General features: G+C 36.0%; 4 protein-coding genes across 4 annotated transcripts in view; 2 read left to right on the top strand and 2 right to left on the bottom strand.

Moving 5' to 3' along the window:
* Positions 1 to 9,315, top strand: part of LOC128221565 (A disintegrin and metalloproteinase with thrombospondin motifs adt-1-like) — a 25,068-nt gene extending 15,753 nt beyond the window's left edge. The window contains exons 10-21 of the mRNA XM_052930170.1: positions 31 to 201; positions 1,379 to 1,549; positions 2,083 to 2,247; positions 3,417 to 3,581; positions 5,036 to 5,200; positions 5,435 to 5,599; positions 5,838 to 6,008; positions 6,991 to 7,161; positions 7,522 to 7,692; positions 8,240 to 8,389; positions 8,617 to 8,787; positions 9,095 to 9,315. Of these exons, the coding sequence (XP_052786130.1) occupies positions 31 to 201; positions 1,379 to 1,549; positions 2,083 to 2,247; positions 3,417 to 3,581; positions 5,036 to 5,200; positions 5,435 to 5,599; positions 5,838 to 6,008; positions 6,991 to 7,161; positions 7,522 to 7,692; positions 8,240 to 8,389; positions 8,617 to 8,787; positions 9,095 to 9,246 (1,988 nt within the window). The 3' untranslated portion in view covers positions 9,247 to 9,315. The remainder of the gene's footprint in view (positions 1 to 30; positions 202 to 1,378; positions 1,550 to 2,082; positions 2,248 to 3,416; positions 3,582 to 5,035; positions 5,201 to 5,434; positions 5,600 to 5,837; positions 6,009 to 6,990; positions 7,162 to 7,521; positions 7,693 to 8,239; positions 8,390 to 8,616; positions 8,788 to 9,094) is intronic.
* Positions 9,316 to 14,082: 4,767 nt separating this feature from the next.
* LOC128222033 (uncharacterized) lies at positions 14,083 to 39,291 on the bottom strand. Its single transcript, XM_052930779.1, has 3 exons — positions 39,140 to 39,291; positions 31,118 to 31,703; positions 14,083 to 21,194 (listed from the first exon to the last, which is right to left on the bottom strand). The coding sequence occupies exons 2-3, from the start codon at positions 31,223 to 31,225 to the stop codon at positions 17,913 to 17,915; spliced, it is 3,390 nt and encodes a 1,129-aa protein (XP_052786739.1). The 5' UTR covers positions 31,226 to 31,703; positions 39,140 to 39,291; the 3' UTR covers positions 14,083 to 17,912.
* Positions 39,292 to 41,981: 2,690 nt separating this feature from the next.
* Positions 41,982 to 54,146, top strand: LOC128222032 (ornithine decarboxylase antizyme 1-like). Its single transcript, XM_052930778.1, is given in 7 exon segments — positions 41,982 to 42,152; positions 43,709 to 43,763; positions 43,765 to 43,801; positions 49,265 to 49,359; positions 50,057 to 50,187; positions 51,497 to 51,582; positions 51,890 to 54,146. Coding segments are annotated over 7 exon segments (633 nt in total). The 5' UTR covers positions 41,982 to 42,054; the 3' UTR covers positions 52,021 to 54,146.
* Positions 54,147 to 56,359: 2,213 nt separating this feature from the next.
* On the bottom strand, positions 56,360 to 118,413 carry LOC128221566 (serine-rich adhesin for platelets-like). Its single transcript, XM_052930171.1, has 20 exons — positions 118,160 to 118,413; positions 112,457 to 116,066; positions 90,653 to 90,731; positions 87,789 to 87,905; positions 84,907 to 85,014; positions 84,624 to 84,743; positions 83,224 to 83,343; positions 82,924 to 83,040; positions 81,069 to 81,182; positions 79,875 to 79,991; positions 73,258 to 73,371; positions 70,692 to 70,805; positions 67,862 to 68,050; positions 64,146 to 64,225; positions 62,488 to 62,559; positions 61,945 to 62,146; positions 61,335 to 61,441; positions 60,255 to 60,329; positions 59,325 to 59,394; positions 56,360 to 56,570 (listed from the first exon to the last, which is right to left on the bottom strand). The coding sequence occupies exons 1-20, from the start codon at positions 118,279 to 118,281 to the stop codon at positions 56,509 to 56,511; spliced, it is 5,709 nt and encodes a 1,902-aa protein (XP_052786131.1). The 5' UTR covers positions 118,282 to 118,413; the 3' UTR covers positions 56,360 to 56,508.
* Positions 118,414 to 144,179: the final 25,766 nt, after the last annotated feature.

Consider the following 144,179-nt stretch of genomic DNA (forward strand, 5'->3'; position numbering starts at 1 on the left):
TTTAACAAGAAGTACTTTACAAACTGCCAGTAAATGGTCAATGGGGTACTTGGTCGGCTTACGGTGCATGCTCAGTGACCTGCGGTGCTGGAAACAAAGGAAGGCATCGGTCATGTGACAGTCCCGCGCCAGCGCATGGAGGTCATTCTTGTTCCGGACCTTCGACGTCCGATGCCACGTGTTCGTTGGGAGATTGCCCGGGTAAGACAGGTTTTTCATGTTGATTTTTTCAAGAAGATCTACAATTTGAAAAAAAGAAGATTTGCAATAACAACTGAAAGACTTAGGTGTAAGCTTAATATTTGAGTTTTCTTTTAATTAAAAAAGTCTCTACAAACATGTCTATATAAGAAATGAAGGTTGTTTTTTGTTTATGAGTAAACAATTTTAAGATGTGTGACGAAACTAAAGTGACCATAAAAAACTAATGCAACTGCGTTAATAGTTATATACATTACAAAAATGCGTTGGCATCATTGCCACCCTGACCTTATTTCAGCATAAAGAAACTGGCATTTCAAATAGCTGTCTTATCTATATTTGGCAGTATCAGTCATAAATGGTGGAACATATTGCCCTCGCCTGTTTGAAAGCTATCTTCGTAGGTTATACAGTTTCCCTATTTAAATAGCTGCCTTATCTATATGTGGCAGTATATGTAATAGATGGTGCAACATATGACCCTGTTCTGTTAATCGTCATAGGTTATACACTACTTATTAGTTTCCTTATACATTTCAATGTAAATAGTCAACATTTCAGGTAAGGAAAGAACGCAATTTCTGGCGTTTCACGTATATGACCACTATACATTTCCTTTAGATTCAGTATAAAGTCGATTAATTTGAACAATAAAAAGGTTATAGCGCGTTTTTATTTCTGGAGTAAAATAACTCATTTTGAAATTAGGCACGTCTAATTGTTCATGTTGCCTCATGCCGGAAGTAAGCAAAGTTCTGGTCCAGCAGAAAGTATTTAATCTCAAAGATTTTCATCCAATATTTCTTCCTGACCGAATTCAAAGTATAACAATTATTGATTACTGATTATGAGCACTTTTCAGACTTAAACAAAATATCAATCTAAAGTATCAATCACGATATTCAGAGTGCTTCCTGTCCCAAATCCGGCCACTTAGTATTAACGAACGTCATATGTTTAAATCAGATATCCCGGTTGTTTTATTCATCTTGACTTTATTATTAAAATCAATACTTAATCAAGGCAGCATGTTTTGACAATGCTTAATTTTATATTTTGTAAATATTTTCCGAAAATGTCAAAATTGCTACCCGATTTTACTCAAAATATGAATCTGAACGCTAAATTTAGTGTCATGAATAAAGGGAACACTTATTATTCTTTTACAAACTGTCAGTAAATGGTCAATGGGGCACTTGGTCAGCTTACGGCGCATGCTCAGTGACTTGTGGTGCTGGGAACAAAGTCAAGCACCGGTCATGTGACAGTCCCGCGCCTGCGCATGGCGGCCATACTTGTTCCGGTTCTTCGACGTCTCAATCAACGTGTTCGTTGGGAGATTGCCCGGGTACGATTGTTCGAACATGTACATTGTTATTAACGTTGATTTAATTAAATCATTTTATGCGATTTTTAAAGCATTTATTGATTTTTGACTAGGCATTTTAAATAAGTTAATTAATGAAAATTATAGATAAATACATTCTCATTTATTGTTAAGCAGCATCTACTAATTGCTATTCCGAAGATGTTTTGAATGCATACATTTCCTATTTTTTTATAACACTTTAAGTTTTGTGTTTTTAAAAAACCTGTTTGTTAGAAAGAGAGAATACTTGGTATCGGTGTCCGACCTTTACCCAAGAGGTTGTCGGTTCGATCCCCACCAGAGCCCTTTCAAACTGGACACCAGTACTGGTTTCTTCCCAGATAAAGGCATCGAACGTGATTCTTTAAGCCCTTAGCTATAGTCAAAACCGAGCTAAAATAAATAAGTACGTATTAGAAAGAGAGAATAAAACAAACAAGTTTCAAAACTTCAGAACAATTCCTATTAACCCGAATAAATTAAAATCACATGTATTTTTTGTTCATCAAAAGTTGATGGTCAGTGGGCCACTTGGGCTACCTGGGGCGCGTGCAGTGTCACGTGCGGTTCTGGAACGAGCACGAGAACACGTGGCTGTCACGCGCCACAATATGGCGGCAAACCGTGCAACGGCCACTCAACTGACCAGAAAACTTGCACTATGGTCAATTGTCCAGGTAAGATATAAATAATGCATTTCTTTTGATCGGTTACCTGGCTTGTGTTTTTCTTCTAACCAGCGCTGTTAGCGATCGGTAGCTCATTATAGTAATGATAACTGTACCCATAACCCAGGTTATAGAAATTATACAATATATAAGATACTATTATTTTCATTTCAATCACGAGGATAGTGGGTGACGTAACTATTTTGTACCATGTTGTCAAGCCAAACATTCAATAACTAACGCCAGCTCTAAGTGAACAGCGTTGTAATTTGTACGTAAGTTAGTTATTGAACAGTTAAGCTCCGCCTACTTGTAACATTTTCGATGAAGTGAGTTAATTAATGTTTAGACGGAAACAAAGAAACACTCCCAAACCTGGTACAATACTGCTTTGTGCAATAATCGGAATGGTAGGATCGCTTTATTACAAGGTACACACGCTATTATAAGTCAAGGGGTTAGAAGCTCGAACCCGATTATGGTTTCCTGTGCCGGGTATATCCAATATCGGGTTACTAACTTAACCCCGTAACGTATATATCACGTCGACAAACTGTCGAAATATTTCAATTATTCATCGGAATCAGTAAAATAGACGCCTTTTTTACTATTTATTTACTGGCCCAATATTGATGGCGTTGCGTCATTTACGTTGGAGACGTAATTATATGGTTATTACACCAATGGAAACTACAGTGACACGCCCCATAGCCCGAAATGTATCATGATCATATTTTAATATACAAGGACCATGGCCAACCAAAAACGAGATACATAAAACTCCACATGACAACAAACATTACAATAATATCAACATATCGCCATTGGTTGAAAACATAACATTAAATATTAAACCACCCCTGTACGAATATTAGGTGGATATTTAGTATGCAACGTAAAGTTACAAAAAAAGTTCTCTACATGAAACAAAACGACGCATCTCGCCATTGAAATTACAAAAATATGCTGAAACTTCGTGTCCAAGGGGTTTAAATTAAAATTTGACATAAATACTAGAACCATCCTGTCATAACAATGACTGTACGATTATCAGAAATTTGGCTTGGTGTCAAGTCGTAAATAAGATGATCGATCACTACAATATCAATACACATCATTTTCTCATACATGAAAACGTCTCGGTTCATAAAACACATTTTATTTAATCCTTACCTAAGTGGATGGACATTGGAACTCGTGGTCGGAATATGGAACGTGTGACGTCACTTGTGGCACGGGGTCACAATCAAGGTCACGCACGTGTCACGAGCCCATACATGGCGGAAAACCGTGCAGTGGAGACGCTACCGGCACAAGATCGTGCGAAATGACGTCGTGCCCAGGTAATACATGATGCTTCAAAAACAGTTCGCGATTGTTTTGTTCTTTGTTTGAATGCGTTTGTATAAAACAGTTTTTGAAAGAATCGCTGTTAGATTAAACGAACGTCAAACTTATTGGAGTTTAAAGCTGCACCCTTAGAGATCTACCGTTTTTACAACCTTTTTTGTCTTGGAATAAGCATTTTTTTGCGTTAACACATGCAAACTAGTTATAAGGGACTGCTGACAAAAGGTCAGTTTGCAGATGTTCATATTTCCATTCCTAAATTAATGTTTTATAGCTAAAACCGTTACTATCGGTTTAAGAAAAATGCATAAAACATCAATTTTTGAACTTGAATATAAAAATCTGCTATGTTATGTTTTGACAACAGTCTTATAGACTGGTTTAGATGCATTTTCACATAATATGGCTCGTCCCAAGACAAAAAATAAAAAAAGTTTTCAAAACATTCAATCTGTGAGAGTGCAGCTTTAAGTGATGTGAATTCTTTTTATCGATTCGACTTAGTGGCCATGCGTTTTTGATCGAATCAAGAAACCTATTTATTGATTCAACATGACCCCCAGAATCGAATTTGACCAAGTTGTGTTGACTTTGGACCAAGGGTGGCATAAAGAGCGCTGAATAACACATTTCGAAGTACGGACGAAGGACACACAGCGGTACTTTCTACGGAATGCCGTTAGGGCCATCGCCTATGAATGTGTTGATCTGACACGCGATACTCGATAATACGATGGCGAAAACGCGACAGTACGATGATGGAAAAACGCGATAGTACGATGATGAAAACGCTATAGTACGATGATGAAAACGCGATAGTACGATGATGAAAACGCGATAGTACGATGATGAAAACGCTATAGTACGATGATGAAAACGCTATAGTACGATGATAAAAACGCGATAGTACAATGTTGAAAACGTGACAGTACGATGATGAAAACGCGATAGTACGATGATGAAAACGCAATAGTACGATGATGAAAACGCGTCAGTACGATAGTACGATGATGAAAACGCAAAATCACAATATTACGCTGGTGAAAACGCGAAAGTACGATGGTGAAAACACGATAGTTTATCGCATTGTCATCATCGTACAGTCGTATTTTCGCGTTTTCGTTATCGTACTGCCTTGTTTTCTTCATCGTACTGTCGCGTTTTCACCATCGTAGTTTCGTGATTTCGCGTTTTCACCAACGTAATATCGAGTATCGTGTTTCAGATCAACACATTCATAGACGATGGCCCTAACGCCATTCCGTACCTTTCCACTCGTGTTCAGGTAAGTTATGCATACATTTAGCGCAATTTATGTTTGTGGCTCAGCTCACTGTTTCAATGCATGTTACAGGATGAAAAAACATCTTGGCTTTACTATGTCGTTAAATTAAAGAAGTGGTTTCGTATGTCATTATTCAGTTAGCAACATGAATGTTTGGTTTAGTTGATGGACGCTGGAACACGTGGTCAGAATGGGGAACGTGTGGCGTCACTTGTGGCACGGGGTCACAATCAAGGTCACGCACGTGTCACGAGCCCAGATATGGCGGAAACCCGTGCACCGGTCATTCCAGCGACACAAAGACGTGCACCATGATTAACTGTCCGGGTATGCTTTACAATTATCTTGCAGACTAATAAGGGCCTAAAGTCCCCCTTTTATACATGTACACAATGTTTGTTACCCGCCTATAATAGATCAAGCTAGCAAAAGGTCCAATTCTTATCTATCTTTTTTGATAGTTATAATCAGATACAAACTGAAGTCGCAGATTTTGTATACTATCAAACTTATCATTCATATCGTTCAGCTTAAAAAAAAACCCTCTAAATTTGTCACAAGTCGATGGAAGCTGGAACACGTGGTCAGATTGGGGAAAGTGTGACGTCACATGTGGGTCCGGATCGCAAACTAGGTCACGCACATGTCATGAGCCCACATATGGCGGGAAACCGTGTTTGGGTTCACGTACTGGCACCAAAGCCTGCACGATGGTAGCCTGTCCAGGTAAATATCAACTATTGGACAAATCTTTAAATATGTTAGTATAAAGTAACCCGGTCAAGACATTTTTAATTAGGCGATCGCTAGATCGGGATTTAATCCAAGCGAGTTAACTTACTAGGCCAACGTTTTCGAAATGGACACAGCCTAATATCTTACATACAGCTAATATCTTAATTTATGTAAACCAGTTCCAAATAAGACGATTGTTATCATTTTAATGTATTTTCTCCAAAACAAGTCGATGGACACTGGAGCACGTGGTCTGACTGGGCAACGTGTGACGTCACGTGTGGAACGAGCACCCACCTTCGGTCACGTGGCTGCACTAACCCCGCCCCTAAAAATGGCGGACGACAGTGTGTGGGGAGTTCTACTGATACAGAGGAATGTGAAATGGTTGAATGCCCAGGTACCGGTATTTATAATGTTGTTAGAGACTTGTTTTATATTATGAATCAATTTCCAATATGGCGGAGAGCAGTGTGTGGAGAACTACCTTAGTATGGTACCAATAACAGCGTAAACAATGGACCTGTCGCCAAAGCAAGTATATAGACATATCGAGATCATTTGGTAGAGGTTTACTAGTTAGTCCATTGGAAAATGCAACCATGTGCTAATACTGTGCATGTTCAAAAATATAACCATCTTATTGGTGAACTAATTGTTTTTTTTATCGGAAACTGGTTGTTTAATTTTTCGAGTGGTATAGTCTTGTGATCGATATTTTTAACATCAAAGCTATAAGGTTAAATGTCATGGAACATTGTTTTGTAGATTAGGTAAACTGAGTTCTTGTTACCATGGTAATTGTTGAGTAAATTGACAAAGGGACAAATCTATAAAATGAGGAGTAACCAACATCATTTCAATTGTTTCCAATTTTAAACAATGCCCGGAACAAAACTTTCATTTTAAATAGCTCATGTTCACAAGTTGTATTGTGTGCGATCATACAAAATTTATGTCAAGGAGCTCTCTTTTTATTTACAATAATGTATACCAAAAAGAAATTATTCAAAACCAAATGATTCAAGGAGCTATGATTAATTTTAGGCTAAAGTCATCGGTTAAATGCATTTTCTTGCGGAATTCCGAAAATGCACCTTTATTACCTCAAATCTGCAGGTATCTAGTTCCAGATTTTGAGTGAAATTGCTAAACAATATGGCTTTATATATCAAGAAAAAGAAGGAAAAATAAAATAGATAAAATATAAAAAAGACATTAAAAAACAGGGAAAAGACCAAAATTCCCATACTTGAATTAACTGACTATTAAGGTATAAATTACTTCAATAATAACAGGACTTAGTAAGTCAAGTCACTTTGATAAAGATTCAAATAAAACAACAACATTTCAACTAATCGGATACCTTCGGTTACTTTCAGTGGACGGTGGATGGGGTCATTGGACCGCTTATAACAAATGCTCACAGACGTGTGGCGGGGGTCAACAGGCAAGGTCAAGGTCATGCGACAATCCAACGCCAAAATATGGCGGGAAGCAATGTTTGGGTCAATCACAACATACACAGCAATGTGGAACAGCTCCATGCGTTGGTAGGGCTCTTTGAATTGGTCAATTCAGTGATATATTATATTGGCTGATATTTTAAACCATTTAAGCATATATTTGCGGATAATGTACATGAAATGCTGAATACTTCGTCGAACAACAATACTTATTGGCGTGTGCATCAATTCATCTAAGTAAATTGTAGAATGATTGAATTGAAATTTGATTTACTCAGAAGATTATGAGCCAGAAATATACACTTTACTATAACTGCTTATATATTGATTAAAATTCTAGGTCAGATTCAAAGATTCAATTATGTATAAAACATGTCCATACGTTTACATTCATATTAAGCCCTTTTGTTTAGTTTAAATTCGTGCACACCATGTCTTTTTTCAAAGTTGACGGCGTTTGGTCTACGTGGCAAGCTTGGAGTGGGTGTTCTGTCACATGTGCAGGCGGAAATAGGACGAGAACGAGGCTATGTGATAATCCCGCACCGAAAAATGGCGGAGCGGATTGTAAGGGAGATAACTCGGGAACCGAACATTGTAACACTGATGCATGTCCAAGTAAGTTTCCCGATGACATTAATAAAAAACAGAGACTTGTCAGCCAAATATTCGCCTCAAACGGATATCAATTCTATGTAAAGATAACTGATGCCATTGTGTGTTTACCTCTGGCTAGTTGCAGCCACTGCAAAAAATGGCACTGCTTAACCCGGTTGTGACTGTGCATTGCATTTTAATAATGAAGAAAATAATACAAAGCTGTTCATTGGCTCCTTATTCAGTGAAGTGCGGCTGCAGGGCCCGCACGCGATTGTGTCACTGTATTACCGGTAGTGACTACAACTGTGGCAGTTTGAAAATGAAGCGTTTTAGATATGTATGTATGGGGCAGTGGCAATGTTCATATATTAGCAGTGAACATTGGATCATTAAGATTTGTTTAAGATGACGAGAACTTCTTTGTTTTCAGCATGACCAAGATGGTTTCTTGATGAGGTGTTGAGTTACAATTGCTGCTGCTGTGCCACTGAAGTACTATCGGGATTGGTAGTTCGCACAGAAAATGGCTTGATTAATTATAGAAAATCTGTATTTCCGTCTTCAGCATGGTCTGGCTGGTTCGCAGCCCCTTGTTCAGTCACGTGTGGCAGCGGAACACGCATGCGCCTGCGCCACTGTAGTTCCGGTACCGACTCCGATTGTGGTAGTGGCAATGCGTTTGAAAATTTGGCGTGCATGGACCAACACTGTCCAGGTGGAGTAAAAACAACGCTGCTTGTACATGTTTTGGTGTTTGATAAGGCGATGCTTATTATAACAATCGTATATAGCTATTGGGATGTTATAAGCTGGAACACTTTTAATGAAAACTTGCCGTTTACCATTTGTGAACTATACTCATGCGCTCGTTGTGTTATTTCGGTTGCCAGTTTTGCACACAAAAAACGATTATTTAAATGCATGTAATCTTTGTCTGAGCAGTCGACGGTAAGTGGGGCGAGTGGAAGGAGTGGACCACGTGCTCGGCATCTTGTGATCAGGGCACACGCTCCCGGTCACGTGATTGTGATGACCCGGCTCCCAAATATGGCGGGAAACAGTGTGTTGGCAGTGGCTCTGACGAAGGAATGTGTCAAATAAAGGAATGCCCGCGTACGTTTGCCATTACGACGTGTTGTTCTTCATATTCGTCACATCTTGAGCCATTTTTTAGTCACTTACATAGTTCAAGATTATTCTTTATTTAACGTTAATCTTTTTGTATACCTGTTAAGTCCTATTATAAATTACTGTAGTATTAAAGAACACTGTTGTTTCTTTAACGTTCATATGCCTTTGGGTTTTAAAACATATTTGCGACAGTTGCAATGATTGAATGTTTCAATTATTTTAATTGTTTCTGGCTGGCTATAATTTACTGTGCCATTTATAATATTTTGAATTTTGTTACTAAATATAGACTGGTCGTCATGGCAAAATGTGGGCAAATGCAGTGTGACGTGTGGGCAGGGTTTCTTAGTGCTCAAGCGCATGTGCAGTACCGGAAACGATGTAGATTGCACGGGAAGTTCCGCGGATGAGCGACCATGTATTCCCACAGAATGTGTTTGAAAAATACATCACCGTTCGTGTCGCTTGTTATGTTGTTATTTAGATTAAAAGTCGATTGGATAATCTGAATTCCCTTATCAATTGTTATGCATGTAACTTTTTATCAGGAATGAATTTATGTTTTTCCTTTGATATTTTTTGTTGATAACATGTCATTAAACATATTAATCAAGTATTTAGGGCATGAAAAATGAAACAAGGGGAATCATTGCTCTCTTGACGTATGAGCATTTTATATATATATATATAAGAAATATTACACACCACCGAGGGTCATATGACATTATAAGACCGGCCAGTCAGCCCACGAAGGTGTATATGGACCGAGGCGTTAGCCGAGGTCCATTCAACTTCGGGGGCTGACTGGCCGGTCCTTATAATGCCATATGGACCGAAGTGGTGTGTAAATATTTTTTATATTAGGCCACTACTTTTATATAAATTGGTTTACAAAACCGGCGGGTCTAATTTTCCGAAAAGTACAAAAAAAAAAAAAAAATGATTTTCACTTTTTTTTTCAAAATTACTTTCCCGACCGTATTGATTTTGGTGCGAAACGAAAGAAAAACGAACAGATAAGAGTACGAATGCAGTAGATCTCGACTAGTTTGTTGTTTCTTAGGCGTATTCGCCAATTTATAGTGATAGCATGTGTGCCAGTCAACTGTTATGGCAGCGCTGTTGGCAATGGTAGAATTGACGATAGCAGTCATTCTTTGTATGAAATAATTAATTTAAATATGCAGGAGTTGTTAAAATAACAATAGCAATAAACACTAGCAAATTTAACAGCCGACACGAACAATAACTGTCACGTGATTGTTGTTTTTCCCCGCCAATTTAGGTCATGAAAATATTGTTGTTTATAGATAAAAAATAAAAGTGTCAGCGGCTGCCATCGAATTAGTAGACACAAATATCTGAAAATAATGTGTGAGAAAAACATTTTATAACATGTTATGGTTAAATATCAAATAACAGTGCACTAAGTGTGAGTGGTGAAATCGAAAGTAAAATTTCTAAGTTGACACCGGTGACCTAGTTTCACAAGTTCGGTCGGTGGTGTTTATGGATTTTAAATCACAGAATTGTTTGGAAATACTTGTCATTGAGTCAATGTAAAGCTTGTGTTTATTCTAGATTACATGTTTATTCATGTTTGGGATTGAAGAGTAAAAACAATGACAGAGTTAAACACATGTGTCAATGACATTTACTAATGCCTGCGAGTTGTGTGCAGAACATTTAGATAAAACAACACGGAAAACTATTTTGAATAAGTCCATTTCAATTTGTAATGAGCTTGATAGTTCACTGTTAATGAAATTTGTTGTTGTAACCAAGGAATACTCTTTAAAATGAAAAATAAACAAGCATGAAGTATAGATGCCCTGTGAATGCATGTATACACAAAATGGCGTTGGAAGAAGATGAAAATATCTGATACATAATTATGGATTTCTCTGTCAGTTTACTATCATTGGTACATAATGTTAAGTCACATACAAGATTTATTATTTTGCTATGTGATTTTTATGTACTGATGTGGTAATTTGCTGCAAGATTTGAATTTGAAATGGATTTGGTGAACATCCCATGGTAATTATCCCTTTCTGAAAATATCCGGACTTTGCATGGATCAGGTAACATGCAACTAGTACCAAGCATGGTAAGGGTTATTAAAACTCAAATCTAGGTCTAGTTTTGTTTTTAGTTTTTCAGGAATTGTTTTCATAATATTAAAACTCAAATGTCTTCATAAACTGTTATTTCCTTATTTTCAAAATTGGTAATTATTTCACTTTATTGACATTTTCCAATATTGAAAAAACTGAAACAACATTTAGAAAATGTAATGAATTGTTTTAATACAGTGCAATTTTTGTATATTTTAATGCGTAAAATTCGCTTTTTCTTCTTTTTTAATTTTTTTATATTGGTCAGTTTTTAAGTGTTCTGCATTCACTTTTGCTTTAGCATACCGTTAAAGCTAAACAAATGTCTTGCTGAGTGATATTCAATGTATCTTTGATAGTTTATACGTGTAAACATGTTAAAATGTCAAGCAAATGATATAAATTTTCAATGTTTTTATGTTGTTCTCTGATTTTCACCCTTTAAGAGTATGTTTTGTGACTTTTTTTCCTTTTTTTTTTTTTTTTTTTTCGACCACCCGGTGGACATTTTTACCAAAAATTCTTGTAAACCAAAAAATAAAAAAGGAGTGGCCTTATACCGAACATTTTATATTACCATTCAATAATTTTAAAGAACTTCAGATGTGTTTTATTGAACATGGCTTATAATGATTACTTGCGACAATTGTTGCCGTTGTGAAAAAAACAAGTCACACTTACCAGTTGTATGACGTCAGCGGTCCATATTACATTTTGGCGAGGTCCGGACCGGCCAAAGATATATGGACCGCTGGATTTTTATCAAAATACCGTGATATACGGACCGATCGACATTAATTATATACAAAGAAGGGACACATTTATGTAAGGTATAATATATATATTTTTAGGCTAATGTTTATAACAGGCTCATTATATTACAATGTTACATAATATGGGTAAACGATAGTAAATATTTCATGCGGTATTACATTCTGCAATTTTCACCGCCAATGTTTCACTAGAAAGAGTCTTTGTTATTAACCTAGACTTGTGGACGTTCGTATGCCCTACTCACACTGTGTGTATGGCATATATACGTAATATCTGACTGTATTTGATAACTATTCAAACGCATCTAAACTTTAAACGACTCTAAAATATAGATATTAAGAAGGGCCATAACTCTGCAGTTCGTGTGAATTGCCGGTCTGTGGTCCAGTATGTATCATGTAAAGAATACTGCATATATGGCATGTGTCTGCTGTTGTTTCATTGTATGTATTTGCGTTTAATTCTTAAACTATCGAGAGAGAAAAAAACAAGACGCGAGGCGCATGAGTGTGTAAATTGGATGTAGAGATTTGACCTTTAAAATGCGACTTTTTCCTAGAAGTTAGATAAGTTACCTTACTTATTTGCCTAAATGTTAATAAAGGGAAGGTAAATAATCAATTGAAAGCAGTGTCGGACCCATTGTCAGCAATACGTTGCAGAATCAGTCAAAGTTGGTATATACCCGTTTTAAATGACCACGTGTATTATTCGACCACTCCAAATTCTTCCCGGTCGTTTTTAATATATCAAGCAATGTGTTGATATCACTATATCCTCATACTAATAAGTGTTTACCATATCTTCTATGCTGCTAACCGCACAATTGAGACATGTTTGAGTAGCGAACAATGATCGTAATAATTTCAGAATAGTTGCTATATCTTTCAACTCCTGGCTACTCTTGACATGAATGACAACTCGCTTATTTAGTAAATATTTATTGTGTAATTCATAATTATAACCTCGGTAAAACTTATTGAAAAAATATATCAACTTATGAAAACGGCCATGGGTCATAAAAAACAAACAGCAATCATGTTGAGAATGCGAAAACAAAAGCCTTAAATACGTTAATTTGTTTCAGAAGTATAACAGCATAAATATTTGATAAACAAATGTTGAAGAATGAGAGCGATCGAGTAAATTGGGTCAGAAACAATAACAAATGAGAGCGATCGAGTAAATTGGGTCAAAGGCAATAACGAATTAGAGCGATCTAGTTAATTGGGTCATAGGCAATAACAAATGAGAGCGATTGAGTAAATTGGGTCAAAGGCAATAACAAATGAGAGCGATCGAGTAAATTGGGTCAAAGGCAATAACGAATGAGAGCGATCGAGTAAATTGGGTCAAAGGCAATAACAAATGAGAGCGATCGAGTAAATTGGGTCAAAAGCAATAACTTATGATAGCGATCGAGTTAATTGGGTCAAAGGCAATAACAAATGAGAGCGATCGAGTAAATTGGGTCAAAGGCAATAACAAATGAGAGCGATCGAGTTAATTGGGTCAACGTCAACAACAAATGAGAGCGATTGAGTAAATTGGGTCAAAAGCATTACCGAATGAGATAGATCGAGTAAATTGGGTCAAAGGCAAAAACGAATGAGAGCGATCGAGTAAATTGGGTCAAAGGCAATAACAAATGAGAGCGATCGAGTCAATTGGGTCAAATGCAATAACGAAGGCCTGGCAAAAGAGACCAGGCAGGAAATAGAGAATAATTATGTCTGTAATTAAGGTGTACACACGTGTTGTAAACACTGGATAAGCACTAGTCAAGTAAGGAAGCATGAGGTCAATCTTTGACAAATAAAGGGCCATAACTCCTGAGTTGCAAAGTCAATATGGTTATCAGAACAGTCAGATATATTTTGGCCATAAACAATAAAACAGATAAAAATTGGAAGAGTAATAGTCACGTTAACAAAAAGGCACATTGAAATTTGGCAAATATAGGGCTAAAAATTCCTAAATTACAAAAAAATGCTTATGCTGGTTATTCAAATTAGGACAAAGCAATTGCGAATTTCTAGACATGACAACTTTGGTTGACGTCTATCGCATTTTTATGCCATTATACGCCCTGTTTTTAAAAAAGGCGTATATTAAGTGTATTAAATGCAAAGTATTGAGGTAATTATATACGTAAGGGATAAACAAGGACTGAAACCTAAAGCTCATAACTCCCGCTGAACAAATGGAAGAGTTAAAAACATACCATTCGTTTAGTGGGAGTTTTGAAACAGATACCATAACTCAAGACCTTTCACAGCATGGCATTCGTCTCGGAGGTAAGTGGTTGGAACGCGCAACGTGCTGAAACGCACAACCAGCAGAATTTTTTACCCTCCTTTAGGAACATATAATGATGAAAATTGAGCAATGTATATATATATATTTGTTTTAAAAATGCATGTTTATATTTAAGTTGCTCACCCAATATGAATATAAAACTATAATAAAACTATACAATCAACTAGAATCCTGCCGAAGGAAAATGTCGCCTGCTTTGAGCTATTACACAGTTATTGAAACGAATTGAAACGAAAGTATGAACATAACGTTTTTCTCTTTATAATCACTTGATGAAGTTGGGGAAGGGGCATATTTATATTTTAACAAATAATAAATAATTCACAGTCCAACTATGTTTGTATTGTATACCCATATGCATTGTTTTAAAGTTGCAATGAGCTAGTCAGTTAAAAATACGATTGTGTTGTGGTAACTGAAAATCTATTGTTGGTTGACTTTGTTTTTTTTTACATTGGTCAGACAATTTATCCATAAACAATGGTCCAATATTTGGTTATGATAAGAAAGGAGGCGCCCAAGTAAGAAAGAAGTAAAAAGACTGACATTTTTAACGAAAATGCTGAAAGGTTGTAGGCACAACAAGCCTGAAGTTACTTCTTTTAAAGTTCTGTTCACAGGCAATAACAATCGAACCCTTAATATAGTTCGAGTGGCCCCAACTGTAACCGATAAGTGACTGTCATTTCATAAGAGTAGGTTATGTATTTTTTTACTCAATCAGCTAGATTCATAAGAGCAGAGTTGTATACCCTCCTTCAGGACTATAATGATGAAAATTGCGCAATATATGTATTTGTTTTGAGATGTTTATATATTACTTTCATAACAGTTACTGATAAACCTAAATGAACTAGGATATATGGATAATGCTTTCATATCGCAATTTTCTTGCTAGTGCAAGGTTAATTAAATGAAACCCGACGTCTGGATATACGTATTGATAAAGTAAGGCAACACATTTCTTTTTTCTGCGTACTTATCTATTATAACCTAAGTAATGATCTATAATTACCTTATCCCTCGGTTCCTCACAAAGATTTATTACAGATTCTTCGGCTTGCTTTCAAATTCACATTGACGTTACCATCTTATGAACGTATTAAAAGTATTAATTCGCACTAGTTTGAACCACATAACAACATACGTCCCATTTTATAAGCCCTTCGCATTGAGTCTTTCAACTGCCATGCCAATAGTACATCTGACTGATACCTGATTTCGATAACCGGTTCTAAAGTCTGTTAGCCTGTGACCTATAACTGAAAGCGAATTACTTGATCTGACTGTTATCGAACTTGTTCGTGACATAAACATCGTCATCAAGTTAAGTTCAGGTTCAAATTAAAATAGTGAATGAAGTTAATTTGGTTAAATTATAACAATTCAAAGGCTATAACCTCCGAGTGAAATGTGCAATCTACTTCTTAAAGATTGAGATATTATGCTTTGTCACAAAGTTTGATAATCATTGGATATGATAGGCTGGAGGTAGTGAGTGGACAAATGTTTTCAAAATCTAATAATTCAACTTCGGAATGAAACTGCGATAACTCAATTATCCAAGTTTGGTTAATATTAAATGTGAAATGCGGCGACAAAAGTGCAACGCAGCTGACGATGACGCCAAACAACAAGATCCCTATACATGTAGGTCATGCAATGAAGGCGACGTCAAATCACGTCATACAAAACCCGTAACATATTTGTGAAACAGTTAATATTATGCAACGCTATACAAGATAACAGCCATAAAACAAACAACCATAATCAAATAATGTCAAAGCCATATATATATATCAAAACACCACAGTGAGGCTTTTCACATATTTAAATAGGTATGAGTATATACATGTTATGAACATTCCGCACTTTGTGCCATATTTTCTAAATGACCTACTAAATAAACGGAAATACAAAAATTATGCTCCGATAATTAAACATCTAACAACAAACATATCTTTTTCAAATCAAGATAAATTCACACTTTTATAATCAGAAAAAATACATCCAATGAACACTTGAGGGGCCCAAATCGCTCAATTATGTTCCACACGTATGCAGATCCAAACACGTTTGTTAACAAACCAACGGAACATGCCTGTACAACTATACAGACATTTCGAAAAAAATCAAGGAGATTCAACTAGTCCGTTTGTTTTTTATAAATCCTGTTCCCGCAATTGTTGAAGGCATTAACGTTGTGAAATAATCTTAAAATCGTCTTTTCGTATCACACTGGTTTAAAGATTTTGAACATAACAGTAATATATAGGGAAACCGATCCCGCTTTTTGATGCCCATATACATGTTGAATTGCAACCGCTTTAATCTTAATTCAGCGTCATTTAAGGAATTGCGGGTTCTATTTTAAATCAATTTTTGAAAAACTATTCTATTATTCATCAACCCCATCACATGATATTCAACTTTTAAAGGCGCAAAACACAGGTTGATGCAAAAAACAAACATTTTGATGCTTTTATGATTGACTCATTTGGTTTTTAGGATAAAAACAACATTAACAAAAACTCCCCATATGATTTGTGTTCATATAAACCAATATTAGCCTTTATATGTTTTTTCATAATTAATAGCTGCATGGCTACATAATCCACAGTTATAAAAGCACCAATATATTGCTAAATTTGTCATCATATGTTTTTTTTATTTATACTATTAAATGAGTTAAACATAATAATCAACCATGCATAAAAATGGGCAAAGGCCTAATATTGAAACCCAGCAGATTGATTACAAATAGTAACGGACAAGTCCGGAGAAATTATTTCAAAATCAGGCCATCAAATTAAAATAATAAATTTTAAAGCATTTCTTCCCGTTGTCATCGCAGTTCAATCTACAATAGAATACAATTCATTCAACATCTTTGATAGTGGGCCACCAAATGAGCATTGTTAAAGATTGTGTCAAGCAACGAAGAGCAGTTGGTGACAACAGAGAAAGAAGACGATCAACGGGAGGTCACTCTATTTGCGCAATTGAGCACTTTGCCTAAGCTCAAACAAGATAAACTCTGAACAAGTTACATATATCAATAACGAATACAAATAATGAAAACAATACACATATAACAAAACATTTCAAAACGTATTAACCATTAACAAAACAATGAAGCAAACACCGATATATGAAATGTAAACATATCAAAAAAATAGGCAGCTCTAAAATCTCAACAACAATATCAGGGCCTATAAACACATACACATCGAGTCCAGAAGTCAAACTAAGCATTGAATTTATGAAGGTAACAAAACATCATTTATGTAACCTGGTTTCAAAAAAAACGACTAGATAATAATAGAACATGCTACACGTATTTTAGCAATTTTCATTGTTCTTGTTGTAATTTGATTAAACAGAAATATAATTCAGATCTGAAGTCGGACGGTTAGACTCAACACGTTTGCAAAAATGGGACTAGGATATTAAAATAATCGCACTTCACAAAGTTATATTCAATGTCATATATACAAGTAATTAGTTACCACTCTGCCCGAACATCTCAAACACGGACACATTACCGTTTCCGAGATCAGGTAGGTTCAACTCGAGCTGCCACACAAGTGACGAATACCCCCAAATGCCGGCTGGTTCAGTAACTATGAAAACCTTCTAGACCTGACCTAAACTTAACTATACATTAGATTCACAGTTTAATGATTTTAAACATTTTGTAATAATATACTGATAAAACTACTTTCGTTACGTTATGCTCCGGACAAGAAAAAATGCAAAAGACTGAACACCGACCGACTGACCATAAGGTGACTCCAAAATACCCCCTCAAACTTTGTTTGTCGGGGATATAAAAACCCCAATTTCCATTAGATCAAGTTATGGCACTAAGTCCTGTCAACGCAGACCATTTAAAGTTCAAGTCCTTATGTGCTGTAGGTTTACAACGTTTGCACGTGGCTTGTCGTTCTTCAATGCACCACTTTTTCCGTTGGATTCAACAGCTATGTCTCGATTTGTATACCGAACAGTATTTGAATCAGCAAATAAATGCGCGTTCGCCGTATCATATTTTACAGATCTTTCTTCATCCAAGTCACTGATTCCCAGTTCTTTCGTTTTAATGGCAGTGTATGTGTTATCACCAGAATGACGAAATGTTAAGGAATGTTGTCGATTTAACAACTGCGGCTGCTGTTCGGATGAAGATGCATACGAGTTCTGTCTCTTTACAAGATGGGAGTCGGCATGGAATGATGACGGTAATTTAGAGCCTTGTACTTGTGTTTGAAACTGAGTTTGATTGGATAGTTCTGTTGTATGGGCGGGTGTTTCATGCGTGGTGTTATTTCCGGTTGAACTGTACAACACACTTGCCTGTGTCCTTGGCGATCTGCTACCTAAATCACAACACGGTTTGTGTACTGACGGTTTCTCTGGATAAATATCTGAGCATTGATTTTGAGATTTAAGTGAAAAATCTTGAACTGAGGTTGAGAGAACAAATGGGTTGTTCAACATAGACGCATCACCCGGTGTAAAGCTAAACTTTGTGTGACAATCATGCCTGTTAAACATTGCCGTCCTACAAGTCGATCCAGTATAAGACACATGTGGTCTTATTTGATTTGCCGAGACTGCATTAGAGTAAACGTGTGGGCTAGTTTGTGTTGCCGACACTTCGTTAGACATAACGTGTGGCCTAGTTTGAGTAGCTCGCATTTCCTTCGCTTGAGTGTGTGTTTGACTTGTATCTATCAGGTGTCCACTTTCTTGTGGATTGGTAGACTCGTGGGTTTTACTATAATCATATGGTTGAAGCGATGTGGTATGATTTAGACTTGATTGCGTTTTATCCCACGAGAAATCACGTTGAAACAAGTGCTTGTGTCTATTTGAGGAGTCACGTTCGTGCTGTACATTATCATCTACCATTTGATTAATTTCCTCGGTAGGATAAAACACCTCTGCTGTTGATCTATTTCGACAGACATCTTCATCGTTACCTCGTTTTACACTATCCACGTTCTTAGAGCTCAAATCACACGAATGCAGTGCTTCGTCAGTGGAACCTTTTCTTTCAGCATGTTGGTTTTCATGTTTACGTTTATTGTCTGTTGTCATAGACGTCTTTTTCATTCCCAGCCACATGAATGGAATATTTTGCTTGGCAGATAAATCATACAGATCATCATCAGCACCAGCAGAGATTTTATGTCTCTCAACTAACTTCTTAAACCCATTTATATCTGCTGGGGCACTGTACAATGGATTTCGAAATATTGCTTTGTCAAAATTGTCTTCATTTTGCAACGACAACATGTGTTTCACCAAAGAAAATTTTCCAAGACCACGCTCTTCTGATTTTAACATTCCGGTATTGGTCATTTTCTTACCATTTGGTTTATTTGCTGTGCTTTGATTGTTAGCCTCTACAGCGCTGGTTGTCCGTCCGGAAATGATTGCCTGAGAGGTGGGACTCATAACCTTGACCTGGAATTTCTTAGCTAACAATTGCTCCTGTCTTATTCTCTCTGAGATTTCTGGTGAAACCAATGCAGTCTTTGTATTTGAATAAGTAAAATCGTTGCTATCCTCGTCAGAATAAAGTTTCGGCTTTGACATTATTTTGTTAATAAACGCAGGTTTGAAATACCATGGAGGAGCATCCTTGTCCATCTCTGCTGGAACGCTAGTGAGGTGTTTAGACATTGACTGTCTATGGGATTCTTCCGAGTAAGCATCATCACCATCAGAATCATCATCAATTTCAATGCAGTCATTACTGTTGCTATGTTTGATAACTTTATCCTGACCAATATTCAGCGAATGAACATGTGTTTTTTGTTTACTATCAAAGTTATCCAGTTCATCTTGTTTGCTGGTGTAGTTTGAAACTATACTGGCAAACTCATAAACTTTTGAGAATTTTCCAGGTTCGAGGTGTAAAGCTTGTTCACTACTTTTTCGTTTTCTTCTTAGATTTGTTGTATCAATATTTAAGCTTGATGTATCTTGATTTGTTTCCTTTAAAATAGTTTCTTCATTAGTATCTTCTTCACACGCTATAGCATCATTAACAATAATGTAATTATAAGAATCATTAATTTCGTCAGAGCATATCTGTTTGCTTTTCGTAACGTCTGAAGGAACAGGGCTTGAATTAAACTCTACAGGTTCATTCACATTTCTTGAATGTTTATTGAGTTCTAAGTCAATGCCTCCGTTTTTTATCGCACCACTTACACTCAAAATTTCAGGCAAGTCAAAACTATCACTTTGAGCATCATCATCATCATCATCATCATCATCATCATCATCATCGTCATTATTATCGTCATCTTCATCATCATCATGAATTAAAACATGTATCTCTGATTTATCATTTACAAAGCCTTCCTCTGGCTTCACCAAATCATCATGTTTTTGGCATAAATTTATACCCATATTGTCAACCTTTCCTACCATTTTAGCTCCATTTTGATGCAAAAGCATATGTTTTTGAAGCGCCTGCTTCCATCTAAACTCTCTCCCACAAAATGTGCACAAGAACTCTTTTTCTGCTGTATGCACAGCCATATGCTTTTTAAGGTTGACTGGCTGGCTAAATATCCTATGGCAAATATCGCATTCATATCCTTTATCTTTGTGAACAAATTTAATATGGCGGCATAATCCTTCCTTTATCTTAAACTTCTGATCACATAGGGAACATTGATATGGATAATCATGCTGATGAAATATGCTGAAATGCCTTGCCAGACTGTCTTTTGAGCTAAGTGTCTGCCCACACTGCAAGCAAACTTGTCTCTTAGTCTCATTATGCACTATTTTATAGTGAGTTTTAAGACTATCGACATCTAAGAACCCTGCAGGACAGATCTTACACACACACTTCACTAACTTTTGATCTGGTACACATGACTCAGTCGATTTAGCATCTTTTAGAACCTCTTCAACAATAGTTTCAGATCCTGTAGCTTCATCGTTTAGAGCTTCAATCTTCACATCACTACCACCGGGGTCTTCGTTGTTGGCTTTGGACAGGCAGCCCAATATTTCCAAATGTTTGTGAAGAATTTCATGGGACTTAAAGTGTTTGTGGCAAACGGTACAAGCAATATTAAACTTGCTGTCCCGTCTAAGACGCCGGTAGTGCTTCCCTCTGTCATCCGAGTTCTTGAACCGTTGGAGACAGACCTGAAATATAACATTATTCAATTAGTATTTTCAAGTTCTTGAAATTAAAATAATTATCATCACAAGAGTCCACTAAATCCAGAGGATGTGACAAATGTTCTATATTTTCGACTGTTCTCAAGTCATTCCGACGGTGCTACTTACTTTTGTTACATATTATTAGCAGTCTGTACTACATGTATATATAAAAAGCATTCCTCTGCCTTACAAAGCCTTTCCATTAGATACCAATTATTCATGTAATCATTTATATTACTTAAAGACCCCACTGGGGTATAAAAGGGAGGTAATGGCAGGTGGGTGTTTTCCCCTGCTTTTTTGAAAGCATTTCAAATCAGGGAAGCATTTTTCAAAATTTAAACCTTAAATCAAATTATTATATCCCATAAAAATTTAGGCAGGTAGTTTGAAATTGTGTCCATTCATATGTATACATAAATCATAGCGTTATGTTAAAAATGGTCTTGATAATAAGAAATGCATATCTTCAATTTCAAAATTTGAATATTGTAGGAGGAGCTAACAAACTGGCTAACTCATGGGTTCTTAGGTTTGTAAACATGAGCACATGTTAGACAGGTCTATCTAGAATCAGAATTTCAATAATGTGAATGGCATATAAACTTATTGAGTTCGGCTGCATATTTTTCTCTTAAACAGTGAAACGGGGACAATAAAGTTCCAGTGAATATAACACAGTGTTATCATTATGGTAATGCCAGCTGTATTTGGGTATTTTGATCAGGCCAATTCAAGTACACATATCATTATTTCTCTTTAAATTCTGAATACTGTCACATCAACATTGTCCCTTTGCATTAGTCTAGCTTTCTGTTTTAAATACTTTTGATTATTTTCTGTGATCTAACATTGACCAGAACTTTTTATATCTCACTCTGCAAGATGTTCTGTTTTGTTCATGTCTTGCCTCTACACCAAGCCATGCCTGTTCATGTGTTATCACACATATTGACAAAGTGTTAACAACTTTGTCCTAGAAATGTTCCGAAATGTGGAGTCTTTAGCCCTGACCAACTGACCCATGCCAATAAGAACAGTTCATATATTGAATGTGTGGAATTTCATTTTAATATTAAGTCTTTAAGTCGTGAAGTTAGAAAATTAGAAGAGTGTCAAACCTTATCCCCTTGAGTGCCATATTGTCAGAAATAAAACAGGCTTCACTAAAGCATAGTTTTTTCTCATAAAAGCTAAGCTTTTTTTCTAAAAAAAATCGCTAAAGCTATGGATTTTTTTTCTAAAAAGCTGCTTGTTTGTTCATGAAGGTGCGTTTTTATGAAAGCTGCACTTTTTTGTTATGAAAAGATACTTCGTCTTTTTCATCAAATGAAATTTAAGTAGGCTTACAAGTATCTATCATGTGTTTCCGGTACAGATGGAAAAATCCGACCCGAGGACACGCACGTTAGCCGGTAACGAGGCTTGCCGAGTTACCGGCCACACAGCGTGCCCGAGTGTCGGATTTTTCCATCCGTACCGGAAAAACATGATTGATATATTTTCTTGCATATCTAAAATTATCAGTTTGTGGAAAAAATGACGTAGAAATCAAACTTTTGTACATTTCACCAAAAAGCGCTAAGACGTTGTCTACTGACGTCATAAAGCGTAGTAATTATAAATAACTAAAAATCGTGTATTTTACAATTATTTATTTTCAATTTTAATTTAAACTCTTGCATACATATATATTTGATTGCGTTTTATTGAAATGGCATAATATTATTTTCATAAACCATGCAATAAAGGAAATAAGAAGTCGCGCGTTGTTGCGCGTGACTCATCTTACATGGGGGGGGGGGGTGTAAGATGGGGTTTTCCAGCACTGGTCACATGACCAGAAACACACGTCCGGTATGCCAGAAAGTATTTATTTAATAGACGAAGCTTATAAATATTCATCTTTTTGAGAAAAGACGAAGGTAGATTTTGTGAAAAGAGATCACTATTCCAGCTTTTAACTATTAATTACCTGCTCAGTGCAATTGAAAACAAGAGGGCCATTGTAATAAAAGAAATATGTTATTTCTTTTCAAAGCTGCATATATGGTTCAAATTTCAAAACTGTAGCATCAAAAATAAGAAAGTAGGTCAAACGGTCACCTGACAATGTCAATATTGATATTCAAAACTGTGTACATGCTCGAAATTTCATTAACAGAGACTTCAAAAAAAGAAAGTAGGTCAATTCAGGTCATCCAAGCACAGCATTGATATTTGTTTTCAAACCCGTACACTTGGTCAAAATGTCATATAAGTCAAAAGGTCACAGTCAAGGTCATCCGAGGATAACATTGGTATTTGTTTTCAAAACTCGACTAATGACCAAACTTTCATCGCTGTAGCTTCAAAAATAAGAAAGTATGTCAAAAGTTCTCATTCAATGTCATCCATGCACAACATTGATATTTGTTTTCAAAATTGTAAACATGGTCCAAATTCCTTTGCTGTAGCTTCAAAAAAAAGTATGTCAAAAGGTCACAGTCAAGGTCAATTAAGGATCACATTGATATAGTTTTGAAAACTGTACACATGGTCCAAAATTCATTGCAGCAGCTTAAAGAATAACAAAGTAGGTCAAAAGGTCACAGCCAAGGTCATCCAAGGACAACATCATCGAAATAGAAATAGACATAGAAATCATCGAAACAACCTTTCCGACAAATTTCCAGGATATTTGGGCTAAAAATATTACCTCTAACGTGTTAACAAGGTTTTACCATATTTGGGCTCTGTGACCTAGTTTTTGACCCCAGATGACCCATATTCAAACTTGAGCTAAAAATCAAATTTCCAGGATATTTGGGCTAAAAATGTTACCTCTAGAGTGTTAACAAGGTTTTTCCGTATTTGGGCTCTGTGACCTAGTTTTTGACCCCAGATAACCCATATTCAAACTTGAGCTAAAAATCAAATTTCAAGGATATTTGGGCTAAAAATGTTACCTCTAGAGTGTTAACAAGGTTTTTCCGTATTTGGGCTCTGTGATCTAGTTTTTAAGCCCAGATGACCCATATACGAACTTGAGCTAGAAATCATCAAAACAACCGGTCTGACAAACATCCAGGATATTTTGGCTGAAAATGTTACCTCTAGAGTGTTAACAACGTTTTTCTATATTTGGGTTCCTGGACATAGTTTTTGACCCCAGATGACCCTTATTTGAACTTGAGCTAGAAATCATCAAACTTTCTGAAAAATTTCCAGGATATTTGGACTGAAAATGTAGCCTCTAGAGTGTTAACAAGATTTTTTGGTCATGTGACCTAGTTTTTCATCCCAGATGACCAATATTCGAACTCGTCCAAGTAATTACTTGGACAAACATCCTGACCAAGTTTCGGGAAAACTGAGCTAAAAATGTGACCACTAGAGTGTTAACAAACTAAGTGTGGACAGATGACGGACATTCATCGATCCTAATAGCTCACCCTCATCCATGGATTATCGCAAAAATTGGCTAATTCCAAGACATAAAATAAACAAGAGGGCCAAGATGGCCCTATATCCCTCACCTCAGTAAAACTTTGTGTTATAGACTTGTTGATCATTAAAGGGCAATAACAGGGAGTTGGCTTCTCTGATATATGAAATTGTTACATCGACGGTGTTAACAAGCTATTTCCATATTTGGGCTCTGTGACCTAGTTTTTGACCCCAGATGACCCATATTCAAACTTGAGCTAGAAATCATCAAAACAACCTTTTTGGCAAATTTCCAGGATATTTGGGCTGAAAATGTTAGAGAGTGTTAACAAGGTATTTCCATATTTGGGCTCTGTGACCTAGTTTTTGACCCCAGATGACCCATATTCATACTTGATTTAGAAATCTTAAAAACAACCTTTCTGACAAATTTCCAGGATATTTGGGCTGAAAATGATACCTGAAGAGTGTTAACAAGGTATTTCCATACTTGGGCTCGGTGACCTAGTTTTTGACCCCAGATGACCCATATTCGAACTTGATTTAGAAATCTTAAAAACAACCTTTCTGACAAATTTCCAGGATATTTGGCTGAAAATGTTACCTATAGAGTGTTAACAAGGTATTTCCATATTTGGGCTCGGTGACCTAGTTTTTGACCCCAGATGACCCATATTCAAACTTGAGCTAGAAATTATCAATACAACCTTTCTGACAAATATCCAGGATATTTCGGCAGAAAATGATACCTCGAGAGTGTTAACAAGGCAGCCCTTTTTCCACTAATTTGGGGAAGTATGGCGGAGCCTTTTGACAGGGGAAAATTAACTTGTATATATTGCAAAACTGAGGAATTTACAAAAATCATGTTACCATCATGCGAGCTAGATTATCGATTGTTTGAAACTTAACATGGTGCCCACCTGATCTTTACCGGTTTTCACAGTTTGACAATGAAAATATGACTTCTACAGATAGTAGTTAAATAAAATTTCCACAATGGGGGAATTTTTAACACAACCTGGGGAAAAATATATACTTTACTCCATGGGGAATGGGGCCCAATATCGGCCACAAATTTGCCATAAAAAAGGGCTGCAAGGTATTTCCATATTTGGGCTCTGTGACCTAGTTTTTGACCCCAGACGACCCATATTCAAACTTGAGCTAGAAATTATCGAAACAACCTTTCTGACAAATTTCCAGGATATTTGGGCTGAAAATGTTTCCTCAAGAGTGTTAACAAGGTTTTTCCATATTTGGGCGCTGTGACCTAGTTTTTGACCCCAGATGACCCAAATTCAAACTCTTCTGAGTAATTACTGGGAAAAACATCCTGACCAAGTTTCATGACAATTGAGGCAAAAATGTGACCCCTAGAGTGTTAACAAACTAAGTGTGGATGGACGACGGACGACAGACAATCATCGATCCTTAAAGCACACCCTCAGCCTACAGCTAAGGTGAGCTAAAAAGTTGTCAAAACGTTTAATCTGTGAGAGTGCAGCTTTCAACAAAATATGCTCAACCTATTTTTGTGTAAAACAAGAGCTGTCAAAGTATGTGACGAATGCCCCCGAATGTGACATTGACCTACGAACAAGGTCAGTACATGAAAAGTTGATCTTGCCTTTACGTGTCAAATACATATGGCAAGTTATTTTAAATTGCCTCTGAACATAAAAAAATACCACCCATACTTGACAACCTACACTGTTATGTCCTTATATTTAGAATTCCCTGGTGAATAAACAATTTGTGTATCTTTCACCTTAGAGGTAGGGACACGGGTTTTGCACGCGACACGTCGTCTTGGTATGTGGTACACATGTGGCAAGTTATTTTAAAATCTGTACATACAAGAGAAAGTTACAGCCTGGACACGACAACCTATACTCTATGTCCTTATATTCAGCACTCCATTGTGAATAAACACTAAGTGTGACCTTGACCTTTGAGGTAGGGACACGGGTTTTGCACGCGACACGTCGTCTTGGTATGTGGAACACATGTGGCAAGTTATTTTAAAATCTGTCCATACAAGGGAAAGTTACAGCCCGGACACGACAACCTATACTCTATGTCCTTATATGCAGCACTCCATTGTGAATAAACACTAAGTGTGACCTTGACCTTTGAGGTAGGGACACTGTTCTTGCATGCGACACGTCGTCTTGGTATGTGGAACACATGTGGCAAGTTATTTTAAAATTTGTCCATACAAGAGAAAGTTACAGCCCGGACACGACAACCTATACTCTATGTCCTTATATGCAGCACTCCATTGTGAATAAACACCAAGTGTGACCTTGACCTTTGAGGTAGGAACACAGGTTTTGCACGTGACACGTCGTCTTGGTATGTGGAACACATTTGGCAATTTATTTTAAAATTTGTCCATACAAGGGAAAGTTACAGCCCGGACATGACAACCTATACTCTATGTCCTTATATGCAGCACTCCATTGTGAATAAACACTAAGTGTGACCTTGACCTTTGAGGTAGGGACACGGGTCTTGCACGCGACACGTCGTCTTGGTATGTGGAACACATGTGGCAAGTTATTTTAAAATCTGTCCATAAAAGGGAAAGTTACAGAGCCGGACGGATGGACGGACCGACAGACGGACGGACGGTGCGATTTTAATATGCCCACCTTCATAAAAAAATATATTCTTAAATGCCGGTTTAAAGCAAATGGATACATATAACAAAGCATAAAGTTATTATACTAAATGCTGAAATTGTCACACAAACAAATTGAATATATGAATTAATCAATCAGAAAGTCACAAATATACATATATATATGTACCAATAACCTGGAATAATTTAAAAAAAGTACCATGGGATCTAAGGTACAAGATAGAAGTAATCATTTTCATTATAAGTCCAGTAAAATAACAGTTATCAAAATAAGAACAGAGTCAATATAGGTCTTCTTTTATTTCAATGCATTATTATGCTGAACACTTTTGACTTGAATGATCGAAAAAAGATTAATGAACAAAAAAACATAGCTTTTCTAAATTGGGATTTATTAGCTACGTGGACACAAATTCACCATTTAAATCAAAGCGCTTAAAGCGTTGAATGGCTTTCAGCCTGCAACGTTTTGTGAGTATAGTCATGTAATTGTAAAACATAATTATTAACATAAAAAATTTAAGATAGTATATGCTCGCTCATAATTTCCTTCGCCAACACTTTTAGAGTTTAAAGTTGATTCTCAATGAGATCATGCAGTATAAGTAACTTGAAATGTGGACTATGCCAAATAGTTACTTGTAAGTATATATCTCAATATTTTATTACACCCTTAATGAACAATGCACTGCCACGGAAAAGGCATTAAGGAAATTTTAGTAGAATTTACTCTACACTTGAAACTTGACTTGGGCGAATTTAATTTACTACCAGGGTACAGTACACTCAACGAGTTAGACCCACTTTCCGTTTCCCTCCGCGGATTTTTGCTATCGCGGCCAACACAATGATTTTATCGACTGTCCGCGTTCCTCGGAGTTTGAATTTAAGGCCCTTGGAGGGTGATAAGTCAACCGAAGAATAACGAACTCGGCGTTCCTCGGAGGGGTTAACTCCGCGAAACTCTGCGGACACTAGATAAGAATCTACGCTGAAGTTATATTTATTTTATTAAAATTTTCAACAGATAACGACGGCTCCAGTAATTTGCTATTATTCTTTTTCCTCTGTCCATTTTGCATGAAGTTAGCTTACCACAAGAATGCAGTCGTATTTCACTAGTTGCACATGCATCTTATAAACGTGTTTTTGCTTATGACTGATAAACACATTTCTTCCGAGAAATTCTAGGTTACACATTTTCGGAAAATCAGGAGGTCAAACACGCTTTCAAAGTTCACAGCGCATGGTTTTGAAGGCCTTCTTGCCTCGTTTTCTGTGGAAAATTCCATGAAACGTCATAGCTATTTTTAACCACCAATAATAAATAGTATATTCTACATTGTATTGATCACGCGCTTGACGTCAGAATCATGTAAATAGTCGGCTGCTTTATGATGCAATAACTTAGTGGATATACTTTAATGATTCAATGTTTATAATTCAAGACAATATTCAATTGGCATTTACGGACATAAATACAAATTAAACGTTGGTACATGTAAGAATCTTTTACGCTTAACAATGTGCATAAGCATAAAAATAAATAACTTCTAAACAAGAATGATTTCTTGCTTATCTGATTAGACTCGGAGTTCCGCCGCAGGATCATAAAATCGGACGATTCTCAACGCTATCATTCATATTAAACTCAGCGGTAAGCCAGCCACTCGGAGGAACTCGGGGGGATTTCAGCGAGGGCAACAGTTTTACCCTCGGAGGAAACCTGCGATCATCGACTTTATCCCTCGGAGAGAGCGAGGAAAGTGGGTCTAACTCGTTGAGTGTACTGTATGCCAGCTAAACCAAATGCATCCCAACAAAATGCATTGGACATATTAATTAGTTTAATGTTTAAACCTTCTTTCTACAACGCCAAATACCTCTGGCTCGAATCACCCACATACTATTTATTTCCTGTATGTTTGATGTACATACAATTATCTTATTACGCCATCAACGTATATCACTCATGGACAAAACGAACAGATTTACATGAACAGATTATATCAGTTTAAAAAAAAAATGCATATGCATCATGCTACATGCTCAAAATATTGGACCAAAATTACTGAGACAAACTGAGAAATATTCACATACTTTCCGTTCGGCATTACATGGCTATGACACAAATTGTAGCAGGTCGATAGCTAGCTGTCTATGTTTTACGCCATTTAATTTGAGTGGTAAAAATGCATAATATTCATTTATTAATTGTTAAAAGGTTGTTAGTAAGTATGTACTTACACAAGAGAATGGTTTTATACGACATACATTTTACAAACACAAGTATAAACTAACAATCTCAATAAAAAATGTCAAGAAATTTTAAACATAGAAAATTTACTCATGAAATAACTAAATCCCCCCAAGAAAATGATTGTTGGATAAAATGAAGCATTCATTTGAAACATTATGAATTTATATTTAAAGCTTAATTAGCATTTAATTGCATCATAATATGATCCATATTTTTCCTGGTTTTGACGACTTCGCAGGGTTTATTTCCGAGGAGTAAACCTGTTCGAATACGTTAACCCACATTCTATTCTAAACTACAATGTACATGTAGATATTATCGGTCTGCGGCTGAAACAAAATCGAAACACAGGTATATAGGATTCTGCTTTTTATATTGCGTTCTGTAAGTTGCCGATATTAAATAATTGCTAAGTGTACAATTAAATTGCTTTATATTACGCAAAACGCAGCTTATTCGATCTATATTAACCGCATAACATAGATTGAGAACTCAATACAGTGTTATTTACAGCAAGCTAATAAATATGCAGAACGCAGTCCGTAGCTATTGCCTACCAGGTATGTTCGATGTGAATGTAAATGTGATCACCGCAGTTCTAACCGCGCTGGGGCTGATACGCCCGTGCGCGCATTAATTCGCCAATAGTGAAAAATAGCCTAAAAACGCCAAAATATAGCTATTTTTGTTTATCTATACACAAATCACTTGGAAGTTTTTCCCTTCAATCATTAAAGTGAAATGAGTAACATAATAATGCATCAAAATTAAAAGAAAGGCAACACCACATCATGCAACGAACTTAGGTTTTCAATAACAGTATTAATAATTAGCCTTTGTCGTGAGATTCAGTTTCAACTGTTTTTCTATTTTTATTAGTTACAGTGACCTTAAACCAAGGAGCCCCAAATGCAAACCCATGAAAGTTCTCCATAAAGTCTTCATACATACTATAAATAAAGTTACAGGTCACAATAAGTCAACTCTAAGTTTTTCAGTAACAACCGTTTTTCTAAAAAACCTTGTTAGTAACAGTGACCTTGACCTTGATCCCCCAAACGCAACTTCATGAAAGTTCTCTATAAAATCTTCCTGTAAACCAAGTTTGGTAGCAATATGTCAACCCTTACTAGACTTATTCAGTACCAACCCTTCTTTTTTTAGTAACAGTGAACGTGACCTTGACCTTGACCCTAGGCCTAAAGGGCCTGAATTGCAATTCCATGAAAGTTCTTCATATATTCTTCCTATATACCAAGTTTGATCGGAATATGTAAACCCTAACTTAAGTTACTCAGTACCAATCATTTTTTCTTTTTAGTAACAGTGACCTTGACCCTAGGGGCCCTTAATGCAATCCCATGAAATGACTCCATAAACTCTTCCTATATACCAAGTTTGGTTACTATATATATATATATATATATGAAAAACATTATTAAAATTATTTGATATCAAAGGTAAGTTTGACGCTGCACTGTTCACTTTGTGATATCCTGGTTAAAAATATTTGCATTAACCTTAATTGTGACCCTATAAAGCACAAACAGTAAAGACTGAACACAGTACCTCACAAGCAAACGGCCTTTCATCCTCGTGGTAGGCAGCATGTCTTTCCAGAGCCTGCTTCGTCTTTGCCACTTTTCCACATTTCTTACACACATAAGAGTCTGCCATCGCTGTTACTTTAATGAGTATGCTGGTGACCTAAGGATTGAATGATTTGCTTTCCTGTCTGCTCCATCTTTGCTGTTCTCTGTGTTTCATGTCTATACTATTTCAGACAGCATTTAGCTTGTTCCTTTGTTCATACTGATGTCTCTAACTGTTTTAAAACTATGTCTGTACACAACTTAACTTCATTTGATTAATCAGTCCCAGTCTGCAATTAACACATGTAAATTGTTTTGATTCCATTAAAATAAATCAACAGAACCTGATTCACAGCCATACTGGTTTCGTTGCAAATCCCTATGTTTCTCTCTTGTATAAATACACATGTCTCCATATCAGTTAATGAGGTAGTGAAACTTTATTATATAGATTTCATTTTCATAACCATATTCTTATTCATATAGTCTGTGCGTATTTACAGTAACTGCCATGCTCAAGTCCATCTCGTCAGCTTAGGATCAGTGTTTTGACTGTTATAAACCTGAAAAAAGAAAAGAAATCATAATTATTAAATAATCTTTATTCCTCTGACTCAGTCACATCACTATTAACAGGGGCAGATCCAGGATTTGACATTAGAGGGTGTGTTACTTAGGGGCGGACCCTTTTGACTTGCGCCCCTCCCTCAGAAACAATATTTATTTGATTTAAGGATTTGGCAGAGGAGGTTAGGGGTTCTCACGAAAGAAAATTTTAACAATTTCTAGTCCGAATTGGTGCATTTTGTGCGAATTTTATTACTTTTCTTCTCCCATATGAAAATAAAAAGTAAACTTGGACGATTTTAGGGGAGAAGGCACGCCCCAGGTGCCCCCCATTTGGCCAACATTGCCCACTACTGCATGCATACACATATTGCCATATTGGGTCTGACAATACATGTACAACTAGAACTGTAAGCCATAGGCTAACGAATACCCCCCACCCCTCCATGTCTAGGTTGTTTGCCCTGGAGTTAGGCCGGACAAAGCTAATTTTGCCTACAAGGGGAGATAACTCCAGTCAGGGTCATGTGACCTGTACCAAATTCACAGAGGCGAAAGTTTACAACATGGCCATTAATTTCTGAAAGTTTGATAAAGATTTGTTGAATAATAACAAAGATGAATCCCGGACAGGGCTTATTTTGCCTACTTTAACACATCAAGGGGAGATAACTCCAGTCAGGGTCATGTGACCCGTACCAATTTCACAGAGGCGCAAGTTTACATCATGGCCATTAATATCTGAAAGTTTGAAAAAGATTTGTTCAATAACGACAAAGATGAATCCCGGACAAAAAAAAAAAACGGACGGACAGACGGACAGACAGACAGACGGACAACCCGATTCCAGTATACCCCCCCCAAACTTTGTTTTGGGGGGTATAATGATGCCTTTTGATTGGTCCTAACTAGATGTCAACATCTTCTGACTGGCTTTTATCACATGCTATACTTTGTTTCCATTTTAATCAAGCCATCTCATATTTTTCGTATTACACGAGTGTAATAAAAATTAACACCATAACATTTCTCTAAAAAAAAAATTAATTGGCAACAATAGTTGCTTGATTGGCAAGTCATACATTTATTCCTGAATCTCATTTTGAATTGATAACAAAGATTTATATGGATACTGTCAGTTGTACATTTTCCATCTAAATCAAGGAAAGCTAGGTATTTAGTCATGATTAAAAAAAAAATTAAGACGTTCAGTACAGTACACTTGATGAGTTAGACCCACTTTCCGTTCCCCTCTATGGATTTTTGCTGTCGCGGCCGACACAATGAATTTATTGACTGTCAACGTTCCTCAGAGTTTGAATTTAAGGCATCAAGGCATTTCGTAATGAAGATCAGTCGACCGAAGAATAACGAACGCGGCATTCCTCGGAGGGGTTAATTCCGCAAAACTTTGCGGATAAGAATCTATGCTAAACTCTTTTTTTTTTTTAATTTCAATTGATTATGACGGCTCCAGTTCATTGCTATAATTCTTTTTCCTCAACCTGTTTTGCATGAAGTAAGCTTACCACAAGAATGCAGTCATATTTCACTTTATGCACATGCATCTTATAAACATGTTTTTACTAATGACTGAATATACTGCTAAATACATTTCTGAAAAAGGCTAGGTTATTTCTAACACATTTCCCGAAAACCAGGAGGTCAAACACACATTCAAAGCGCATGGTTGAAGGCCTTCTTGCCTCGTTTTCTGTGAAAAATTTCCTAAAATGTCATAGCTATTTTTAACCACCAATGGTATATTCCTTATATATATGGCATTGATCACGCGCAATATATCGGCTGTTTTATGATGCAATACAATTAGTGGCAATACATCAATTATTCAATGTTTACTATTAACTAGTCGAGACAATATTAAATTGGGGTTTACAGACACAAATACAAATTATATGAATCAGTATGATTTACAATGTACATGAGCATAAGAAACAAATTACTTCTGAACAAGAATGATTTTTTGCCTATCTAATTAGACACAGAGTTACGCCACAGGGTCATGAAATCGGAGGATTTATAAACACTATTGTTCATGTTAAACTTGACGGTAAACCAGCCACTCAGAGAAACTCGGTGGAATTTTAGAGAGGGCATAAGTTTTTCCCTCGGAGGAAGTCCGAGATCATCAACTTTATCCCTCGAAGTGAGCGAGGAAAGTGGGTCTAGCTCGTTGAGTTTACTGTACTTATTCTTTTTAAACAGGATATGACTTCATGTATGACAAATTATGATGTCACCCTACCAGAAATGACCTCACTATTTAAAAAAAAAACCCAGATTGGTTGTAAGTATAATGTTTGCTGTAATTCTTTCTGGATATCATCTAAGTATCCATTATAAAAAGAATTAAAACAATTGGATGTATCTGTGGGTTAAATTTATTCAAGGTACAACATGTTCAATGCATGTAGCAAGGAAAATAGTATGCAGCCTTGTGTTATTTGGGCCATCAACTGGAGTAGGATAAACAGGTAGGTTGTATGCCTGCTGTCAACAACATTTGTCAACCGAAAAGTCGACCATGAAGCAGATGAAGAAGCAAACCAGAAAGCCGATGAAGGAGCAGACAATGAAGCCAATGCAGAAGTTGTGGACAACAAAGAAGCCAATGACAACATCAACACCAACACTGCTGATGGTTTCCTGGAAGAGCAGATATCTGACATCTCGGTCTTGAGCTTCGATCGACTGCACTTATTCACTGTATAAGTCGCTCGCCAGAAGAGATGGAAACACTCAAACAGCTTAGTGTTTGCCAGAAGAGATGGAAACACTCAAACAGCTTAGTGTTTGCCAGAAGAGATGGAAACACTCAAACAGCTTAGTGTTTGCCAGAAGAGATGGAAACACTCAAACAGCTTAGTGTTTGCCAGAAGAGATGGAAACACTCAAACAGCTTAGTGTTTGCCAGAAGCATTGATCTCCCCTCGACCAGCCTATTGGATCGTAGTCTTAAAGTATGCTTGCACAACTGCATCGTTACAAAAGGATATCTTTGAAGAGGTGATAATGACTACCTGGGGTATCTTTGAAAGGTGATCATGACTACCTGGGGTATCTTTGAAAGGTGATCATGACTACCTGGGGTATCTATGAAGAGGTGACCATGACTACCTGGGGTATCTATGAAGAGGTGATCATGATTACCTGGGGTATCTATGAAGAGGTGATCATGACTACCTGGGATATCTATGAAGAGGTGATCATGACTACCTGGGGTATCTATGAAGAGGTGACCATGACTACCTGGGGTATCTATGAAGAGGTGACCATGACTACCTGGGGTAGATTTGAGAGGTGATCATGACTACCTGGGATATCTTTGAGAGGTGACCATGACTACCTGGGGTATCTTTGAAGAGGTGATCATGACTACCTGGGATATCTATGAAGAGGTGATAATGACTACCTGGGGTATCTATAAAGAGTTGATCATGACTACCTGGGATATCTATGAAGAGTTGATCATGACCACCTGGGGTATCTATTAAGAGTTGATCATGACTACCTGGGGTATCTATGAAGAGTTGATCATGACTATCTGGGGTTTCTATGAAAATGTAATCATGACTACCTGGGGTATCTATAGAGATGATCGTGACTACCTGAGGTATCTTTGAAGAGTTGATCATGACTACCTGGGATATCTTTGAAGATTATAGGGTGTACATGTAGTGTGATGGTCCTGAACAACTGTGTAACAGGTATTGGAGTTTTAAGTGAAAATGCCAACTTGCCCAAAACCTTGAACTGGACACCAACAGCCTCCTTATTCTTCAAATGGTCAAGCTTGTCAACATGGTTAAAATTTTACATGTTCACTAAAAAACACGTTTTTTGGGGAAATTAAGAAAACAAATACACACTACAGCAAAAAAGTGTAGGTCCAGCAGAAAAAATAGTGATCAGTCAGGTTCGTGGAAACAAACAAAAAAACATTTCGCCTTAGCTGTACACTGGGCTTTTTTAAAAGTCAGTCAAATATGACTGCATTTTAACCTTTTATTGTTCATTTAACTAATTAAGACAATTATCTGTCAGTATGTGCAAAGATCTTACATAAATTTATTAAAATAATTTGGTTAAAAACCAATGACTGTAATATTGACTTTTGACCATAAAGAATGTTTTACTATTAATTTATACCAGTGATTTCCTGGTATTAAGTACAAGGAGGAATTGATATAAGAGGGGATGATTAAGGGCACAACCTTTTGACACATGCCTCTCCCTCAGAGATGAAAATTATACAGTTTTAAATATTTTCAGTGAGGCTCAGGGTGATTTTAAACAGTTCATGTACATGGTGCATATTTAGCCTATTTTATAACCTTTTTACAATATTGACATAATAAGCAAGTTGAATAAATTACACAGATTTAATAACATGTAAATGCAAAACGTTTTATATAATTATACAAAAACATTGGCTCTGAAACATAACATATCATATAGTCTTTGTTTTAAGCTACTCTCTCACAGCCGGATCAACTGATTTGACATCTTAATTGTCTTGGAATGAGGTATTTTTTGCTAGATGTCTAGAAAACAGTGATATATATGACTGCTGTCAAAAGATCAGATAGTTTTTTCTTAAATTTCCAATAACATGGGCGAATGCAAAAAGGTTCCAAGTGACATTAAATAAAGAAGCAGACAGAACCTTTTTGCTTTCACCCCCTTGAATTGATAATTGATGTTTTATGGCTACAAAAGTTACTTATAGACGCTTAAAGAAAATTAAAATTTTCAGCAGTTTTTCACACAATTGAGATCTGTTCTATTGTTTAATCTTAAATGAAGGATGCTTCTGAGACAAAACATGCAAAATAATGAAACAAGATAAGATCAGCAATGACACTAATTTGTGATGGTCAAGTTTCTGACACAAAGCGTAATAGTATTTACAGTTACATGCACAAATAATGATTTGCAATGCTAATAATCTCTTGCTGAATTTCAGCAGGACCCAGTTACATATGTGTTGGACTGATATATCAATCACTAAATATCAATGGTATAAGGTCAAATAATTTAAGAGTCATTGTGCAGAATAACCACTGTTTGCCATGACCATCACCTTTGACCAACAAACTTCAAAAACAATACTGGTCATGTTCTGGTCAAAGATAACCTACCATTAATCTTTCATGGTCTGAGGTCAACCTACAAAATGTATTTTCAAGATATTTACAAAAATAAAATGTGTCTGTTTGCAAACATATGCTAGTGTATATGCCCATTGCTTTTTACAATAGTGGCAAAATACATATAAAATACATTTAAGGTCAATAAATCAATAACACAAAGCAGCCCAGTTTTTTTAAATAACAGATTCTCTGCAAGCCAAGCTAAGGTAATTCCATCCAAAGAGCATGCAAACTGTCAACAGCCGGTTGAAGAGATTTTCCTGAGGAACAATCCTGGTGATTCATTCACTTCATTCTGTCAGAGTAGAGATGTTTCAATCTGACAGCCTGCAATTTAAATGTACTCATTTGATAACTGTTCATATTCGCAATGACTTTTTGTATAAACATTCCATTAAGTGATGTTACATCAAATGTTGCCCATATACAATTAAATGATTAAACAGACTATCATTAAACAGTAATTTTACAGGTATGAAGCTATGGCGTTTACAGCATTTAAAATAAAACACATTTATGAAACAAATGATATAATTTACTTTGTCTGTATATAATTATTTATAAACTAATATGTTTCAAACAGGTTATTATTTTTAGTTTTAAATACAGAAATGTTGATGCTGAGGTCTTGGAAAGTTTATTCTTACACAAGGAAGAGGTGCAAAATGTATGCAGATGTCATTTTGTTGATGTTGTCATGGCTGCCACTGAGATCCTGGACTCAACGGCGTGGTCAAGTGTTGATCCAAGCAGCGATATATCTGCCATCGCTGTGGAAGGCTCTGGATAAAGGACGGCAAAGGTCCATGACCAGCTCCTAATAGCAAATTTAATTATAATTAATAGTATGAGATGCATTGTTTATATAACATGTACATGGGTATATAATTTAACACTACATAATAATGCACCAGTCAATTGTAACCACGAGCCCCCAGTCCCGTGGGTATACCGGGGATAGCCGGGGAAATGGGCCATGTTTTTACCTTTCAGGTGGCCCCGCAGTGCCGGGTAACTGCGGTGGTTTTGTCTTCCCGCCAAATATAGTGGGTAATGGGCCTTTCCTAGGGTCCCTTGGGTGCGGGAGCATTTGGCGGGGGTTTCACGAGCAGTTTGTCCCTGCAGGGTGAGTACTTTGCCCGAGCTTGGCTGGACCGAAAGTCAAAGTCCCTGCTATTCCCCGGACCATGGGGGTGGGGGGCATGGTTACAATTGACTGGTGCATAATCAACACACATACCCAACTTTCAAGAATCAGTTGACCAAACAGCATATGAGATGACTAGGGTACGAACTGACTAAGTCTAAGGTAAGAGTAGTACTACTCATAAAACGTCACACATTGATTTCTATCATTTTTTATTTTCTATAATGTGTTCCGTATGCAAACAGAAAATGTCAATAAGAAATAGGCATCGAAAAGGCGTTTGAAGCTTGTAAAATTACCTTTGCCGACAGGATATATCCCTGTCAGTCAGTAGTAGTGTATGTTCTGTAATTTCAATCGAACGATCTATTCGTTTGTTGATAATAACTCATTTGAAGACAAAACTTCCCGCATCATCATTTCCAATGAAAACAACACAAGTACGGAAGTAGACGGGTAAGTTTGGACTCTCTCACCGTTTAACCCACGGAAACTGCCGAACACCTGAATTTGCTGTCGAGAGTGGTCTCCCGTATATAGTAATTTGCGCTAGAATTTGACATTTTTATTGGTTCCCTGTAATGTTATAATGCACTTACCAGAATAAAATTTTCGTTGTACTGCAAATTTACATATTTATGACTGCCGTGTGTGTTGGTTTATTTTTTTTTCAGGGAAACTGTTCTATAAAAAAGAACCAAATGGCTGCAAACATGAATAATGTAAATTCCAAAAGGCAGTAACAATCAAGTTAAGAAATACGAAAGATCCACAAGGAAGTTAATTGCTCGTTACATTCAGTAGGCGCGAAGAAAAGACATAGAATGCAGTTATGAATAGTATAAATAAACATTTCAATATTGCAGTAAGCAAACAAAAAGGTTGAACGCAATATCATGCAAGAATGAATGATATTCATGAAAGGATTGTTTCCTTAACAATAAGAAGCAAGACAGATGAATTGCTTGTATATCAAATGTAAGAAACTAAAATGCAGTTGTCATGTTGCAGAACGCATAAGCAAGTTAATAACATCACAATGTCATTTAGCAGTATGAATGTCCTGGCGGATATTCCCTTCCATACTATGACGACCTGCTGAAACGCTTACCTGCGTGTAATATCAATATACTTCGACAGTTGATGAGAATTTGCAAGTGCATCCATCAAGTTGATATAAACTCATCTGCGTTTTTTTTTTAATAAGAAAAACAAAACATTCCAATAAGACGGACATGAGTGAAAAAGAAAAACAACTTTGCATTCGTTTACTTCACCCTGATGTATCTTTTCTCGAATGGATTTTAATGGAGTCCGTTCAGTCTGTTTCTACAAAACCGACACATCAACACAAGTTTACCTGGTGACGATTTATCAGTACCCTCGATGATCTTCGCCGAGGATGTTGGCATGAATGAGACAATGACGATGATGATGATGGTGATGATGATGATGATGATGATGATGATGATGATGATGATGATGATGATGATGATGATGATGATGATGGTGATGACGGCGATGATGGTGATGATCATGATCATGATCATGATGATCATGATGATCATGATCATGCCAAGAAATACCAGCCAATTTTTCCACTTTTCATTTCTACACGAGAGTCAATTTCAGCTACACATTAACCCCTAATTGACCGAGTATCTGACCATGTGTTTAATCATGTTATCATATCTAGGGAGTTGCTGTAGTTCGGGTCAAGATTTGGAAGAATGTATTTAATTTTGCCCAGAAAGACGTGAAGAAGTATCAAGTGTTAGACATAATTACTGAGTACTTAATTTAGTAAGACTTATTATTTACTTACTAGTATTCTTAAACAAAAAATATGTTGTTTTTAATGAATAACATTATTTTTTAGACATATGACAGATGTTAATGAAAATGGTATGCTTAACCAACCGTTTTATTTCGAATGAAAATGTAGCCTATATTACATTATATATGAATCTCATAGATCGAATTATATTTAAGGGTATGCTTTACTAAGCGTATGGATATTGATATTAAAATGTCAGATGTATTGGGTTCGCATTTTTTAACAAAAACACACACACACTCTTATTATTCATTTTTAAAGCATTGTTGTTGTTTTTTCACTGTAAAAACTATTGAGTTCGTAAGTATACGTATACACTATGGAAAATGGAAAATACAAACAAAACTTTAAAAAATACATCACATTGGCGAAACTGAATCTCCGAATGTTCAATTTACTTTCAGTTTGTTCATATTATCATGAACACATTCTGAGCGGCGTTTAAAATGCATTTTCGTATAACTGATTGCGATTTGTTTTTGCAATGTTTCAATCTAGAAAATTGCTTAGTTTTGTGTTCATCTGGCATTGTCTTCATACCGTGACCGGTGAAAGAACATATTTTGACCCACATATAATTACGACAATGGTCGCTGTCCTTGAGTGACTCCTTTTCTGTAAAATATTTAGAAACCCCCACACCCCAAATAATAACATGACTCCCAACGATCGTTACTGTAAATAGGTATTTAACCCCACCGAACAGAACCGACTATGTTGGTCATTTAATACGTGTGCTCTTAAGTCTTAGTAATACAGGTGGTAATGCTGCAGCTATTGCTGTTGATATTACCAATAATGCTTCTGCTATTGCCACTGTCAACACCACCGCCACAACACCACCGTAACCAACACCACAACCACCACCACCACCAATGATGATGATGATGATGATAATGATGATGATGATGATGATGATGATGATGATGATGATGATATCCCTAAAACTACTGCCGCTCCTGCTGAATTGTTGTTGTTCTTGTTGCCACTTCTACAACAACAGCTACTACTATTTCTTCTACTAACTATCATATAACTACTACTGATGCTGCTTATCTCGCGTTAATCAACTATATGTTGCTGTGAATGAAGGAACTAAGCTTTTTTTATCAATGCGAAGACCCTTCATTTATCTATTTATAATGAGCGCAAAGTACAATGAACCCTTAAAGGGACTGTACACCAGATTCGCACCAAAAAAAGTTTTTTTCTGTAATGAATCTCAGGACAATTATCTTATGGAATGTGTAACGCTTTGATGTCGTAATTGTAAAAAAAGGTACCAAAATGTTTAAAAAAAATGTGTCGGAGACCGGGTTCTAACACGTGTCGCCAAAATTGCAGTCCAGCGTCGTATCCACTGAGCTACGACGGCTTACTCTATTAATTACATAATTAAGATATACACGTACCTCGGTAATATCATGTGATAACACCGACTAGCCAATCACGCATAAGGAACGAATTCTACCTGGTAGACATACCCAGTTATCTTTTTAATGGAAAAATACGTAATAACTGCTAAACTTAAATAAATTGTAAACTGTGTGGTACTTCAGTTAGTAAGCTTCAATGCATTGTACACATTGTTTTATCAATTATATATCTGATCTAGACTGCCTTTTGTTTCATTTTAAATGGTGTAGTAAAAAAAGTTATCATGGCTTTGTTTTAAGTCTTCATTTTAAGCAAAATAGTGCCTTCCCACGTAGCATATATGACGTAATTTATCACGTGGTATACACACACTGAATATACAACCATGATATATACGTAAGGTGAAAGAAATCATCCTCGGCACCCCTATATAGGTTATGATACACTGTACGTACGTGGTGCCGAGGATTGTAAGAAATATGCGCCAACTGATTTATTACAAGTGAAGGAAGTAAAATGAATATATATCGAAGTTATTTTGGTAATTTTATTTAATTTAAATATGCGCCATATTTCCAGAAAACCTTTGTCTGGTTTGTCCATACAATAATATTATTATTAAATGGATATTATGACTACAATATTGTAAATGAAACTAAGGAAAATCGTCCGCTCACATCAGTACAGAATTTAGATAATTTACCCTACCATTCGTCAGTACTTGTGACGTCACACGCGAAAGTGCATATAAGCCGTTCCCGTACTGCGTCATACTAAACTGTGTCGATTTTTCAGCACGCCTCCGTGGCGTTATGTTGAAAGCATCTCAGGCGATCGTGATAGACGAAAATTTCGGGCCGAAAGCTAGAGAAGAAACACCTAGTATGCCTGCTTTAGAAGCAACCAATATGTAAGAAAAATAGTTGTTTATTTCGAAATGTTAAAACTATTTGCATTTTGTCATTCCCCACCCACTTTTTCATAGTGCCACGAAATAACTGATCCAAGTTTGTTTACGCTTTCTTTGTCAAGATATTTATATTTAAAAGTGTGAAGCAGACATTGGCATTATTTTGTAAGTCATGCCGTGAATAACTGCAGTTTGACGTTTTTGGGAAGCCCTATACCATCTTCTATTAACAGATTACTCCTAACTTCCTGGAGACTGGAAAGCTCTTAACCCATAAGCAGGGGCAGTTCTAGGGTTCGATGTTAGAGAGGGCGTAACTAAAGTTAAACTTGCTCCCCTCCCTCAGGAACAAACTATATTTGGTTTAAAGGGTTGGCAGGAGGGTTTGGCGTTCCTCCTCCATGACAACTTTTACAGTTTCTAGTGCATTTTGGGCGTATTTTATCACTTTTCTTCTACTACATTGAAATAATAAGTTAACTTGGATGATTTTAAGGGAGGGGGTAACATGTTACATTTGGCTGACTCTTATCGACTGATTGTAAACAAGCTTGGCGGACATTGTCTTTTACCACATGAAAATGCATTTGGCTGACTCTTATTGACTGATTGTAAACAAGCTTGGCGGACATTGTCTTTTACCACATGAAAATGCATTTGGCTGACTCTTATTGACTGATTGTAAACATGCTTGGCGGACATTGTCTTTTACCACATGAAAATGCATTTGGCTGACTCTTATTGACTGATTGTAAACAAGCTTGGCGGACATTGTCTTTTACCACATGAAAATGCATTTGGCTGACTCTTATTGACTGATTGTAAACAAGCTTGGCGGACATTGTCTTTTACCACATGAAAATGCATTTGGCTGACTCTTATTGACTGATTGTAAACAAGCTTGGCGGACATTGTCTTTTACCACATGAAAATGCATTTGGCTGACTCTTATTGACTGGTTGTAAATGAGCCTGAAAGCATTTCAAGTTCGTTTTCATCCAGACTCCTAAGCTCTTTGTGCACATGTATATTAAGAAAAACAGTGCACTAGTACGCACATTTTAAGAAATAAAGGTATAGTATGGGGCTTTGATGCATGTAGCAATAGAAATAACTGCATTGTATATAAAATGATTGGAAAAATAATATGGTAAAGCAAAGAAGCCTATCTTTTTCCAAAACAAATTGACATGTTTTAATGATGTTCAGAGTGCCACTGTTACATTTTGACCGAGTTAATTCGAGCCCTTGGGCCATGATTAAATACAGTCTCAAGTCTGAGTACAGTATCAAGTGGTGGAATTGCAAGTCTTCTCTTCATTTTAAATTTCCTTATTGATGATGAAATTTGCTGTATTTCATTGCTATCTGAAATTGAACAGTAATATGCATTTTATTTTTTTTAAAGGAATAGAATGAAGATGATTTTTGTTATTTGAAAAATGTTTTTTTTTAAAGTCTAGACCCGACTTGAGACTGTTTGTAAACATGACTCCTGGTAACATTGCAGGATTGGAACCTAACATTTCTAGTCAACACATTTCCTTATTTTCCAGAGGGTCTACAGAGCGCCACTGCATACGTCTGGGTGCCGTGCCTCTGCAGTGCTCCTGATGTGCCCCATGCCGCCAACGTGTCATTCGTGACAGGTCAGTATGGGTTTTTAGCTCGACTATTCGAAGAATAAGTGGGCTATACTACTCGCCCCAGCGTTGGCGTCAGCGTCCGGTTAAAGTTTTAGGGCAAGTTGGGATCTTCACTTATAAGTCCTATACCCTACATTCAATTGACTTATTACTTCAGGCAGTTGTTCAGGGCCATCACATGATGAGGTTAGATAACTCCATATTATTCTTTACACAGATTATCAGGGTTCCCCCTGGGTTCTAAAAAGTTGTCGCCACTTTTTCGCGGGGGGTTAAGGGGGCCGCGATAGGCCCCCTTACGGGTCCAGGGCAGCGCCCTTGTGGGGGCCAAGAGGGCGAAGCCACCTGAAGCTCATGGGGTTTAAGCATTTTAAGAGCCTTAAATTGCATTTAATTAGCACATTGTCGTGCAAATCATAACATTTTGTTGTACATGAAGCACAAGATATTAATAGCAAATTGTTATTCTGTTGACAAAATTCATTGTATATGGACTAGTATATTAATAAAAAAATATTGCAAAAAATGTGACATAAACATCAATATGTTGATTTCAGTCTAATGCCTGCATACAATAAAAGAATACATTTGTGAAATTATGAGATAAATTTAGAATAAATGGAAACTCAAAGAAATATACATTGTCAAACTAGGGCCATAACTTTCCTAATAGAAATTTGTCTACCTACTCTTTACTCCAGCCAACATATTAGAAGCCTTATCAAATGGGGTTTAATCCTATTTATTTGATTTCTGTTAATCTTTTTGACACTTTTTGAACTCTTAGAATGCTGCATTTATAGCAATTACAAATTGCGACAAAACCGAAAGCAAGTCTATTTTTAGCGCGTAAACGTCATTACGAAATTTGCATATCAAGTGACTTTCCGACAACATAAAATTCTACGATTTGCATATTTAAAACTAACACGATAATTACGCAACAACAAGGCTGTTGAGCTAAATATTAAAATTGTTTGCTAATAAGAGACATAACAGTTAAAGGATGTCATTGTTTATCCGTGAAAGCAATAAAATTCTGCAATAATTAGCGAGGTGTTGACTGGGCCGTGACTGCTTGCTTTAATTATCGGATTAATTTTTGTTGTCGCACCAACAGATGCGCTTGATTTATGACAGTGACAGAATCGATTATCATGCAGGCCGCATGGTCACCACTTACGTCATTTTAAGAAAATATTTTAGAAAAAAATCGTTGTCGCCATAAATTCGCCAAATTTGAAAAGTTGTCGCCACTTTTGCGATTTTGTCGCAAATGGCGACAATGGCGATCGCCAGCGGGAACCCTGATTATGGCCCCTGATTGACTATGGAACTTCGGTTAAAGTTTTAGGGCAAGTTGGAATATTTATTAATAACTTCTATATCCTTTGTTCAATTGACTTAATACTTCACACAGTTGTTCAAGACCATCACACAATGAGGTTACATAACTCCATATTATCCTAAATACAAGTTATGGCCCCTGATTCATCATTGACTTAGGTTTTAAAAAGTTTAAGGGCAGGCTGAAGTTTTAGGGCAAGTTGGAAATTTCACTTATAACTCAAATACCATTCATTCAATTGACTTAATACTTCACAGAGATGTTCAGAGCCATCACATAATGAGCAGGGATCAAATTTAACGGTCGCTTACTCGCAAAATGCGAGTAAGAATCGAAAAATGCGAGTAGAAAATCCTGGCACTCGAATATTTTTGCAACCGCAAATAAAATCGTCGAATTCGCTCAAACTCTACTTTGCCCATTACTACTGGCTAGATCCTCCATGCTTTGGTCAGTTGTGCAACATACATACCATCGAAAAATGTCAGTGTACATATATATTTTCAAGAGAAAAACATCTACTCTGAGTAGGATTCGAGCCTATGAACCCCTGCTTGCAAGTCTGGTCCTCTACCCAACTTGACTTACCAGGCACTTGGCTTTTCAAACGCATTGGAATGGCTAAAAATAATGACTGTTGCACTCCTCCCCACTTTACATTTTGAAAGTATAAACTTAGGTGGGGAGGAGTGTAGTCACTTACTACTAATGATTCAATGCTTTTGAGTAACCAGGAGCTTAGTTATCCCATTAAAAACAAAATGTAAAGGTTTATAGTTTATTCTTATCTCAGTGCACTTGATAAACAATGAACATAATGCTACAACAAAACCACTTGATTATTTGGAAACTTACATGAAGTAAAACAGCCTTTAAATAACTGCTAGTGGAACCGACCATTTTGCTAGTTGAAAAAAATGGCACTAGCAAAAACTTGCTAGTGGCAAAAAAAGTTAAATTCGATCCCTGATGAGGTTAGATAACTCCATATTATCTTTTATACAAATTATGGCCCCTGATTGACTATGGAACTTGGGTTAAAGTTTTAGGGCAGGTTGGGATATTGTTTAATAACTTCTATACCCTTCATTCAATTGACTTAATACTTCACACAATTGTTCAGGACCATCACCCAATGAGGTTACATAACTCCATATCCTTAATACAAGTTATGGCCCCTGATTGACTTAGGTTAAAGTTTTAGGCAAGTAAAAGTTAAGGGCAAGTTTAATAAAAAAAACTTCTATACCGTTCATTAAATGCACCGAATAAAATTCAAAATTATTTACGACCATCTTACAACAAGATACATTTATAACTCCGTTTCTGTTTTAAGCCAAAATACAAATTATGGCCCTTGATTTTTTTAATTGTTTATTTTAATTTCCTTTGAAAAGCATATTTGTATATTCCTAACCACGTTTTCATAATGGGAAATCAAGTCATTTGAATGACTTGCGTCATTGTTTGGGCGGCTTGTCGGAGGGTAGCATCAAAGTCACCTTATGTATCGAATAATTTTAGTTAGGTTTGACATAAAGAGACCAAACTTGGTAATATTACATCGTTATTGTATTCTAAGTCAAAGCGGCATTAAGTCCAGCGTGCTGTCTTACGACGGCTCTTGTTTGTTCACTCGTATCTACGGTAGGGCTGAATTAGGGCCCAATGGCATATCTTGGTCTCCATGTGGATGAAGAATGTAATGTATATAAAGACCAGTCATCCCCTTCAGGGTCAAGCATGCTTTTCTTTGAAGGGGTCTTTTGGGTCTTTGGCATGTTACACTGTATTGCCAATGGAATGTTATAGGTTCCTCCATTGATGTGGTATATATATTTATAAATATTTTTTTATTTTTTTTGGAAGTCTGGGTTTATGAAAAAATAGTCTGAAGTGCATAAAGTCACTTTTTTCACAATTCAAAGAGCTGACCTCATTAACTTAAAAGAATAGACGCTCGAGTGGTGGAAATTAGCACTCTGTGTCATATAGGCACTCAACATATGCACTTTTATGTACATGTAGCTGCAATTTCTTGATGCAGGAAGTAGTTGCAATTTCTTGATGCAGGAAGTAGTTGCAATTTCTTAATCAAGGAAGTAATGATTTGAATTTGAGCTTGTTGATTCAAAAGAATTTTTAATGAATCAGCTGGTCTATTTTCTTATTGAAAATTATTCAATGTATTGTGATAGTCTTGATGTCTAGCCAGCAGTATCGATGACAACTTAAACAACTAAAACTTAAACATGAAAACCTGTTTAATATCCATTGTACCTGGGCCTAATTACTCAAAACAGTTAAAACATAACAAGCTTAAGTCTCTTAATCAATTTAGACAAAACACATTCTTAATATTTATTTTACCAAATTTATTTAAATTATTGTTTATGATAATGATTAAAAATAGTTCTTTTAAAAGTCGAAACAAGAATACTACGCGTTAGACCGATACAAAAATAGTGAGCATAATCATGTCACAAGTAACAAAAGGGAATTAAAGTTTTGGCTTTTGAGATGAAACTTTGTATACACTCATGTTGTGACAGATGATGTGAACGCCTAAAAAATGTGAATATAAGTGACTTGATGTGAAATTGAATGACTCAGTGTGAATGTTAACTGTTCAATGTGAATGTAAACGACTCAGTGTGAATGTTAACAACTCAATGTGAATGACTCAATGTGAATGTAAATGACTCAATGTATATGTTAACAACTCAATGTGAATGTTAATGACTAAATGTGAATGTAAACAACTCAGTGTTAATGTTATCAACTCAATGTGAATGTAAATGACTCAATGTGAATGTAAATGACTCAATGTAAATGTTTATGACTAGATGTGAATGTGAATGACTTGATGTGAATGTTAACGACTCAATGTGAATGTAAACGACTCAATGTGAATGTACTGGACTCAATGTGAAGATCAATGACTCAATGTGAATGTTAACGACTCAATGTGAATGTACTGAACTCAATGTGAAGATCAATGACTCAATGTGAATGTTAACGACTCAATGTGAATGTACTGGACTCCATGTGAATGTATAGGACTCAATGTGAAGATCAATGACTCAATGTGAGTGTTAACGACTCAATGGGAATGTTTAGGACCCAATGTGAATGTATAGGACTCAATGTGAATGTAAATGACTCAATGTGAATGTAAACAACTCAATGTGAATGTTAACGACTCAATGGGAATGTTTAGGACCCAATGTGAATGAATAGGACTCAATGTGAATGTAAATGACTCAATGTGAATGTAAACAACTCAATGTGAATGTTAACGACTCAATGTGAATGTAAACCACTCAATGTGAATGTAATGGACTCAATGTGAAGATCAATGACTCAATGTGAAGATCAACGACTCAACGTGAATGTTAACGACTCAATGTGAATGTATAGGACTCAATGTGAAGATCAACGACTCAATGTGAATGTTAACGACTCAATGTGAATGTACTGGACTCAGTGTGAATGTATATAGGACTCAATGTGAAGATCAACGACTCAATGTAAATGTAAACGACTCAATGGTAATGTAATGGACCCAATGTGAATGTATAGGACTCAATGTGAATGTAAATGACTCAATGTGAATGTAAACAACTCAATGGGAATGTAAACAACTCAATGGGAATGTAAACAACTCAATGTGAATGTAATGGACTCAATGTGAAGATCAACGACTCAATGTGAAGATCAACGACTCAACGTGAATGTTAATGACTCAGTGTGAATGTATAGGACTCAATGTGAAGATCAACGACTCAATGTGAATGTAAACGACTCAATGGGAATGTTTAGGACCCAATGTGAATGTAAAGGCCTTAATTTGAATGTAAAGGCCTTAATTTGAATGTATTTAAGCTTTAATGGGGATATATGTTACTTGATGTGTATGTACATGTTTACAACTCTATGTGAATGTATGTGGCTTGATGTGAATGTAAACAATCTGACTGTATACCACTCAATGGGAATGACTGAATGTGAATGTATACAACTTGATGTGTATGTATACCACTCAATGTGGATGTATATGACTTCATATGAATGTTAAAGGCTCAATATGAACATATATGACTGGATGTGATTTTCAGGAGGCAGCGGTGTGGGGACTTCGAAAGAGCCCCCTGTCAATGTCAAGTTTACCAATGTCGATTTCTGCACTGCTAACCTGACATCTCTAACACAGGTAAATATTTTTCTTTTTAAATGAGAGAGCTTTCTCATGGCCTCTCAAAATGGCCACTTGTACTTTTTTTTCTCTAGGACACAGACTCTAAGAGTGTAGACCCTGACCCAATCAACTTAAAAACATGCAGTTTTCTGGATAGAGGCCCTAATTCCCAACTTGAGTCTTAACTGTTTTCAGGAGTGATAATGTTCAGGGGTAATCCTGAAATCAGGATGAGTTCTATCAATTTAAGACAGAAGGTCAACTGAAGTTTTAAGGTACCTTGAAATGCATATAAATGGCCTTGGAAACATTTTCAAGGAGAGTTTATTCCCGTTAAGACTGCTTGGGGTCTCCTACTTACACTAGATTTTTCAGGATTGGGATTTGTGTGATATTATCCTGGTCTTATATTTGAATCCCATAAAATTACCAGAGACCCCACTAAGTCAGCAATGAGGATCAAAGAACCCCAGCCTTGAATTCCTAAGAGTGATTCATATGACTGGCTTTCAGTGGAGCTTAAATAATTTAGTATATATAAATATTGTCCTTGTGAAGGTCAGAGATAATGCATATTTGTGGAGGACAACTCACCTCAACTTATCTTTTCTTGGTAAAGTCAATCAGTCACAACATGTAAGAATATTTCCTTCCCTTCGTTCCCAGAACACCTTGAATACTTAATAACAATTATTAACCTGCTTGTTTCCAGAGTGCCTCGAACCTGTGTTTTCTTATCCATGTTGCGGAGAACGTCGTCGTGAAGTGGGAGACGATCTTCGTGGACGGACGACTCTATGTCGAGATCCCTAACAGCATTCTGCCGGATGGATCCAAAGAGAGGTTGGTTTTGAGCTCAGTACAGATTTTGTGAGCAACCTGGCAGAGAACTTGGTTTTTTGTCTCTTTTTTTATGGTCTGAAGGACCATCTGTCTCCATTGTTTCTGATTAATAACTGAAGATAGCTTCGGTTATGACCAGCAGATAAACCCTAATGATTTTGGGGTCAAAGTTGTGGTGACCTCGAGCTGAAAATCTGTCTCCAATCAATTAATGAAGAATGCTTAGACCCAGAGACTGGGTAGGAAGGTTGGTTAATGACAAGCAAATAAACGCTATTGATGGAAAGGTCAGTTGGACAAAAGTCCAGATTATGGTAATCTGAAGTTGAAAATTTGTTAATGATCATAAACTGCAAAAGGTAAGGGCCATGAGCCTTAAACTAGGTTGACAGGATGGTAATGACCAGCAGATGAACCATATTGATCATGAGTTATGGGACCTCGAGCTAAAAATCTGTTTACTAACAGTAACTTAAGAACGCTTGGGCAGAGTCCCTAAACTTAGCAGGTTTTTAATGACCAGCAGATGAATCATTTTGATTGTCAGGAAAGTTGGTTAAAGGTCAAGGTTAGGAAGACCTTTTGCTGGAAATCTGTTTCCTGTCAATTACTGATGAATGCTTAGGCCCAGAGATGAATTGACATCCACTTCATCTTGCAGTGACTTATCATTTCCGTGTAAAGTCTTTAACAAGTTTCAGATAAAATTTTCAAAACCCCATGGGAAAGTAGGGTATGTCACAAAAATATGTCTTAGTCTAAAGGCTATCTCATAATCTATCCGTACGGGTCCAAATACTTTTGGCTATCTGTCCAATGAGACCTTTTTCTAAAAAAAATGCAAATTTGTTTAGAACCCAACTCAAATTTTACCTGACTTATTGGTATGTCAAATGAGGCTCAAACACTGCCATTGATTTTAAGATTGTTTGTTTTTCCGCAGATGAAAATCTGTGTATTGTTATAGCCTTGGTGTTGCCAGCATACAAAAAAACACTTGGCACAATTATTGGTTTCTTAGACAAAACATTCATGTTTGGCAATGCCCATAGTCCTAGCTCAGTTACATTATTTGATGCTCTTGTTTTCATTTCTAGTACCTCAACAATTGTTTGAACCTACCAGGGTTAGGGATTCTATGATGTTTCTATTGATAGAATCGTCTAAATATAGCTGTTCTTATTTCTGTTTATCGCCTTGTTTCCCTGCTTTAGTACAGTGAAGAGGTCATTGAATCTGGGTTTCAAGAAACTCCCTTTTTCTGTTTATAGAACTGTCTAAATATAGCTCTTCTTGTTTCTATTTATAGCCTTGTTACTCTTCTGGAGTACGCTGAAGAGGTCCTAGACTGCAACCATGTGATTCTGGTTTTCAAGAAGAACCGGAATGACAGGGGTTAGTATTTTAATTGAAGATTTATGTTGAATTCATTCATTATGTGATATAACATACATTTTGTCAAGAATTATAGAGATTATTCAGCAAAGTTATACCATATTTTGGCTCCAATATTCTTTTGAATACAAAATAGGATAATCAGAATAATCAAATAATGAATAGTGGTGTTTAGATTTCATAGGTGATAATTTCAGTACAGTGTTGAAAATGTGTCTTTTAAAGATGTTTTTCATGATATTTTGACCATTTTATTCCCATAATCATTTCCACTTCCGCAAGAATCAATGAAGTTTTTCCATTTCAGCAAGTCTTATTCGGACCTTCATGTTTCTTGGGTTCCAAGTGGTCTGTCCGGGCAATCCTATAGTTCCCATGGTGGAGGATTTGATGTTTCTGGCGTACACCATCGAGCCAGATTCTGATGACGATGACTGATGTTCTTGTAACTTTACACCCCGTTTTGTATCATCTTTGAACGGGGTGTAATTATATTCAATTTTTGATGTGAAAATGTTACGATCATTACATTGAATTCTGACTAAAAGAAAACTTACTTATAAGTATAGATCATTAATAAAAAACTTTGTTTCTTAAATGGTTGTCCTCATATGATTTTTGGATTTAATTAAGTTTTAATGAGAATTAGAAGCCAGGGCTTGGATTACGACAAAGAAATGTTTCATGGACATGAAAACACATGTTTGTTGTATCTTTTTGTGTGTACTTTAATACCGAGTTGCTTCACTAAACGTTATATTTTGGGGAGGTACGGAAAATTGAAATTTTACAAAGATCATAATAATAAACACTAACAGAAAGTTTAAATATATTTTGGGTAGGGAGGGTATATTCTGGGATTAAGAGATTCTTTGGTTCGGGTAGTTTTTTGAGGCTAAACTCAGTTTCGATGTCAGTGTGGTATATAATATAGTTTGCATTGGTAAATTTAACATATATGATAACTCTTGACAGACCCTTCACAATTGTATATATGACCAATCACAGTCAAGTAACGCATTAATTCAGGTTTGTACATGTCTCTGTTATAGTTGCACTAATAAAAATACCGAATTTATCGGTCGATTACACACTAGGACAAGTAAAACGCGGGGAACATTTTATTCCCTCAACATAAGGCCACTCTCATAACATTATGCAATAAGAATGATTGGTAAAATAATTTTTCACAATCTCTTTTAAAAAAGTCAAGTTTGCGTAATAATACTCATCTGTTAGTATAAAATTACTTTAAATTATTATGAAATATTGCGATCTCTTCAAATTAGGGGCCATTTTCATTTTTTAATATTAATTATTTTCCATATTGTATTTAATTGTATTTAATGCTGGTCATAATAAGAAAAATTTATGTGATAATGTGTATATTTGTGGACAATGTACCCAGATGATTTACTAACATCTTAACATGTCATGCTCACATGTAACTTGGAGACTTGTACAAAATTTGAGAACTGAATCTTGTAGACTGGTAAGACTTTTTTTAAATAATGAAAAAGATTCCATAAAATCCAATTTAAATAATATATCTTTGGACCGAAGTTGAACGTGAAATTTGAGATCTATTTAAAATTGATAAAGCTCTAATTCAGTTTGTATACATTTGAAAAACTGTAAGTGTACTTAAACCACCGTATCAAGGCTAACTTGAATGTCCCAGATTTACAAGATTTGATCATGTTGTTATCTAAAGTTTGTTGATCATAATGAGATAAGTGCTTCACATTACACAGTAAGAAGGTTAAAACATGTCTGATCAAGGTGTTTTAATCATTTTGTCTGCACATTTCAGAATAGATAATAACTTTAAATAAATTTACAAAAATCATTATTTACATCACCCGTTGAACTTCAAACCGGAATTTTGTGCCAAACAGCTCAAATGCACATATGTAATCTGCTCTTGAATTTTTTTCTTTTCTTAAATCATTACAACAATGCTTGTATCAATATGTGTCTTGAGAGATTTTTGTGCTTACTTTTGTAAATCAGTTCATTAATATGGATTATATCAAGCATATAAATTCACATATATATTGAAAATAAATTGTGAAGCACTTGTTACATATTAAATACTAGAATCAACATTCTTATAAACACAACCACTGTGATAAAAAACTTCAAAGAAAATAAGTTAAAAAATAGAAAAAAATAAAAAGTAAAAAAAAAATTGTTTTTAAAGAAGGCATAGTATGTGTTTATTTTGTTTTTATTTGTTTTAACTTTCCTTCCCATCCTTTCCTTTATATTGTAGAAAAAATCACTTATGTCATGTTTTTTCTCATCAATAACCGTTTTAATACACTTCATGCGCATTGACATCTGCATATGTAAAATTAATAAACATTGCCTATCGTTTGTATAGCACTTAAATCTGTATAGCACTTTAATTCGTCTTTAAAAATGCTATTAAAATGTTCAGACTTATAATTAACTTGTAGGAAGGAAGCGCAATAGATTTTTAATGTATGGATGGAATAACAAAATTGGGCAATACTTACATTTGTTTCTTTATTTTGGTGAATAAAACTATGCCATATTCAGTGTTATTGTCATCCATACCAACTGTTGTTTTTGGAACAAAATCGTCGGAGGTATTTTTTATAGCCCTGCGTCGTGGTTGGCGTCGTTTTTTTCCAAAACCTTGAACTTTGACCACAACTCGGACATCTTTCAAGATACTGGCATGGAACTTGGTTCACATGTGTTTCATGGTCAAAAATCTGGCTTTAGTAGTTTTTAATGTTGCCTGCAACTCATTGCCTTCTTTTTAACTAATCATGTTTAAGAGTTTATTTAATTATAAATGTACTAAACATTACACTTTTGGTTTACTTAAAAAAAAAAACATATCCAAATATTCTGTGTACATATGAACTGTTGTGTGTGATTTTTCTTCTGTAAAATAAGAGTAATAACTATTTATTGCTGATTATGAAAATGACAATGGATTACCATATAATTTGGAAAACATGTCCTCATTGAGACCTTGATCCGGGCCCATACCTCAAAGGTCAAGGTCACACACGACATTGAAAGGTCAGAGTACACATGCTCGTGTCCGCGCTATAACTTACTTGTGCATTGATGGATAACCATATTACTTGGTACAAATGTCCTCATTGAGGCGATCTTCAGTGACCTGAGTCGGGTCAATACCTCAAAGGTCAAGGTCACACACGACATTGAAAGGCCAGAGTACACATGCTCGTGCTATAACTTAATGCATTAATGGATTAGCATAGAACTTTGTACACATGTTGTCATTTAGATACGATGTTCAGTGACCTTGACCCGGGTCCATACCTCAAAGATCAAGGTCAAACGAGACATTTAAAGGCCAGAGTACACATGCTCATGCTCGCGCTATAACTTACTTAATTTATTAATGGGTTAACATATAACTTTGTACAAATGATGTCCTTTTGGGACGATGTTCAGTGACCTTGAACCGGGTCCATACCTCAAAGATCAAGGTTACACGAGACATTTAAAGGCCAGTGTACACATGCACGTGTCCGCGCTATAACTTACTTGTGCATTGATTGATTACCTTAAAGCTTTGTACAAATGTTGTTCTCATTGAGACGATGTTCAGTGACCTTAACCTGGGTCCATACCTCAAAGGTCAAGGCCACACGTGACAATTAAAGGTCAGAGTACACATGCTCGTGTCCACGCTTAAACTTACTTATGCATTGATGGATTACCATATCACTTGGTACAAATGTTGTCTACATTGAGACGATGTGCAGTGACATTGACCCGGGTCCATATCTCAAAGTTCAAGGTCACACGATACATTTAAAGGTCAATAGTACACCTGCTCTTGTCCGGGCTATAACTTGATTATGCATTGATAGATTACCATATCACTTAGTACAAATGTTTTCTACATTGAGACGATGTGCAGTGACCTTGACCCGGGTCCATATCTCAAAGGTCAAGGTCACACGATACATTTAAACGTCAAGAGTACTCATAACTTAGTTATGCATTTATAGATTACCATATAACTTTGTACAAATGTTGTCCTCAATGAGACGATTTGCAGTGACCCGGGTTTTATACCTCAAAGGTCAAGGTCATATAAGACATTTAAAGATCAGAATACATAATAAACAAGTGTTTGTTAATTGAAAGTGTTAAACAAGTTGCACAAATTGAAACTATGCGCACTCTATAAACATTGGACACAAATGTGATAATATATTTATAGCATGTGTTTTCTCTTCAAAAGCATGTTATGACATCACCACAATATATATGTATCACTTTATCGAAAACACTTAGGCTTGCTATTTCATCAATTTTATAAATCAAAGACTCATTTTCCTCCTTATTGTTTAGCCAAAGTAGCCTTGACATTGATCTTATCTACACTACACACGATCTGAATAACTTTAACAATGACCCTTTTATAATATGTTCATATATCCAAGGATATTTGGGTCATCGATCAAACAACTTGTATTTCCCATTTTCCGACTCTTGACCTGTTGTAATGTACAATATTAGTCAAATTCAACGTACTAGTCAAGCTCAGAGAAAAAATGATCTAAAAACAATGGCGGGGGATCTGGCTATATTTACCTTGCGCCAGTGTATTGTAGTGAGAGACGGGGTTCCTGTTCAACGTGCGCCAGTGTATTGTAGTAAGACACGGGGTCCTTATTCGACGTGCACCAGGGTATAGGGACACGGGACTGTTAAGTGTGCGCCATTCTAATACTTTAAAAGATGTCAACAAAACAGATTTATTGTACTCATTTTATTGAATATAATTATAAGATGTTATTGCAAATACATAAAAAGGGTTAGCAGAAGTATGGTAGTACACATGTTCACAATAACGTAAGGACATCGCTGTCCTTCCGGTTACCAGTAGGTTCGATGAAATATTGGCTAGTTAGGACACACCCGATTACAGATATCAGATTTGCAACATGCCGTATGGCATGGAGAGCCTGAAATATAACAGTGTGACGTCATCTTTAATGTGTATTATGTATACGTTTAAGGATTTACTGCAAAACTTATTGAAAAGCAATATGTATGGCAAGGCATGTTTGAATAAAACATAGTTTATAACGAAAAAAAGTGTTTTGATGATATGTAAACTTTGATAATATTAAGAGCGTTATAGTTGAACTGAGTGGGGGACTGGTAAACTGTGCGGTCTACGACTAGCCTGAAATAAACCATTTTGACACCCCGCTACTGGCCTGAAGTAAACCATTTTGACGCCAATTTCGAATCATGCCGCTACTGGCCTGAAGTAAACCGTTTTGACGCCAATTTCGAATCATGCCGCTACTGGCCTGGAGTAAACCGTTTTGACGCCACTGGCCTGGAGTAAACCGTGTTGACGCCAATTTCGAATCATGCCGCTACTGGCCTGAAGTAAACTGTTTTGACGCCAATTTCGAATCATGCCGCTACTGGCCTAGAGTAAACCGTTTTGACGCCACTGGCCTGGAGTAAACCGTTTTGACGCCAATTTCGAATCATGCCGCTACTGGCCTGAAGTTAACCGTTTTGACGCCAATTTCGAATCATGCCGCTACTGGCCTGAAGTAAACCGCTCTGACGCCAATTTCGAATCATGCCGCTACTGGCCTGAAGTAAACCGTTCTGACGCCAATTTAGAATCATGCCGCTACTGGCCTGAAGTAAACCGTTCTGACGCCAATTTCGAATCATGCCGCTACTGGCCTGAAGTAAACTGTTTTGACGCCAATTTCGAATCATGCCGCTACTGGCCTGAAGTAAACTGTTTTGACGCCAATTTCGAATCATGCCGCTACTGGCCTGAAGTAAACCGTTTTGACGCCAATTTCGAATCATGCCGCTACTGGCCTGAAGTAAACCGTTTTGACGCCAATTTCGAATCATGCCGCTACTGGCCTGAAGTAAACCGTTTTGACGCCAATTTCGAATCATGCCGCTACTGGCCTGAAGTAAACCGTTTTGACGCCAATTTCGAATCATGCCGCTACTGGCCTGAAATAAACCGTTTTGACGCCAATTTCGAATCATGCTGCTACTGGCCTGAAGTAAACCGTTTTGACGCCAATTTCGAATCATGCCACTTCTAGCCTGAAGTAAACCGTTTTGACACCAATTTCGAATTATGCCACTTCTAGCCTGAATTTAACCATTTTGACGCCGATTTTGATTTTTGCCTTGATTAGCCGGAAATAAGTCATTATGACGTCATTGACTTTGTTGTTGTGATATCATTTCTAAGAATGAATGAAATGTTGAGTGGATGAAATATATTATTGTTCCATTTTAACCTGTGTTATCAAATGAGGTGTAATTGTTTACATAGAGATCTATCATTATTAATACTGGTCGAGTATCTTAATCCGGCTACTTTATTGTCTTATGTTTTTGTTTATTTTCCCTTTTAATTTTATGAAATTCTTGCATGAACAAACCGTGTTGACGCCAATTTCGAATCATGCCGCTACTGGCCTGAAGTAAACTGTTTTGACGCCAATTTCGAATCATGCCGCTACTGGCCTAGAGTAAACCGTTTTGACGCCACTGGCCTGGAGTAAACCGTTTTGACGCCAATTTCGAATCATGCCGCTACTGGCCTGAAGTTAACCGTTTTGACGCCAATTTCGAATCATGCCGCTACTGGCCTGAAGTAAACCGCTCTTACGCCAATTTCGAATCATGCCGCTACTGGCCTGAAGTAAACCGTTCTGACGCCAATTTCGAATCATGCCGCTACTGGCCTGAAGTAAACCGTTCTGACGCCAATTTCGAATCATGCAGCTACTGGCCTGAAGTAAACTGTTTTGACGCCAATTTCGAATCATGCCGCTACTGGCCTGAAGTAAACTGTTTTGACGCCAATTTCGAATCATGCCGCTAATGGCCTGAAGTAAACCGTTTTGACGCCAATTTCGAATCATGCCGCTACTGGCCTGAAGTAAACCGTTTTGACGCCAATTTCGAATCATGCCGCTACTGGCCTGAAGTAAACCGTTTTGACGCCAATTTCGAATCATGCCGCTACTGGCCTGAAGTAAACCGTTTTGACGCCAATTTCGAATCATGCCGCTACTGGCCTGAAATAAACCGTTTTGACGCCAATTTCGAATCATGCCGCTACTGGCCTGAAGTAAACCGTTTTGACGCCAATTTCGAATCATGCCACTTCTAGCCTGAAGTAAACCGTTTTGACACCAATTTCGAATTATGCCACTTCTAGCCTGAATTTAACCATTTTGACGCCGATTTTGATTTTTGCCTTGATTAGCCGGAAATAAGTCATTATGACGTCATTGACTTTGTTGTTGTGATATCATTTCTAAGAATGAATGAAATGTTGAGTGGATGAAATATATTATTGTTCCATTTTAACCTGTGTTATCAAATGAGGTGTAATTGTTTACATAGAGATCTATCATTATTAATACTGGTCGAGTATCTTAATCCGGCTACTTTATTGTCTTATGTTTTTGTTTATTTTCCCTTTTAATTTTATGAAATTCTTGCATGAACAATCTTCCGAACCTCACTCATGTCTGTGTACCAAAAATGTAACTAAAAATTTAAGAATAAAATTATATGAACATAAAATTTAAATAAATGGCTCTTGTTTTTGAGCGCCTAAATATCATTTATGGACTCGGCGCCTTCTAGAAGATGGCCGGGATTTAGGTACCATTCGGTTTGCGGTCCCAACCAGTTCTATCTATTACCTTGTGTCGACACAATAACATCCCTCTTGCCCATTAAAGAAGGTGAGCTTCTGTGAAGTCCAGGACAATCCTGCAAAGAAATGATACAGTTTGTTCACGTGGTTTTTGACGTCATTTTCGCCGAGAAGCAAAACACTACTCGCTTTTCGGAAAAACACAAATGACGCCATAATCAACATTGTATGAACACTATGGAGTATGACACTGGTTTACATGTAAATTGCTCTGTTATAAATAAAAGCCGTCGATTTCAATTGAACCATGAAGAAATCTAACCATATTTTTATAGCATGATAATTCCTTTTTTTACATATAGGTGTCTGATTTTTTACCACAAAAAATCAGTGACGAAAGATGTCTGCAAATATCGGATTTCACTCAATTTACTTTACACTAGCAACAAAATTGCGAGTTGAAAGCAACGTTCATAAATCCTAGTACATATAGGTTTATCATTAACTGTTATGAAGTTAGCTGATAGTATTAAAAATTCAACAAATTACCTTACCTTTTCTGAGGTAAAGACAAGCACATATCGGTTACAGTTTGGAGCAACTCAAAATATATATTTTATTTGAATTGTATTGCCTGTGAACTTGATTAAAAATAGTAACATTACGGTTGTCGCGCCTAGAGCCTTTCAACGCTTTCAGCGCTTTTATTCTGATCCCTTGTTTTGTTTTGTATTATGCTTGATTACATTTTCGCCAGTATAATAGTGCTCATACGATCCATTAGTTATTTATAAGAAAAACTTGAAATATTGAAAATCTTTAAGCCACCATTTTTAAACCTTTGCTCAGAAGTCTCAGAAGTACACCACGATCATTACAATTTACAAACTCCACATAGTAGTTACTTCCCTTGTTTTTTTTCTCTGCTCTTCAAGGGAGATCACTGCGTACCAGGAGATTCAACAATTACACGCACCTGCTCATGTATACACGTTGTTTTCCACAGTTTTTGGTGATTGACTGGTGACAGGTATTGCATGATGGAGCATACCTGTAAGATACGACGGAAATATTTAAACACGAGAGGGTACACAACGATTCTTTTTTATTTGTACACACATGGGACACATGTTATGGCATTGTACTGTAAGATGTGCGAGATAACACTTATCACACCGGAACACAACACAACTAATAAGCACTACTTAAAAAGGAATATGCACATACGGAAGTGTCGACGGCTCATTTTCTTTGCACCACCGATAAGTAATTGAGCTGGCGTTTAGTGGTCGTGTAAATATATTGTTGGAAGAAACTTAAAAGGAATATCGGTGATACGAATGTTGGCCTGAATTCAGGTATTCGACCCACATAATTTGGCCTTAAGTAAGATGTTCGATCCACAGATTGTCCTCACTTAGTATGCTGGACCCACAGAAGTGGCTTGACTTAATATATTCGACCCACAACACTCAGAACTTGTCTGAATTAACATATTCGGCCCACGGAAGTGGCCTGACCTAATACATATTCGACCCACATAAGTGGCTTGACATAATATAGTCGACCCACATAGGAGAAGACCGCGGAGAAACGCTCAATGCTAGTATATCTTCTGTCCAACAAGAGCCATAACTGTACAAAACTTAAAGCCATACTTATGGACCTTGTTATACATGTGCGTATTGTCTCTTGAAACATGTGGCTCCTTTAAATAAGTTTTTTTATAATGACAATGGTTAGAGTTGTTTAGCTACTGTAACGTGCGAGCCTCACAAGGCCAACAGATCCCATCTTAGAAAAGCATGCTCGACCCTGAAGAGGTCGACTGGTCTTTATATAAGTAAATTCTCAATCCACACGGAGCCCGGGCTTTGCTAATTTGCATATTACCAAACAAATACATCAACGTACTTCCGTCTTTAACGGAATGTTATACTATGAAAGCATAATAATCCGCCTACAGCGGACCGTTACACTACGACACCATCGCCTACGACACCAAGACTACCAGAAACAATCCCGAATGTTTTTCGAACTAAAACGATATATTGACCTCATCCCGGCTGCATGTCCGGATTGTGTTACAGTCGTCCACTTGGGATTGTTGGTCGCAGGCAAAACACATTGGACCCCGAGAGCCGGTTGTGAGGTCAGGAAAACCTACAGGAAAGAAAATCGCTTCATCTTGTTCATTTATATTTATGTTGCCACGGCCATGTAACAATATTATGACAAGAAGCGTTGCGATAAGACTAGTAATTATTTATACTTTGACAGTTTTAATTCTGTTGATACGTGTTGAACCAAAGTATTTTGATAAAAAAAATTATTTCTGTATAAATGCGCAATACAAGTCGCCAGATCCCAATCTTAATCTTAAACCCAATCTCACTTACTTCACATACAAAACAATATCTTGATAAGTGGCAATTAAATATTTCTCTCAATACGGAATTTCCATTATAAAATTTTGCCTTCATTTTGAAAGGGAAAAATACCCAAATCCACATACATGTATCTTGAAGATGGACAATCATCCTGCTTTGAAACTCCCATTCCCCGTACAGCTAATTGAAACACTTAATTTGATACTTTTAGTATGGCTTAATGAAGAAGGTCATTCGGTGTTTTGCATTTTATTTTTATAGTTACAAAATGCTTACCAGTGAAGCCACATCCACCAGCATTACACAATTCACCGTCACAGCATTGCGAGCAGATCAGAGTTGACAAATCATCATCAGATGTGTTTAAGGGTTTTGAGACGGTCCCCTCCAGCGTGTTTCGTAAAGTATGTTGCGAGAAGACCTCATCGCGGACGACCCCTTGGAAACTACTTCTTTGGCCAATATGAACACTGCATTGCTAAGAAAACAGAAAAAAATAACACATTTTCAAATCAAGGACAGCTTACAAGACAACTACCATAATTATTACCCACGGTACATTTGAATTAGTTCATGTTCTAAAATCAAAGGCAATCAGTATACATGCATTATTTGATTAGCATCCGGTCATATCAGAACATATCAGAACAGCCCCTATGAGTGACTCGACACTAAGACCTCCCGCTCAGAAGGCTGAAGCCCTAACCACTAGGCTACGGCGGAAGTATTTGTAACTGTGAACCCCTAATATCTATGTATGCGGAAGCCCTAACAACTAGGCCACGTAGGCTGTATTTGTAACTGTGGAGCCTCTCATACCTGTTTGTCGCGGCATCCCATTTCGTATCTTGTGCTTCCAATCGTTGTTATGTAGGCATCAATGTAGCAGCTCTTGAAAGAAAAAGAAAGAACATTTTTATGATCACGATATGACATTTTTCGTTAACGGCACATACCTTCTGATGTTAGAAATAAAAGCACATTATATTGTTAATAATGTTAATATAACTATACAATATGTCATGTTTTCAAATAATTCATGCAGCAATATAAGCGCACATGCTTTTGTTTTGAAATCATTAAAGATATACAGAATCAGCTTAGTAATTCTATTTGTAACGTTATTATTCAAATCCACTTATTTCGTCATGTTAAATATGAAATTAATCAAAAGGAAAATATGCACAGGCGTTTTTTTCACATACGAACAGGTCTATCAATATTGTAACTTTCAAAGCTAAACAATGTAATGGCATGATGCTAATGTTATGTTATTTTATGTTATGTTTGTTATGTTAGAACAAATTCAGTTTCTCCATTTTTAATTTTTTATACAGTTATTATAATATCATTATGACATTTGATAGAGATTATCAAATATGAAAATGAAAAGGGAGAGAAAAATGTATCGTATTTCACAGTTGTTCTATCATAATATGATACATACTGTCACTGTGATATTTGTGAACCAGCAAGTTATGAAATATTATACGGTTTAAAGCTGCACTCTCACAGATATACTTTTCTTACAAATTTTTATTTTTTGTCTTGGAAAGAGCAATTTTTCCGTAAATATCTGCAAACCAATGATAAGATTGCTGACAAAAAATCAGATCGTAGAATATTATAGTTCCGTTCGAAAATTAATGTTTTATGGCTTAAACCGTTATTACCGGTTTAATGCAAATGCATAAAACGTCACTGTTTGAACTTAAATATAAAAATCTGCGATCTATCTTTTTGTCAGCAGTCTTATTTGACTAGTTTCCATGGATTTTTTGCAAAAATTGGATCGTCCCAAGACAAAAAATAAAAAAAGTTGTCAAAACGTTCAATCTGTGAAAGTGCAGCTTTAACATGAAGCTACCCATGCTTTCATTATGAGGTGCTCAATGCTGATAGTTTCAGTAAATTAATCAGTTGATAATTCAAAATATCAAGTAGTAAATGTATGCATATATGTACAGTCACGTTAGGAATGAATACAACTCGTATCAAAACCACAATGCTGTAAATATGCAATACTATATACAGTTGTGGACAAGTGAGCCATTGTATATGGTCTGATATTCACTACGTAGCAGGAAGTCACATTGACCAATGATAATATAAGGAAAACAACAACAACAACAACAACAATAATAATAATAATAATAATAATAATAATAATGATAATAATAATAATAATAATAATAAGAGGAAACAAACACCACGATCCACTCCGGAAAAAAACAACATTTTATCTTTTTATAGAATAACATGTTATACTAAGATCAGGATTATTAGAAAACCCCAGTGAATGATATTCAATTATTTTTTTTGTTTCGTCGATGGTTGCCTGGACCAAATAGAGGCAATCTTTTTATAGGTCACATAATATTATGTAGTTCTACTTTGTTCTACTTTGTACATGTGCATTGTTAATCTATAACATACCATGTGCAATATGTTGTGATATACTAGTATACGAATCCTACCTCGTGTGAACCACATATAGTAACCCTGGTACACGTGTGTGGCGAAACAGCGTCTGTGCATTCCAAGCATACATTTGCACCTACAAGTAGATGTGTAACAAGTAATAAACACCGTAATTTTGGTGCAGTAATATGGATATGTAAAACACACATGTGGCGCCTGCAGGTGACAATGCAACAATCATGTATAGTGTGTTGCATATATGAGTATATGTAACAGACACAGAGTTGTACCTGCATGCGGATATGTAACACATACAGTGTTGTAAATTCTGGTAAAGATTAGAGTGTCATGGCTCCATGTGGTTATGTAACACACACAGTTTTGTGCCAGCAGGTGAGGAAGTATCCCACACAGTGTGGTGCCTAGGTATGGATATTCAAAACACTCAATGTGACACCATCGTAGAGATGTAACGACCATGTGCAGTGTGATGCATACATGTAGAAACGTAAGAAACACTGCGATTTCCCCTCCATATTGATATGTAAAACACAAAGTGAATTAAAACTGGTGAAGATAAGGGTGTCGTTTTTATATGTGGATACGTTATGAACATCATGTTGTGCCACCAGTTGAAGATAATCAGAGAGTGTCGTGTTTACATGTTGATACCGGTAACTAAGAGTTGTGCAAACAGGTGAAGATGAATATTACACAGCGTGGCGCCTGCAGTTGAAGATGTATTCCATACAGTGTGGTGCCTACAGTTGAAGATGTATCCCACACAGTGTGTTGCGTGCAGTTGAAGATGTATCCCGCACTGTGTGGTGCGTGCAGTTGATGATGTATCCCACACTGTGTGGTACGTGCAGTTGAATATGTATCCCACACTGTGTGGTGCCTGCATTTGAAGATGTATCCCACACGGTGTGGTGCGTGTAGTTGAAAATGTATTCCACACAGTGTGGTGCCTGCATTTGAAGATGTATCCCAGACTGTGTGGTGCGTGCAGTTGAAGATGTATCCCACACAGTGTGGTGCCTGCAGTTGAAGATGTATCCCACACAGTGTGGTGCCTGCAGTTGAAGATGTATCCCACACTGTGTGCAGTTGAAGATGTATCCCACACAGTGTGGTGCCTGCAGTTGAAGATGTATCCCACACTGTGTGCAGTTGAAGATGTATCCCACACAGTGAGCTGCCAGCAGTTGAAGATGTATCCCGCACTTTGTGCAGTTGAAGATGTGTCCCACACTGTGTGCAGTTGAAGATGTATCCCACTCAGTGAGCTGCCTGCAGTTGAAGATGTATCCCACACTGTGTGCAGTTGAAGATGTATCCCACACTGTGTGCAGTTGAAGATGTATCCCGCACTATGTGCAGTTGAAGATGTATCCCACTCAGTGAGCTGCCTGCAGTTGAAGATGTATCCCACACTGTGTGCAGTTGAAGATGTATCCCACACTGTGTGCAGTTGAAGATGTATCCCACACAGTGAGCTGCCAGCAGTTGAAGATGTATCCCGCACTTTGTGCAGTTGAAGATGTATCCGTGCAGTTGAAGATGAATCCCACACTGTGTGCAGTTGAAGATGTATCCCACACTGTGTGGTGCGTGCAGTTGATGATGTATCCCACACTGTGTGGTGCGTGCAGTTGAATATGTATCCCACACTGTGTGGTGCCTGTATTTGAAGATGTATCCCACACGGTGTGGTGCGTGTAGTTGAAAATGTATTCCACACAGTGCGGTGCCTGCATTTGAAGATGTATCCCAGACTGTGTGGTGCGTGCAGTTGAAGATGTATTCCACACAGTGTGGTGCCTGCAGTTGAAGATGTATCCCACACAGTGAGCTGCCAGCAGTTGAAGATGTATCCCACACTTTGTGCATTTGATGATGCATCCCACTCAGTGACCTGCCTGCAGTTGAAGATGTATCCCACACAGTGAGCTGCTAGCAGTTGAAGATGTATCCCGCACTTTGTGCATTTGACGATGCATCCCACACAGTGAGCTGCCAGCAGTTGAAGATGTATCCCACACTGTGTGCAGTTGAAGATGCATCCCACTCAGTGACCTGCCTGCAGTTGAAGATGTATCCCACACAGTGTGGTGCCTGCTGTTGAAGATGTATCCCACACTGTGTGCAGTTGAAGATGCATCCCACTCAGTGACCTGCCTGCAGTTGAAGATGTATCCCACACAGTGTGGTGCCTGCAGTTGAAGATGTATCCCACACTTTGTGCAGTTGAAGATGTATCCCACTTAGTGAGCTGCCTGCAGTTGAAGATGTATCCCACACTGTGTGGTGCCTGCATTTGAAGATGTATCCCACACAGTGTGGTGCCTGCAGTTGAAGATGTATCCCACACTGTGTGCAGTTGAAGATGTATCCCACACAATGTGGTGCCTGCAGTTGAAGATGTATCCCACTAAGTGAGCTGCCTGCAGTTGAAGATGTATCCCACACTGTGTGCAGTTGAAGATGTATCCCACACAGTGTGGTGCCTGCAGTTAAAGATGTATCCCACACAGTGTGGTGCCTGCAGTTGAAGATGTATCCCACTTAGTGAGCTGCCTGCAGTTGAAGATGTATCCCACTTAGTGAGCTGCCTGCAGTTGAAGATGTATCCCGCACTTTTTGCAGTTGAAGATGTATCCCACACAGTGTGGTGCCTGCAGTTAAAGATGTATCCCACACAGTGTGGTGCCTGCAGTTGAAGATGTATCCCACTTAGTGAGCTGCCTGCAGTTGAAGATGTATCCCACACAGTGTGGTGCCTGCAGTTGAAGATGTATCCCACACAGTGTGGTGCCTGCAGTTGATGATGTATCCCACACAGTGTGGTGCCTGCAGTTGAACATGTATCCCACACAGAGTGGTGCCTGCAGTTGAACATGTATTCCACACAGTGTGGTGCCTGCAGTTGAACATGTATCCCACACAGTGTGGTGGGTGCAGGTTAATAGGCTTCGTAAATAGTGAGTTGCTTGCAGATGAATATATTTCCCACGAAGTTTGGTGCCTGTGTATGAAGATGTGTCCCATACAGTGTGGTGCGTACATGTGAAGATGTATCAAACACACCGTGGTGCGTGCATTTGAAATTGATCCCAAATATTGTGGTGCGTGCATGTATATATGTATCCCACACAGTGTGTAGCCTGCAGTTGAATATGTATTCCACACATTGTGGTATGTGCAGGTGAATTTGTATCCAACACCGTTTAGTGCTTTCAGGTGAAGATATATCCCACACCGTGCGGTGCTTGCCGGTGAAGATGTATCCCACACATTGATGTTCATGCAGGTGGAGTTGTATCCATCACATTTAAGTGCCTGCATGTGGAGATGTATACCGCGCAGTGTGGTGCATGCACGTGATGATGCATCCCACACATTGTGGTGCGTGTAGGTTTAAATGTATCCCATACAGTTGTGCGGCTGCATGCTGTATTGGTACAAAGAAAGTGTAGTGCCTACGTGGTTCCGGTGAATATATAACAAGGCGTCACAGATGAAGATGTAATTAAGACATTCATACTCGTGGATATGTTTCAAACATAGTGTGGCGCTTGAAGTAAAAATGGAACAAACTCTGTTGGGAGCATGCAGATGGAGATGTAACAACAGTGTGGTGCTTATATGTGGATATTTATCACACATAGTCAGGTGCATGCAGGTGGATCTTCAAAATCTGACCCTGATCACTGATATACAAATTCATTGGTTGAAAACATTGGTTGTAATCTAAAGAAGTAAAGAATACCTGTCTGTGATGAATGTAGTTGATATGTTCCATTACTTTGCGCAATTGTGGCTGTGGTTGTCGATGGTGGCACGTTACTTTGCGCAATGGGGGCTGTGGTTGTCGATGGTGGCACGTTACTTTGCGCAGTGGATGTTGTGGTTGTCGATGGTTGTTGAGTTACATGCGATATTTGGTGATGATTTAAACCTTAAAATAAAAAGGGGTTATGTGAAGTTTTGTGGAATTTGTTATGTCTCCATGGTCCATCCAAGTCATTTTAGCAGCGAAATCATTTAAAGCAAAATCAAGTATGCGAAACAGTGGCTCCAGCTCTTTTAGGATTTGTACAAGAAAAGGAGTCAAAGACATTTCCGAACTAGAAACAAAGTGCGGGTATAATGATAAAAAGTAAGTATGACTCATTATTTTACCTAATATTACTATTATGAGGGCTTTTACACGGTCTACGGTTATTTTATAAAAATCTTGTTTATGGAGTAGTATGATCGATTCTCCCTTTAAACACATGAATGTTTACGAACGGAACTAGAAAAAAATCTAAATTTTAAGCTGAATTTCAATAATGAAGCATACAATAAAGATACAGTATTAAGATACCAGTATTATCGAGTAGCTTTCTTTTGTCATGAATAAACAAGACCGCCTGTTCACCGGAACAAGCATGTTTATACTTCTTTACTTGGTTGAGCTTGGGCCGAAAGCAAGGGAGCTTGACACACCGGGGGAAGACACTATATAATAAAGCACTTAACTCGGCATATTTAGAATTCTTAAATTTCTGTATTTATAAAATAATTAAGATATTGTTGTATTCTTAACAATATCCATTTATGTGTGCTTATTTAATTGCAATTCGGCTGACAATGGGCACAGCAATGTCAGTGAGGCTAAATAATATCTTCAAAACATCTATAAAGTTATATGGATACTGTTTCTTTATCAGATTTTAACTCCAATCAGAGTCCAAAATAAATTTAATGTGGGTCAAAGAAGAATGATGAAAGAGTCGAATAACTGGTTAACTATGTGCTTAATTCCACTAACTTTGAAATAAACCTTTTCCTGTGTACAGGCCCCACTGATAAAACAAATGTTCAAAAATGAGATGTAATACAGCTATACTGGTTCTGAACAATGTAAAGTAACTTTTAAATAAGTAAATCATTTTTACAAAATTACTACGTTCGGCTTCAAATATAATGTTGACCCGTTATTTAGAAATATTAAGGATGGAAGGGAGTTAGTGAGTGAGTTGGAGAGGGAAGGACTGCCATGGTCCTGTATCTGCCAGTGACATCTGCGAGTATGACATTGAGAATAATAAGTGTAAGCCTGTTTTGTTTTTTTAATAGATAAGGTTTGTTATTTTTATCTTTTATGTAATGATTTATTTAAGAAAATAAAGTATGTGACATAAATATATTTCGTTTGTCAGTGATATTCTTTCTTTTTGTACTTGCCAACCAGGACTTTTCCTTCTGGCTCAACGGACATTTAGTTTTATCAATTAAAATAAAACCAGGGTAACTAATTCAAGATAATTTATTCTTGTTCAAAACGAAAAGCAACTTTTGTTCACGATTAATATTATTGCATATTGTTGATTAGTATTGGTCCTTGGATTGCCCCCACCCCCAGTTTAAAAATAGGAACTACATTTTAACCGAATTTGTTGAATTTACAGTGTACTTTAATACCTTAGAATGAGGAATCAGGAGTTCAATTGATTGTTTCATTTTTTAAATTCCCTCAACCTTTATAGGATGAAGATGCTATCGTCAAGCTTTATCATTGTATCATAATATAACAACACGATCTAGCAGTATGCTTTATTATAACGGAAAAAAATACATAAACACCTTATAAATATCCATGCCGACATGAATTTAGAAATTAATGAATAAACGTGTATATATAACAGAACTAAACATATTTATATTGAGGACTAATACAGTTATTTAACTTGTTTTATAAGGTTATCTTTATCAATGAAGAATTAAGCAGTTGAAATGTGCCGATATTTCTTATCAAAAAGTGCATTATTAGTGTATTGTCCAAGCATTTACCCTTTGGCTCAAACTCACTGGCTTTTGGCTCCAGCTCTACCCAGAAAAAGGAGTATAAACTTGCTTATTTTAATTGACAGACGGTCTTATTCATTTTTCAACAAATTGAAGATACTCAATACTACTGGTCATATTTTAAATGTAAGCTCAATTAGAGTAGTTCCGCTGGAAAATTATCAACTTTATCTACTTTCGTTTGAAGACATGCATGTCGTTCGTACTTTTCCATAAACAGTATTGTCTTAAAAAAATCGTGTGAAGATAAAACATATTTATACGGCACTGCATCGAATAAGCCCCATAATCTTGATATTAGGTAAAATAACGTTTCATACTTACTTTTTATCATAACCTCCGCTCATTGTCTCTAGTTCGGAAATGATTTTTTCTATACAGCTCCAAAAAGAGCAGGAGCCCGCGTTTCGCATACGTTAATTGCGGACGACGAAAAAAAAACTTCTGAAAGCCAACGATCATGCAGGAAGCTTTCCTCCAGAGTTCCGTGTATAACACAACAAAACTACTTTAGAGAAAATCTTTAAACACGTTATTAATACGAAACAAATGTGGAGACTCTAGATACTAAATTTGACGTTAGTTTCACAGATGTAATATTTTGCTGTAGACTTGGGCAGGTGTCCAGTTCAAATAAAATTGATGTCACCATTACTTGTTTTGTTCTAAGGAACATACTTCATATCATTGTATACATGTATTAACATTTGAGCTGAAATAAATAAGGAAATAAAAAAGTATTTTACGATGGCAGTCGTGTCCATGGTACCCCGCCGCACACGTGCAATTGTAATATGGAGCGTGGTCGACCGGAACACACGTGCCTCCATTATTACATGGCAACTCATCACACTTGAATTCTAAACAAGAAATATATAGGTTATTTATGATAAAGGAAATGAACACATGTCTAATTTTATAAACGTTTTCTTTCTAAAACTGTTTGCCTTATCGTTTTATGTCATCTAACAGTAATGTTTCCTTGTAATAAAATGTCTTTCATTTACAAATTTTTCTTCATTTTGGCAATATATTCGAAGAGTGCATGTATTATTTTTTCGGCCACAAGTTCGCTTTACTCTCTCATCAGGTGTGTGATGTATGAATCATATGCATGTTACTGGTTGTAACAGGTATTAGTTTATAATATACATTATTTATTCATAGCGACATAGTGTGTCTTTTATATAATTACTGCCAAACATGTGGACTTGAAGTTAACCCTGATAAAAGTAAAGTCAATGTGTTTAGAAAAAAAAGGAAATGTTACTGAGAAACGGCTATATGAAGATAAACCTTTAGAAGTTGTAAATGATTTTAATTACTTAAGTACTGTATTCCATTACATTGGAAGTTTCGTTCTAAATCAAAGCACTTTAGCCGGTAAAGGACTAAAGGCATCAAATGCTTTATTAGTGAATGTCAAACCTTTTATACTTAAGCCAACTACTATTTGTCAATTATTCGATTCTTTTGTTGTTTCAATATTAAATTATGGATGTGAGATATGGGCTTTTAGTAAAAATTAAGGAAATAGAACATATATAATTGGAATTCTGTAAAACAATTTAACGTGGTGAAACCTTCACTTGTGCAGCAGCTGTGTATGGCGAGCTAGGTACCCCTTGTATATTAATAGATATGTTAGAATTATCAAGTTTTGGTGTAAAATATTATAAAGTAATAATATGATTGTGCAGCGTTTATATGAAAGTATGCTGGTTGATATTGCAAGAGGTAAAAGTAATTGGGCATCAAATGTAAATACTATATTAGATAATGCAGGTTTTACGGATATTTGGTATAACCCAAATGGCATGAATGTCAAATATTTCCATGTATTATATAAACACAGATTGATAGACCAGTTCAAACAAACATGGTTTAACTCTGTATATATTAGCCCTGTTTTATATATGTAAAGATAGTTAAAACATATATTTAAATGTTCAGTATATTTGGTCAATGTACCGAAAACATACCGCATTGCTTTTACAATAAATAAGGTTATCTTCACAGCCTTTACGTATTGAAACTGGCCGATATGGCAATGATAAAATAAATCATGAGCAACGATATTGTTTAATATGTGGTGCTGGTGATTTTAAGATGAGTATTATTTTGTCTGTATTTGTAAAATATATATATATGAAAATATTCGGAAAAATATAAGTGTTGTCAAATTCATTGAACTTTTACAAACAGTTAATACTAATGTTCTCCTACGGTTGTGTAAATTTATTCATTAAACATTTGTTATACGTTCTAATATTGTTAACATTGTAGTGCAATAATATACATAGATTTAAATTATTTTTGTTGGATGAATAACGTAGCAGTCCAACCTCTTTTGATATTGTTATTTATGCATGCATATGTTTATTAATTTTCTCTTTTATTTATATACGTAATATGCAATTAATTGATCAAAAATTTCCCGTTATATATAATGTAAATTAAACTTATCATGTTTATCATTTAACAAGAAACAATATGTTTACGTTACTAAATAAATATGTTTTGAATCTTGAATTGTTCAATTATTGACAGGAAAGGTGTATTTTCAGTTTACGATCAACACGAACTGACTTTTGACCCACTGACCTCAAATGCAAAGGGGTTCATTTGCTGGCCATGACCAACATGTGTACAAAGTTTGTGGTCCTAGGGTCATAGCGCTCTTCAGATATTGATTGGAAACAAATTTTCAGCTTAAAGACACAACCAACTTGAACCTTGTTCCACTGACCTCAAAATTAACATGGTTCAATGGTTCATCTGCTGGTCATGACCAATCTTACTACAAAGTTTGAGGTCCCTGAGCCTAAGCGTCCTAAGGAATTGAATTTAAAAAGATTTTTAACTGAAGGTCAACACGACCTTGACCTTTGACCCACTGACCTCAAAATCAATAGAGTTCATATCATAATTATGACCTACCTACCTAGTATGCTTATGATATATGGGCCTAAATGTAAGTGTTCTTCATATCTTGATCGGAAACCGAATTTTAGCTGAAGGTAATCTTAAGGTCACTACGACATTGACCTTTGAGCAATTGACCCTCAAAATCAAAATGTTTTACTGCTTGTCATGACCAACATGCCTACACAATATAAGAATCCAGGGCCTAAGCGTTCTTCAGATATTGTTGCTTGTTTAGCAAAACAAAAATACCATAATCATGATCTTGAAACACGCTTAAACTATGATACAAATACGGAGATAAGTTGCTAAACATACTTCTTATCAGTTTATAGATGTATACATGTGAGCAGAAATAAATAAGTAACTACTAAAAAAGCTTATTACTATCGCAGGTGTGTCGATAGTACCCCGCCGCACACGTGCAATTGTAATGTGGAGATTGGTCGATCGGAACACACGTGCCTCCATTATTACATGGCAACTCATCACACTTGTATTCTAAAGAAGAACATATATAGGTTATTTATGTAAGACAACATTTTCAAAATGATAAATGTTTTCTTTTTAAAATTGTCTGCCTTAGCTTTCTAATTCATGCAACAGCTTTGATTCTTTGAAATAAAACGACTTCATTTACAAAATAATCGTCAATATGGCAGCTTAATTGAAGAGTAAATGCATTCTTTTTTTCAAATTTACCTTTACCTATTCAATCCTAAATTGTGTTGAACATGGGAAAAGCAAAACAAATAACTCAAAATAATATTTCATTTCGAACACTGTACGGATTGAAAGCGTAAACACTTCTAAAAATCGTATGAATTCTACACGGCCTATTATTGATATGGCTTTCTCGGTCCAATGCTATGGAGCGTGATGGGTATGGAGCTTCGCGCAATTCCGATAAACGACCAGACTAAGCCTTACGCACACAGAAACCCTTAAAATGCAATGTATGGTAACATATACTACTGTCGTGAAAATGCAAAGTATGGATGACTTATTACTGCCCTAAAATAACCTAATAACGTTCGCGAGTTGGTTTGTGTAACCACTTATTTTTCGCATTTATTATCTAGCTATCTTATAGCCTGTGGGAATGTAGGAAAGTCTAAGTTGTCAACATGTTAACTGATTGTGTGTGTTTTCAAAGTGTAGGTGTTACAAATAAATACAAATTTAACAAAAACAGGGCACTAAGATACTTTCACGTTAAGACCCCAGACTCGAGACTTCTATCCGGGAACTTCTACGTCTAGGCTCATGTAAGTTTCCATGGTGGTCACCAAACCGGACGAGTCGGTTTCTTATGTATACTCTGGTTTCTCCTTCTGCTTAATATTGTACTCTTACCAGATTAATATCATCAGTTGATAAATTTTGATATATTCATTGTAAATAAATAACATTAAAATCAACTTACGGTGACACTGATGACCTAGATAACCCGCATTGCAATTACACCTGTAAAAAGGGTCTTTAATCGACACGTGACAAACCCCATGAGCACCGCACGGATTACTTGCGCAAGGCGACACTGAAATGAGGTAAATACGAAACAATCAAGTATTGTAAAGAAATTCCTCTGAAGCGTTTACAAAGAAAGGGAGCCTGTTATATATAACTTTTACAACAAGAATTTGTGCAGTGCCTAATTTGTACCAGGTGGTTCTTACTTTGTAATGTTTGTATATGAAACTAATTGGGTGGTTGACCTCCGGCAAGCCTTTTCCTGTTTGAATAAAAACACAGCGCATATTACTTCAGTTTACCATATTGGAGAGTATTTTCTTTGTTTTCGTTATGCGTTATTCTCAAATTAGAATGGTAACTTAGTACATATGGAAAACAAAGCTTACTCTGGCATTGAGGTCCCGTAAATCCTGATGTGCAATTACAACTGTAAAATGGGAACGTTTGGGAAGGTTGACAGCTCCCACCATGGTGACACGGGTCACTCGAGCAGTGACTGCCTAGAGTGAATTATCATGGGTTTCACATAAATAAACTGTAGAAGATCATTTCAATTTATTTTTAGCAATAATTACTTTCAAAGGACAATGTATTAAAATTTTCTGTACGACAAAATTTGAGTTAATTTTGCATGAACCGGTTCGACCTATCGTGATCCCTGTAGACATAGTTTCGCCAGAAAGACCTTAGTCATGCATATCTAAAACACGATTTGAAATTCTGAATAATTTTCTTGATTAATGCAAAAATGAATAGAACCAAAATCATTATTAAAGCCACAAAATATAAAGTTTTGAAGATTGAAAATGTAATTATGATGGTTGAGTCTTTTTTCGTGCGTTAAAGCAGTATGAACGCTTAACCTAGATTTTGCAAATTTTCCAAGAAGCGCTAGCGGTTTTCATTGATTTGCAAAGGAATAAGTCCTGAAGCGTAGAAGAAAATCAATTCTATCTATTTAATTTAGAGAAAATTGGACTTATCTGTCATCTTTATTCACTCATAATATAAACTGCACGTCAACTTCACCAATTTGGAGTATTTGTTTCGCTTTATATCATTGCCAAAACGGAGTGGTATAAAAACAAAGCTTACTCTGGCATTGAGGTCCCGAATACCCCGATGTGCAATTACAACTGTAAAATGGGCTCGTTTGGAAAGGTTGACAGCTCCCACCATGGTGACACGGGTCACTCGAGCAGTGACTGCCTAGAGTGAATTATCGTGGGTTACACGTAATTATACTGTAGGAGATAATTTCAATTAACTTTTAGCAATGAATACTCTCAAAGGACAATATATTTAAATTCGCACTTGTTTTTCTGTACGATAAAATTCGCGTTCATTTTGCATAAACCCATTGACCTTTTGCGACCTCTGTAGGCGGAGTTTCGCAAGAAAGATCTTGGTCATGCATATGTAAAACATGATTTGAAATTCTGAGTAATTTTCTTGATAAATGCAAAAATGAATAGAATCATAATCATTATTAAAGCCACAAAAAATAAAGTTTTGAAGAGTGAAAATGTAATTACAATGGTTGAGTCTTCTTTTCGTGCGTAAAAGCAGTATGAACGCTTAACCTAAATTTTGCAAATTTTCAAAGAAACGCTAGCGGTCTTCATGGATTTGCAAAATCGCCGCCGAGCGTTTGAATGCAAGAACGCACGAACAATAGGAATAAATCCTGAAGCGTAAAAGAAAATCAATTCTATCTATTTAATTTAGAGAAAATTGGACATATCTGTCATCCTTATTCAGTCATTATATAAACTGCACGTCAACTTCACCAATTTGGAGCATCTTTTTCGCTTTATATTATTGCCAAAACGGAGTGGTATAAAAACAAAGCTTACTCTGGCATTGAGGTCCCGAATATCCCGATGTGCAATTACAACTGTAAAATGGGCTCGTTTGGGTCGGTTGACAGTTCCCACCATGGTGACACGGGTCACTAGAGCAGTACGTGCCTATAGTGAATTATCGTGGGTTTCACATTATTAAACTGTAGAAGATTTATTAAATTTTATGCAATAATTACTCTCAAAGGACATTATTAAATTCGCACTTGATTTTCTGTAAGATAAATTTTGCGTTCATTTTGCATGAACCGGTCCGACCTATCGTGACCTCTGTAGACATAGTTTCGCCAGAAAGGCCTTAGTCATGCATATTTAAAACATTATTTGAAATAATTCTGAATAATTTTCTTGATAAATGCAAAAAACGAATAGAACCATAATCATTATTACAGCCACAAAAAAGTTTTGAAGAAGGAAAAATGTAACTATAATGAATGAGTCTTTTTTTCGTGCGTTAATGCAGTATGAATGCGCAACTGCGATTTTGCAAATAATAATAATAAATCCTTGTTTTGTTTTTTTGGTATATGTGTGAACAAAATAATATATAAACCACATCAAGCTGCATGGGATTGACCATTGACCATTGACCGGGAGTGTGGTCTTGTGTTGTGGGGGACACAGGAGTGTCCGGACAAAACACATTCGTCGGGCTTGGTTACTGACCACCAAACAAACTTACACACACCCAGGCCAGAACACGAACCCGTCACGCCTTGACAACCTTTTTTGTGGTTCCTATATATATTTTTAATAATATCAACCAGAAAGGGTCAAGTAAAATATGTTGTCAGTAAAAAAATATGCAACTTCTTATATATATTTGGATGGTTGCATAATCTTAAGTTAATTTATTGAGCAGAAATAGACCCGGACATTAATAATCGGGCTCTGTTTAAAAACAAGTCCATTCTAGTATTAAAGGACCTCGCTCATGTTTTGGGATCAACACTTTTTTTTCCAAGTAATGCATCGGAACCTACATATATTATAATTATCTGTACTTTTTGAAGAAAAAAAAAATACAATTAAAGAATACCAAAAAAATATTTTTGTTGTAGTTTGGAGCGAAACAACGCCAGTACCGTCAAGCAAAATTAAAAGAAAAGATTGACGCCTGTGCCACTCGGCCACGATGACTTATACAAAAGCGTATGTATATTTAAATCTTTATCGAATGCATTGGAATCATGATAATATACATTGATCAGTCGCGCTACAATAATTTACTGAATTGCGTTAATAACGGTTTTCAAAATTGTTGTCTTCAAAGATAATATTTGAGCACATATCATCATCTGTTGAAGGGTTCCATATGGTAGCATATTTCTGCCGTAAGATAACCTGATAGCGTGCGAGGTTGTTTCGTGCTAACCACTTACTTATCTAGCTACATGTATCTAGTTAATATTTGTGTTACCTATTTGGTAAGATAAATATCATGACACTAAAACAGGTTTGAATGTGCCCATAACTGCCAACTAATACCTTTTTTTAGTTGTATAACACTAACAGGTAAACTAGTTATGATTTGCGAATTCCACGTAATAAGAAACACACTAACAGGTTAACGTTATCAGATTCGTGTTACCACTAGGCTATAAATGCATTCCAGATTCAGACGCTAACAGGTTAACTAGTTATTGTTTGCGAATTCCACTAAATGAGTAACATACTAACTGGTTAACGTAATAAGATTCGTGTTACCACTTAGCAATAAATGCATTCCAGAATCAGACGCTAACAGGTTAACTAGTTATTGTTTGCGAATTCCACTTAATGAGTAACATACTAACTGGTTAACGCAATAAGATTCGTGTTACCACTTAGTTATAAATGCATTCCAGATTCAGGCGCTAACAGGTTAACTAGTTATGGTTTGCGAATTCCACTTAATGAGTAACATACTAAATGGTTAACGCAATACGATTCGTGAACTCGCTGAACAAAATTGTGTATTGTATCACGACTCGTGACAGATCATCACTCTCAATCTTTAAAGGCGCACAGTATAGATTGTTGAAATGCATGTTCATATGATTTTAATGATCAAACCAAACAAAACCATATGATATGTACACAGATATTTTTTATATATTTTCTCTGTTCACTAAGCCCCCTATCCTAAACAATACTGATGCTCTTGTCTGGGCCGAAAAGATGGATAGGTCAGTGACGCCTTAAAATAAACGTACCTCCCCAATCAGATCAGCTAACAGAAGTTAAATTCGGATTAAAATCCAAAACGTTTTTTACCGGCAAGCATGTTACATGTTTGGTTTGTTCAAACGAAACAGCGACCTAAACATTCCTTGCTTAAATCATATTGAGACGATCTTGAGACGTTCCCTACATGTGCAATTCCAAGTCTTATAAGCATTCATGCAACGACGGGGGGTAGAAACAACTGCACCTTACACAAAAATCAATTGCAACAGACATGATCGAGAAAGATGTATCTAAATAACTTAAATTTTAGAAAAAGGTATGAGTAAAATTTTTAGCTATTAACATGCTACACAATTTTTAGAACAAATATATTTTTGTGTATTTTCGAAAAAAGCCGTAGTTTTTCTGAACTTATTTGAAGACGTTATTTTAGGCCAAATAAGTGTCTAAATTTACATTTTACTGACCGTTGCAAGGCGGTACGTTCCAATCCTTGATTATCACCACCTATTTTTATATATATTATTATATATGTACTGTGTTGTTTGCGTAGTTTTGTACTGTTGTTCCATGTTTCTGGTTGGTGATTGTTTTTTTGTGTTCTATGTCCTTGGCGTTGACCCTGTGCCATAACACGGAGTTTATGTTTAAACTTTCGACTACTGAGCTTGTTTCTGTAGTTTCTTTCATATTAATATTGTATATAAGAAACACAAGTTCTTGATAAAAAGGCATAATAATATACTTAGTTTGAAAGTGGAATATATGGAAAGTTTTACAAATTACTTTGCATCTTATCTAATTTTGTTTTATTTTGAAAAAGTTACCATCGATACGGTTCTCCTGATGAAGTGTTCAGAAAACTTATGGCATTTTTCTTAAATCTACAGAAGCAAATGTGTACTAAACATAGTGCAGCAAGTTATACTACAGTACATTATGGTTCAACAGTATGTCATTCGGAACACTTCGGCCATTATCTGTCGAAAACAAATTCGCAATGTGGACGGTTTACATTGTCAGACATCTTAACATTTAATAATGCTGCAAGTAGATCCCGTAAAAAATTCAATCTAGCAGTTTAATTTATTACTTTACACTTGGGATTTTTAATTATTCATGCAATAATACACTTTATTGGAAATCAATTTAAACTTAGTAATACAAAATACAAGCTTAAACACTATAATAAATTACTTTACTTTTATTGTTTTACTAACAACTGTACCAAATGTACCGGCATTTATGCGATGATGTTTTCGATCGAAAATTACCGAGGTGTTCCTAATGTTTAACCAACGCGGCTAGCGGATTTAGGTGGTGGATGTGGAAAGCATGCGCCGACAGCTTGCACATGGAATACCGGCCTTAGAATTTTATTGGAAAAACCCCATGTAGGGAAATAAAACATGCACATTTACTATAAAGAGATAATACCTGCACAGAAACGCAGGTTACATACCTGTTAAAATACTGTATTTGACCTAAAAAACGTACCTTCACATAGATTGCCTATGTTCCATTGTTTGCATTCGCACGTGAAATATGGCGCAGTTGCCGTCACGTGACACGTTGCTCCGTTCTGGCATGGATCACTTAAGCACGCATTACGATCTACAAAACAGAAAGGCAAGTATTGTTAAGAAAATGAGCATATCACTATACTATATAACCACACAATGAAAATGTTTAAATAATACTATTAACTATAACTTCCACATTACCATAACTATTGCCACTGCTCCTTTCTTTGTTCCATTTCTACAACGAATGCTGAACGTAGCGATACATCGTCATTACTGTATTACATTGTGATATTTACATTCGTACTTGATTTTCTAAACTTGTGTTCATTTTGCATTTACCAGTCGACCTTTCGTGACCTTTGTAGGCGGATTTTTGCAAGAAAGCAATGTTCTGATTTGGCGCTGGTGAACCACCGTGCGTAGAGATCTTACAACCGTCTACTTTTTGCTAAATATAGCTCGGCCAATGTACACAAACAACTGATAAAATGACATTGTAAATGTGTCAAGTTTTAAAAAAAAATGACACGTATAATGTCGAAATGCATTTTGTCATCATAAGAATGATATAATGGTATCCTTCATATTAAAGAAGAATATTTTACAATATCATAACTTATTATAAAACAACAATTCGAGAAGACTTGCACATCATTAAACTACAATTTGATGGAAAACATAAAACGACAACAAAAGAATAGTATTATGATGCTATTTTTACCTGTTAAACTGAACGTAATCCATCAAATCATCGTGACGACATTTATTATGCCCACTCACATTGGTCATGCATATATGTAAAATAGGACTTAAAATAAATCGATATTTTTCGTAATAAAAACAAGAATATTACAAAGGAAATCATTATTACCACCATATGTATTACAGTAACAACTAGCGCGGTTCATGGATATGCACAATCGCGGCCGAGCGAGAATGAACGGACGAAAAATAAGAATCAATTCTTAATTACACGCATTGAAATTCGATCATACAATGCTATGTTTTAATCAACTTGCAGTATAATTATTATTATTATTATTATTATTATTATTATTATTATTACTATACAAACATTTGGTCAGCGCATAAAATAAAAAAATAAACCACTAAGCTCCTGTCTCCTTATTTTGAAAGCCAGACTCAATTTCTAATTTAGTCTTACCTTGACAATGTTCTCCTGTGTACCCCTCCGGGCAAACACATTTGTAGAAGGGATGGTGTGCTGACGCGTGACAGTGTTTTCCATGAGGACAGGGACTACTGTTGCAATGCGTAACTGGTCAGAAGTAAAATATATTCATATTCGCAATATAATACACGGAGTTCTTCAGTACGCTGCAAGGCAATCACACCTAGAGAAGGCATCCTTGGCTGACACGTGGCATTGTTCGATACTAAGACAGGGATAACATTTGCAATGCGTAACTGGTGAGAAAACAAATACATTCATATGAGTAATATTACACACCGAGTTTCTCTGTACTCTGTTTATTTCCAGGTTACCAGTTTTGTATGGTATATATGTTTGTAATTCATGTCAGAAAATAGCTCGTTCAGCTATTATCTCTTGTTCGCATACACCCAACTTTAAATAAAGATATTTGTATCTTGTACGCAGTCGGGCAATTGACGGACACTCTCGCTGGATTCTACGCCCATGCATAGGTCCGTGACGTCATAGAAAGTACATTAAAATTGAGAGATCAGCTAAGATCCCAAAGTCGAAATAAAATCCGAAATGTCATTTTTCATTCCTTAAGTGCCACGTTTAGTTAGTTCTAACGAGCCAACGACCCCAAAACGCGTTTTTTCGCGCAAAAAATCCACTCTTTTTACTATATTTTGACGATACCTACATGTTAAGCAACATACATATACAAGTATTCTGCAACAACCCTGCCAATTTTTGAACCATTGATTGTTTCCATTTATGGCCAACATTTTTACGCACCAGACATTGTAAATTTCTTTCGAGGCATTCAGAAAAGTATACATGCGCCAGGTCACATGCAAAGCCATGTGACGATATATTGTTTATTGATTAACACTGTGATGATTACAATAACCAGCATTTGGCTAAATATTCATCTGATTTTTTTTTTATCTAGTTTCGGTCATTTCCTCATATGTTAATGTCTAGATTTAAAAAGCCGTAGGTCGGTATGTCACGTACACGCTGTCAGCTTCCGCCTTTTAAAATAGAAACCACGTGCCAACTATCCGTTGAAAAGAACATTATTTTTTTCCATAATCGCTTTGTCTTCTTTAACACTAACTGATGCAAATGGTTATTATGCAATTTTAAATAGTTTTAATTGTGGAAAAATGTTTCGAATTGATCAAAAATAGACTTACTGAAAACCTCTGTATGTATATTTTGCTTTAAAGGGACACCAGATGTTTCAAAAACCGGCATGTACAGTATGTCCTCAAAACAAGCCTATAAATGTAAACGCGAGCAGGCCGGAAGCCGATGATACGTCACTTTACATTGTTGAAATAAGCGATGTCGTATGCGATGAGATATATCAGTAAGTAATATTCAAAGCGTTGTACACAACGAAGTCAATTTTATGTAAGTTTATATAAGTTTTTGACAATTTCATTTTTTTTCCTTTCGCAATTGTATTATTTGTTGTCTAGCCCCTTTAAGAAATTCTATTACATTATTTGTTGATAAAATATAAATGCTGCCACTATATCTATACATGTTTCAAGCTAGACACTGTCCGCTAATGTGTCCGTGCTCGCTAAAATCGGTCACTGCGCAGACACATAGATTGAAACCAACAGCATGAAAGTGGTTTAACGAACGCGGAAGGCAGATGCGGGTAGCGGATGCGGATGACGTGCGCGGACAACTTGCACAGGGAATACCGGCCTTAGAATTATATTTGATCAAACTGAGTTATGTAAATCAAACATGTTTCCTTTACATTATGCAGGGAATACCTGTACACACACAATGGGGGGCTACATACTACTGTTAATAGTGTCGTCTGACCTATAATACGTACTTTCACAAAAACTGCCTCTAAATGCTGGCCTACATTCGCAAGTGAAGTAAGGAGCAGCTGCCTTCACGTGACACGTTGCCCCGTGCTGGCATGGGCTACTCGAGCACGCATCATGATCTATATAACAGAACGGCAAGTAGTGTTTAATAAGAGCATGATCATATCACTACATATGCAAAAAAATGTTACTACTACTTATATATTACCGTAACTATTGCTAATGTAAGTTTCTTGCAACCACTACAACAAATACTCAACTGGTTTTCTGGGGTATCAGACAAACTGAATACAAATACTGACCTTTACACTCCAGTCCGGAAGATCCGCTTGGGCATGCGCAGTGATAGAAAGGTGATTGGTCAATGGGTGTACAGGTCCCGTTATTTGAACATCTGTTGTCGTCAGAGCACCAATGATTTTCTAAAATTATAAAATTAGTAGCAGTTGATATGTATACCTCTGCGAAATATCTGATATACTTATACAGCCAGCTTGTCAACTAATTGAGCAATTGGCGATAATGTAAAAAATCCATGTCTTGTGCATTAAACTGGTATTGTTTGAAAGGGAATTGCTTACTTATAACTAATACGTGAAATAAGTTATGTCACCGTTATACACAGGCTATGGAATGGACGGCGGTACCCATCACTCCCATACTACAGTGGCGCCTCAATGGACCAAAATAATTCAAAGCCGGGTTACGCTATGTCTACATATTTCGGCTGCGTATTTTCTCCTCCACCATGGAGAACCTCGGCCATTTTCCTTGGCGACTATCTCGGGTAAAGTGGACGGTTTACAAGGTCAGAATCATTTTCATTTAACTACGCTGCAAGTAGATCTCCGAGTAATTTCAATTTAGCAGGTAAGCCTAGCTAAGGACTTTACTCGTAGGAATCTTAATGATTTAAGCAGTAATACACTTCACTGGGAATTGTTTTGAACTAACTGAAATCAAAACGCTTAAATGCTTCAATTATTAATTATTATTAATATTTTTGATTTTACAAACTTCTTTGCGTTTGCATCGGCATACATCCGTGGCTCGTCGTATAGGGGAGATGGCCGAGGTGTTCCGATTGCCATTTCACCTTATCGTAACTTTGCATCAAACCCGTAATGATATTGAAATTGAACACAAAAGTAATACCCAGGTTTTGGGTTTAGTATGTATCATGCATTTCCGTCCCGGAACCTGGTTAACTAACCCGAGGGCACGCGCGTAAGCCGCTAACGAGGCTTGCCGAGTTACCGGCCATTCAGCGTGCCCGAGAGTTAACCAGGTTCTTCAATCCAGATCGGGAAAAAACATGATTGATATTTTTTCTTGCATACCTAAAATATAAATTTGTGTAAAAATTGACGTAAAAAGCGCATTTTTGTACATTTCACCAAGGAGCGCGTGCGACGTTGTTTACTGATGTCATAAAGCGTCATTGTTGACGTCAAATAGCTCATATAAAGTCGCGTTTATGATGATTATTTAATTTCGGGTGACTCGAAGATTATTCAAAATTAGCCGAGCGAGATCCCATCGACGTAAAACGTAACAACTCGGCAATCACCGGTAAGCTCTGTTGATTATTCGAATATAGCCGAGCGCGATCCCAGTGACGTAATTCGTAACATCTCGGTGATCTCAGATAACCTTTGAAAAGTATACGAAAACAGCTGAGCGTGATCCATTTATATCTCACCGTCACAGTCGGACCCTTTGAAGTGGTCCATGCACTTGCAAGTGTAGTACGGATGATCTGCAGTCACATGGCAAAACGAGTGAACGTTATGTCTGCATGGTAAATCGTCACACGCGGAACCTTTAACAGAGAGATTGGACCTGATGGCTCAACTAAATGCCGAAATAATAAGGACTTCAACATGTCGAAAATGCACAGACTAACAAGTGAAGAAGCAGATGCATTAACAACAATCATTCAATATCTCGGGTTATTTTATGTTAAAAAGAAAATGCGTACGTACTTTCACAGTGTGTGCCCGAGTACGCATGTCTGCAGTGACATGTGTAGCTGTCTTGGTGTCGATTGCATGTACCGTGGTTTTGACACGGATTAGGTTCACATGGTGTTACTATAAATAGATGTTACTCGTTACTTTACTTACCCAAGGCTACGGTGCTCAATAAATGGCCCTTTTCAATATGGACATTTGACAAAACGATGGTTACAATATACAATATGCATTATTAAACAAAACAAAGGGAACTATCTGCTAAACATAGGCATTGGTTGAACAGGATACAACTGTACTTAGGCATTGCCATAACTGTGTATAAACTATAAATATACATTGACCCAGTCGTTATGTTATACAAATGTGAATTGACATGGCCTTAGAGTAACTATAAATAAGCACTGCCTAGACCACGTGTTACTTTGAATATGTAGCGACGAAGTGCGGTTAAACTATGAAAGGCACTGTATATACCACTTGTTACTCTGCATAGCGTTAGAGGGAGCGTGGTTAAACTATGAAAGGCACTGTATATACCACTTGTTACTCTGCATAGCGTTAGAGGGAGCGTGGTTAAACTATGAAAGGCACTGTATATACCACTTGTTACTCTGCATAGCGTTAGAGGGAGCGTGGTTAAACTATGAAAGGCACTGTATATACCACTTGTTACTCTGCATAGCGTTAGAGGGAGCGTGGTTAAACTATGAAAGGCACTGTATATACCACTTGGTGCTCTGCATAGCGTTAGAGGGAGCGTGGTTAAACTATGAAAGGCACTGTATATACCACTTGGTGCTCTGCATAGCGTTAGAGGGAGCGCGGTTAAGCTATGAAAGGCACTGCATATACCACTTGGTGCTCTGCATAGCGTTAGAGGGAGCGCGGTTAAGCTATGAAAGGCACTGTATATACCACTTGGTGCTCTGCATAGCGTTAGAGGGAGCGTGGTTAAACTATGAAAGGCACTGTATATACCACTTGTTACTCTGCATAGCGTTAGAGGGAGCGTGGTTAAACTATGAAAGGCACTGTATATACCACTTGTTACTCTGCATAGCGTTAGAGGGAGCGTGGTTAAACTATGAAAGGCACTGTATATACCACTTGGTGCTCTGCATAGCGTTAGAGGGAGCGTGGTTAAGCTATGAAAGGCATTGCATATACCACTTGGTGCTCTGCATAGCGTTAGAGGGAGCGTGGTTAAGCTATGAAAGGCATTGCATATACCACTTGGTGCTCTGCATAGCGTTAGAGGGAGCGCGGTTAAGCTATGAAAGGCACTGTATATACCACTTGGTGCTCTGCATAGCGTTAGAGGGAGCGTGGTTAAACTATGAAAGGCACTGTATATACCACTTGGTGCTCTGCATAGCGTTAGAGGGAGCGTGGTTAAACTATGAAAGGCACTGCATATACCACTTGGTGCTCTGCATAGCGTTAGAGGGAGCGCGGTTAAGCTATGAAAGGCACTGTATATACCACTTGGTGCTCTGCATAGCGTTAGAGGGAGCGTGGTTAAGCTATGAAAGGCACTGTATATACCACTTTTTGCTCTGCATAGCGTTAGAGGGAGCGTGGTTAAACTATGAAAGGCACTGTATATACCACTTGGTGCTCTGCATAGCGTTGGAGGGAGCGTGGTTAAACTATGAAAGGCACTGTATATACCACTTGTTACTCTGCATTGTATTAGAGGGAGCGTGGTTAAACTATGAAAGGCACTGTATATACCACTTGTTACTCTGCACAGCGTTAGAGGGAGCGTGGTTAAACTATGAAAGGCACTGTATATACCACTTGGTGCTCTGCATAGCGTTAGAGAGAGCGTGGTTAAACTATGAAAGGCACTGTATATACCACTTGTTACTCTGCATAGCGTTAGAGGGAGCGTGGTTAAGCTATGAAAGGCACTGTATATACCACTTGTTACTCTGCATAGCGTTAGAGGGAGCGTGGTTAAACTATGAAAGGCACTGTATATACCACTTGTTACTCTGCATAGCGTTAGAGGGAGCGTTAAACTATGAAAGTCACTGCATATACCACTTGTTACTCTGCATAGCGTTAGAGGGAGCGTGGTTAAGCTATAAAAGACACTGCATATACCACTTGGTGCTCTGCATAGCGTTAGAGGGAGCGTGGTTAAACTATGAAAGACACTGCATATACCACTTGGTGATCTGCATAGCGTTAGAGGGAGCGTGGTTAAGCTATAAAAGACACTGCATATACCACTTGGTGATCTGCATAGCGTTAGAGGGAGCGTGGTTAAGCTATAAAAGACACTGCATATACCACTTGGTGCTCTGCATAGCGTTAGAGGGAGCGTGGTTAAGCTATAAAAGACACTGCATATACCACTTGGTGCTCTGCATAGCGTTAGAGGGAGCGTGGTTAAGCTATAAAAGACACTGCATATACCACTTGGTACTCTGCATAGCGTTAGAGGGAGCGTGGTTAAGCTATAAAAGACACTGCATATACCACTTGGTACTCTGTACAGGGTTAGAGGAAGCATGGCTAAACTATGAAAGTCACTGCATATACCACGGGCTGCTATAAAAAGGCATCGATGGAGTAAAGTTTTGCTTTTAATAAGCACATAATTAACCACGAGTTACTATCAACAGGTAACGACGGAGCAAGAATTTGCTAACAGATACTGTCTAGACCATGGTTGTGCAATACATACGATTAACACAACATGTGACTAGACCATATGACGTTAATATAAAAACACAGTCTTGAACAATGAACATTTTCAGGTCACATTCATGTAAATAACGTTTTGGATTTATCTTATTTCATATTTCCACAAGTGCACTCCCTCCTCATACATATCACGTGACCATTCACATGACGTTATAGATTATCTTATAGTATCTTACCACAAGTACATTCCCTCCTCTCGCAGCTCACATAACCTATCACTTGATGATGTAGATGAGCACACGTGGTGCTTTGGCAGTCAGAAGCATCATTACACGGTTCAGCAGTCACGTGAGCTGTAAGGTAAGTTTAAACAAAAGATGTAAGGTCAGACAATTGGTGAATTATGATACCACAATTGGAGCATGCTTTTCTCTGACGGGATCAGCTGGCCATGTTTGACGTCGCACGTTACAATTGCACAACTGTATAAGGCAACATTTCACAATTGGTGGAGGTTAGTTTAAACAATAGGGGACAGTTACACAAATTGGGTGGTAAGATAACACGAATATCTGAAGATAAGCCAACATATATAGATGAGGTCAGTTAACACAGTTGAGAAGATTACACAAACGGGGTAGGTCTGATTACACAATAAGGAAAGGTAAGTATACACAATTGGGGGAGGTATGTTTAAACAGTTGGGGTGGAAGGATTACTCGAACGGGGCGGTAGGATAACCCAATATGGCATGATAAGACAATTTGGGGAGATAAGTTAACACTATTGTGGAGGTAAGCTTAAAAAATGGGACATGTAAGATTGCAGTATTTGGGGAGGTATATTTACACAATTAAGGGGGACATGTTATACAATCTGGGTTGGTGAGAATACACAATATGGGAAAGTAACATTGCACAATTTGGGAGGTAAATTTCATAACTGAAAGATTAGTTTACACAATACGACTGATAAGATTACACAAACTAGGGAGATGGATTGACAAGGTTAGTGTAACTAATAAAGGGAATACAGATTAAGGAATACACAATATGGGAAGGTAAAATTACACAATTTGTGTGGGGAGGGTCTTAATTTACTCAAGTGGGTGAGGAAACATTCCATAATCTTGAAGGCAAGTTTACGCATTTGGGGATTTACGTTTTCCATTAAGTAAGAGTTAAGCTAACATGAATTCAGGATGAGGAGGAGGGGAGGGGGTAAGCTAACACAGTTGAGATAGTTACAACATAACGTAAGCTAAAACAATTATAGGAGGTACGTTTTTTCAATTAGGGGTGGTTATTTTTCACAATTTGGGGAAGTTCGTTTACACAATTGCGGTTGGTGAACTTGTCACACAACGGTGTTGGTACGAACACACTTAGGGGCGGTAAGTTCACACGATAAAGAAAGGTATGTCTACTTAACCTACGGTAGTTCGTATTCAAGACTGGGGAGGTAAGCTTTCACAATTGCGGAGGTATGTTTATACAATTTTGTGGGGTTAGATAACACAGTTAAGGGGAGGTAAGATTTATTAATTGAATAAGGAAATTCTCACAAATAAGGAATAAGCTGATGGTTAGTTTTCACAATCAGAATGGTTACTATGAGTAAATAAGAAAGATAAGTTCATTTTAGTAAAGAAGATTAAGAAAACTCTAATTTAAGTACATCACTCTAGGAAGTCAATTGATGAAATAAATATTCCCTTGTTTTCCCGATTTTTGTCATCCTTTCAACAACAAAATACATGAATCTGCCAATCTTACAGCGTTCAACTAACATTGATAAAAGCAAAATCATATCTTCAATCGTTTATTTGGGGTCAGAGCATTTAATTTGTAGTTGTTGTTATTCAGTTTTGAATAATTTGCTCGCTTCGCTCCATTTTGTTTTGCGAGATGTGATGTAACTATTAGTTCGTCCCCAGGCGATTTTGCGCCTGAGTTGTTTCGCTTAGGTCAGTACATGTTTTAGGCTCTGCCCACGGATTAATACGACTATTAAGCACGAATCCTGATTCCACAATTTATCCAAAAAGAATCGCAGAAAACAATATGATTTAGAAATAATTTATAATACAATATCTACGTCACAACAACGAGCAATCGGAACACATCGGCATTTTTTCCAATCGAAATCAAGATCGGATGTATGCCGTAGAATGAGTAGAAGTACTTTATAAAGTGAATAATATATTGATATTAACCTGTATTGCAATGTTTAACATGTATTTTGTATTACTAATTTCAAGTTTATTCCCAGTTAAGTGTATTACTGCATAGATAATTAATTTTCTTGTATTAAAATCATAATGTTTAACTGCTAAATTGAAATTACTACGCGGTCTACTTTCAGATTAGTTAAATGTAAAGATATCTGACAATGTAAGCTTTCCTTATACATGATGGAAAATGGCAGAGCTGCTCCGATTGCAACAAAATGGTCATCTTATTTTTTATTAATATTTCACCGGCTTGTATAACTCCCACACTCTCTGACCTTATTTAAATATTCTTCTTAGAGTTCAGTTGCCAACAATACATAAGAGAGTAGTAAGATGCATCGCTATTGAAACTAACAATTATCTGTACGGTATCTCACCAGAATATGTTTAAGACATGTAAATGTGAAACATACAACTACGTGTGTTTTTTTGTCAATATGTTTATAAAGTATTACTATTTTTCATATTCAGTTCAAATTCTTACACACAGTGAGGATATGTAGGGACTGACCCAATCATAGAACAACCATGTTTTTGTACTCTACTGTTTCTTATAAGGTCAGCAAATTCTAGTAGACAGAATGATGCTTATAACTTTGCTGTTTAAATGTTTATTATTATTATCTTTAAAATTATACTTTTGAAATAACTAACTATTTTAAAGTGGTATGTCAACTAGAGGAACCGTGCGCGTGTGGATTTGCCGTACAGCATGGACAACTAGTTGATTATATACATCGAATATAAATTGTGTTAGTCTGACATTAGAGGTGTACATATTTAATTTAATAATATTATTATTTTTCTATATGAATCGCGATATAATTGATGAACTACGAAAACATAAAACCACCAATTTTGAACTACCTTGTATTAAGAATAGTCCGTATATTACACACAAGATAGCGTTAGACATCTGCATCGTGCAAATGTTCTTACGTTCTGTCTGAAATAGAGTACAACAGAAGCAGACTAAGGTTGAGAAAGATAAAACGAAATAGGTCGATGCTGTACTGTCGCCTTTATCTTTAACTAAGACAATACGACACTTGTTGTTATAAATCCCCTCCGACGACAAACTGTTATGAATTTAACAAATTTTGAGGAAATTTAATATTGTTAAGAGTGGGAACTCTTTCTCATTGCCGAAGGTTCAATTTTCCACCCTTCTTTATTTTGGCACCTTTCTCACTTGTTCTTTAGTTTTAATCCGGATCGGACGTGTGTTTTTGTTGATATACTGGGGCCATATGTGAGTTGGGAATACAGAGTTCTGACTGTCGCGTCTCAGCTTTATTTCAGTTGTACATGTTAACATTATTATATTACGTAATAATTTCACTTCGATACCATCTTGTTTACCGATGCTTTATTGAACTTTATAGTCTGTTGTAACAAATGTTACCATGGCAAATAAAGGTAATTGTTGTTGTTGTTGCTGTTGTTGTTGTTGTTGTTGATGTTTATTGTGTTACTTTTTCACACCTGGGTTGCTTCTGAATGTCTGATGCACTGTCTTTTAAGGGACTGTACACCAGATTGGCACCAAAAAGGTTTTTCTGTAACGAATCTTAGGACAATTTTCTAATAGAATGTGTTACGCTTTGATATCATAATTGTAAAAAATGTACCAAAATGTAAAAAAAATGTGTCGGAGACCGGGTTCGAACCCGTGTCGCAAAAATTGCTGTCGAGCGTCGTATCCACAAAGCTATGCAGGCTTACTTTAATTGGGTGACATAATTAAGCTATACACCTTCCTCGGTAATATCACGTGATAACACCGACTAGCCAATCACGCATAAGGAATGAATTCTACCTGGTAGACAAACCCAGTAATGATTTTAATGAAGAGATACGAAATAACTGCTAAACTTAAACAAATTGTAAACTGTGTGGTACTTCAGTTAGCAAGTTTTAATGCATTGTACACATCGATGCCAAGTTTATGTCATATGTCAGTTTTCGAAAATTTTCTTTTTCTTCGGTATTTTATCATACGGAGTACAGCCCCTTTGATTGATGACAAGGGTTACATGGCATGTGACAGTACGCATTCTCTACAAGTACATGTAAAAGAAAATCCACATCTTATTTACTATTACTACAGGGAATACTGACATACATAGTGATATACCGGATAATAATAAGAACTAATGGAGCAGACGGTGCTAATACTACTACTGATCTACTAATAATAACACTTAAACTATGAGTTCAAGAATAACCGCGGAAGACAAAAACCAGAGGCATCACTAAAATGTAAATGAGCATATTATACATACTTACCAAATAATGAAACATTTTTGACAACAAAATTAAGGCAGTTAGCGATGAATATTGTGAATGGTTATGCTCTAAGAAGAAGCAACTTTATGCATCGCATTTATGCTTGTATTATTATGCCTTGAGTCATTTTATTGTGTATTTAACATTTATAAGTTTATAATATTGTATAAACGACCTTGTACCCTCATTTTTAACTGAAGGAAGAAACGAAAACACGTTACGCATGTCACTACCATTAAGAAATTTTCACAAAATATTGAGAGAAGGATTGTTGGGGAATATAAGTATCTATCATGTGTTTCCGGTACGGATAGAAAAATCCGACCCGAGGGCACGTTCGTAAGCCGGTTACGAGGCTTGCCGAGTTACCGGCCACGCAGCGTGCCCTCGGGTCGGATTTTTCTATCCGTCGGATATTTTTTCTTGCATATCTTAATTTATCAATTTGTGGAAAAAATGACGTAAAACGAACTTTTATCACATGCTTACCCTTGTTTTCCGTGTAATATACCCATTACGAATATTTTTATCTTACACATGTGTAAGATAACATATCAGACATTTCTATTGGCTAGACTAATCACACGCGACCTAGATATCCCTCCGCATTGTTTGTAAACAAAATGGTTTAAACGCCAACAAATACTAACCTCAATAATGAAGCGGAAGGACTTCCGGGAGACAAATGGCTTACGAATCATAGTGCCAGAAAGCATCTTGTTCGAAAACTTTCTGATAACAATGTTCCGCCAACCAGATAATGCAGATTACTAGTCACAGAAATATCCAGTCAGTCAACAAATACAGCCACATTAGTGACAAACAACACGATAATATTTCAAACATCTCCATCTTAACAGGCAATATGCGACCAATGCCATAAAATTTGCTTGCCAGTTTAATCAGCTGTCGGTTACCAAAACACAAATACGAATTCCGCAGCACAGGTTTCTCATCACACGTACGTCCCAAGACGGTAAGAACAGCTTGTTCTCTGGAAACATTCTTGATGGAACTTTTTCAGCATCAACATCCATGCAGTGCAGAGTAAGGCTTCGTCGTAATCATCTGCATGTTGTGAAAATCCATGTCCACTAAGAAAACGCTTTAAAGTCATCGTAGAAAGCGACAGCGAATAACTTTTAAATCCGTGCACACAGTAAACCTTGACAGACGATGTAGGTCACATAAACCGCGTAAAAGCATGTACTCTCAGTGTGACGTCATCAAGTTGTGTACTTATTGTGTTTTAATGGTTAAAATTGTTCGTTATTCATGTTGTTCGATATTTTACTACACATGTTTATACTTGTGACTTGTTCAGCGCTTTATCAGAATAAAAACTTGATAACTGCTAGCTGTTTTTTTCATTTTCATTTGGAACTATTTATATGGCGCATCGTTGACATTCCACTTAGTGTACTTTGGCTGTCAAACAATGGGTTTAGAAAGTGGAACGTGGAACTAAATTGGTAATAAAAACACCGTTTTAAGCATGTGATAAAAAAGATCTGACACTCGTTGTCATTTTATACAAGATTTTTATTAAACTCGTCCATGAAAGTTGTTAGTAAGCTCGCCAGAGGCTCGCTTACTAACAAATTTCCTGAACTCGTTTAATAAAATCTTGTATTAAATGACAACTCGTGTCACATCCTATATGTGTACAATTACACACCAAAAAGTGCCAGCGACGTTGTTTACTGACGTCATAGAGCGCAGTAATTTTAAATAACTAAAATAGCGTTTTTTACGATTATTTAGTTTTAATTTTAATTAAAAGTCTTGCAAACATTTATATTTGATTGCGCTTTATTGAAATGGCATAATATATTTTTCATAAGCCATACAATAAAAGAAATAAGAAATGGCGCGTTGTTGCACGTGACTCATCTTACATGGGGTATGTAAGATGGGGTTTTCCAGCACTTGTCACATGACCGGAAACACACGTCCGATATGCAAGAAAAATGAAAAACTTGCATTATAACATGAAATAAAATCAAACAGGCATATTGTGCTTCAGTTTAGTAATCTACTTTCATAGCAAAATGTTTTGGTTATCAACAGTATTGCTAGATTCATTTCCAATGCTATGAAGTTTTGAGAGGACAAATTAATATATTGAATGATTCATAATTTTACTTGATTAAAATAAACAGTAACGATAATCTCATTGTCTCACTAATAAATATAGATAAAATACATAATGTATTTATGAATTAAACCGAATTAAAACTTTAGCGAATAATGATAATAGATTATTACAACCTTTAATATTTTAGAATATCTTTTTGTAATATAATATCAAATCGAAAGAATTACCGAATATTCGAATTTAAATAGCGATTGTGTCCTTGAATGGAGTTATACTGAATGTATTATGTACTGCAATAGTCTAGTGTTGTATACCACTATGGCAATTCCATAAGAACGTATGTCAGACGCCATACTGTAAACATATATGTGCAGATCAGTCACCAGGAGCAAAGAGAAAGATAATAATAATCGAAGAAAGATAGAAGATTGAAAAAAAACAACATACAAGTAAAACCATCAAGTAAAAGTGAACTGAGATGCCCGCTAGTATTTACTTGAATTCTGGAAATCGAATACTTATCGATCGGTTAGTAACATATTATGTATCTGAGTGGAGAAGAATAACAGTACGTTCTAGCAGAAAAATGCTTGCATATCTTAAGAAAGAAACTGTTGTAGAATTAATAAATATACATCTAATTGAAATATTAACATAGCAGACTATTGTCTAAGGGAAGCAACTAGTAGGTTAGACCTAAACTAATTTTAAGCATGGTCTCCCATTGCCATCTTATAATCAGATCGAACAGAACGATGTAAAATAAACGTCAAAGTGGTGTAAAAGATACACTGGGTTATGACAAAAATACCAATAATTGACAAAAACATTAAGCACAAGACATTAACCGTTATAAGTTACACTACACTGGTTAGTAACTTACTAACCAGTGTAGTGTAACTTATAACGGTTAATGTCTTGTGCTTAATGATTTTGTCAATTACTACGTTTTCTGTCTGCCAGTCCCTTACCGCTTGTCTCCATGACTTCTTAAGTTAGCTGAAGAGCCTTAAATCAAGAGGCTGGATACGCATGTTCAAAAAGACAGTACAACTCAATTCCACCCTGCAGACAAATATATGACGCCTTCATTGTACTAAGTTAGTAAGTATGATCATTTCACTTTACAAGGTAATCACTAATCAAGCCATCTCTATTAGAAACTGCTTCTCAACCAGTATATAAATATTGGACAGTTCAGCTGCGTTTCTTCTTGGCTAAAAATGAGAATTTCAGAAAGTAAATCATTCTCTGTTGTATTTAGTAAAGACTACAGGGCACAATAAATGCTACCCTAAGATAATTAGGGAAATTAATGGTGTTTCATAACCTCGTATTACCTCCCTTAAAAGAAACTAAAACAATTGCTCTTAGAAGAAAATATTTAAAGAAATACTATTTTGTAAAGCCGACAGTATTTAAATATATCCAGTTAATAAATTCAACTAAAGAACGGAACTTATAAAACTTTGTATCTTTGTTAAAGAATCTCTTAAAATAAGATCAAACTTACTAAATGTCAATACTTAATTTCATTTATAAACCATGTTCACCTTCTCATTTATTATTTATTGTCTTTTTTCTTTTTTCTTTTTTTCTACATATTTGTTTGTTATAATGTGTATTTATTATTGTTTATTATCATTGCCCATACACGTTGACAAATTGTATTATAATATGTATGTGTTGTGACGATGTACTATGTACAAGTCAATAAACTGTCTGTCTGTCTGTCTGTTATACTTTTTTGTATAAAATATTGAATATTTTTATTATTCAGATTTTCATTTAATTGTAGATAGTTTTTTATTGTTTTATTTGTATGATATACTTTTGTGATATTCTAAAAGTTGATTCTCGTTTAACTGTAGACAGATTTAGGAGGAAGAACATATATTAATATATCCCCCAGATTGTTTTCGGATTGAATTTTGTAGTTCTATTAAGAGAACATAATTCAAATTCGTATCAAAAGCAATATTTAAATCTTCAACTGACATCATTTAAGCCTTAAAAGATTGAAACAGGACAATTTTAAGTCGACTTTGTCACGTTCATACCTACGTTTTCTGATTGCCAGTCCCTTACTGCTTGTCTCCATGACTTCTTAAGTGAGCTGAAGAGCCTTAAGTCAAGGGGCTGGAGGACATGGGACGCGTGTTCAAAAAGACAGTACAACTCAATTCCACCATGCAGACAAATATCTGACGCTTTCATTGTAATATGATTAACATGACCGTCAATTAACAGTAACAACGGTTTCTTGACGTGTCGCTGTTCAATTGCTGGAATAAAGACATTCTCGAGCCAATTGCAAAAGACTGCCGATTCTATCCAACCTGACTCTGATCGACCCAAAGCCGCTTCTTCGAAGCCTTCAAGAGGATTGTAGGAAAATCGATATCCTGGAAAAATGATCATTGGTGGTACATAATGCCCTGTTGCACTACATGCAGCCATTACTGTTAGCTGAGTCTTATCGGAGTTCCCATAATGGTATACTACCGGTGCCCCTTTGAATCCAATAACCTGGCTTCCTTTCATACAAAGACTTACACCAATTTCATCTGCATTGTATATTCGTGATGGATCAGACAAAAGCTCCGTATCAACTAGCTCTTAAAGAAGCCTGATACCCACTCCTTACCGGGCTTGTTACCATAGAAGTGACTTGCAAAACCTTCTTTCTGAAAATCTGAAGAAAGAACTCGAAAAAGCAATAGTGTCGGAAACTGCTTCTTAACCAGTATAGACATTGCCTTATTGGACAGTTCAGTTACGTTTCTCCTTGGATTAAAATGAGAATTTCTGAAAATAAATCTTTCTCTGTTGAATTATGTAAGGACTACAGGACACAATGAATGCTTCTCTGTGATAATCCGGAAAATTATCGTTTTTTTTTATAATCTCGTATTACTTCCCTTTATAAAACTCAAATAAATGTTTTACTATTTTTATAAGATATTGAATATTTTTCTTATATAGATTACCATTCAATTGTAGATATATTTTATTGTAAATTTTACTGAAATATTTTTGTTATATTTATATAAAGTTATTTCCTTTCACACTAGACTGATTGACGAACAGGGCATATAATTATGTCTCCCCGATTGTATCGGATTGAATTTTGTAGTTCTCTAGTTAGAACATAATCTCAAACTGATAACATTTATGCCTTAAAAGAATAAACCATCACAGATTTTACGCACCAAAGGTATGCGTGTGTAACATAATTCCAGAAGAGACGTCTTTGGAATTGTGTCCAAGATCTAACATTTAATATGGACCAAAACCGGCAGTTGAGTCGACATGACCCACCCAGACCACACACCCTCCAAAAAAAGTAAAAAAAACAACAACCCACAACATTATTTGGAATATGATCAACTATCACAAAACCCTAAATATCGACCAAAAATTCCAAAGAAAAAACAAACAAACCCAAACTCTAATATTCCCATAGACGCTGAATGTTACATGAAATCCTCGTACTGACGATCGTGTTTTTGTAAAGCTTGTAACTTAATTAACAAATTGTCTCCAAACAATAGCATTCCTCTCAGAACATATTAAGGTTTCAGAAATTGTTCAATAATAATAATAATAATAATAATAATAATAATAATAATAATTATTATTATTATTATAATTATAATAATAATGGTAAAAATGATAGAAATATTAATAAAAACCCTGACTACTACTACAATAATAATAATAAGAATAATAATAATAATAATAATAATAATAATAATAATAATAATAATAATAAAAATAATAATAAAAATAATAATAATTATAATTATAATGATAATAAGAACAATGATAATACTAAATAATAATAATAATAATAATAATAATAATAATAATAATAATAATAATAATAATAATAAATGATAATTGACACCAGTTGGTACAGTTTGCCAAAATAATTGTGGGTTGACGGATTTTTTTACGATTTTTGATATGGCAAATCCGTTACGTACAAATTGTTTGATACGAAACGTGGGTAGTTATTCCGATCGGGATTCCGGGTTAAAGCATATTGTGTCTATAAAATATCATAAAAACAAGACATATTACCAGATAATGTTATTTTATATACTGTATGTTCCGTTCACAAAAAAACAAAAACAAATACCAAACGAAAAAAATATGAGTTTAACGGGTTTGGCTTCATTTCATTCTTTCAAAATATATCGATATATACATGAACGGCAACTGCAAGGGTTAGTTCGCAATTAAACAACAATCGGAACATTTCGCCCATGGCCGTGTTGTTACGATAGTATTTACGAAGTATATCTCGAAGCTTGTCGGAGGTGACCAAGTTATTACAATTGGGTCGAGTTTTTCCCGCTTGGCATAATTGTTGTCTGTGTCAGCTAACTTTCGTTTTATTGGAAAGGTAAATAATGTTTATCTTACACATGTGTAAGATAACATATCAGACATTTCTATTGGCTAGACTAATCACACGCGACCTAGATATCCCTCCGCATTGTTTGTAAACAAAATGGTTTAAACGCCAACAAATACTAACCTCAATAATGAAGCGGAAGGACTTCCGGGAGACAAATGGCTTACGAATCATAGTGCCAGAAAGCATCTTGTTCGAAAACTTTCTGATAACAATGTTCCGCCAACCAGATAATGCAGATTACTAGTCACAGAAATATCCAGTCAGTCAACAAATACAGCCACATTAGTGACAAACAACACGATAATATTTCAAACATCTCCATCTTAACAGGCAATATGCGACCAATGCCATAAAATTTGCTTGCCAGTTTAATCAGCTGTCGGTTACCAAAACACAAATACGAATTCCGCAGCACAGGTTTCTCATCACACGTACGTCCCAAGACGGTAAGAACAGCTTGTTCTCTGGAAACATTCTTGATGGAACTTTTTCAACATCAATATCCATGCAGTGCAGAGTAAGGCTTCGTCGTAATCATCTGCATGTTGTGAAAATCCATGTCCACTAAGAAAACGCTTTAAAGTCATCGTAGAAAGCGACAGCGAATAACTTTTAAATCCGTGCACACAGTAAACCTTGACAGACGATGTAGGTCACATAAACCGCGTAAAAGCATGTACTCTCAGTGTGACGTCATCAAGTTGTGTACTTATTGTGTTTTAATGGTTAAAATTGTTCGTTATTCATGTTGTTCGATATTTTACTACACATGTTTATACTTGTGACTTGTTCAGCGCTTTATCAGAATAAAAACTTGATAACTGCTAGCTGTTTTTTTCATTTTCATTTGGAACTATTTATATGGCGCATCGTTGACATTCCACTTAGTGTACTTTGGCTGTCAAACAATGGGTTTAGAAAGTGGAACGTGGAACTAAATTGGTAATAAAAACACCGTTTTAAGCATGTGATAAAAAAGATCTGACACTCGTTGTCATTTTATACAAGATTTTTATTAAACTCGTCCATGAAAGTTGTTAGTAAGCTCGCCAGAGGCTCGCTTACTAACAAATTTCCTGAACTCGTTTAATAAAATCTTGTATTAAATGACAACTCGTGTCACATCCTATATGTGTACAATTACACACCAAAAAGTGCCAGCGACGTTGTTTATTGACGTCATAGAGCGCAGTAATTTTAAATAACTAAAATAGCGTTTTTTACGATTATTTAGTTTTAATTTTAATTAAAAGTCTTGCAAACATTTATATTTGATTGCGCTTTATTGAAATGGCATAATATATTTTTCATAAGCCATACAATAAAAGAAATAAGAAATGGCGCGTTGTTGCACGTGACTCATCTTACATGGGGTATGTAAGATGGGGTTTTCCAGCACTTGTCACATGACCGGAAACACACGTCCGATATGCAAGAAAAATGAAAAACTTGCATTATAACATGAAATAAAATCAAACAGGCATATTGTGCTTCAGTTTAGTTATCTACTTTCATAGCAAAATGTTTTGGTTATCAACAGTATTGCTAGATTCATTTCCAATGCTATGAAGTTTTGAGAGGACAAATTAATATATTGAATGATTCATAATTTTACTTGATTAAAATAAACAGTAACGATAATCTCATTGTCTCACTAATAAATATAGATAAAATACATAATGTATTTATGAATTAAACCGAATTAAAACTTTAGCGAATAATGATAATAGATTATTACAACCTTTAATATTTTAGAATATCTTTTTGTAATATAATATCAAATCGAAAGAATTACCGAATATTCGAATTTAAATAGCGATTGTGTCCTTGAATGGAGTTATACTGAATGTATTATGTACTGCAATAGTCTAGTGTTGTATACCACTATGGCAATTCCATAAGAACTTATGTCAGACGCCATACTGTAAACATATATGTGCAGATCAGTCACCAGGAGCAAAGAGAAAGATAATAATAATCGAAGAAAGATAGAAGATTGAAAAAAAACAACATACAAGTAAAACCATCAAGTAAAAGTGAACTGAGATGCCCGCTAGTATTTACTTGAATTCTGGAAATCGAATACTTATCGATCGGTTAGTAACATATTATGTATCTGAGTGGAGAAGAATAACAGTACGTTCTAGCAGAAAAATGCTTGCATATCTTAAGAAAGAAACTGTTGTAGAATTAATAAATATACATCTAATTGAAATATTAACATAGCAGACTATTGTCTAAGGGAAGCAACTAGTAGGTTAGACCTAAACTAATTTTAAGCATGGTCTCCCATTGCCATCTTATAATCAGATCGAACAGAACGATGTAAAATAAACGTCAAAGTGGTGTAAAAGATACACTGGGTTATGACAAAAATACCAATAATTGACAAAAACATTAAGCACAAGACATTAACCGTTATAAGTTACACTACACTGGTTAGTAACTTACTAACCAGTGTAGTGTAACTTATAACGGTTAATGTCTTGTGCTTAATGATTTTGTCAATTACTACGTTTTCTGTCTGCCAGTCCCTTACCGCTTGTCTCCATGACTTCTTAAGTTAGCTGAAGAGCCTTAAATCAAGAGGCTGGATACGCATGTTCAAAAAGACAGTACAACTCAATTCCACCCTGCAGACAAATATATGACGCCTTCATTGTACTAAGTTAGTAAGTATGATCATTTCACTTTACAAGGTAATCACTAATCAAGCCATCTCTATTAGAAACTGCTTCTCAACCAGTATATAAATATTGGACAGTTCAGCTGCGTTTCTTCTTGGCTAAAAATGAGAATTTCAGAAAGTAAATCATTCTCTGTTGTATTTAGTAAAGACTACAGGGCACAAAAAATGCTACCCTAAGATAATTAGGGAAAATAATGGTGTTTCATAACCTCGTATTACCTCCCTTAAAAGAAACTAAAACAATTGCTCTTAGAAGAAAATATTTAAAGAAATACTATTTTGTAAAGCCGACAGTATTTAAATATATCCAGTTAATAAATTCAACTAAAGAACGGAACTTATAAAACTTTGTATCTTTGTTAAAGAATCTCTTAAAATAAGATCAAACTTACTAAATGTCAATACTTAATTTCATTTATAAACCATGTTCACCTTCTCATTTATTATTTATTGTCTTTTTTCTTTTTTCTTTTTTTCTACATATTTGTTTGTTATAATGTGTATTTATTATTGTTTATTATCATTGCCCATACACGTTGACAAATTGTATTATAATATGTATGTGTTGTGACGATGTACTATGTGCAAGTCAATAAACTGTCTGTCTGTCTGTCTGTTATACTTTTTGTATAAAATATTGAATATTTTTATTATTCAGATTTTCATTTAATTGTAGATAGTTTTTTATTGTTTTATTTGTATGATATACTTTTGTGATATTCTAAAAGTTGATTCTCGTTTAACTGTAGACAGATTTAGGAGGAAGAACATATATTAATATATCCCCCAGATTGTTTTCGGATTGAATTTTGTAGTTCTATTAAGAGAACATAATTCAAATTCGTATCAAAAGCAATATTTAAATCTTCAACTGACATCATTTAAGCCTTAAAAGATTGAAACAGGACAATTTTAAGTCGACTTTGTCACGTTCATACCTACGTTTTCTGACTGCCAGTCCCTTACTGCTTGTCTCCATGACTTCTTAAGTGAGCTGAAGAGCCTTAAGTCAAGGGGCTGGAGGACATGGGACGCGTGTTCAAAAAGACAGTACAACTCAATTCCACCCTGCAGACAAATATCTGACGCTTTCATTGTAATATGATTAACATGACCGTCAATTAACAGTAACAACGGTTTCTTGACGTGTCGCTGTTCAATTGCTGGAATAAAGACATTCTCGAGCCAATTGCAAAAGACTGCCGATTCTATCCAACCTGACTCTGATCGACCCAAAGCCGCTTCTTCGAAGCCTTCAAGAGGATTGTAGGAAAATCGATATCCTGGAAAAATGATCATTGGTGGTACATAATGCCCTGTTGCACTACATGCAGCCATTACTGTTAGCTGAGTCTTATCGGAGTTCCCATAATGGTATACTACCGGTGCCCCTTTGAATCCAATAACCTGGCTTCCTTTCATACAAAGACTTACACCAATTTCATCTGCATTGTATATTCGTGATGGATCAGACAAAAGCTCCGTATCAACTAGCTCTTAAAGAAGCCTGATACCCACTCCTTACCGGGCTTGTTACCATAGAAGTGACTTGCAAAACCTTCTTTCTGAAAATCTGAAGAAAGAACTCGAAAAAGCAATAGTGTCGGAAACTGCTTCTTAACCAGTATAGACATTGCCTTATTGGACAGTTCAGTTACGTTTCTCCTTGGATAAAAATGAGAATTTCTGAAAATTAATCTTTCTCTGTTGAATTATGTAAGGACTACAGGACACAATGAATGCTTCTCTGTGATAATCCGGAAAATTATCGTTTTTTTATAATCTCGTATTACTTCCCTTTATAAAACTCAAATAAATGTTTTACTATTTTTATAAGATATCGAATATTTTTCTTATATAGATTACCATTCAATTGTAGATATATTTTATTGTAAATTTTACTGAAATATTTTTGTTATATTTATATAAATGTTTTCCTTTCACACTAGACTGATTGACGAACAGGGCATATAATTATGTCTCCCCGATTGTATCGGATTGAATTTTGTAGTTCTCTAGTTAGAACATAATCTCAAACTGATAACATTTATGCCTTAAAAGAATAAACCATCACAGATTTTACGCACCAAAGGTATGCGTGTGTAACATAATTCCAGAAGAGACGTCTTTGGAATTGTGTCCAAGATCTAACATTTAATATGGACCAAAACCGGCAGTTGAGTCGACATGACCCACCCAGACCACACACCCTCCAAAAAAAGTAAAAAAACAACAACCCACAACATTATTTGGAATATGATCAACTATCACAAAACCCTAAATATCGACCAAAAATTCCAAAGAAAAAACAAACAAACCCAAACTCTAATATTCCCATAGACGCTGAATGTTACATGAAATCCTCGTACTGACGATCGTGTTTTTGTAAAGCTTGTAACTTAATTAACAAATTGTCTCCAAACAATAGCATTCCTCTCAGAACATATTAAGGTTTCAGAAATTGTTCAATAATAATAATAATAATAATAATAATAATAATAATAATAATAATAATAATAATTATTATTATTATTATAATTATAATAATAATGGTAATAATGATAGAAATATTAATAAAAACCCTGACTACTACTACAATAATAATAATAATAATAATAATAATAATAATAATAATAATAATAATAATAATAAAAATAATAATAAAAATAATAATAATTATAATTATAATGATAATAAGAACAATGATAATACTAAATAATAATAATAATAATAATAATAATAATAATAATAATAATAATAATAATAATAATAATTATAATAATAAATGATAATTGACACCAGTTGGTACAGTTTGCCAAAATAATTGTGGGTTGACGGATTTTTTTACGATTTTTGATATGGCAAATCCGTTACGTACAAATTGTTTGATACGAAACGTGGGTAGTTATTCCGATCGGGATTCCGGGTTAAAGCATATTGTGTCTATAAAATATCATAAAAACAAGACATATTACCAGATAATGTTATTTTATATACTGTATGTTCCGTTCACAAAAAACAAAAACAAATACCAAACGAAAAAAATATGAGTTTAACGGGTTTGGCTTCATTTCATTCTTTCAAAATATATCGATATATACATGAACGGCAACTGCAAGGGTTAGTTCGCAATTAAACAACAATCGGAACATTTCGCCCATGGCCGAGTTGTTACGATAGTATTTACGAAGTATATCTCAAAGCTTGTCGGAGGTGACCAAGTTATTACAATTGGATCGAGTTTTTCCCGCTTGGCATAATTGTTGTCTGTGTCAGCTAACTTTCGTTTTATTGGAAAGGTAAATAATGTGTTTTAAAGCATTAAATGCTTGATTTGTGCAAAATAGCTTTTCACTTCCATGGTAAAATATGAATATAAACCTGCATTATCCATTTCAATTGTAAAATACTTCACTTAATACAATTTCAATATTTTTAAAACACCCCCGTTTTTTCCATATCCGTTTAGACGTTAGGGACTGGAAGAATTTCTTATAACACGTCTTTTATTTTAGACTACTGTATACTGTATACGAACTTGTTTCAATCTTATCAAATTAAACTGCCGAAATTGAAAATTCTGACAAAAGGTCTTTCTGTATCAGGTATACTGTACTGCAGAAGATGTTAGACGAATACGTTTATTCTAGATTTAAAAAAATGCGGTATTTTTTAGTACAGACTAAAAAACATACTGTACTAAACACGTTACAACAATAATCCAGAAAATGTATACAAATTACGATGAATTATAGGCAATCTATTACTTCCCTTTATAAAAAATTAAACAAGATATATACTAATTTAATAAGATATTGATATTTTTGATAATTCATATTTAATTTATTTATATTTTTAACATATCACTTGAAGTTTAAAAATATATTTTTTTAATATATAAACACTGAACTTCAAAAACTGTTTAACGACGTACACTGCGCTATTTATATTAGGCTCTATTGGCGATAATTAAATTATCCCAAAGTATTTTGCAGTTCTCCTATAGAGCAATACTTCTTAAAGAAAACAAATATAGTGCAATAACTTCATAAAATTCAAAATTGAAAAGTTGAAAACGTTTTTAAAATTTCATTTATGTTATCCTAAACAGTTCCATTTATACAGTAACTAAATAATTCTTAGCTTCAGCGTTAAGTTCGCAGAATATTCGACGACAAAGTACTTGAAGTCATAAAATTTTATGTCAAGAATGGCGTACTGTAGCCAGTTCACGGACGATTTTTTTTAACGTGTGATGTTACGAGATGAAAGTAAATAACTCTGAATGGCAAACATTTCCTTTTTATTGTATGCCTTAAAGGGTTATAACAGGACATGTTTGTGTCGCATCTAATTGCCGGTACGCAAGCGTATCGGAAATGTATTCGTTTCATTTTTGTCCCAGGAGAGTAAACTTGTTTCAATCTTATCAAATAAAACTGCTGATATTGAACATTCTGTCAAATGAAACATGCGCGCAGGTAGTCTTAAGACCGCAAAATCTAAAGAACTACTTCTTTTCATGTCGTTTTAACCCATTTTTGTCTCAATGTTCTCTATGTTTAGCAGAATGACGACTAAATCATAAAAATGAATTAGTTGTATTGCGGTCAGAGTATTAGTTCTTGCTTGTTCGGCTATTTCCGCGCTGTATTTCTATATCCCGGCGTTTTATTTTTAGCAGAATATAACTATTTTTAGATCTTTATATTTATCAGATTAATGTTGGTCAAAATAATGGAGGCTCTTGTGGGAAGGTAACATACTGATATTCACTCAAGATGTTCTAGAAATTATCACCGACCGCAAGTGTCCCATCGCCTGCAGGGTTTGTAATTATAACCTGGTGTGACCCAGAAGAACGCTTATTTGTAATGGTGTATTTTTGACATCACTTTTATGAGATAAGAACAAAAATATGATTGTCTGAAAGTCAAAATAGTTGTATCTCAGATTTCACGTTGCTAATGCTTCAAATACTATGACTTACCTGCTATACAATAACAAAATAATATTCTTTCTATGATTTTTAGGCGTACTGTATACTTTTCTAATAGGATGTTTTCATTTTTTTGCGTAATAGCTTCGTTCCGGTGTATTCTTGGCATAGTTTTGGATATAAGCTAGGCTTCCAATTTATTCTAACACATATGCATTCATAACAGCACTAGTATTATTTTTACACAGATACTAACATAACACATAATTAATAAATAACATTTTTTCATCAATAAAAGTTCTAAAAGCACAATCATGTTCCTATTCTTAGAACAGACAAGGTCCGATAATCTAAAAATAGTTTCGACTACATTAACTGACCACATGTTTGTCCTCACCGCGGGAAAACGACCATCTGATAAGCTCTGCATTTTGAAAGGAATTACTTCAAAGGTTGCTCGTAAAAATAAAATCATTTTCCTTAAACAATTAAAATTTGTATGTTTATAAAACTTCCTTTACGTATGATATCTAATCAAAGCACCGAAAAACCTTGAGAAGCGATTAAAAGGCATGCATTGTAACTTTAAATAAAGAAAATGATTTTCCTTAAACAAAACGTGTATGTTCATATAAGGAAATGATATATATGATGTAATGTATTTTTCTATCGTATGAAAACTAATCAAAGCAACGAAAAATCTTTTGACACGACCGAAAGGGGCATGCATTGTAACATTAAAGACGTCACATGTATTACGTCCCTTTATTAAATTTTAAACAAATTTTACACTAAATAGAATAAATATTGATTTTTGTTATCACACATAATTCATTTAATTATATGATCAACATATCACTTGAAGTTTAATGATATAATTTATATATTTATAAAAATTTAACTCCGGTGTCACATTAACTACGTACACATTACCATGTATTAATGACTCTACTGGCGATAATTATATTATCCCATTGAATTTTGCAGTTCTCCTAGCGAGAGCAACACAAAATTAGCTAAAGCGAAATTTAGAACACATTTAAAGGTTACATTTCTTTCATCCTAAACAGTTCCAATTATAACTGAGTAATTGTTAATTTTGAGCGTTAAGTTCCCAGTATATTCGACGACACACCACCAAAAGTCATAATAATGTTACGAATGGCGTAAGCCAGTTCACATGTTTTCGTGTGATGTTACGAGTTGAAATTTATTTCGAGATATTCCTTAATAACAAGCATTTCCTTATTTATTTTATGCCTTAATAGGTTTAACAGGGCTTGTATAAAGCGCATCTAATTGTATACAAGCGTATCTTAAATGTCTTCGTTTCATGTTTGTCCATGCCCTACGCTTTTATAAACAAACCACAACAAGCAGGTACACATTAAAACAAAACAAACAATATTTATTTTAAAAAAAAAATGATTTTAAATAATGTTACAAACACTTACGATATTTTATGTATCATTTTTAATACCTGTTGACTGTTCTACTAGTACACTTCTGTGCGCATGTAATGGTTTCAACTTTAAGTAGAATTGCAGTGTCATGCATACTGGAGATACCGCATTTACTACAAGCTATGTCGATTTACTCAAGATTCCGCGCCTTAAAGATAATTATTGGTTGTAAAGCGTGTGTAAATAGCAAAGTAAACACATTATCTTGAGGTAGCTGTGTCTGAGTAAATCGGAATAGCAAAGCAAACACAGTGCGGTATGTTACATTTCGAATTAGAAAACACTTTATCCTGAGGTTGCGATGTCATACCATATTTTCTTAGAAAAGTAATCATATTATCTTGAGGATGTGGCGACCCAGCAAATCGACTTAAACATATCATATTAAGGGTGCGGTGTCTTTGGAAATCGACTTGGCAAATTCTCATTATCTTGTTTTTTCTTCATTTAAATAGCCTGTTATTATTTTATGTTATTGTAAATCCGTATAAAAACGTTTACAAGAATATAACTGTTTTTATTTGTGGACAAAAGAATTCTATGGGAGTATTGTCCAAGACCAGTATGAGTCTGTTTTTTGGATGAAATGTAGTCTATAAATTGATGTTAATGTTTTCCAATTTTTCATTTTAAAGTATTATAACGTGCGAGACCAACAAGGCCAATATATCCCTTCAGAGAAAATCATTCTCAACTCTGAAGGGGTCGTCTGGTCTTTATATATATAGTATATTTGCCATTCACAGGGTAACCTGGATATACCAATTTGCATATATTCAAGTACATCAACGTACTACGAGCGCACTTGCGCCTTCGGCGTAATGTTACATTATTTCCCCCTCAGAGAAGATTCGTCCGAGTCTTGGCCTGTAATGAGTAATATTTATGCGAACAGTCAAGTCCGGTCCGGCAGTTGTCTTCATCCCACCGCTGCCACCATTTATAACGTGCGAGGCCAACAAGGCCAACAGGTCCCTTAAGAGAAAAGTATGCTCAACTTTGAAGGGGTCGACTTGTTCTTAAATATAGTATATTCTCCATCCACGCGGAGACCTGGATTTGCCAATTTGCATATAATAATAAACAAGTACATCAACGTTCTACGAACGCACTTCCGCATACAGCGGAACGTTACAGTATAATGTACATCTATTTGAGGCTCGAACATGACGTTCCTGTTAAGACAATTAAGGCAATGTTAGTAATTCCAATTAATGTTTTAGTTATACGGACTTGAGTCGAGTAAACCAGAAGCTAATGATTGAAATAAAAAACTTAAGGACAGATGTTCAATTAAGATTAAAAATTATATAAATGCTACTAATGTAACGTGCCGGCTGTATGTTTAATCGCTGTCATAGAGAGCTTAAATATATGGATAGCTCTTATTATCAACCAAATAATCAGGGTTCAAAGATTACTTATTGGTTTATATCAAGTTCAATCCCTTTAATAGTGAATGGCCTTCTCTTACGAGAGCTTATCTATGCGATGCAAAATACCTGAACCTTTGTCAGCACATAGATCGCAATGCCCTGTGGCCAACGCCGATGCCAGGTATGAGGCTTACTGGAGTTTTCTAGCCACCAGCTCCGATCATCAAACTAGATCGCAAAGCTCAATGTATCTGGTTACTTGAACTGGAACGCTTGATTACTCTATAAGTTTCTGGTGCATTTTTATCCCACAGATCGCAATGCTCTATGTTCAATACTAAACAACCAGAAGGTGAAGAATAGACGATTTCCGGTTTTCTGCTTGATGTCACCTCGACGGCGGTCAAACACAGAAGGATTACTTCAGCTGAGCGTCGCGCTTATATATTCCCCGGGCGGACGAGTTTTTTTTTTATTAATATGTGTAAAACTGGTAAATTCTCTTTGCGAAATGTTTTAGGGAGACAACTTTATTTTTATTGATATTCTTTATGAAAACAAATCCCGTTTAATAAATAATATTTAACATGATTTCTTAAATCAGTATTGTTGGAAATAAAATATTTGTATAGAATAATTAAGTCTGATATATATATATAAAAAAAACTTTGGAAAACACCGCCAGACATTTAACTTTGTAACGCAAATGGCCAATTTATAATAAAGGGTGGTAATCGTGCAAATATGCGGTAACGCTACGCTATGAAACTCCAGAACAGTTACGCCATAGTTCGCCTTTTATACTGCGTTAAAGAAACATGAAACACACAACGAAACTTAATTTATATCAGTTTCAGACTTGAAGAAGTAATATGAACAACACGGTGCAGCCTAAAAGTGTATTTAAAGCAAAATGTTGACTTTGATTTGGCTGTGTTAATACAAAGTCAAACATTTAAAAAAAGTGATGGTGATATGTGTATGTGCATAAGAGGTTCCTTGCGATTGCTCCAATATGAGTTACAATCCTCGATTGTGTAGCAAATCGCATTCAATGATAATTGACTGTTCTGTCTCCTCGTCCACGATAGGCCCTGGAAGGCCACGAATGCCTGCCCATTTCCGTTTCGACTAAGCCCGATTGAATTATAACTGCATAACGGATGCGCCATGTCTTGAAAAGAAAATCGTAGCAGCACCCTGTCAGTTTAAAACAGCGGTCATTTAACAAAAAAAATGCCTTTTATTTCCAAACAAAAAATGCGACAGGAGATATGATAGGGAATAACAAAACAAACTTTCAACTATTAACTTCTTAAGCTAAGATCCACTGTATGAGGACTACAAAACCAAGATTATATACAGACACATATCAAGATCGATGTACAACAGCAACAGCAAGTTAAATACATCATTACAAAGAAAGAAGTACTTGTAATATTAGCTATATATATATATATATATATATATATATATATATATATATATATATATATATATATATATATATATATATATAAATATATTTGCCTTAAAATAAAATTTGTTAAGTTATAATTTTTCCAACGTACATTTGTAATAATATAATATTTGTAAGTAGAAAACCAGCTGAATGAGCAGTCAAAACGCGCTAGTGTTTTCCTAGAGAGTAAATGTTATAAGACAGATGTGCAATCGAAAATCAACTACAAGGAGTGTGAAAATGTGAACTTATTAATGCTAAAAAAACACTACATTAATTTAAATATTTTGTAAATATGAAAGGTTAAAGAACAAACGTTTACACAGTTGGTATCATACGTTAATCACATTAAAGGAAAGTAATATCATGTATGTTTGGAGGATAAACTGTCTTGCCAGTCAAAACGCGCTAGGTTTCATTTAAACCGTCTCCGTGGCCTAGTGGTTAGGACTCCGTTTAAGGACGGGGGCGGGCTCGTGGGTTCAATCCCTGGCCGCTTCATACCGAAAGACGTTAAAATGTGGTACAAGTAGCTACCTTGCCTGACACTAGGTTTAAAAGGTAGTGCTTGGAAAAGTGGTGTACTCAGTACTGGTTTAACCCAGGAAAGTTGTTCCCCGTGTATTGGTGCTTTACACCGAGCTCGTCAAAGAACCAGGGGGTATCTTCGAAAAAGAGCTAGGGTATTGCACACACACACACACACACACACACACACACACACACACACACATATACTACATACATACACACATACATATTCACAAATACTTTATTTAATGTGCAAAACAAGCAAAAATAACTTTTCATGACGTTATTATATTTCCGTTTTGATAAAGTCAAGTAAAGAACGATTCTACAATCGCAGATTCACATACACTGAACGATCAATTTGTAGGTATTCCATTATTTGAAATGAAATCTTATCTGACCTCACATGTTTTGCGATCTTGTAAGGGCACAAGGGCTTGATTGTTATATTACTTCTTGCACAATTAGTAATTAGTCCGTCCCAAAACATCAATTCCGTTAACATGTTTTTAGGAGGCAAATTTCACACAAATGAAAATAGGGTACCTGCAATCATATAAGTATACGTACTAGATTCGTTGTTTGTTTGATTAAATGCCATGTTTGATACACTGATATGCGTAATCGAAAAACAAACTTAAAAACACTAGATATTATATTGCTGGTTGATAAGATTAATTTAAAGCTGCACTCTCACGGATTAAACGTTTTGACAACTTTTTTTTATTTTTTGCCTTGGAACGAGCCGATTTTTGCGGATATGCATGGAAACCAGTTATATTAGACTGCTGACAAATATTAGATCGCAGAATTTAATATTTAAGTTAAAAAAATGATGTTTTATGCATTTTCCTTAAACCGTTAGTAACGATTTAAGCCATAAAACATTAATTTCCGAACGATAATATGAAAATCTGCGATATGATCTTTTGTCAGCAAACTTTTATCATTGGTTTGCAGATATTTACGCATAACGGTTTATTGCCGCGGATTGTTTAACAGTCTTGCTGTAATGTCTGTCGGTATCTTGGTCGACAACGCGTGTATGTGGTGTAGATGAATCGTCATAGAAGGAACGGCATGTTGCCGAGGATTGTTTAACAGCCTTGTTGCTATATCTGTCGGTATCGTGGTCGACAACGCGTGCATGTCGTGTAGATGAATCGTCATGTAAGGAACGGATTGTTGCCGAGGACTGATTAACAGCCTTGTTGCTATATCTGTCGGTATCTTTGTCGACAACGCGTGTATGTCGTGTAGATGAATCGTCATATAAGGAACGGATTGTTGCCGAGGACTGATTAACAGCCCTGTTGCTATATCTGTCGGTATCTTTGTCGACAACGCGTGTATGTCGTGTAGATGAATCGTCATGTAAGGAACGGATTGTTGCCCAACAGCCTTGTGGCTTTGCCTGTCGGTATCTAGGTCGACAACGCGTGTATGTGGTGTAGATGAATCGCCATATAAGGAACGGCTTGACGTCAAGGATTGTTTAACAGGCTTGCTTTTATGTATGTCGGTATCTAGGTCGACAATGCGTGTATGTCGTGTAGATGAATCGTCATATAAGGAAAGGCTTGTTGTCGAGGTTTGTTTAACTGCCTTGTTGTTATGCCTGTCGATATCTTGGTCGACAACGCGTGTGTGTGGTGTAGATGAATCGTCATATAAGGAAAGGCTTGACGTCAAGGATTGTTTAACAGGCTTGCTTTTATGTATGTCGGTATCTAGGTCGACAATGCGTGTATGTCGTGTAGATGAATCGTCATTTAAGGAAAGGCTTGTTGTCGAGGTTTGTTTAACTGCCTTGCTGTTATGCCTGTCGATATCTTGGTCGACAACGCGTGTATGTGGTGTAGATGAATCGTCATATAAGGAAAGGCTTGTTGTCGAGGATTGTTCAATAGCCTTGTTGCTATGTCTGTCGGTATCGTGGTCGACAACGCGTGTGTGTGGTGTAGATGAATCGTCATGTAAGGAACGGCTTGTTGTCGAATATTGTTCAACAGCCTTGTTGCTATGTTTGTTGGTTTCTTTGTCGACAACGCGTGTATGTCGTGTAGATGAATCGTCATATAAGGAACGGATTGTTGCCGAGGACTGATTAACAGCCTTGTTGCTATACCTGTCGGTATCTTTGTCGACAACGCGTGTATGTCGTGTAGATGAATCGTCATATAAGGAACGGATTGTTGCCGAGGACTGATTAACAGCCTTGTTGCTATATCTGTCGGTATCTTTGTCGACAACGCGTGTATGTCGTATAGATGAATCGTCATGTAAGGAACGGACTGTTGCCGAGAACTGATTAACAGCCTTGTTGCTATATCTGTCGGTATCTTTGTCGACAACGCGTGTATGTCGTATAGATGAATCGTCATATAAGGAACGGATTGTTGCCGAGGATTTTTTAACAGCCTTGTTGCTATGTCTGTCGGTATCTTGTTCGACAACGCGTATATATTGTGAAGATGAATCGTCATAAAAGGAAACGCTTGTTGCCGAGGCTTGTTTAACAACCTTGCTGTTATGTTTGTCGATATCGTGGTCGACAACGCGTTTATGTCGTAAAGATGAATCGTCATATAAGGCACGGCTTGCTGCTGAGGATTGTTTAACAGCCTTGCTGTTATGTCTTTCGTCATCCCTTGTACTCATGAGTAGTGTTTTGCCCTTTACACAATGACTTGCTGCTGAGGAGATTTTAACTGCACTTCTGTTATGTCTGTCGGTATCTTGGTCGACCCCGTGTGTATGTTGTGTAGGTAATTTGTCATACACTGACAGGATTTCTGTCATTGATGGTTTAACAGCCTGTCTGTAGTTTCTGTCGGTATCTTGGTCGACAACGTTTGAATGATGTGTAGGTGATTTGTCAGACACGGATTGGATTTCTGCCAATAGTTGTTTACCAGCCTTTCTATGGTGTCTCTCGGTATATTGGTCGACAACGTTTGTATTTGGTGTAGGTGAATCGTGATACACGGATTGGCTTGCTGCCAATGAATGTTCAACGTTCTTTCTGCAGTGTCTTTCGGTATCTTGGTCGATAACACGTGTTTGTGGTGTACGTAAATCGTCCTGTACCGATTGGCTTGCTGTCAATGATAGTTTAACAGGCTTTCTGTAGTGTCTGTCAGTATCTTGGTCGACAACGTGTGTATGCTGTGTACGCGAATCGTCATACACGAATTGATCTGCTGCCAAAGAATGTTCAACATTCTTTTGGTGGTGTCTGTCGGTAATATGGTAGATTACTCGTGTAAGTTGTTTATGTGAATCGTCCTGTACAGAAGGGCTTGCCGTCAATGATTGTTTATCAGTATTTTTGTAGTGTCCTTCGGTATCTTGGTCGACAGCGTGTGTATGTTGTATAGGCGTATCGTCCTGTATCGATTGACATTGCGCCAATTTTTGCTTAAAAGCCTTTCTGTTATGTATGTCAGTATCTTGGTTGACATCGCGTGCATGTTGTGAAGGTGAAACGTCATATACGGAAAGGCCTGCTGCCGATTGTTGTTTACCAGTCTTTATGTGGTGTCTGCCGGTATCTTGGTCGACAACGTGTGTATGTTTTGTAGGTGAATCATACACGGATTTGCTTGCTGTCAATGATTGTTTAACACTGATTTTGATTAAGCTTTCGTTTTCTCGTTGATTTGGGCGGGTATTCTTTATAAATGTTTTATCCTGTACGGAATGACTTTCTGCCGAGGATTGTTTAACAGCCCCTCTATATTTGTCGTGGTTGGGGGAATCTCGAACGATAGTGTGGGTACTCGGTATACGTGATTCGTCGTGTCCGGATTTGCTTTCTGCATAGGATTGTGTAACAGCCCCGATGCCATGTCTGTCGGCTTTGACGTTGTTGTAGTCGTCTTTATAGATTGCCCTGGTACTCGATATAAAAGATTCGTCCTGTACGGATTTGGTTGCTGCAGAGGTTCGTGGAACATCTCTGCTGTCGTGTCTATCGATTTCTCGGGCTATGACAGCGGCAGTGTTACGTTGTTTAAGTGATTCGTCTTGTACAGATTGTCTGGCTGTCGGGAAATCTTTCATAGTCCTTCTGAAAAGGCTTTCATCTTCTCTTTCGGATTGGCTTTCTGTTGAAGATCTTTTAACAGCCCTTCTGTGGTGGCTGTCGTTGTCTAAAGCAATTGCGCGAATACGTTCTATCAGTTGTTCGTCATGTTCGGAGTTGTTTGCTAACGAGGAATGTCTCACAGACCTTCTGCCGCAGTTGTCAGTGTTTTGCGTGATGGTGAGGGTAGGTTGTATGAGAAGTTCATCATTGCTATCGGAGTTTTGGTCGAGAAATTGGGTTGGAAATTCAGTTGTTTTTCTTAAACCTTTTACCTGGCGTGTTGTTGCTTTTCGTAGTACCTCATCACTAGCAGCTGAACTCTGTGATTTCAAAGTATCTGTCTCATATACTGGTCTATGCCCTTGAATTATAGTTTGATTTACAGCGTTCGACGGAGACATATGATAAATTGATGAAGCTGCTCGTTGAATTGTTTGTGTCTCTTTACCCGTTTCATAAGGTATCTGCATATTTTGACCGGTAACGACATATCGTTCTTTGCGAGTAATAATGGCCGTTTCAGACAATGGCATACAGCTGGATGACTTTATTTCATCTTCACTATCATGTGATTCAGACCAAGCTAATGTCGGACGACGGTGTCGCAGATCATTTGAAACACTCACTGACTGTTCTTTAAGTATGTTAGTCTTATGTGCCTCTGGCTCAGATGTAATTAGTTTATCGGGTTTCAAATACCAGCTCCCACCTGGGGATCCTCTCACTTTAATAGACACTCCACCGTTTTTTGAATTCATTTTCTGTTTTGGTATGTATCTGGTTAGACGCACGTTGATCGTTTCTATTTTCCCGAGACGCTCTAGGTGTTTAAACATCCACAGTCGACGATTGTCCGCTGTTATCCATTTTTGGCGTACTGACTTCACGAAAATTAGAGGTATTTTGAAGACGCTGCATCTATGAAATATACGAATATATCAACAATTAATGTTTTCATAAAGCAGAAAATATTAGTTGCGTTCTTGACCTAATTAGCTGTGCAGACCGTTCTACAAATGGACACGGGGCATGTTTTCCAAAGCACAGTATGATTGGTTTAACAAAAATGTCTCATTTAAACGGCATATTATGCAAATAAAGTACAGATCAGGACCTTCATTGCATCCAGCATGCAGTTATTTTCTCAAATATCTACAAATATAGAACATCAGGTCGAGATAACGTCGTTATTACATGTTGAAAATATTTTAATAAAAGGAATATATAATTGTTATTGCAGCATATATATGTAATTTGAGAACACTTCTAAACAAATCCTTTTAGCAGATCATCGTACAGACATCAGTTTTTGTTGAAGATACTTCATTAATATAAGCGCAAATACTTGTTTAAATTTATTTATTATTTTTACGGTTTACAAATACAACAATTATGCTAACGTGCGTTAGCATTATACGCATGTATACATATTTGATCACCAAATAATTTCATTCTAGCATTCAATCCAATCATCCTACTTCCGGAAGTATTTTTACAGTATCTTAAGTAAGATATGTAGGATAATCTTTCATAATTATTTAATTGTTGATTTTTAGAAAAGCTGTGTGCTTACCCTAACGTTTGATGTATTATTTAGAGAAGGTCAATTATTCAAGAAACTGGTTTCAACAAAAACCACTCTCATTTATATCCAAAGGTCGGCTCACAAATGTGATTCTCGTTTATCTATTGCTTTTTTACCCATTAACAATGATCCAATATTTGAGGGATGACTTAGTACATTAATTTGTTTGAAAATAAAAATACAATATGATACGAAACCAACCTTTCCTCATAAATATCATCCAGAGTTTCACCAATTAGTATTTTGCTGAGTTGTGACCTTCTATCAAATACATTGTTGACTGAATCCTGTGAGTAATATATTTCAGATGGCTTTAAACAGAGACACATCATTACAGATCATGTCTGTCCTAATAGTATTCGTTATCCGAGTGTATGCGCTAATCAGTTATCATTTTCTGAAATTCTTATCGGAATCCAACATGTATTAAGTTAAAAAAAAAAGCCGATCAATGATAAAGTGTGCATGTATCAGTAAACCAATACTAAAACAAAAATAATGCTATTCTCTTTATCAGAATACAAAAAATACGGTAGTAGTAGTAGTAGTAGTAGTAGTAGTAGTAGTAGTAGAAGTAGTGGAAGTGGTAGTGGTATTAGCAGTGGCAGTGACAGTAGTAGTGGTGGTGGTGGTTGTGGTGGTGTAGGTGGTAGTAGAAGTAGTAGTAGTAGTAGTAGTAGTAGTAGTAGTAGTAGTAGTAGTAGTAGTAGTAGTAGTAGTAGTAGTAGTAGCAGTAGTAGTAGTTGTAGTAGTAATAGTAGTAGTAGTAGTAGTAGTAGTAGTAGTAGTAGTAGTAGTAGTAGTAGTAGTTGTAGTAGTAGAAGTAGTAGAAGTAGTAGTAGTAGTAGTAGTAGTAGTAGTAGTAGTAGTTGTTGTAGTAGTAGTAGTAGTAGTAGTAGTAGTAGTAGTAGTAGTAGTAGTAGTAGTAGTAATAGTAGTAGTAGTAGTAGTAGTAGTAGTAGTAGTAGTAGTAGTAGTAGTAGTAGTAGTAGTAGTAGTAGTAGTAGTAGTAGTAGTAGAAGTAGTAGTAGTAGTAATGAATGATCGATTTTATTGATTGCTTTATTACGTGTGGAAATAAAAATGATTGTTTTAACAAAATTTGGATACATAATTGAAATATTACTTCAGTTTCTACTCCATGCAGATTTTTATCCGTTTTGGATATACTCCCATATTTTCTGCAAAAAGAATTCCTTCTTTCGATATCATTTAGATCAATGTTCAATTTGGTGTGTTCAAAATATACCCGATGTATCGCTACATGATTCAATAATACATTCTGCATGTTGTCACGCGATAATGTGTATTAAGATCTTTATTGTTTTATGTTTTATCATCATTTATAAACTGAATGATGTTTGAACATTCAAACGAAAACCTAAAACGAAACGACTTTTAACTCAAGCCATAAATTTAATAATACCTCTCTTCACATATATCATCCAAAGTTTCTCCAATGAGTTTGTAGCTATGTTGACTTCTTTCGTTAAATACATTGTTTATGGAGTCCTGGGAATAATATATTTCTGAAGGCTTTAATTCCATGATTAAAGGTAATTTCTGTTAATACAGGACATAACTATAGATCACAGTTTATCTTTTACTCCATACACTAAAACCGTTAGTAATATATTCAGTATGATATCATCTACTTAAATTCCGCATATTTAAGCCGACTTTTTAAATGATTCACTTCAGGTGTTTCAAATAGTAACGAAATGTTAACAAGTATAGCATATAATGTTATCTTCTTATTTAGTAAAATATGACTCATCTGTTTTCTGAAACGGTCCATAAATAGTTAAACAATTAAACAAGTCGTAATATCAGAAAATAACATTCTACTTTCGTTTCTTATTACTTTAAAATATACCCTATATTTCCACACTTAAGTTTTAAATGTATGTGGGTTCCTCGGTCCATAGTGGTGGTACATTGTATAAATAATCAAAGCGCTTAAGGCGTTGAATGGCTTTCGGTCTGCAACGTTTTGTGAGTATAGTCATGTAATTGTAAACCATATTTATTAACATAAACATCTAAAGATAGTAAATGTTCGCTCATAATTTCCTTCGCGAACACTTTTAGAGTTTAATGTTGATTATCAATGAGAATTTACTACCAGGGTATGCCAGCTAAACCAAATGCATCCCAGCAAAACGCACGGGACATACTAATAAGGTTTATGTTTAAAGCTTCTTTCTACAACGCAAAATACCTCTGGTTCGAATGACCCACATGCTATTTATTCCCTGATTTTTTATGCACATGTATCTTTATAATGCCCTTACTGACATATGTCCCTCGGGGACAAAAGAAACAGATTTATATCGGTTGTTTTTTAAATATGCATACGCTACGCATTATGCTACATGATCTAAATATTGGTCTGCAATTACTGAGACAAACTGAGAAATATTCCGTTTCATTCAGCATAACAAGACTATGACACAAATTGTGGCAGGTCGATAGCCTGTCAACGCTTTACGCGAATTGATTTGAATGGTAATAGTGTATACTATTCATTTAATATTGGTTAAAATGTTGTTAGTATGTACTAACACAAGAGAATAGTTGTATGCGACACTCATTTTACAAACACAAGTTGTGCCGCAGCTAGGAATATGTTTATTAAATTCATCAGGTTTATAGGTCGCTAACGAGTATGATTCATTGTAGTAATAATAGAACAAATTAATCAGACCCATTGTTTAGATTATTTACTTGGGATATGCAAGATACGTATACAAAATATATTTAGCATGGTTACCATGAGAATGTTTTGTGTTTTGATTGTCTGGCAGCTGCGAGGGCTCTGGGCGAAAGTAAATTTGGTCAGTAAGAGAGGTGCGAGTGAAAAGACATGAATGAATGTTTGGGCTTTGTTAAATAAATCGGAATACGTACCAATGTTTAGTAAGTTATATTTTGTAACATTTTTGTTTTTTATAAATGAAGTTAATCTACAATATATAACGGAAAGGTTAGTTAAGGCAATTGTTGATGGCTACAAAGCTTCAGAGCATTTTCGTAACTTTAAGTATTTTTGAATGTCCTGAAATACTCTGTGAACATCTATTTGCTATGTTAATTGCATTATTTGGATTATTATTGTGTATATGATGTATGTGTCTTGATTATTGTGTTTGGGTTATTTCAGATAACCGTTCATACGTTCATACGTTCATACGTTCCAACGTCCCTTAGCGTTCAATTACGTTCTGTTATGCTGACTGATTGACTTTTTGATTGTATGGAATAGATGTGAACGAGTATATTACAACGAGTTCCGGTTTATTATGTGAAAAAGCAGATCCCGCGGTTTAGTGACTTTTGAAACCGCGACACAAGTAAAACTAACAATCCAAAAAAAATGTCAAGTAATAGCCGATTTAGGCAACTTCAAACAACGACTTCTCAGAGTTTATTTCCGGGGAATAAACATGTCCGAATGCAATAACTACAATGTACATGTTCATATTATCGGTCCTCGGCCTAAGCAAAATCTAAACATAGGTATATAATACGAGCTCGTACATGTATTTTTTGATTCAGTTCGCGTTCATTTTGAAACTATTTGCGGATTCTGTTTTTTATATTGCGTTCTGTTACTCGTCGATATTAAAATAATTGTTTTTTGTACAATTTTAGAGCAGATTTCTTACTCAGTATTTTCGATGTAAATGTTGATGTAAATTAGGTCAGTGACCACCGCAGTTCTAACCGCTCGGATTGATACGCCCGTGTGTGCATTAATTCGCCAAAAGTTTAAAATGTTCCGTCGATCTGCCGATGCGATTTCCGAGATACGGTTATAAACGTATGCAGGCCTAGGGCCATACAGCCTAATTATTCAATTACTAAAGTATATTAAAGTCCCTAGGAGTGTCTTACAACCCTTCTATGGTGTATGACGGTATCTTGGTCGACAACGCATGCATGTTGTGCAGGCGATTAGTCATGTACGGATTGGCTTGCTGCCGATAATTGTTTTACAGCTCTTCTATTGTGTCCATCTGAATCTTGGTCCACACGGTTTGTATGTTGTATAACCTATAGGTGATTCGTAATGTACGGATGTGCTTGATGCATGCAAATGATTGTTTTCCAGCGCTTCTGTGTTGTACGTTATTCTCTCAGTCGATAACGCGTGTATGTTGTGTAGGTGATTTGTCCTGTACAGTTTGAATTCCTGTTGAACAGCCTTCTGAGGTCTCTGTCAGTATCTCGACATTGCTTGTATGTTGTATGGGTAAATTATCATATACGGATTGGCCGTCTCCCAATGTAACAGCCCTTCCGTTAAAGCTGACGTTTTCTCGAGGGATAGCGAGGGTACTCGTTATATGTGTTTCGCTCTGTACGGATTTACCTGCCGTCGAGGGTTGTCCAACAGTCCTTCTGTAGTGGTCATCGGCACCTTGAACGACAGAGCGGGCACTTTGTACAAGGGATTCGTCCTTTACGGATTTACCTGATGCCGAGTGTTGTCTAACAGCCCTCCTGTAGTGGTTATCGGCATCTTGAAGAACAGAGCGGGCACTTTGTACAAGGGATTCGTCCTTTACGGATTTACCTGCTGCCAAGGGTTTTCTAACAGCCCTCCTGTAGTGGTTATCGGCATCTTGAGCTATAGAGCGGGCACTCTGTACAAGGCATTCGTCCTTAACGGATTTGGTTGCTGCAGAGGATCGTTTGACAGCTCCGCTGCTGTGTCTGTCGATTGTTCGGGCTATGATATCGGCACTGAAATGTTGTTTAAGTGATTCCTCCCGTACAGATGGTCTTGCTGTAGAGAATTTTTAATACGCCTTTTGTGAAGGTTGTCATCTTCTCTATCGATAGTGCAAAAACGTTTTAAAGAGCTTCATCGTGTACGGTAAGAATTGATGCCGACGATTGCCTAACCGCTCCTTTGTTGCGGTTTGGGGTTCGGTGTATAAGAGGTTCATCATGTACGGATTGGTTTTCTGTGGAATATGCTTTAATTGCCCTTTTGTGGTGGCTCTCGATGTCTAATGTATTAGTTGTTCGTCCTGTACGGAATTGCTTGCTAATGAGGAACGTCGGTGCTGGTTGTTAGTGTCTCTAACCAGAGCTCGGGTACGTTGTTTAAAAAGTTCATCATTACAATCGGTGTTATGGTCGATATAGTGGATTGTAAAATCAGTTGCATTTCTTGAACCCTTTTACCTTCCGTGCTGTTGCTGTTCGTTGTAGTTCACCTTTAGCAGCTGAACTGTATACTTTTATAGTATCAGTCGCAGATACGGGTCAATGCGTTTGTAATACAGTTTGATATAAGGAGTTCGACGGAAACATTTGATAATATGAAGAAGCTTGCCGTTGAATCGATCGAGTCCAATATACCCTTTATAAGTTTCGCCATATTTGTATTAGCTTCAAATATCGTTCTTTGCGAGTAATATTTGCCGATTCAGACACTCATAAAAAATAAATTAGCTTTTATCAAGCAATAAATTGCTCTCATCTTCATCTGATTCAGGCAAAGTTTTTATTGGACGACGCTGTCTGTTTCGAAGCTTAGTTGGTTTTCCCTGACATTTCCTTGAGTATGTGAGTCTTTTTTGTCCCTAGTTTTGACATTATAAGCATATCAGGTCCAAAATGCCAGCGGCCACCTTCGGGTCCTCTCACTTTTATCTAAACACCACAGTTAGCTGACGTCAATTTTGTTGGCGGTATATACCCAGTGATACGCATCTTGATTGTTTCTATTTTTCCGAGACGCTCTAGATGTTTCAACACCCACAGTCGACGGTTGTCCCCTGATAATACATTGTTGATTGAATCCTGTGAGTAAAATATTTCAGATGGCTTTAGACATGTAGTCATTATTACAGCTCTTGTTTATCCTACCAGTACTCGATTACCAAATGTATGCCTTGATTTGTTATGCTATCCATAACGGAGGAAAATAAAGATATATCTATCCTCTTCTGAAATTCTAAACGGAATCATATTACTTTCTAAAAATATATATGTTACCCGATTGATGACAGACGGAAATGAAATACTAAACATAAATATAGAATAATGTTATTGTTTTCTTTTTTGAAATGAAGTTAAGTGCTAACTAGTAGTAGTATAAGAAATAGTAGTTACGGTAAATTATGGATGTATTATATTAACTGCTATAGTAAATGTTGAAATGAATGATTTGTTATCAACGAATACTGATTTTATTACTGTTTTGAGATAATGTTTAATATAGAATTGAACTACTTCTGCAGTAATTGGAGCATATAGCTTTGACGAAATGTGATATCAAGAATTTTAATACCACGTAATCTAAATAAAGCACGCAGAGCGTTTTTGATAATTCATTATTTTCTGAAAATGGAATTCCTTTTATCGATATCGTTAAGGTCAATTTTCAGAAAATTATGTTTGAAGTTTTATCAAATGTATCGTAACAAGATTCAATGAAACTAATGGGAAATGTGGAAGGATAATGCATATTGCAATAATGCACGAGTTTTATATATGAATATTGTCTTTATTAAAAACGTTGCTTTTTCTTTGAAAGTAAACGCAGATTTCAAAGTTATTCTGGCTTCATTAATTTTACAAATATTGGTGATTGGAACAATATGAGTGCCCATACAACAGATTTAAATCCAAGTGAAATCAACGGTGGTTTCATTTCCATTTGTTAATGGTATTTATCAGTATATGACCTGTTGAATTCAGTTTTTAGTGTTATCTCTTTGTCTTACATGCTTTTTGTTTTGTTATGTCGTCATTTGTGCCCCTTTATATCTTAAAACATGTTATGACAAACGTGAGGTTGCGCACAAATTAAATCCTCAGTGTACACTCAGTGCTGACTGTTTCAATGCGGTAACCCCAATGTTGTGACAATTGTAAGGTTGAGCATAACTTTAATCACCCAAGTGAACATCTGTTTTGCAGACCGTTTTAAGGAGGTTACCCCAATGTTGTGACAAATATGAGGTTGAGCACAATTTGAATCACAAGTGAACATCTGTTTTGCTGACCGTTCCAATGCGGTAACCACAATCTTGGGACAAGTGTGAGGTTGAGCACAACTACACCAACTTGAAGATTAACACCTGTTTTGCTGACCGCTGCAAGGCGGTAACCACAATGTTGGGACAAGTGTGAGGTTGAGCACAACTACACCCAGGTGAACACCAGTTTTGCTGACCGCTGCAAGGCGGTAACCACAATGTTGGGACAAGTGTGAGGTTGAGCACAACTACACCCAGGTGAACACCAGTTTTGCTGACCGCTGCAAAGCGGTAACCACAATGTTGGGACAAGTGTGAGGTTGAGCACAACTACACCCAGGTGAACACCAGTTTTGCTGACCGCTGCAAGGCGGTAACCACAATGTTGGGACAAGTGTGAGGTTGAGCACAACTACACTCAAGTGAACACCAGTTTTGCTGACCGCTGCAATGCGATAACCACAATGTTGTGACAAGTGTGAGGTTGAGCACAACTACACCCAGGTGAACACCAGTTTTGCTGACCGCTGCAATGCGGTAACCACAATGTTGGGACAAGTGTGAGTTTGAGCACAACTACACCCAGGTGAACACCAGTTTTGCTGACCGCTGCAAGGCGGTAACCACAATGTTGGGACAAGTGTGAGTTTGAGCACAACTACACCCAGGTGAACACCAGTTTTGCTGACCGCTGCAAGGCGGTAACCACAATGTTGGGACAAGTGTGAGTTTGAGCACAACTACACCAAGGTGAACACCAGTTTTGCTGACCGCTGCTGTACTGTGCCAGTTATGGTGTTAGGTACTGACTCAGTCATATCGAACATTATTGTATTTTAAAGGTATAAATATTTTTCAATTATCATTTATTATTATAATTATTATTATCTCCTGTGTTTTTTTTTTGCATTTCCTTTTAAAGTTTCTTTTAAAATCAATATAAAAAGATTACAAGATTAAAATAGTTTTTATTTGTGGATCAATGATTTAAATCATAATGTTAAACGTTAATAATTAATTAAAAAGTGTGTAGAGTTCTATGGGACTTTCGTACAACAGCAGTATGAGTCTTTATTTTTTATGAAATGTTCCATAAACTGATGTTTTTAAATTGTCCAATAATTTATTGTAATGTATAAAGTACTTCTATTTGACACCCGAACATAACGTTCCTAATTAGGCATTAAAGGCAATGTCAGACAGTTTAATTTATTTTTTTAGATATACGGACTTGAGCCGAGTAAACTTGGAGCTTACGATATAAATAAACATTAAAATGCAAGTGTTCCATTAAGTTTAAGAACTATATAAAATGGGACTAAGAATGATAACCAAAAACAATTACAGAATAACTCGCATTTTATACTACTTTAAAGAAATACACCACGAAATATTCATTTATATACCTGTTTCAGAATTAAATAAGTTTTAAGCAATATGCACAACATGGTTTAGCCTAAAATGCAGGTTAAAGCAAAATGTTGATTTAATTTGGCTGTATTGATACAAAGTCGTACAATAGAAAAAGGGACAGTGATGCGAACGGAACGAATTTTTATGCAAACGGGAGGTTCCGTGCGATTGCTTCAATATGAGTTACAACCCTCAATTGTTTCCCACTGAAATGTTAATTATCACTAACTTCACATAATCCCATTAAATCTGAAGATGCTTTACGCACGGCGTATCATTATGTGTATAGGCAGGAAGTTAGAGACACTTTTGTGACAAATTTTGAAGAAACGTTCGAACAATTTGATAAACATGTTGACCAAAATAATTGCCTTGTGAAACGTAAACAATTTAACACATTGTTTCATAAATCTGGTGTTTGCTTTAAGAAGGTACGATGTGGTCCCGCTACCAAACACGAACGGCCGCGTCAACTCAAATGGTGGGATAATGAATTTAAAATTTAAAACAGGACAAGTATCATAGCGTACGTAACTATAGAACAACGAATACTAAATCGGACTTAAATAAATATTTAGATAAACCAAGGCAGTTTAAACAATGCTGTAAAACCAAGAAAAATAGTTTAGTGTCAAACCGACGTGAGGACCTTATAATGAACCTAAACGGTTTTGGGGTAAAATAAACAGTGCTAAGCGAACTAGATCCAACACAAGCGATTTAATAGACAGCAGCCAGTGGTTATCGTATTTCAAAGACTTGTTTTCAACCTCAGAGGCCGAGAACCCACAGGCGCGGTTTGATGATTACGTTAGTGAGCGATTAACAAGGGAAACAAATACGGATGTCTTAAATGAACCTTTTACTGAGAGTGTGGTGTCTGATAGTATTAAAAGTTTGAACGGAAATTGTGCATCAGGGACCGATGGACTGAGTATGGAGATCACTACAAATAAAACTGTGCCATTTTTGACAACACTGTTTAATGCTATTTTTGAAAGGGGTATATATCCTGATGGGTGGGGAAAGAGTCTTATATGCCCCATTCACAAAAAAATATCAAAACTAGAGCCAAATAATTATAGGGCTATATCATCATCGAGTAACCTTAGTAAAGTATTCATGCAAATTCTTTCCAAAAGACTCATGAACTGGTCCGATGATAACTCGATTATCGACGAATCGCAAGCAGGCTTTAGAAAAGGATACTCGACGTTTGACAATATTTTCAATTTACACTCTGTTATTCAGAAATATACTAATCGCCAATGTGGGCGGTTTTATGTATTTTACGTGGACCTGTTCAAGGCCTGATTGTTGTAAACACCAAAAGATCTTCGAATGTTCAGGAACAATATAAATGGCCCGTTCTTGCAAATATTTCGCTCAATGTATAGTAAACTGAAAGCAAGTGTTTAACTCAAACATGGACTGACAGACATCCTCCAGTGTAAATTAGGAACAAAACAGGGCTGTTTGAGTTCACCAATAATTTTTGCTCTCTTTATAAACGATCTTATTGGTTACTTAAGACTAAAAATGAACAATGGTGTGGTAATAGCAAATGATATTGATCAATTATATGCCTTTATGTACGCAGATGACGTGTCTGGGTTTCTGAAACCGCCATAGGCCTACAGAGACTTATAAACAATATATCTCAATTTTGTGACGAAGTAGGTGTGCAAGTTAATACAGATAAATCAAAGGTGGTGGTTTTAAGAAACAGTGGGCATCTAAGAGCTTATGAACAATGGTATTATAAGGGTAAATTACTTGAAGTTGTGTCCTCTTATATGTATTTGGGTGCATACTTCACTCCAAAACTAAGTTGGTCAATGACAAAAGATATGCTGTGTAAACAAGCTTCAAAAGCACTCATTACTATATATAAATATGAAAAATACTTTGGACATTTCAAACCCTCGCAATCGTTTAAATTATTTGATGCAATGGTTGTGCCGATTCTTTTTTAGTCATCAGAAATATGGGGCTTTGAACTTTCCATAAACACAGAAAGAGTGGACTGGACGTCCCATGTTAAACAGCTACTGTTTCAACATGGTTTCGGTTACGCGTGGATTACAGACAAAATCGGTGATGTTAAGACATTTATTGCTGCATTCACTCTAAGACTGAAAGACTGTGCTTTAAAGAAACTTAATGCTGACATAAACTCATCGGCAAAAGCAATCTATTATTGCCAATTTAAATCATTACTTGACATTGAAAAATATCTATCACTAAATATGCCATATTTACATAGAAAGGCCCTTTCGAACTTTCGATGCTCGTGCCATAAATTAATGGTAGAAAACGGGAGACATGTGAATACAGAACGACAGTATAGATTTTGTCCATTTTGCTTTAGTCGAAATGTGTACACTGTAGAAGATGAATTACATATGCTGTTAATTACTTGAGAAATGAACTTTTTATGCCCCAATGGCTAAATACATTTGTGAGTGTTGCTCTATTTAATGCTATCATGTCGAGTGATCAGGAAGAACATATACGTTGTTTAGCAAACTTTTTACTAAAAGCATTTGCTTTAAGAGATGCAACTATTCAATTTTAAACAACATTCAATTACGAACATAATTATATGTTACAAACATGTTTAAATATTACCTATATAATTATTTATGCACCAATGTTATCGTTTCATAACCATTCTATGTGTTACTATGCATACATGTGCATGTCTATTTATTATTTAAATTATGAATATGTCATCTATATAACAAATGTGATACTGTGTATATTGGGCTGGTAGTACGTAATAAACTATTCGTATTCGTATTCGTTTTGTGTAGCAAATCGTATTCAATGATAATTGACCGGTCCTGTCTCATCGTCCTCGATAAGCCATGGAAGGCCACGAATGCCTGCCCATTTCCGTTACGACTATGCCCGATTGAGTTATAACTGCATCACGACTGCGCTATGTCTTTAAAATGAAATCGTGGCAGCACCCTGTCAGTTTTAAACAGCGCTCATTTAACAAAAAGGGCCTTTTATTTACAAACAAAAAACGCGACAGGAGATATGATAGGAAATAACAAAACAAACCTTCAACTTCTAAAGCTAAGATCCACTGTATGAGTACTACAAAACCAAGACTATATACAAACACATATTAAGATCATGTTATACGATAAACAACAGCAACAGCAAGTTAAATACATTATTACAAAGCAAGAAGTACTTGTAATTTTAGCTATATATTAAGTTGCCTTAAAGCAATGTTTGTTAAGTCATAATTTTTCTAACGTTCATCTGTAATAATAAATTTCCATCAAGTGAAATTTCAATGCTGTATATCATGTTTGTTAGTAGAAAACCAGCTGATTGAGCAGTCAAAACGCACTAGTGTTTTCCTAGAGAGAAAATGTAATAAGACAGATGTGCAATCGATAATAAACTACAAGGAGTGTGAAAATGTGAACTTAAAATAAATCCTAACAAAACTCTCAAACATTGTACGGATTTCAAAAATAATCAGTTTCATTAATTCAAATATTTTGTAAATATGAAAAGTTAAAGAACAAACGTGTACACAGTTGGAATCATACGTTAATCACATTAAAGGAAATTACTATCATGTTTGTAAGGGGGATGAGCTGTCTTGCAAGTCCAAATGCGCTAGGTCTTCTTCACATATATTTTATTTAATGAAAACTATCACACAATTACTTTTCATGACTTTATCATTTTCCCCTTTTGATAAAGTTAAATAAATAACGATGCTACAATCGTAGACTCACATGCACTAAAGGCACAGTTTGTAGGTATCCCAATGTTTAAAATAGGATGTGACCTGACCTTGTTTTGCGATCTTGTAAGGCCACAAGGGCTTGATTGTTATGTAAATGTTTGCATAGCTAATTATCAGTCTGTCCCAAAACATCGATCCGGTAAACATGTATTCAGTAGGCAAATTTCAGGCAAATGTAAATAGCATACCTGAAATTCTAGTGTCTTAAAGACCCCTTAATACTGTTTATAATAAATTATAAGTTGCAATTTAACTTTGTGAAAAATATTTTACTGATATGAATGCACTTTATCCGGCAATGTGTATGCTTACTAGATTCGTTGTTTGTTTAATTAAAGGCCAATCTTTGATACACTGAACTACGTAATTGAAAAACAAACTTCAAAGCCAAGATGTTATATCGCTAGTTGACCAGTTTTCCTTTCAGGTCAACTGGTAATACGAATTGTTCAAGCAGCGTTATTAAATACATTAAATATAGCATTATTCTTGAATTAAAAATGATCTAGCCGAACAGATAAAATGAACGAAAATGATTATTGTTTGATGTGCACTTGTTCTACTCTATGGTACTTCTCTCCTATTTTTTTAAAAAAAAAACGAGTATATGAATGCCCATTATTCGATCGATAGTGCTGGTCAATAATATCCTTGATTGGTCTGGTACGGAATTTCTGACATCATGTTGAAGTGTATGTCGGTGACACGGTCGACAACGAGTGTATGTTGTATAGGTGAATCGTAATTTATGGATTGGCCTGCTGGCAATGGTTATTTTACAACCCTTCTTTAGTATCTGTCGTCTACTCGGGGGATAGCGTCTGTATATTGCATAGATAAATTGTCATATACGGATTGGCTAGCCGCCAATGGTCGTTTAACAACCTTTCTGTGGTGTATGTCGGTATCTTGGTCGACAACGCGTGTATGTTGTGTACTATGTGATTTGTCCTGAGCAGATTGGCTTGTTGATTATGATTTGTTAACAGTTCTTCTGTGGTGTCGGTATCTTTGTTGACAGCGCGTGTATGTTGTACAGGCGATTTGTCATATAAGAATTGGCTCGCTGCCGATGATTGTTTTAGAGCCCTTTTGTGGTATCTGTCGGTAGCTTGGTTGACAACGCGTGTATGACGTATGCATGAATCGTCATATACGAAATGATTTGTTGCCGATGATTGTTTAACAGCCCTTCTGTCGTGGATGACGGCATCTGGAACAAAAGCGCGGGTACTCGTTGTAAGTGATTCGTCTGGTATGGATTGGCTTTCTGCAGAGGATTGTGTAACAACCCCGCTGTCTTTTCTGTCGAGTTTCAGGGCTTCAATAGCGGCCCGGTTACGTTGCATACGTGTTTCGTCATGTACGAATAGTTTAGCTACCGATGAATTTTCAACAGCGGTTCTGTCGTGGCTGTAGTCATCTTCGTAATTTGTCTGGGGACTCGAAATAAGTGATTCCTCTTGTCCCCGATGATTGTTTAATAAGTCGTCTGTGATGTCTGTCGGTATCTTGTTCGACAACGCGTGTATGCTGTATAGGTAAATCGTCATATAAGGATTGGCTAGTTGCCTATGCTTGTTCAACAGCCCTTCTATGGTGTCTCTCAGTATCTTGGTCGACAACGCGTGTATGTAGTGTAGGTGGTTCATCATGTAAAAGTTGGCTTGCTGCAAATGATTGTTTTACAGCCTTTTTGTGGTGCCCTCAGTATCTTGGTCGACAGCGCGTGCATGTAGTGTAGATGGTTCGTCATGTAGAAGTTGGCTTGTTGAAAATTATTGTTTTACAGCCTTTTTGTGGTGCCCTCAGTATCTTGGTCGACAGCGCGTGTATGTAGTGTAGGTGGTTTGTCATGTAGAAGTTGGCTTGCTGCAAATGATTGTTTTACAGCCTTTTTGTGGTGCTTCTCAGTATCTTGGTCGACAGCGCGTGTATGTAGTGTAGGTGGTTCGTCATGTAGAAGTTGGCTTGCTGCCAATGATTGTTTTACAGCCTTTTTGTGGCGTCTCTCAGTATCTTGGTCGACAACGCCTGTATATAGTGTAGGTGGTTCGTCATGTAGAAGTTGGCTTGCTGCTAATGATTGTTTAACAGTCTTTTTGTGGTGGCTCTCAGTTTCTCGGTCGACAGCGCGTGTCTGTATTGTAGGTGGTTCGTCATGTAGAAGTTGGCTTGCTGCTAATGATTGTTTAACAGCCTTTTTGTGGTGGCTCTCAGTTTCTCGGTCGACAGCGCGTGTATGTATTGTAGGTGGTTCGTCATGTAGAAGTTGGCTTGCTGCCAATGATTGTTTAACAGCCTTTTTGTGGTGGCTCTCAGTATCTTGGTCGACAGCGCGTGCATGTAGTGTAGATGGTTCGTCATGTAGAAGTTGGCTTGCTGCCAATGATTGTTTAACAGCCTTTTTGTGTTGTCTCTCAGTATTACGGTCGACAGCGTGTGTATTTAGTGTAGGTGGTTCGTCATGTAGAAGTTGGCTTGCTGCCAATGATTGTTTTACAGTATTTTTGTGATGTCTCTCAGTATCTCGGTCGACAACGCCTGTATGTAGTGTAGATGGTTCGTCATGTAGAAGTTGGCTTGCTGCAAATGATTGTTTTACAGCCTTTTTGTGGTGTCTCTCAGTATCTCGGTCGACAGCGCGTGTCTGTATTGTAGGTAGTTCGTCATGTAGAAGTTGGCTTGCTGCCAATGATTGTTTTACAGCCTTTTTGTGGTGTCTCTTAGTATCTTGGTCGACAGCGCGTGCATGTAGTGTAGATGGTTCGTCATGTAGAAGTTGGCTTGCTGCAAATGATTGTTTTACAGCTTTTTTGTGGTGTATCTCAGTATCTCAGTCGACAAGCGTGTCTGTAGTGTAGGTGGTTCATCATGTAGAAGTTGGCTTGCTACCAATGCTTGTTTAGCAGCCTTTCTGTGGTGTTTGTCGTTTTTTCGGTCGACATCGCCTGTATGTAGTGTAGGTGGTTCGTCATGTAGAAGTTGGCTTGCTGCCAATGATTGTTTAGCAGCCTTTCTGTAGTATTTGTTGGTTTTTCGGTCGACATCGCGTGTATGCTGTTGATGTGAATCATCCAATACATATTGACTTGCTGGCAATAGGTGTTTATCTGCTTTTTTGTTAAGGAAGTTGGTATCTTTGTCCACAACGCGTGAATCGTCATTTACGAAATATCTTGCTGCTGAGGATTGTTTTACAGCCCTGCTGTGGTGTCTGTCGTCTTCTTGAAGGATATCGCGTGTATTCGTTATAAGTGGTTTGCCCTGTACGGAATAATTTGCTGCTGAGGATTTTTTACATCATTTCTGTCGCGGTTGACGACGTCTTGGGCGATAACGTGTGTACTCGGAATTCGTGTTTCCTGTACAGATTGTCTTGCTGTCGAGAACTGTTTAACACTGCTTCTTTGAAGGCTTTTATATTCTCTATATATATATATCTTGTATGAGCAGTTCATCATTGCTTTCGGTAAGTTGGTCGATATATGGGGTTGTAAAATCAGTTGTATTTCTTGAACCTTTTACCTTGCGTGCTGTTGCTGTTCGTTGTATTTCATCATTGGCAGCTGGACTGTATGATTTCATAGTAACAGTCGCAGATACGGGTCTATGCGTTTGATTTATTGTTTGGTTAACATAGTTCGACGGAGACATATGATAATATGATGAAGCTGGCCGTTGAACCGTAAGGGTCTCATTACCCCATTTATAAGGTCTCTCCATATTTTGACGAGAAGCGACAAATTGTTCGTTGCGAGTAATACTGCTCGTTTCAGACAATGGTTTATAGCTGAATGACTTTGTTTCATCTTCACTATCCGCTTCATCTGATTCAGACCAAGCTATTGTCGGACGACGGTGTCTGTCTCGCGGATCAGTTGCAACAGTCCCTGACTGCTTTTTAAGCGTGTGAGTCTTATGTGCCTCTGGGTCAGATGTAATTAGATTATCGGGTTTCAAATTCCAGCTCCCACCTGGGGATCTTCTCACTTTAATAGGCACTCCACCGTTTTTTGACGTCATTTTCATCGATGGTATATACTCGGTTATATGCACATGGATCGTTTTTATTTTCCCGAGACGCTCTAGGTGTTTCACCACCCACAGTCGGCGATTGTCCGCTGTTATCCATTTTCCGCGTACTGACTTCACGGTAATTTGAGGTATTGACAAGACGCTGCATCTGTGAAATATAAGAATACATCAATTATTCACGTTTTTATAAAGCAGAAAATATAGGTTGCATTCTAGACCAAATTAGCTGTACAGACCGTCCTACTAATGAACACGGGGCACATTTCCAAAGCACAGTAAAATTGATATACTACAATTGTGTGATTTGTTGTGCAAATAAAGTACAGATCAGGGCCTCCATTGCCTTCAAGGAACTTTGCATGTTAACATAATTGCTATCCACCAAAATAGGATACAGTTTGTATTCGTAAAATTACTCATTTGATAATTGATATCGACTAATATATTGAACATCGTTTTGTAACGCGTATATTTTCAACGCTATAAGATATTATATTTAATACGTCAGATCAAATGTTGTTATATTATTGTCATATTAAAGTATATTGTAAAGTTCATTCAAGATGATAACGTCATTAAACAGAATAGTATTATATAATGTAATATATTTATATATATTTCAAATGAGTAATATATATATATATATATATATATATATATATATATATATATATATATATATATATATATATATATATATATATATATATATATATATATATATATATATATATATGTTTAACGAGGTAATTATTGTACAATTTTAAACCCAGCTTCTATCATGCCGAGATAACGTCGTTATTACATTATTACATAAAATTTTCATTATTATTTTTACGGTTATTATTATTTTGCTAACTTTTGTTATTTAATTGTTGCTTTTTAGAGAAGCTTTGGTACGCTGTGTCCTAGCCCTAACGTTTGGTTTGGAATTGAAATATCCATAAAAGTGAAAAATATCAAAATATTATTTCATTGTTTGAAACTGTGAATAACATTTTTATTTCCCTGATAAATTCCAATAAACCACCGTTAAGCATATTATATATCTTTATAACATCAACAAATGATATAAAGAAAGTTAATATTAACATATTTTAATGGTCATCGTACAGTATACGGTATGAAATTGTGCAAATTGGTACCATTAACTAACAAAACTGGATTTAACAAAAATATTAGTTTTACCAACCAGGCTCACGTATATCTATTTAATCCGAAGGTTGGCTCACAAATGTGATATTCGTTTATCCATTGCTTTTTTGTACCCCTTAACAATGATCCAATTTTATATTTAGTACATTGATTTGTTTGAAAATGAAAACAAAACATGATACGAAACCCACCTTCCCTCACAAATATCATTCAGAGTGTCACCAATCAGTATGTTCCTGTGTTGTGACTTTCTATCAAACACATTGCTGATTGAATCCTGTGAGTAATATATTTCAGATGGCTTTAAACAGAGAGCCATAATTACCGATCATTTCTGTCCTATAAGAAATCGATACCCGAATAAATGCCGTAATCAGTAATTTTCTGAAATTCTTATCGGAATCGAACATGTATTTAGTTCTATAGTTAAGCCGATCAATGTCAAATCTGCATGCATCTGTTAACCAATTCTCAAACAATAATAATGCCATTCTCTTTACTAAAATAAAATAAAACTTACAGTAGTAGAAGGTAGTAGTAGTAGTAGTAGTAGTAGTAGTAGTAGTTGTAGTAGTAGTAGTAGTAGTAGTAGTAGTAGTAGTAGTAGTAGTTGTAGTTGTAGTTGTTGTAGTTGTAGTAGTAGTAGTAGTAGTAGTAGTAGTAGTAGTAGTAGTAGTAGTAGTAGTAGTAGTAGTAGTAGTAGTAGTAGTTGTAGTTGTAGTAGAAGTAGTAGCAGCAGCAGCAGCAGCAGTGAAAGCAGCAGTAGTAGTAGTTTGATTGCTATAGTACGTTTTGAAATAAATGGTGGTTTTTCACGCATACTGATATATGATTGTTTTGACAAAATGTTTAAATATGACGTCAGTCCTTACGGCATGCCGATTGTAATCAGTTGTTGATATACTTCATTATCGTCTGCAAATAAAATTCCTTCTTTCGATATTATTAAGCTCAATGTTCAACATGTTATGTTCAAGATATACCCGATGTATCGCTGATTCAATAATACATTCTGCACGTTGTTACCCGATGTGTTTTTAATTTTGTATATACAACACTCAATCGTTTTGCCTGGGTGGCCCACTAGAATTTTCTTAATTTAGTTTGACTATTCGAAAAATATGAAAGTCTATACTACTCGTCCCGGCGTCGGCGTCAGCGTCCGCAGAGGCGTCCGGATCAATTTTAAGGGCAAATTTGCATTATTTCCAATACTGCTCCATTCAATTTACTTCATACTTCACAAAGTAATTTAGGACCATCACAAAACTCCGTTACATAACTCAAAATCATCCTAAACTCAAATTATAGCCCCGGATTGACATTGAAACTAAGGTTAAAATTTTAGGGCACATTGTGTCAGGTTAAAATTTTGGGGCAAGTTGGGATTTTCGCTTATAACTTCTATGCACTTCATACTTCACACAATTATTGACGGCTATCATACAAGAAGGTTACATAACTCCATGTTATTATTGTACAAATCATGGCTATTTGGTTTAAGTTTTAGTACAACTTTGCATTTTCGGGTTTAAGGGCAAGTAAATACTAATTACTCCAATACCCTTCATTTCATGAACTTTATACTTCACACAATTGTTGATGGCTATCATACAATTAGGTAACATAACTCTAGGTTATCTTTTATACAAGTTATGACCCGAGTACAAAAGTTAGGTTAAAACGTTATGGCTACATGGGGTTTGAACGAAGGTCTCGTTTGTTCAATGGTCTTCATTTAAGTATTTATACTTTAAACAATTGTTTACGTTCATCACAGAATCAGATTGGTAACCTAACTCCATAATTATCCTTAGCATAAATTACTGGCCTTGATAAACTTCTAAAGTTTGACAAAAAGTTTACCGCAATTTGTTTCTTTAACTCATGTCACAAATAATGTTCATTCAATGAAGCGATGACGAGTTGCTTAATTGCATTGGTATTAAACAGTATATACTTGACACTTTGCTAAATGACACAACGGTCACAACAGTAGCAACACTGTCAATGGAAAGACACTGATTAAACAAGCTGCAGATCTTGGCCCAACTGCCTTTTAAATTTGTTAGTCCATAGATGACGATGGCCTTGCGAAGCTAGAGGAAAAACACCAATCAGCAGCAACCAGAAATACGTACGCATTAAGTGTAAATGTCTTTGAAGGGGAGTAACTGTGTCTGTCAATTTCTATAGCCAAACAAACGATAAAAATAGATTTTGTTGAGTTTTTCTTATTTTTATATTTTTTTACACATTCTTAACAAACTTCTTAAATATTTTGGAAAATGATTTTGGTAATGTTATCACTTTTTACTATTGTAAACACGTTAATTGAAAGCCATTTACCGAATTCTATAAAATATCCATTGAATCCACAGAATAGCACAAAGAATTCAATGGGCACTTGCTTCATTCCTAACTTAGTGTTGAGATGGAATTGGCCCTAAAAATACGGAAGTTTTATATCGAAGCAACCTCAAAGCAAACGGAATCCCGAAAACAAGCCGTTTAACAATCCGAAGAATATCACCGGAATACACACACCAAGCACACAGAGCATTGAACAGACATTGGGAGGATTTAAAAAAAAGCACATTTACTTGGTCCGTGATAAAGCTTTCATCAGTGCAAATAATACGCTTGAATCACAGAACACCAAATGGTACATCTGCCGAAACGAAGCAGAAGGAAGTTGTGTCAGAAGCTGACATTGAGATGATGACAACGTTCATGTAGTCGTATGAAACATCTGCGATAAAAATACGGGAATGCGTGTGGTACTTGAAGGTGACACAAAAGCAGAATCTAAATCGAATATATGGTATATATCACTGGGACACTCCTATGCCCAGTCAATATATTAAAGTCTCTACTTGACTAAACAAGTGAAAACGCAACAATGCTACTAAACCAATATCACGTAAATGCAATTTAACATCCTGAAATAAACATGGTTAGTAGATAAGCCATTAGCCAAGACAACATTTTCTCCTACCTCAGATAAGTAGATCCAATAATTTAACTATGCTAGATATTCTTATCTTGCCCACGGGCGAAGATAAAATGCCCGTATGGAACTCCTTTTTAATACTCACCACATTGTAATTACCTTCCTTGTTGAAGACTGTCGTCAGTAGCATCAAGGAAATCTTGTCTTATGGTAATATTTAGAACGCTAGTTAATTATTTCTCGCTTCAAATGTCACCATAAAACAGTTTTCACGCACCATTCAAGAAATAATGCTTCATTCTCCTTATAACTATTTAAAAAGACCGATTTGACTATTAACATTAACACGATCACTGCGCGCATATCCATGACAACCACGTGCTATCGCATATCCTTACGCAATTATTTTCACTAAGCACAAAAGATTTTCAGCAAAAAATACATATTTACTTATTTTTGTTTAACTGAGGTGGGAGAAAAAACATCTACCATAGCCGCTCGTGTAAGATAGGTTCATCCCGACCCTCGCGCAGGGTGTTTTGCGGAAACTCGGTAAACCTCGTTTTCGCAAAACACCCTACGCTCGGGTCGGAATGAACATATCTTACACTCTCGGCCATGGAAGATACTTATAATCTAATTCTATGCAAAGTATTTGTCAGGGGGCAAAACTTTATACTACGTTCACTGCGCATTCGTGAAACAGCAATCGCAATGATGACACTCCTATGCCCAGTCAAGATTTTAAAGTATCTTCTTGACAAAACAAGTGAACACGCAACAATGCTACTTAACCAATGTCACGAAAATGCAATTAAACATCCTGAAAACCCCCAAAACATGGTTTGTAGATAAAACATTATCCAAGACAACATTATCTTATTTCATGCGAAGTATTTGTCAGGTAGCAAAACTATAAACTACGTACACCGCCCACTTACTTCGTGCAACAACAATCGTTATGATGACTTACGCCGGAATTTTAGAAAAGACACATCATGTTTACTTCTAGCCATCAGAACGAGTCTTCCATTCGTTCCTATGATATGAGCTGTTAATCAAACATGAAGAAGCAGACGAGGAATGCCTTGGCATGCCACACTGAAGGCAAAACCCTACACTCCGGGGCAGCGTTTTTAGTGAGCTCATCTTCCAGGGCATAAGTGAGCTCATCTGTTATGCCATTAGTGAGCTCTTTTTCTATGAAAGATACAAATCATCAAATAACTGAACATCTGGTATCTACAAATATCTATATCAATAATCGCAGAATAATGAGCAGATATGTGCTCGAATGGATTTTTTTCAGGGTGAAAAGATTTCCTATTGCACGAAATGATTGCGCTACAAAGCTTGAAGTTCCAAATGTGTTTAATTTCTACAGTTTTTGAGCATATATGTTGTAGAAAACAGTGTTTTGTATTCGTTGTGTGAGTATATGAATAGAGAAGAATGAATTATTTGATTTTCAACAGCATGTAAATATATTATGCTGTAAAAATGTAACATTTATATAAGTTTAATATAATATAAAGTAAATTATTTTGAAGACATTGCATAAAGATAATTATGCTCATTTGTTTCCAGTTCTTTCATAAGGCCAGAGATATTTTATTCTCATTCTGATTTTAGCCAACAAGATTCATTTTTAGATATTGATTTGTTATATTTTCTATTGGCAAGACGGAAAATATTATGGCTTTAGATTGGTTTTGGAACATGTCAGCTGGGGATGAGAATCTAAATTTTTTTTTTAAAAATCCGTCCGACAAAAATGGTCATTAAATGTCAAGTTGACGTTACTTTTTTGTTGATAACGTATGATCCATCCTCTGGCTCTGGCAGGGCGAAAACTAAAGAAGGCTATCTCATTTCACCATCTTTTCACTTTGTTATCAATGGCTGATTTTAAATTCAAATAAAAAACAAAATATATATTAAACAATATGGAATATTTTTAAAATGTGCAAAACAAAAAGATATTGAGAATATAAAAATGTTCAAGAATAAACCATCAGTTATTAATGAAATGTGCGCATATTGAATTTTGAAAAAGGCCTATATGTTTGCGACATCTGAGACAAAAATTTCTATTCCGTCATAAAAACAACAACAACAACAACAACAACCGGTCTGTCTTGTAATTAAATAAAGTACCGCATAGTATCAAAGGGCAATAAATGTTTTACCCACTTCATTTCATTCATTCTTTTCTTTCCTTCTTCTGCGAGCACTTGTTCACATTTCACAGTGATTCGGCGAGTTTTGGTAAAAAAAGTATGTCAAAAATATTCAATGAAATTAGAAATTTGAAATGTCAAATATTGAAATATGTGAAGCAGATTTCCTTTTTAAAAGATATAATGGTCATAGTGACGTGTAGTTTCCCCTTCGTATTAAGAAAACAACGTTTTCTATCGATTTCGAGAACAAACTGGATTACAAAAAGTGTGCACACGCCGTCTATGCGTATATATTTATGTGTATTTATTTATGTATTATGCCAGGTTCAGTTATGACTCTCATATCCCTAAAGAGTAAGTAATTACAAACGACCAGAATTTGTTTTTAAATAGACATTTATTTGATACAACTACATACAGGTTAATGAACTATCTGGAGGCAAAAACCGCCTGACAAATATAAAACAAAATACAATATTAAGCAGAATGTGCAGTTATGGCAACTGTCCTGATAACATAGATAAAACATTTTAAACCTATATAAAAATTAAAATAAGAACAAAATGGACGAAACATGTGAATTTCTATTTGACATAAGGTCGAGAGAACCTTTAAAAAATGAGTAGTATAGGAGCAGGAGGAGGAGGAGGAGGAGGTTGAGGTGGTATTTGATTGTTAGCGTTTCACGCAAGGCTTGTTTGCTGGACACGAAGACATAAAGGTGAATGCGATTTCATTGGTTTGTAAAGAGCACGTGATGTCAACCTTACATTTTGATTGGTTCGTGAGCCAAGTGAAATAAAACTGGCAGTAAGGCCGCAAAGCAAATAATATATATGAGTGTCGTTAAAAAGAAACAGTTTACATAACCAAAACAATGGAAGGACATTCCTAGCAAGCTACATAATACTTTTATGTCCAATAAATGATCAATTCGCATTTTTACTAAACATTACATGTACGGTACATCCTTAAGAAAACAAAATATGATACGACACGAACCTTCCCTCACAAATATCATCCAGATGCTCCTGTGTTGTGACTTTTTATCAAATTCTTTGTTAATCGAATCCTGTGAGTAAAATAGTTCAGATAGCTGTAAACAGGTCGTCTTTATTACAGTTTTTTGTACTACCGGTGCTTCATACTAGCTCTCAATGTATGAAGGAAATTAAATATCTGTCATCTTCAGAAATTCTAAACGCAATCCCACATATTTGTATTTCTAAAAATAATTGTTACTTGTTCGATGACTGATTGACATGCATTTGTTAAACAGTTTTATAAATATAGAATTTTTATTTCGTTTTTGTAATAACATAGATGCTAACTAGTAGTAGTATTAGAAGTAGAAGTTGCAGTAAATTATGATTGTATTATATTTACTGCTATATAGTCCATGTGGAAATGGATGGTTTGTTTTTCAACGCATACTGATTTTATTATTGTTTTAACAAACTGTTAAACATAGAATTTAAATTCTACCGCATTATTCGAGCATGCAGTAAAGACGAAATATTATATAAATCTTTTGAATATTACGTTATTTAGAGAACGCAGAGTGTTTGTGATAATTCATTATCATTCACAATGTATTCTGATAAGTGCCTGCTGCTAAGCTATGCGCCTTTAAACTTATAATTAGTTTTCATTGGCTTATTGAAACATCTCTTCAATAGATTTATTTAATGCTTTATTACTTTATGTTTATTAAACATTTTCTTCTTATTTTTTTTCAATAATGAGAATTATGTTGCTTGTTGTTTTGCTGGATTAGCCTCCTGGACTTCTTACACTAAAGTATTAACATATCTATACCCGCAAGCCATTCCGTATTTGGACATTTGACATAGGGTGGTAAATTTAATTCAAACTGAATAGGTAAAATAAAAAGAAATAAATAGGAAGGTATATAATAAATGCAAGATTATGATTGGACGCTGGTGTTGTTCATCTTGTTAACATAAGTATATGGTTTTAAAAAGTGCAGGCTCAAAATCAAGTTTTCTGGCCAACATCTTGTCATAGTTAAGTGGTTAAATTACTAACAACGAGTTACACGTTAGTATGGAAGGGTATTTAAGTAAAAAATCAATTCATGTACATGCATTATTCTTGTATGTAAATTACATTAATATTATGGTAAATTTATATTCTATCATGACTGCTAACATGTGTATTCATACTAGTGACATGTGTATTCATACTAGTGACAACTGCATAGTCTCAAATGGTAAATCGACATTCTATTATTATTACCAAGATGTTTATGCATGCTATTGCGTGTAAATAATAACCGTCTTATTCGTGCATGTAATTGAGCGAGTTCATTGTGTTGCTTCATTACTTCTGCATGCAGCATAATCAAACTTTCCTTCAACATGTAGATTCTAATGTTAAAATTGCACTTCTACCTTATATCAATTAGAAATACACAAATTCAATGTTCTGATTTTTGCAATATAAGCACTCATAACGCACAAAGCATTGTGCATTGTGTTATTCGAGATATGGAAGGGAACCAGTAATAAAAAAAAACAAAATTCTAGCGCAAATTGCTATAAACGGGAGGTCACTCTGTCAAGCATCTTCATAACTTCGGGATTTTCCGTGACGAGACGGTGCATGGATAAACATTACCCGATTCCTACAGCCCCAGATAATACGATGAACAACGACGATAACAAAACAACACATATTATATACACGTCGTATGAGGTAAATATCAATAAACATACATGTACATTGAAAAATTACATTAAACAAGCCGCAACATTCCTACGTCTTAATCAGGAGTATATATTTGTCCAAATAGAAGTTTATATTTGTCGACCGCAAGCATGCAATTCGGATACGTCAATCCGGATACATTGGACTTGCAACTTGTGAGAAAGTTTTAATGTTTTACTTGCAACTTGTGCGAAAGTTTTAATGTTTTGCAAATTGGGTTGTACACGTTAAATGACTCATCGCAAACTGGAACAATGACTATTTATCTCACAGTTTCTATATAAATTTAAAAATCTGAAGAAGCAAAATCGTTCTACAGTGTTCAAGGGAAATCGACATTGTCTGGTCAGTGCAAATCTTATAATCAATTTTAGTTTTGCACTAACCGATCGGTATAAAGTTCTGTTTAGACGTAAATTGTACTTTTATGGAGATATACCTAGTGTAGGACAATGATTTGAACCCACGTCTAACTTGCAAGACTGGCCCCCCTTACCTAATCTGAGCCTACTCTGCCCCTAAACCAGCTCTTTTTACGATTTTTGATATTTTATGTGGCTGGTGTAGGGTCAGAGGAATTTCTATAGTGAAAATGTGGGACTTTGCTCCCCCTCTCAGGAGAGGAACTTAAATCAATATATCTCTGTAACCATGCATTGGATTAATATTTCAATGTTACAAATATATTATCAATATATTTATTAACCTATCTGAACTTTAACTTTTGTTTTTTAAACCATTAGGTCTTAGTTAGAGGCAATCCAATTCAGAGTTATCTGACAAATCAAATTCCTCATGTATAAATGTACTTATGTCATACATATTTGCTGTAACCTTTACCACAACATATCTGAGGTGTACAAAACATTTTTTTCTGTTCAGATAGGTTCAATAATATCTAGATAACAGATGCATAGTGTTAAAATGTTTATTAAATGATGTTTTACAAAGATATAGTGGTTTAAAATTCCTCTCCTGCGAGGGGGAGGAGAGTCCCACATTTTCACTATAGAAATTCCTCTGACCCTACACCAACAACATGAAATATCAAAAATCGTAAAAAGGGCTGGTTTAGGGGCAGAGAAGTCTTTGAAATTATGTAAATTCATGCCGTTACTAACTGAGCCACTGTTTACTCTGAGGTCCCCAGCTAGCTCAGTTAGCGGTAGAGAGCAGGATTTCTAGTGTCACGGGTTCAATCATCACCAGGTATATATGCATTACTGGAAAAATAATTAAATATCTAACCAAGAAATCACAAATGGAGGGGGCAAAATTTAGCTCAACTATTATTGGTAAATACCGCCAAGACACACAAGCTAGGACACAAAGACACTAACAGTAGTGGGTAATCTATTTCAAAGCTTTAAAATATGTACTGAAAGACATCAATTATAATGTTTTAGTCCGTCAAAATCTAAATAACGTGTTTTAATAGTGTTAAATAGTCCATGCACATTATGAGTGCCATGAGAGGTACTGTTTCATAAGAAACACTAACAGTTAATTGGTTGACGACAAACCTAAATAACCACTAGGATTTAGGGCCAGGGTAGGGTTAATAAGGGTTAATAAGATCAATTTCTACTTGATCCGGCAAGGTTAATAACATAGAAATAGACATTCTAAACCAGTAAAGACAAAGGGGAACATTTGGTTGAGACTTTGAGCCCTTTCTACATTTTTGTAATTATTACAAACAAAAACGATTTTAACCGGTAAAAATGATTTTATGTGATATTTTTTTTTAGTTCTTAACTGCTTAATACCTAGTACAGTGCTTTAAAGTAGCTTTCCCTTAAAGTTGAGGTGTCTTTGCATGTCCTTGTGTGTCTTAGCGGTCCTGAGGTGGCTATTTCACAAAGATTATTTGCAATGGTTCTTTTGTAACCCTTTAATAAGTTGAGCGATGTAGGACCACTATGTCTCTTGTCTAAATTAAAGATGGGAAGAGCCTAACTTGAGCTAAAATGAGTTGGAATATTGAAAATCAGTAAAACATTAAGCATTTTACTGTTTTAATCTTTTGAAGTTTGATCATACGATTGACTTGAGCATGAACAAATTTTCATATTTACAGGCCTTATCTGTTTATCCAGATTTTTTCTTATTATCTATCGTAAAATATGTTGTTGTTTTTTAAATTTATGATAGACAATAAGAATTATTTATATTTTTCTTATTTGTCCTATAATTAC

The sequence above is a fragment of the Mya arenaria genome, chromosome 16 (assembly GCF_026914265.1).
Source record: "Mya arenaria isolate MELC-2E11 chromosome 16, ASM2691426v1".
Taxonomy (NCBI): domain Eukaryota; kingdom Metazoa; phylum Mollusca; class Bivalvia; order Myida; family Myidae; genus Mya; species Mya arenaria.

Coding starts and splice junctions, on each gene's coding strand:
- LOC128222033 (XM_052930779.1), bottom strand. CDS start 31,225: ATGGCAGACTCTTATGTGTGTAAGAAATGTGGAAAAGTGGCAAAGACG. Junction 21,195..31,117: donor AAAGGCCGTTTGCTTGTGAG/GTACTGTGTTCA, acceptor GTTATATTTCAG/GTCTGTCTCCAACGGTTCAA.
- LOC128221566 (XM_052930171.1), bottom strand. CDS start 118,281: ATGGAATTAAAGCCTTCAGAAATATATTATTCCCAGGACTCCATAAAC. Junction 68,051..70,691: donor CCATGGACACGACTGCCATC/GTAAAATACTTT, acceptor TTTTATTTTAAG/GTTTAAATCATCACCAAATA. Junction 62,560..64,145: donor CTATATGTGGTTCACACGAG/GTAGGATTCGTA, acceptor TTTTCTTTCAAG/AGCTGCTACATTGATGCCTA.